General features: G+C 55.6%; 2 protein-coding genes across 4 annotated transcripts in view; one reads left to right on the top strand and one right to left on the bottom strand.

Annotated features, from left to right (window-relative positions):
* Positions 1–53,784, top strand: part of CDH4 (cadherin 4) — a 431,321-nt gene extending 377,537 nt beyond the window's left edge. For all 3 annotated transcript variants that reach the window (XM_081034128.1, XM_081034130.1, XM_081034129.1), the window contains 12 exons: positions 2,320–2,475; positions 8,038–8,182; positions 19,487–19,659; positions 33,190–33,327; positions 38,187–38,372; positions 41,844–42,097; positions 42,739–42,881; positions 45,199–45,432; positions 46,756–46,989; positions 47,303–47,442; positions 48,136–48,300; positions 49,797–53,784. In XM_081034128.1, coding sequence (XP_080890254.1) covers positions 2,320–2,475; positions 8,038–8,182; positions 19,487–19,659; positions 33,190–33,327; positions 38,187–38,372; positions 41,844–42,097; positions 42,739–42,881; positions 45,199–45,432; positions 46,756–46,989; positions 47,303–47,442; positions 48,136–48,300; positions 49,797–50,000 — 2,172 coding nt within the window. In that variant the 3' untranslated portion in view covers positions 50,001–53,784. The remainder of the gene's footprint in view (positions 1–2,319; positions 2,476–8,037; positions 8,183–19,486; positions 19,660–33,189; positions 33,328–38,186; positions 38,373–41,843; positions 42,098–42,738; positions 42,882–45,198; positions 45,433–46,755; positions 46,990–47,302; positions 47,443–48,135; positions 48,301–49,796) is intronic.
* An 11,825-nt stretch (positions 53,785–65,609) lies between these two features.
* Positions 65,610–127,635, bottom strand: TAF4 (TATA-box binding protein associated factor 4). The gene is made up of 15 exons (XM_081033279.1): positions 126,413–127,635; positions 94,046–94,212; positions 92,550–92,669; positions 90,142–90,261; positions 89,182–89,304; positions 88,530–88,619; positions 87,522–87,767; positions 85,402–85,549; positions 84,861–84,975; positions 82,916–83,085; positions 82,502–82,632; positions 81,604–81,729; positions 81,115–81,171; positions 80,544–80,663; positions 65,610–67,098 (listed from the first exon to the last, which is right to left on the bottom strand). The coding sequence occupies exons 1-15, from the start codon at positions 127,566–127,568 to the stop codon at positions 66,931–66,933; spliced, it is 3,057 nt and encodes a 1,018-aa protein (XP_080889405.1). The 5' UTR covers positions 127,569–127,635; the 3' UTR covers positions 65,610–66,930.
* Positions 127,636–142,272: the final 14,637 nt, after the last annotated feature.

The raw sequence follows: 142,272 nt of genomic DNA, 5'->3' as shown, positions 1-142,272 counted from the left end.
TCTGAGGATGACAGTGAGCAGGGCGGGAGTGGGGGTGGGAGGGGAGGGGTTCGTCAAACCAGGCGTGTGGCTTTCCTCTCACGCCTTCTGCTCTGGAAAACCTTCAGGTGACACCTGGGTACACTCGTTCACCTGAGCCTGGAGCGCTTTTCAGAGGCATTTCCAGAAGAGACAGCAGTCCATCCTTTCGGTTTGCTATTTCTTCTAGCCAAGTTGGAAACTTTATATTTTGTCAAAAAAAAAAATCAGTTTCATTCAGATTTGCAACTGAATTAGCAATAAATGTAAAGAATAAAGTGTAGGAAAACTCGTTTTATTTTTCTCTCAGATTTGCCAAAGGTGCTTCTGTTTTCTTGAGAATTTTTCCCCCTTGATTTATCAGTGCTTCTGTTTTTCTGTTTTCAGACTGAGGAATTTGTGCATTTGTCTTTGTCGATTACGCTGGAGTTTTCTGTATCCTGCTTTATCGTGCCTTTCCTTCTGGAAGCCAGTGCTCCATTCATGCAATTCTGTTTAATGACAAAAACCTTTCAAGTTAAGGGTTTGCTTTGACTCCATCTCTGGCCAATTCCTGGGGCTTCGCTGTGGAACGGTCTCAGTTTCGTTACTGTGTTTAAATAGCCTCTAAATGCAGTTTTGACTCCACTGTTATTTCAGAATTTTTTTTAAAGATTTTATTGGGGAAGGGGAACAGGACTTTATTGGGGAACAGTGTGTACTTCCAGGACTTTTTTCCAAGTCAAGTTGTTGTCCTTTCAGTATTAGTTGTGGAGGGAGCAGCTCAGCTCCATGTCCAGTTGTCGTTACTAGTTGCAGGGGGCGCAGCCCACCATCCCTTGTGGGAGTCGAACCGGCAACCTTGTGGTTGAGAGGACGCGCTCCAACCAACTGAGCCATCCGGGAGGCAGCTCAGCTCAAGGTGCCCTGTTCAATCTTAGTTGCAGGGGGCACAGCCCACCATCCCTTGTGGGACTCGAGGAGTTGAACCAGCAACCTTGTGGTTGAAAGCCCACTGGCCCATGTGGGAATCGAACCAGCAGCCTTCGGAGTTAGGAGCATGGAGCTCCAACCGCCTGAGCCACCCGGCCGGCCCAGAACATTTTTTAAATTTCTCAAAGGTCTTTTTTTTAAAGTTTTATCATTAAATTTTAATTGCATTATTCCAGTTATTCCAGTAAATGATCCCACTCAATTTTGCTTTGTGTTTTTTTGTTTGTTTGTTTGTTTGAGGCTTTCATTGTGGCGCATTTCATTATAAATGTGACCTTGGTCCCCTGGGCTTTGATTTTTAAAGTTGTACTTTCTAAAGGTGTAGTCAGATAAATGCCACTCTGTGGATTTGTGCTTATCAGTTCTTCCTTTCATACCTCTGTGGCTTATTTACATTTTCCCACGCTCAAGGACTGTCACCTTGCACAGCCTTTGTGAGGGCGTTTCCGTCCACTGCCTCCCCCTGCCCCCATCGCTGAGAGTTTCTGCTTCGTCTAAACGGAAGACATGCATCTTTTTCATTCTACTAGTGTCTTCTTTGTTTCCCAAAGGCTCGTGTTTATTTATCCAGGTATCTGGTCAATAATCAAATGGTGCCTCTGCACAAGCCTGCCTCACTCCGCATAAAACAGAACCGCGCGTTCGTCTCTGCTCCTAACGGTTCCTCCACATTCTCCATCTCTGCCAATGTATCGTGAACCTGAAATTCTGTTTTCAACAACATACAGTTTCTGTAAAACTTTTGTTTGTGTTTAGCTCTGTAGCCATATTGACAATTTCAGTGTTAAATTTCTGTGTGTGAATGCTGGTCCCGGGTCATTTCTGTCACAGCCCCCCATTCCTGAGGGCCTCCCTGGGGGTCACCTCTCAGGGACTGACTGCGCATGCAAATGCGTCTGTTGCCCTCCTGCACAGGTGAAAACTCGTGGGGCGTAACCGTACCAGGTCCCAACCTTCTTTTCCTCAAATCTCCATGGAGGCTGCCCGGTGTTCTTGCCATTGTCTTTCCCAAGGTTTGACAGCGGACATTAGAAGCGTCTGCATCAAGGCCTTGGTCACCTTACGCCACCATTTCCAGTGTCTCTCAGCCGTGCCATGTGTCCCATGCTCCCCGCGGAGCCTTTCATGTGGAATATGTGGTGTCCTGTCTTCCCTGTCCCTGGGGCCACTCGCAGACCCTGCATCACGGCTGCCCTTTTGGTTCCCAAAGTGGCTGAAGCATTCGCTGTGGGCCCAGGTGTCTGAGGAAACGAGGGTGGTGAGTTCAGAGCAGGAGCTGGCGCCCACCCGGGCCAGGCTGACGCCCCCCCCCCCGCTGCCCCCCTTCAGATCCGCTCCGACAAAGACAACGACATCCCCATCAGGTACAGCATCACGGGAGTGGGTGCCGACCAGCCCCCCATGGAGGTCTTCAGCATCGATTCCATGTCCGGCCGCATGTATGTCACTCGGCCCATGGACCGCGAGGAGCGCGCCTCCTACCACGTGAGTACCTGCACGTGAGCCCCGGGGCCCTAACTGTGGGAGGGGTCTCACGCTGAGCCTGGACCACGGCCACTGGAAAGCTGCTGGAGCTCACGCGCTGGCCCAGCCCCAGGGTTTCTAACTCAGTGGGTCCAGCGTGGGCCCAAGAATTCACACCTCTCATTCCCGGGCGAGGCCACAGTGGGAGAGCAACTGGTCTGGGAGGAGCCGACCCAGCTGATGCACCAGGAGCTCGTGAGGTCATGAGGCTGCTGCACACTCGGCCCACCCGCTCCAGCGCCTCCTGCTCCCCGAGACTTGTGCTTGGAGAGGGAAAGGATGAGAAAACGAGGCTGCAGGCTCAGCATAAAGGGCTGTCCACTCCCTTCCTCTGTGGCCTCACTGGCATGGCAGCTAAGGGGAGGGCCCTGAAGCCAGGGGCAGCGGGCCTCACACCCTCCGCCAAGCCCCTCCCTGGGTTCTGCCTCGTCCGCCAGAGGAGGGTTGGCGCCAGCTGGAGGGACAGGGCTGGGAGCCTGAGCGCCTAAGCCAGCCTCTCACCAGGCGGGACCTGGGCACTCAGCCGCCCTGGCCTCCGCGCTCTCTCCCTTTCTTGTGGTCTGTCCACCCTCCCAGAGCCACAGGCCCTTCTAGAACGCAGGGTTCTGGGCGTAGAGGCATGCTCGGCCAGTGGTGGGGGCCCCAGGGACGTTTACTGAGTGAGAAGAGAATGAAGGGGGGGGCGAGAAAGGGCTGCTCCCCCCCCAAGCGAGCAGCGACCCCGGGTCTCTGCACAGCGGCACCCACCCTACGGCGTCCCTTTCATCGTCCACCTGCTCAGGTGCCCTCCGCCTGGCCGTCTCCGCCCCTCACTAGGCGATCCCCCCGAGTCTTGTCTGGCCTGGACTCTTGGCCTCCACACGGCCCACGTGGAGGCCACTTGCTGACTAAGTTCTCCTCGTTCAGGATCAGACACATTCATTTGTAATCATCGTGGTTGCACAGAAAACCCCTCCTGCACGGCCGGGAACCCTCTCCCCAGCCCCTCCCGGCCCTCAGCCCCAGGCCTGAGCCTCGGTTCTTTGGCTTCTTGCTGGAGTGTGGAGGGGCCAGGCTTTGGGAGAGGAGATCTGATTGGCAGTGGGACGTCCTAACACGTTCTCAGCCCACCGTGAGCTGCACGGCCGCTGCACAGACTCAACTGGACCATTCAACCAACACCGATGTTCATCCAGCCGTGCAGCAAGAAACCTATCATCCTAACACGCGCTGGCTCCCAAAATGGGCTGTGGGCACCAGCAACACGTGTTTAGAGCCTGGCTCTAGGTCCAGGGTCAACGTCTTTTGTCTGCCAACAGACACATGTAGCCTGAGAGGCCGAGGGAGGGAGATGGAGACAGAGAGACACAGAGGGACAGAGACGGAGAGAGAGGAGAGACGGAGGGAGAGGAGAGACAGAGGGACAGAGACAGAGGGAGAGGAGAGACAGAGGGACAGAGACGGAGGGAGAGGAGAGACGGAGGGAGAGGAGAGACAGAGGGACAGAGACAGGGGGAGAGGAGAGACAGGGGGAGAGCGGGGAAGGAGGCTTGACCTGCACACGACCGTCAGTCTCGTGGGATCTCACCGGGGGGCGCCCGGACCAGCCCTACAATCCCTTGGTGGGGAGTCCCAGCACCATGTATTTCTATCTGAGGTTCTTCCATCAGAGCACAGCTGAGGCTCGGGGGCAGGTAACCTGCTGGTCGCGTGTGCCTGGCTGGGGGGCTGTGGCCTCACAGGGACCCCTCGGTAGGGCTGTCAGTCAAGCCTGTTTTGGGACAACCCAGGCCCCAGGCCCCAGCACCTGCTGAATGCAAAGCCATTTCCTGCACCATTGTAATTACTGTGTGGAAACCCTGAACTCAAAACTGGACCACTTTTGGTGTTTCTAGTTAACTGTCTCCTCTGCTGGAATTCCCGCTGACTACCTGGAAAGGGCCCCAGGCTCAGTCCTCCTGCAGCTAACTGGGAGTAACTGACGCTGGTGCCACTGCCTGGCCAAGGGACAGGAGACTCCGGGACCGCTGCTGGCACTGCCCGCTCCATAAGCCTCAGGGACAGCCTGCAGCCCCACCCGCCACTCGGCCCACGGCGGGAGGCTCAGGGTGCAAGGGGAGGTCTGGAGGCCAGGATGGCCGCTCCAGGGTGCACACATCCACCCCCCAGCCAAAGCCCGCTCACGGGCAGGAACTACCAGGCTGCCCAGTGCCAGGACAGCACTGGTTGTGCAGAGGAACCAGCCCCCTGAGCTCTTCAAAAGCACCTGCGGTCTGTTGATTCTTTTGGCCTGACTTGACTCCATAGCTTTGCTGAGAACAACCTCTACCGAGAAACAATGTCACTGCAGCTAGAAGCCCCTGTGGAAAAGCCGGGGATCACAGACTGGTGGTCCCTAGGGAAACGGGTCACATGCCCAGCCTAGAGGGAAACCGAGATTCTCCCGAGGCCCCAGTTCTCTCCAGAGACTCGTGCAGCCCCCACCCCTCCTCACCCCAGCAGGCCAGAGGGAAGCCAAGAACTTGGGGGTGCAGGTGAAAGGACAGGGGCTCCCCAACCCGCAGGGTGGGGAGGTCGTCACATTCCTTGTAAGACTCCAGCATGACCCCGGTTAGGATTTCCACCACACAGGACGCCCACCAGAGCCTGTGGGGCCAGCTGTGCCAGCCAGCGCGTGTGTTAGTTATCTCTGCTGCGTAACAAACGAGCACCCACTTAGTGGCTTAAAACAGCACCCATTCATTAGCTCATGTTCGGTAGGTCAAGTCGGGTGGGCTCTGCTTAGGGTCCCACAGGTGGAAGGAAGTCAGGCCTCTTCCAGCCTGGATGCTGCCTGTGGCCTCTGGGGAGCGCCTGCTTCCTGCTCAGTCGGGTTGTGGCAGCTCCAGATGCTCGGTTCCTCGCTGGCTGTCAGCCAGGGGCTGCTCTCACCCCCTAAGGGCACCCACAAGTCTCGGACTCCCTCACCTGCCACCAGCTGGAGAAGTCGACCTGATCTTAGAGCCACAAAGCCGCTGAGGCCCACTCGGGTGGTGTCCATGCCTTGAGGTCATCCATGCTACAAAGCATAACCCTGCCGTGGGAGGGCACCCAATTGCATTCATACCTGGGGATCAGCACCCACAGCCCTCAGTCCTGTCCCACTGGCACCTCGGCTGCCAAGGGCGGCGAGGTGGGACATGTGGGCTGCTGGTGTTGATGGAAGAAAATCTTGAGTCCACCCGCAGGGGATGTTCAGGGCCCACCGGGAGTGTCCAGGTTCCGCACCCCAAGGAGGAAACCGACGGACCACAATTAAGATACAAAGAAGAACGAGCGACCCGGAAGGGAGGGAAGGAGGCCCCCCCACGGCGGAACTGCGTCTGTCAGCAAGCATCGTTCCCACTCCCATGGAGACGAAGCCCACATATTAATATTTCCCATCTTCCTTTCCACGACGACAACAGAAAAACGTCCCATTCAAAGCAACGCAGGAAATGCGTTTGCACGGCACTCTCCGATCTGCAAGTCACAGAAAGCTTGGATGGCTCCTGTGTTGACATTGCTTGTTTCCACCCCAAGACAAGCCCTTTCCCAAGCCCACAACCCCCTGCCCACCTGACAGGTGGATGAAGGTGAAGGTTTCCAACAGATGCTGCCAAGTGTAATTAGACTTTGGGGGTTGGGGTGGGGGTGGGACAAGGAGAACCCTGACAGCCAGGCTGCTTTCATCACTTTCATTGCTGTCTCCACTGTGGGTGCCCCTACTGCTGATGGTGGCATCTGAAACCGGCAGTGTCACTTAGGTTAGAAGACAGTAACTTTGATTTTAGCTCAGAAATACCTTTTTCAAAGTCTCCTCCACCTTTGACTCAGTGCGTTACTGCATGACTGCGTGTGACAGGGTGACATCCCCCAGCCGTCCGCCCGTCAGACCTTCTCAGCAGGTTGATGGGGTGTAGGCCGGGATCCAGGGTAACGAGGGCCTGTTGTCACCTGGGGTGGGGAGGGGGCATTTCAAGATGTCACATGACATTTCACACCCACAGGCACTGGCAGGTCCTGCGTGGCAGGTTCCAGCTTCCCCTGGAATCGGACCTGACGTGTCGCCTCCTGGGGTACAACGAGCCTCAAGATTCTCCTAAAACACACGTTTCAAGGGCACAATTCCACTCAGGGCTGTCGGAACGGAGCTGACGGGCTGAGGCCAGCGTGGACATGTGCGAGCCTCCTCCCCCTTCTCCCCAGAGGCTGGCGGAGTGGGGGTGACGCGCAGCCCTGGGCGCCCTGTGCAGGGTTGTGCACGGCCTCCTGCTTGGAGACGCTCCCTGCCGGCAGGCTCAGGCGCGGGCTCGTCTCGGCACGCTGGCCTTGGTGCTGTCGTGTTGCAAAGACCTGGAGCTCCCATGTGTCCAGCTTGGAGGGGGAGTAGTTTTAACAGAGAAACGACTGGGACACCATGATGTGACAGTCACAGCTTCGGCATGGAGACTCCTCAGGCATGTCCCCTCCTGTCTCCAAGCCTTGGTTCTCCCTCTGTGTCCCAGGTCCCCAGTAGCCCCACCCCAGACTCCTCTGCTGCCCATGGTGCTCAGACACTCTGTCCCATGGCGGCCTCTTCAAATGTCACCTCCTCTGAGAGGCCTGCTGGCCGCTCCCAACCCCAGTGGGTCGCTGCCATGACACCCAGGTGTGTCTGGCTTCTTTTCCTCCTTAGTGTCCGTCTCCCGAATGAGACAGTGCAGGGACAAGGCCGCGGCTGTCTCGCTGAGCAATAATCTAGGCTCCTGCCCAGTGCCTGGCGCACGGAGGCCCTTGACAGATACTGTCGAGGGAATGAATTAGTGAGTGGGTGAGGAATGAGTGAGTGCAGGAGGAAGTCCAGAAATTAAGAGGCGCGCCCGTCCAGCCCACGTTCAGGAATGTTCCCTTTGTACCTAGAAGCTGGTCCCATTGAGTCCCCGGCAGCCTCTTCCCCAGCAGAGCAGGGGGGCTTCTTCCACCCCACTTTCCTCATGCTTCCCCAGAGCAGGTAAGCCTGGGGGTGAAAGGCCAGCAGGGTGGACTCTCAGTGGGTGCCCCAGTTAACCTTAGCCCCCCTCCAAGTTCGAGGTCCCCCAGGGTCTAGGTCTCCCCAGGCCTGAACTGTCAATAGCAGGAGTTTAGGCCCCCAACATTTGTTGACACAAATGGCTTTTCTGCAGCCACTGTAGGTGGACGTGTACCTCACTATACATGGTGCCGGGACCAGTCTGAGCAGGCCTGGGGGCCCTGGGTGGGCATCAGCTCCAGGGCCTCCGGTCGGCTCCCAGGTCCCACACGCCATCCGTTTCGTCCTCTCACGACCATTCTCTATTTCCACAGAGGCGAGAACCGAGGCTCAGAGAAGCTTTGCCACATGCCCCAGGCCCACCTGCCTCCCGCCCAGGCTGTCCCTTGGGGGCCCGGAACGGTTGTGTCACCTCCACCCCAATGCCCTGGGACCGAGGGACCTTGCTCTCACTGCTGCCCGAGGCTGTGCCCCCAGAGGTGGCGCTGTCCTGACGCTGCCCGTTTGCTTTCCAGCTCCGCGCCCACGCCGTGGACATGAATGGTAACAAGGTAGAGAACCCCATCGACCTGTATATCTACGTCATCGACATGAATGACAACCGGCCCGAGTTCATCAACCAGGTCTACAATGGCTCCGTGGACGAAGGCTCCAAGCCAGGTGAGCCCAGCCCTGTGGCCCAGGGCGGGGGGAGCAAGCCCGAGACCAGGAGGCCGGGCTTCTGGGGGGGCCCGTCAGCCTCCCACTATCCCGATGGCCCCATGGGACCCACCCACTGATGTGTGTGTTTAGCAAACACCCACTGCGTGCAGACGCTGCACTGGGAAGTGGGGCCTTCACGATCCAATCGGGGACACAGACAAAAGATGAGCTAAAGCACATGAATGAAGTCCTTGCAGTGACGATGAGGCTCCGACGGAAACCGATGGGGCACGAAGAGTCACAGGGGTGGCTGTAGGTCAGGAGGACCCCTCTGCGTAGGTGACAGGTAGGCAGGAGCTGCAGGGCGAGAAGGAGCAGTGCTCAGGGTCGAGCTGGGACCAGTGTGTGCTGGCAGGGAGCCTGGGAGGAGAAGGCATGTGCAACGGTCCTGGCCTGCCATTCGGGGTCTTCTGGGCCACACCGGATTTCATTCCAAACACCATAGGAACCCCGAGAGAGGGCCAGACTCCCCCAGCCCAAAGAGGTGAGCCCATGAAACCAAGGCCCTCGGCTCCCCTGAGAGCTCACCAAAGGGCCATCTTCCCACAGACTTCAGCGCAGCCTGAATGATGGTGACCACTTTATCATGTGGCAGGGCCCTTCCTAAGCACATGACACATCTGGTCTTCGGAATCCGTAACTACCAAGAAGGGCACCCCCCTTCTCCCCTTTAGCAGAGACGAGACACGAGCGGCCCAGACCCCGCAGTGTGGGTTCGAATCCCCAACCTGGGCGCGGGGGGCAGCGGCATCACCTGGGGACAGGTGACAATTGCAGTCTCTCTGTGTCTCAGACTCCCGGCAGGTGGGGCCATGGGTCTGGGCGGACAAGCCGCCCAGGTGATTTCTGTGCATTCCCAGGTTTGAGAAGCACAGCCCTGCACTGCTGTCCCCTGCATGAGGTAGGGAGGTTGTCCTTGGCACAAATGCCTGGCTTGGGTGGCACGGGGGAGCAGAGCCAAGTGTCACTGATGAGTGCCCTGTGGGGCTGCCAGAAGGAGCCACTGAAATACAGGATGTGCGCGGGGTTTCAGAGACGAGTCATTTTCACATAAGCATGTCCCTTGCAGACCGAATTCCTCGTGGAGCTAAACTTCCCCCCAGTGAGCGCCAGCTCGCTGGAGGGCTTCTGGGCTCTGGGAAGGGCTGAGCACACGGCACGCAGTGTAGGGGGCTTCCGGAACATGGAATGTGGCTCCAGCGGCCACCGCAGAGGGTCAACCGGGCTCCACTCGGGGCGGTGAACACAAACATTTATCATCACTTCTCAGCGAGGTGGTTTTTATAGCTCTGTCTCCAGGGGCTGCTGTTTCAACAAGGTGAACTGTGTTTTCGATTGATTGTCTCAGAACGGTGAGGCGCAGGCCAGCCCAGTGTCAGCAAAGGGAGCGGGATGTGACATTATTTCTGCCGAAACCTTGGGCGGCTGTTCCCTGCCGTCCCCTTGAGGGGCAGGGGCAGGTGGTGGGTGGGCAAATTAGCTGCAAGTAGTCAAAGGAAACGGATGAGGGCTGCCAACAGCCACCTCTTTAAGGAGCTGGGGGTGGGGGAGTAGGTGTCGGGCTCCGGGGTGGAGGGTCTTTCTCGTTAATACAAACATAGCAGGACCTCTCTCCCCTTGCAAGACCCAGGACGCTCTGCAAAGCTGCCTGGGTTTTCTATCACAGACCAAACCTCCCTTGTCTTCATTTTAAAACAAATCGATAAAGTCTTCCCCAACGTGGAACTGGCTCTACTCATTAGGATAACAGAAGCAGCAAATTGCTATATCTTTCCAGAAAGCCTGATACGTCTTTAAGCCTGGCCCTCCCATCACCTGCCCCAGAGGGCACGCTGGCCGGGGCCTGGATGGGCCAGAAGGCTGCTGTTGTTCCTGGGAAAAGCCCCCCTTTCCCATGAGCTCCTGCCCCTTCCAGGACTGTGGGCACGACGTGGGACTGACTCTTGGAGCCCCTGGGAGGCCCCGGAGTCTATCTCTGGTCCCAGAACAGCCCTCAGAGGGGAACAGTGATGCCACCTCTTTGTGCAACGCTCGACAGAGCTGCAAGGTGCCTCTGTGTACCCAGCTCGACATCCTCGCTCACCCTGGTCAACGGCAAGGGGATGACGTCCATGTCACGGCGTCCTCGAGGCAAGACCCTCCCAGGACCTGGAAACAGCCTCTGTCGCTTCTCCCCTCACGTCGCAAATTATAGGACCAGGTTTACCTAGAGTCTGTGTGCACTAAGGAGAAACTACCGCCAGAAATTAGTCATTGTTCTCTGGAATGACAGGCTAATCAAGGGTTTCAGATGTACGTTCTAAAGGAAAACAAGTGGAAAGATATGTTAACAGTGACTCAGCTAGGTAAGAACCTTGTCAGGTTTGGAAAGCTCATTTGGGGACATTAGCAAGCTGACTAGGGGCCAGGATCACCCCACGTTCTTTTCCAGCCACTGCCCCCCAATTTGATGAAATCCTCTTTGGCGTGGCTGGATTAGACATCTCAGAAGGTGTGGGAGGCCTGGAATGGTCCGGCCCCTTTGGTGGGGCAGCATGCATAGTGTCCTGGGGGCAAGAGCGCCCTCCCCTGAGACCACAGCCCTTAGCTCTCTGCAGTAAGCAGGTAGCCAAGAGCCACCTCAAACGCCCCCTCAAAAGGGATATGCCGGCTCCCATGACAGTGAAGTCCCAGTCGGCTGGGAGCTTAGGTACGGCCACACTGGGGCTAGAATGGAATTGTCCAGAGTCTTGCTGGCCACTGTGTGACCATCTCCTCTGAGTGGCTTCGTTCTTGGGCAGGTTCTGTCTTCCTGTGGCCAGGACGCCTCAGCAGCGGCAGGCGTGTCCTGAGCAGGAAGGGCAGTAAGTAGCATCATGGTAGTTTCCCCAGGAAAAGCACTTGTGTATGAGTGTCGTTCTCCAGGATGAGAAAACATGAGCCCCACCCTCAAGGAGCCCATCGTCCAGTTGAGGAACAAAGAAATCTATCTCTGTGCTTCATATGTACCTGTTACTGCACACCTGGGCAAAGGCAGAGAAGCAGGGTTCCCAGGCCGTCGGAAACGGACAGTCTTTCCTGCCTCAGGGCCTTTGCACGTGCTGTGCCCCTCGCCTGATGTCCTCCCCGCTGTTTCTATGATGCTCGTTCCTTTTCCTCCTTCAGCTCACATGTCACTTCAGCAAAGATGTCTTCCTGCCACTCTCACAAGCAGGCCCCCTGCCCCTGAGGTCTTCTGCTGATGCTTGATTACTCTCGGTTACCTAGTCAGTGTGTTGTCAGTTTCTGCCACTGCTTTGGTCCCCCTTATGGGACGGTGACCTGTCCGTTTGCTTCATCACTGTGTTCCGAGCAAGGGAGGGACTTGGTGAAGGCCCAGCCTCAGCCAGACCCCACGGGGGCTCTGGAGCCTAAGTGACTCCCGAGGACATGTCTGGTCCTGCTTCCTGGAGGTCTGGGGACGATCAGCCATTGATGGCGGGAACGCAGCGGACAGCTAGCTGGGCATTCGTCCTGCCGACTCCCTGAGTCACACACTTCCTGCCACACTGCCCAGCACCCCACTTTCCAGAAAACAAGGTCAGGGGCTCAGGACGGACCACAGAGCACGTCCTCACAACCAGAGCAGCCCTGCCAGTGCACCAACCGTGAGGTCCACCGGCTTCCTGATGGCGTCCTCCAGCTGGAAATCAGAAGCGCAGTCTCACACGCCCCAGCCCCAGCCCAGACCAGTCCCGCGGCACTTCTTGAACCTCCTGAGAAAAGACGCTTCTGTATTGATTATTTTTTAACTAAAAAAGACTCTAATTGGAATTCTTGCTTTCCCTCACCCCTTGTAACTGCGTGAGGGCCTATATTATAAATTTTTAAATTAATGTCACTTTAAAATATTAACTAGCAGAGAAATCCACATGCTGCAAATGAAGTCAAAGAAACCTTCATCTGTATAACGCAGGGTTGGTGCTTAAATAGATTATTCTATTAGTGGGCCCGCTTATTTATTTATTTTATTTCCGAGCCGACAGAGGACCCCCGAGATGAGCATCATGACTAGTGCACAGATGGCACAGATACTTGAAAGTCATCTGAATATTACGGATTTAAATCTTTAGCCTCAGTGATTTGAGCAGAAAGCCAATTATGGGGCTGAATTAGTTTTCAAATTAAACTGCAATTTAAGGCTTGGGAAATTAATCCTTTAAGGCGCATGGCAGCCTTTGTACATGAATTCCTCGGGAGGGCCCAGCCCTGGCTTCCTCGCCTTGTCCTGTTGGCGTGATTAATAAAGCAATGTCCGGTGTCACAGGCAGCCGACAATATCCCTCATTAAGTGAAAATGCAATCCTGACGTTCTGTCTCATCTGCTAAGAAAAATTCAAGCCTTTCTCCTGTGGAAGGGCAACTTGCCCTGGCCCCTAGCCCAGGGGACAGGGGCCACTGGGACCCCGGTCCCTGTGGATGTTCCCTGGGTGAGCACTTCCTCAGCGGAGGGCACAAACAGGGGACTGTGCCCAAATCAGTCTCACAGGTGGCCAGGCACTTTCCGCAGACGCAGTGTGGCATCTGGGAGCAGGGGGGCTGTGTGTGGAGTTGGACCCGCCAGCTGGAGAAGGCGAGAGGGCCAGGAGGGGAATTCGTGTGTCAGGGTCACACCTCTGCAGACATACGGGGCCGGCCCTGCTCACGCCCCAGGTGCTCAGCTTGAAGCCTTGCCACAAGCCAAAGATTGCCACCAGAAGCTGGGAGAGGCGGGAAGGATGGCCCACCCCCGCCTCCCGCCAGCCCCATCCTCAGGGACTTTCTTCATCTGTTCTGTTCAATGCCGGAAGCAGGGCTTGGCACATAGTAGGTGTTCAGGAAATAACTGCTGGGGATTTCACCCTTTGCTGTCAGGAACCGTGTCAGCATGGCCAGTGGGGACACGACTAGTCTTTCTTGCATATCTGTGACTTTTGTCTTCAAGATGAACTCCTAGACCTGGATTTGCTGAATGGGCACATTTGAAGGGCGTTTTGGAAACAGATGGGCAAACTGCCTCCAAAAGCTGAGGCCGTCTGCTCTCGGAGGCTGTGGGGGCAGTTCCCCTTTGTAGCCCTGCCATTAGGCACCATCATTATTTTAAAATAGTGTTTGCTCATTGGTGTGTGGAATTGTGTTCCCACCTTTTCTTTGATCAATAATAAAGTTGGTTTTAAAAAGCAGGAGGAGCTAACGCTCCTCGGTGGTAGAGCTCTGACACTGAGGCCCCTTGGCTGGAGACACTGACCCGAAGTGTGTCCCCGGGTGAGGGTGCCAGGGTTCTTCCTGCATTGTGCCTCCAGATACTTCCCAAGGAACATGCACTGCTCACCCTGAGCGTGTTTTGGTTTTGCGACCATTAAGCAGTTACCAGCGTGTCATTGGTTTTTAAACGCGGATCCCTGAGCAAAGGAGCTTGATACCCAGATCTGGCAGGATTTTGTAATGAGTCGGGAACCGAAGGGCAGCTCAGGTGAAGGTCACAGCCCCCCTGGTCTGTCTGAGCTGAAGACAGTGGGCAGTTACTTTATGGCCTGTTGTGTGGGTCTGGGGGCCCAGGGGCTTTGGGCCCCTGCCTTCCCCATCATCTCCGACTCTGCATACCACCGAGCCTCGGTCGGCAGCCATTGTCCTGTGGGTGCAGCACGGGAGTGTGGCCCCTCGCTCATCTGGCCCCTGGTGCTGCCCCATGGAAGGAAGGCAGGGACCTTCCTTCCAGGGAGCTGCCTTGGAGCCATGGACCTGGCGTGCGGGAGGGCTCTTCCCTTCACTTGCTCACCTACATTCCAACGTGGTGTTTCACTCGCGAGTCCCACGTGAGGGGTGGACGGAGAACCTCATCCCAGCAAGCAGACGAGAGGCACGTTACCCCATAAGCATGCTCCTGGCTCTCTCCATGCCGACAGCCACTGCTGGTGGCAGCTGCTGAGGCCATGGTGAAAAAGCAAAGCCTCTCAGTGTGGCAACCTTTTGCATGAAGATAAATATATTTAGTGCAAAGGACTGACCTTTATTCATTCTATTATTTGGGGGTTAAAATATTTTTTCTTTCATAAAACAATTGAGCTGGATGTATACAAGCATGCACTCTGCCCCTTCCCCATCAATTATCTGTTTTTTCTTTTCCCCTCCATCTTCTCCACGTCCCTCCCCCACTGCGCCATCGCAACTGCCAAGCACCTACCTGTGCCAGGCATGTGCGCCATCTCAGCAGCTCGTCACTCGTTTCACAGATGACAACCTCCCAGAGTCTGGGGGCCTAGGGCACAGGGGAGCAGCGAGTGGTGGCCAGATTCCACCCCACCAAGGCCAGCTGACTGCCCCGCTCTCCCCTTTTGTGGAGATGAGGTTTCCAGTAGCTCCTTAGCTTCAAGAAGGTGGTAAGACGGTAACAGGCCTCTGTCAGGCATGTTGTTCACTTTGCAAGTGAAATTCTGCACGTGTTGTTTGTTTGTTGTTTGCTTGTTTAAGCGGCTTCAAAACCCCCAAGGCAAAATTGTTTTTTTATGCAGTTCGTATTGTTGAGATGTATGCATACACTTATCCTTTATATAAACATTTATACACAAATACACAGACTCACATGCGCACACACAGGTACATACAGACTCTGCTCTGCCTTCCTGTATTGCTGAACTGTCCTCTGGGATCACAATCTTTCTGCCGGAAAAACACCCTTAGCATTCACTTTAGTGCAGGTCTCCACGTGATGAATTATCTCTTTTTTGATTGTCTAAATATGTCTTTATTTCACTTTTATTTTTAGAAAGCTTTTCTCAAAGAACAACGAATTCTGGGTTTTCCATTATTTTCTTTCAGCACCTTTTTTTCACTCCCTTTTTTTCTAGCTTCCATTACTTCTATTGGGAAATCAGTCTTAAGTCTTCTTATTGCTCTGTTAAAAGTTTTATACCATTTTAAAAATTCTCTATCTGCTTTTAAATTTTTAATCTTTGGCTTTTATCAGTTTCACTGTGATGTGACTCACTGTGATTTTCTTTATATTTGTCCCACTTAGACTTGATAGTGCTTCTTGAATCTGTGGCTTGATATCTTTTCTTTTGGAAAATTTTCAGCTGTTCTCTCTTCAAATATTGCTTCTGCCCCATTCTCTCTTTTTGACCCTTCGGGGACTCCAATTATACATGTGATGGACTTACATACGGTTCTTATGCTGTGGTCTGGATATTTTCATTGATGTATCTTCCAATTCACTAGCTCTCCCTTTAGTTATATTTTAACCTATAATACAAACCTATCATGCTGTCAGGAATTCATTCACATTCCTAACTTCAACTATTTCTAAAATATAAGTATGCTGTTCTCTATATTTTTTAATAATTTCTGGTTTTTCAACAGAATTTTCTAGCTCATCCTTTTAGTTCCTTAAACATAGTAAGTTGTGTTTATTTTTAAATCTGCTTCTGACTACTCCATTATCTGAATCTCCTCTGGGTCTGGTTATTGTCTGGTTTTTTTCCTTATTTTCAGTCAGGTTTTGTCTTCTTGTATACCTAGTTAATTAAGTGCTGTAGCTTGTGTATGAATCATCGCAGAGATAATTTAAGGCTATGAAGGATGTTATCTTTCTCCACAGAAGATTTCCTTTTGCCCCTGGAAGGGATACTAGTAACCTCAGATCATCTTAACCTAAGTTACCTTTTTTAGAGCTGTGTCTCTCTGTTTGGACTATTTCCAGTTCACCCTCACTCCTAAGGTGCTTCTTGAATCTGTGGCTTGATATCTTTTCTTTTGGAAAATTTCCAGCTATTCTCTCTTCAAATATTGCTTCAGGGTTCAACCCAAAGACTAGAGAGTTTTCCAGGCATCTTCCCCCTCAGCAAGCCCTATGCTCAGCTTTACTCCCATCCCCATAAGTCTGTTGAAAGTTCGATGCAGCAATTCAGCTGTCGGCAGCCAATTTTGGAATCAGCAAATGTCTCGAGAGAAAAGATGGGTATCAGTTTCTCCTGTTCTGCCAGCCCCACAGTCTGCACTACTTAGTCATTCTATTGTGTCTTTAAACAAATGTTTTTATGTCATATTTTATCTAGCTTTTCTAATTTTCCTCAGGGAGAAGATTGGTTTAAAAACATAGTCCAGCATTTACTAAAATTAGAACTTCCTGGATTTCTTTTAAATACTTAATTTCCCTCTGGGGAAGTTCTACTGATAATTAAATTCATTAAAATTGGGTTTATACACAACTCTGAGAATGTATTCATTGCGTGAAGTAAGTTTGGTGTGTTTGTTTGGAGAACTTTTATGTAGGGCTCGCAAAACAGGAAGCTCTTTACTGTTTTTCCCTAGAAGACACGTAATAAGGATGTGTTGAGTGAATGAATGAACGAATGTCCTAGTGGGTGCAACTTCTTCTTGCCTGACTACAACCAATCCTCTACAAAATCCAGTAGATGAATTAGCCTTCTTACTATCCATTCTCCACCCAGCAATAGCCCTGGCTTCTTACAGTCTGTTTTCTCCGTGTGTCTTAAAAACATAAACTTGATCACATCATTCCCCTGATAAAAATCCAATACTCGCTTCCCTGTGATCTTAGGAGAAAGTCCAGAATCTCATGGGCCCAGCGCACGTCTAACCCCACCATGTGCCCTGTCCCCCTCTCTGCTCCTCAAGCATGCAGAGCTCTTCCCTGCCCCAGAGCCTTTGCCGCCTTCCCAGAGTCCTCCTACTCCCCTCCCACCCCCTACCTTCATCTCTCAGAGAGGCCTTTCCTGGTTCCTCTCTAGTTCCCTCTTCTCACCTAGTTAGTCTGCACATTTGTTCATCACGCGTATGTTGTGTCCCCTGCAAAGCACTTACCACAGCTTGAGTGACCTGTTTCTGTCCCTGTTTCTTTTGCCTTCCCTCACTAACCTGTTAGTGGAACACAGTGTCTGCCTGGTTGTGCTCATTGCGATATCCTGAGTGCAGAGCCTGGTGTCTGCCCACAGCAAGTGCTTAGTCAGTAACTGTAGGGCGAGTATCCCCAGACAGGGGGGTATTACTCAGCCATAAAAAGGAATGAACCTTGAAAGCATTAGGCTCAGTGAGAGAAGCCCCAGAGTGTACAGTTCATTTTTATGAAGTGTCCAGAGGAGGCAAATCCAAGGACAGAGAGTAGATTAATGGTTGCAGGGGAGGGGGAGGGGGAAACACTCTGGGTACCGATTTCTTTGGGGCGATGCAAATGTTCCAGAATTAGATACGTTTCTGTGGACAGCGGCACAGCTTTCTGACAATACTAAACCCCCTGACTTGCGTACTCTAAAAGGGTGAATTTTATCGTATGTGAATTACATCTCAATAAAAATGTGTGTATTTATGGAGTGGATGGGTGGGAGGGGTCCTGGCGCGGAAGCTCGTCGGCCTTCCTCTCCCAGCCCCTGCCCGGGCAGCAACTTCTCCTCTTCAGTGTGAAAAGTCTGAACCCAAACAGCTTCCCCTCCACAGACGCAAATAGAGAAGCTATGCCCTATGAATAGACTCCTCCTTTCTCTCTCTGCTCTCCTTTCTGTTTTCATAAAAGGCACCTGAATTTTTTATTCAGGAAAAGCTGAAAGCTAAAGCAGATTCCCAGACACCACATCGTGCATGGATGGGATTACACTCAGAAGGCAGGGGACCTGCTTTACACACATGTACACTCAATGACAAGGCACTGGTAGGATTAGAACATGGCTTCCCGCAGATCTTATGTCATCTACCACTGTCTCCCCAGCTCCTGGCACAGTGCTGGCACACAGTATGTGCCCAGTAAGTGGTTGATGAATGAAACCCCCCCATCCATCACTCACCTGGGATCCCACTTGGGTGTGGTCCTCAGGCCTGGGGGCCCAGCTGCACAGCTCTAATCCCCAATCCCAGTTCAGCCTCAACTGAAGCTAGCATCCCCCAAAAAAGGACCCAGTTAAGGATGGCCCCCACACTCCCTGCACCCCTGTGTGGCCCCAGGCAGCACGTGGTTCCCAACCTGGCAACACGGAGCTGAACTCAGAGCACACAGACTGGGACAAGTGTCCCCAAGTCTCCAGTGGCAGGCACAGGACTGGCAGCTTGTGCCAATCAGAACTCTGGGTTGCAAGTGACAAAAACTCAAACTGAAATGGCATAAGGTGAGAGGGAAATATACTGGCTCAGGTGCCGAAAAAGTCTATAGGGTACCTTCCCCTCAATTTTGCTGTGGACCTAAAACTACTCTTTAAAAGTCTTAATTTTTTTAAAAAATCCATGGGCAACAGCCTCAGGCATGGCTTGATCCAGGGGCTACCTGGCTTTGTTTCCTCCGAGATGGCCCTGTCCTTCAGTCTCATTCCTCATGGCCACAAAGTGGCCACAGCCCCCAACCTTACACGCTACCCAGCCAAATCCAGTGGCAAGGACAGCGTGCTGATTTCCCAGCAAATACCTCGTCCATTGTCACTGGCTCTGTGTGGCCAGGGAGAGGGGTTACTGACCCACCAGGACCTCCCTGGAGGGGAGGGGCACACACAAAGTGCTGCTCTCAGAAGGCGGGGGAGATGCCAGTGTCCCCTGCAGACCTCAACCCTAGTACATGGGTGTGGAAACCAAGGCGCTGACTGAGGGGGTACGTGGGCTGCTCACTCAGCCCCCAGCTCTGAAATACAGGGAGTCACTCACCCCACGTGCCCCCCCCAAGTTCACCTGACGCTTGGTGTCCCACATACACTCCTCCCCTGAGGACTCCAGTGAGTGTTTCCCATGTGTCTTTCCCAAGCACTCCTTACACACCTGCTGCACACCCAGCGCTGGTCCAGACTGTTTCTCACTGTGTGCCCTCGAATCCCCGCCACACTGATGGCACCCCACATGGGACCCATTGAGCCCCAGCAAACGCCGGCGGCAGTGTCAGGGGCCATGTGGCTGAGGAGAAAGAGCGCTGGCTCAGGCCTGGTCCTGCTGCCCCCGTGCTCTTTCTTCCTCCTCTCCAGGCCTCAGTCTCCCCCTAGATGAGAAAGAAGGAAGTCAGAACAGCTGGCCGCAGAGGACTCTCGAGCTCTAGAAGGGTTTCTAGGAGAAACCCTTCAGCGGTTCTATATGGGCAGTGTGGGAAGCAGACCTGCTTTCCAAGGCCCCCTGTGATGATTGGCAGGCACCCAGCACATGGTGTGGGGAAGGATGTGCACTGCATCGGGGTCCAGGGAGATCTGCGATCCATTGGTGATGTCTGCCCCGGGTGTGTGAGTGGAGGCAGCAGCATGTGTGGCAGGATCATTTCCACCTGAGCTGCTTTCTCTGCTCCAGGAACCTACGTGATGACAGTCACAGCCAGCGACGCTGATGACAGCACCACAGCCAACGGGATGGTGCGGTACCGGATCGTGACCCAAACCCCACAGAGTCCATCCCAGAACATGTTCACCATCAACAGCGAGACAGGGGACATTGTCACAGTGGCGGCTGGCCTGGACCGAGAGGTAAGGTGGGCACCGTGGAGCCGGGGAGTATGGCCTTGCCACTGCAGCCGTGAGGGAGAGGCCGACCGCAGCCCTGATTGCGTCCCCTGAGCCCACTGGTCCATGAAGGACATCAGAGCCCCAGAGTGAGTGTGTCCAATGGGGCACAGTCACAAGGGAGCCGGGAAGCTGGCCCCGGGACGTCTGTCTCCCACTGTGCCTGGAGGGAGGACGTCTCAGCAAAGCAGATGCGGAGCTTCGTTACCAGCCAAAGTGCTAAGTGTCCTGTGTGAGGTTTCTGCTGGCGTGTGCAGCGGTGAGGGGTCGAGGGGCAGAGAAGCAGGGGCGACCTCCGTGGTTCTCAGGGTGCAGCCATGACAGGACTGCAGGTGTGGGGAGGTTTGAAAACCCTCTGGGAGCCTGAATACCTGGAACACCTGTCCCACATCTGACCCTGACGTCCACGTGCTGGGCCATCTGCCAAAGCCCTTGTGTCCCCTCCATGACAAAGCGGGGTGCACAGGACAAAGCTTTTCACTCAAGCCAGGAATCACTGTAGCCAAACTGACTGACCACATATTTGGTGCCGGGCAGACTTCCCACCTCCCTGACCCCATGAGATTGGCACCTCTGTTATACCCAGCCTCCCCCCGTCCAGAGCCAGACGCCACCAGGAAGACACCTGGGAGCAGATAGAGGGTGGTACTGCTGCTGCTGCCGGCGAGGCATTTTCCCACTGAGTATGGGGGCGTCTCCGACCCTGGGCCACGTGTTCTCATGTGGACAGTCACCTGCCCCAGGCCCCTGGAAGATTCATCACCAGCCTACGGCACCAAATCCCGCAAGGTTCCCATATGAGCATTGCCACCTCCTCCCGCCTCCGGGAGTCTGGCTGACTGGCTCCTGTCTGCTCTGTGACCAGAGGCCAGTGTGCCCCTGACATAGTTTACCCGTGAAAGCCTTTGGCTCCCAGGATCCAGGACAGCCCCTAGCTGAGCTCAGAGCACACAGGGCTGCTGTGCCCTCGGGGCTTGTTGTGGTGGCAGCTGCTTCCTGACAGTGCTCATCTTGGTGGCCCCTGACCCCCCTCCATAAAAGACCTCATCCCCTAAGTCCCTTAACTGTCCCCTAACCGTGGGCTCACTGAGGGCTGCTCTGTGGGCCGAGGCTGGCAAGAGAAGTGCGGGTTCTCCCTTCCCAAGCTGAACCCCACAGCCTGTGACCCAGGCAGGTTTGGATGGCTGTGGGGACTCCAAACGCCTTGAGCCTGGACCTGACTCGGCAAGCCTGCCACGGCCTGTCTGGCCATGTGGTCTGTGGTCCCCACCTGCACCTTCCACAGCAACAGACGCCAGGTTGTCGTATGGAAGTGCCTGAGGGGCTCTCCCTGGAATCCCTGCATTGTGCCAGGTGGTGCCCCTGGGTGACGGGGGGACTGGGAGGCCACATGGAAGGTAATTCATGCAGCCTCGTGGCTCAGCAGGGGGCAAGGTGGCCCCGAGGTCAGCAGACTAGGACTCAGCCAGCTGAGCGGGATCCTCGCCAGCCACGTGGCAGTGGATACGTCAGAGGACCGCTCTGAACGCCAGGCATAGTGCCTTCTTTCTATCTGTGAAATGGGTACAGCAGTGGCAGCCCCATGGGCTTGTGCAGGAATGGGAGGTGGTCCTGGGAGACGGTGCGGGCTGGGGGAGGGGGGCTTTAGCTTCGCCATTTAAATATGTTTTCAGACTGATGTTGGTGGGGCTGTGCAATGGGGGAGCTGGGCTAGGACCCTGAGCCCCAGCCAGTCCCGGCACCCCCATCTCATGTACTGGAGGCTCGGTCAAGGACCCCTCACAGACCCCCACCCCCGTGACCACGAAGGGAGCCTGCTTGGCCCAGACAAGGCTCTGCGGTCAGTGGTCACAACGAGGAGCTGTTCGGTCTCAGCTTCTAGAAACCTGCTGCCTTTAACTGGGGAGGTGGTCCCTCGAGCCGTAACAGTGACACTAGGGGGAGGACCCTCAGTGAGATCCACGCAGATGTGACAAGACACCATCCCTTGTCCCCCCAACCCGGGGTCCCCGCCTGCCCTGGGGAGGGAAGACACCCCCTTTTGCCACCCAAAAGACCCAGAGCAATGTGCATGTTTTCCATGCTCTCACCTCACCTGGGTATTTTCACACCTTTTGGGAGAACAATGTCATCTGATGGAGCCTATGTGTGCACGTCCTTGCACACACGCCCTTCTCCAGGGGTCACTGGGGAGCATGCTCCACGGAAACTCCTCCCTGAGATGTGAAGGGGGAGGAGGAGGGGAGGGGAGGCGGGCAGGGGGAGGTGGAGGGGAGGCGGGCAGGGGGAGGTGGAGGGGAGGCGGGCAGGGGTAGGTGGAGGGGAGGTGGGCAGGGGGAGATGGAGGGGAGGTGGGCAGGGGGAGGTGGAGGGGAGGTGGGCAGGGGGAGGTGGAGGGGAGGTGGGCAGGGGGAGGTGGAGGGGAGGCGGGCAGGGGGAGGTGGAGGGGAGGCAGACAGGGGAGATGGAGGGGGTGGCACAGCTTCTCTCTCACCAGCCCTGCAACTCCCAAGTCTGGGCTACACCACCTCAGCTGATGAGTCTCCTGCCCCCTAGAGACCTGGGCCCCCACCCAGCAGGGCACAGGACCAGGGGCTCCCCTTCAGGGCTCACTGATTTGCACGTGGGCAGAGCCTCTCCGTCGCACGGCCATCTCCAAAGAGAGCTTCTGTTCAATATTTGATGAGTGTGGACTAGAAGCAAGAAGCAGAGAGGCGGGGAGGGGGTGGTACCTGCCAGCAAGCCCAGGGTGCCCAGCCTGCTCAGCTGTCATCTGCTCTATTTGAGATAATAAGTAGCTGGGCTGCACGGCCCTGCCAGCAGCTCTGCCTGGCGATGTGGGTCTTCTAGAAGGAAGGAGGCTTTTCTGGAGCCTCTGTCCAGAGCAGAAAGGGGACTGGCCAGACACCCCTTCTGGAAGGCTGCAGAGAAGGGGAGTGGTCCCAAACCTCGGAAACTCAAGAAGCTGCTGGTTCTCAAGAACACAGGACCCCTCCCCATACTGAGCCTCAGTTTCCCCAAGCTACCTTTGCTGTGTTGGGGGTGATGAGGGGGCTGTTTCTGCTTTGAATTTATTTATGAACAAACAAGCAGGTGATGGAGGGAGGAATGACAGGACAGACCCCCCACCCCACTAAGAGCAGCGATGGAAGGAGGACTGCCGAGACGGTCTGAGCATTTCCAGCTTGTTGTCTCCACTCCTTTAGCAAACGCGTGCCCGCACCTGCTATGGGCAGGGCCTGTTCTAGACCCCAGGGCACCCCAGGGAGCCCCAGGGAACTCAACACTAGCCAGGCACTGTGTGCTGGGAGTTATCACACCTTAATCATCGAAGCAGCCCTGGGACGAGAATTCTGGTAATAGGGCTTCTTTCCGGGTGGAGGAAGGCAGCACTGAAAGTGCATCTGTTAATCAGATGCCTGCCCACCTCTGCCCGGCTTCTTAACCCCTTTCCCGGGGCACCCCTATGAGGGCTCGGAGCCAGCTGGAGTGGCCGTGCCCCACCCCGCTGGATTAAACACTGGACACCCAGTCAGGTCTGAGCTTCAGACAAGCAAGAATCATTTTTAGTATAAGAACGTTCCATGCAACTTTAACGAGCTGGTCCCTATTTTTATTTGCTCTATCTGGCAACCCCCCACCCCCAGGGTAGCCCGTTTGGGTCCGGGCCGAGGACAGAGCAGGTGGCGGCAGTGCTGTGCCCGGGCACGTCTCTGATGAGCCCCGCTTGCTCTTGTACCTCCCTCCTCCACGCACTACGGTCACACCAGATGGAGGCGGAACTAGAGTCGTGCTGATGGGCAACAAGGTCTCTGAGAGCCAAGCTTTGCAGATCAGGGAGGCAGGACAGGCAGGGGACATGACATCAAGGACCCCACCCCGCCCGGAGAGCCATCAGGTCTGATCAGGATGACTAGCCCTGGGCTGGCGGTGCTGTCACCCGCGACAGGACATGCGCCCTCGAGTGGAGCTGTCCGTGCTGCAGCCATCAAAGGGGCCCTTGCCTGAAAATGAACCTGAGCACCAGCGAACACCAGCTCCGCGGCTACAGAAAGAGACCTGCCTCTGAAGGTTCCTTCTGACGCCTCCACTCCGCGGCCGCGGGAGAACATGACACAACCCGTCGCCGGTGCCTGTCAATGCTCCTCCCTCACTTCTCGTCAGTCCCGCGGAAAGCATCCTTCATCTCTGGGCTGCCAGGCCGGCTCCCCCCACTCACCACACAGCCAGGCGCTCTGCACGATGCTTCTCTCACGGCACGGAGTGGCCTTGCCAGGAAAGTGCATGGGGAAGGTTTGGGCTTCTCGGGAGGACTTGATTCAGTAACCCTGCACAAAATCATGTGAACAAGACATACGGTGACTTCTTGTGTCAGGAGCCCGGGGCAGCGGGTCCCTCAGGGCAGGGCCCCTTCAACACACGAAAGTGAGGACAGGCTTACTCAGGGCCAGCAAGGGAGTGACCAGCGACCCTCCCCACAACCGCCCCACGTCCCCCCACACCGAGCTTCTAGTCTCTCTAGGGAGACCCGTGCACCAAGGAGCAGCCGCCCCGTGGGGACCCTCGTGTCCCAGCCACAGCCCTGTACTGCCAGGTGCCCAGTGCACTGCGCCCGTGCTATGCACCTGGCTGCCGGGCCGAGGACAGAGCAGCAGGTGTTCTCAGAAACACTGAAAATGCACCAGCGTGCTGTCACTGAGCCCCCTCATCCCAGCTGGGCGGGAAGGAAGCAGCTCAGGGGTCCCCACAGCACACGGCCGCTCCAGCCCTGCGGCCTCTCGGCTCCAGCCTGCCGCGGGGCCTGGCCTCCTGCGGGCACCTGCCTCAGGTGTCTGCCGAGTCAGTCAAGACGCAGGTTGGGGGTGCTGTGCAGGGGGCTCAGCTCTGAGCCCTCCCCAGGGAGATGCCCGTGGGTGTGGGTGGAGGGGAGAGGGAGGGAGGGGTACAGGGAACACCCCACTGAGCACCTCCTGTGTGCCAGGCACCCTCATTACCAAGCATAAGAGCTCTGGGGCAGCGAGTGCCCACATGGCCAGGACACTCCATTGCACTGTCCCCTTTCTGTCCCCATGACACCTGAGGCTGCTCCTGGTGGCTGGGAGGTCAGGTCCCTCTGGCTGGCAGGTGGCCAGTCTGTCTTGAATCGGAAACAGAGCTTGCAAGGTCTCAGGTGTTGCATATGGGGCTGGGGACAGCGCCGTAGGTCCCAAAGGCCCCTTGTGAACTGGGCCCCGGGCCTGTGTCGTTCCCATGAGTGTCTTCCACGGATGGAACCGTCACCTTCTCCTTTTGAAGAAGCCCTTCCCTCCACACACAGGCGCCAGTCTCCAGAACCTCGCCCATCCAAGGTGCCGGGGAGGCAGCCAGTGAGGGCCCCGTTGTCTTTAGCAGCTCCTGCCTGGGGGGTCAGAACTGTGCTACCAGGACAAAGCCGGCCGGGGCCTCTGTCCAGCTGAGGCCACTGCAGACCCGCGACAGTTCATGCCCATCAGTTCAGGGTCACGGGCGCCCTGACCTTGTGATCACGGCCTGGCCAGCGGCGTGTCCTCCTTCTCCCCACTGTTTGTGCAGGATTCGCTCCCATTTTGCTCACAGGTACCCCCCACGGGTCTGCCTTTGCCTTGGGACACAAGGACTGCAAGTGGCCAAAAGACGCTGTGGGGAGCAGACGCAACCTGTTGACTGCTTCTTTCCAAGGTGGCCTGCTTTTCCCATGGAGAGCTGCCCTGTTCGTCCTGCCGGCCTCCCAGGGACTCTGAACAGCGGTTAACCGCCTTTGGAGTAGAAGCGTCTCAGATGGATGACCCTGGTCTGGGCCGTTCAGTGACAAACAATACAACAGGAGACCTGGCACCGCTGTTTCCAGGCATTTGTAAAACCACGAGTGGCCAGTAGCAGCCAGAGACCCGAATTGACTCTCGGGCCCCCTGCCCAGCCGGGGCACCATTCACAGCCCTTCGGAAGGGCAATCCCACCTCTGCACTCAAGCCCAGGAGCCACGTGCCGTCTCTGCCAGGGCTTTGGCCTGTTGGGAGGGTCACACATCACGCTGTTCCTCCACAAGACCCAGCCTGTCTGGCTTAGGCTGGACGTCTACACAACCGAATTTGAGAAGGGCACATTGGCAGTGCTTTTTGTCTCCTTTCTCGGTAAGAATACCGATTCCCCGCCCCTGGGGGCAGCAGCGTCTTGGGGGGAAACACCAGACACTTCTTTTCAGAACCAGCTTCCCATTTGGCAGACGAAGTCGTCTTTAGGAAGGGGCAGATTCCACCAACCTAATTGCCAGCGTGTCTAATTAGGCAGAGCTATGTAAATTGAGCATTGCTACATGATTAAAATGTCAGGAGAGACTCGGATAAGACACGCGCAGTTGAAGTGTCTCGTGTGCTGAGTCGGAGATGCCCCTCTCGGCCTGCTTCCTAATTAGGATATTTGTGGCCTGATAAGACGCAAACAGGGTGCTCAAGGTGAGGGCAGCTTCCGGTCGGACGGCCGAGCGGTGTCATTAGCACGGAGCCACCACCGTCCTCAGACCTGCTTCCACGCGCGCCTCAGAGACCGTCCTGCTCTAAGGCCTCCTCCCCATCTCTCCATCCTCAGTTACCGTCAGCAACCTGAAATTTCTTCCCCAACAAGGGTGAGCCAAATGGATCCTCTCATGGTCTTACAGGATTTTCAGGAAAGCAAAACCAAAACCTTCCAATGTCTGTTCAAGATTCCCCGCCGTACGTGGTCATCAGAGGAAGGGACTTCCCGGAGAGTGGCAGGCACAGCGTTTCCCCAGCTGACGGATGTAACTATCACCACTACCCGCTTCAGTTAATACACTCATGTTGCTCAAACGCAGGTAGAAAATGGTCTCTGGTGACAAGGCCACGTGGCCCCTTTGCTTTATGAGAAGCATCACTGGAAATTCTGAAATGCGTTTTCCCAGAAACCGAGCTCCTTGTGAGCCCAGTGGAAACAGGGCAAGGGGGGGTGGGGTTCCACATTTCTCGATGGCTGAATTTTTAATCATTTTTACAGAACCCCTTTTTTCAGACACCAAATGACGCTTTGTGGTCTCGGAGAGAAAAATAGCAAGTGAGACAAATTTGCCACTGACAACCTCAGATTGGATGTGGACCCCTGACGCCTTTTTGTTTCTCCCCCAAATAGGGAAGGAGAAACGTGACCCAACAGCACTGCTGTCTTGGGCGTCACCTTCCCTCTGAGACAGTGGCCGCGGCTTTACCGTCTATAGGGCTCTCCTGAGTCACAAGGAAGCCTCACGAGCATGGGGGTGCCAGGACAGCGCCCCAACAGTCAGGACGCAGGAGCCCGCCATCCACACTGCGGGCGCCTGTCTGGGGAGCCTCAGTTTCTGGCCACACCGAGTCCAGTGCAGGACGCGTCAGCCACTCTGTGCCATGGAGCACGAGTGGAAACACACCTTTTTTCCACAATAACACCTACTGAGGGTTTTTCTTATCACAGAAGCAACAGACTTACGGTCGAAAACAAATAAGCACAAAGAACAGAAGAACAGCCCTGCGTCCGAGCTCCAGAGGACAAGCACCCCGACACTGTCCCCCGCGGTGGGCATACACGTATGTCCTTGGCAGGTCTCCCTGGGGTGCACACGCGGCAGCCACGTCGGCACCCGTGTGGACCACAAACGGACGGTCAGGAGAAGCCTCCTCCCGCGTCACTCCAGTGGCTTCCCGGTGTCCCATCACGGGGACTTGCATGACTTGTGCTGTGGCCGCACGTACTGCACACGTGTGCACACCCTGCCTTCCCTGCGGTTTGCAGGCTGGGTGCTCACTGGGCCGGCAACTCCTGTGACTGCGGGCGTCGGGGGCAGGGAGGCAGCCTGGGGAGCTGCCCAGTGTGTGTCCAGTCTCGGCTGGATCTTGGAGGGGGGCTCCCCAGAGGTTCCCAGCTCCCCTCCCGCCTCCCTGCGCTGCCTCCGTACCTGGGCTCACAGCGGGATCAAACGAAGCCCACAACTGCCAGAACCCGACACGAGGAAAGAGGGGACTCTGCCTTCTTTCCTCTTATTCCCTGGTCTCGATGTGCAGTGCAACTAAGACCTTAGGAGGTCTGCAGGGTTCCAGAGCCCGTGGGGCCCTGAGGCCGGGAACCCAGCTAAACCTCGCAGAGCCACGCTGGGTTCAGGGTCTGGGGGGGGTTGCTCTGGGCCACCTGCTCCCACTTAGCCATCCTAGACCTACGCTCGGACCTCGACCGGTCCCCAAGGGCGGCTCCGTGGCCTGGCCTGGCTGGGACAAACGCGTTCGCTCTGTGTGAGGAGTAAAGGGTTTTCTGGAATAGGGACCTATCAGGCCAGTGCAGGACAGGGGACACCCATGCGCCGACCTCAGGAACAACACTTGGTGGCAGGGCTGTCATTCCATCACCACCTGCCTACAAAACCAGCTAAGAAAACTCAGCTTTCCCTGGGCCTTGGACCGAGAACCCCTGACCTGGCCTCTGGGGCCCTGTGCTGGCCCTGGGTCCGCAGAGGGCCCTGTACTGCCCAGGAGACCCTCACACCTGGCTCCCTTAGCCCTGGCCCGGCTGCACCCCTCCCCGTCTCTGTAACCCCCATGTTCTCCTGAGCCCCCTCCCGGAGCAGCCCCACCCGGCGTGAGCTCTAAGGAGCCAATGTTTATAGGGGAAACTCAGATGACCTTTGGTTTTGGCATCTTTCAAGGAGAGAGAGCTCTAGTCACAGATCTTACAGAATGGCCCCTCAAGTGACCAGCAGGAAAGGGTGGGCAGTGTGTAAAGGTCTCCGTCTGGGGCTGCGTGGAGGACTCCCTCCGGCGAGCAGCCATTGGCTGCAGGAGTCAAGCATGCTGGTCCCCAGCGTTTCCAGCCTTTCCAGACACCATCTGCTTGCCAGCCTGGACTTAGCCTCTCCCAGGAAGAAGCCCAAGAGAAAGCAGGAGAAATCAACTCTCCCTTTTAAAGGGAGATGAATATTACAAAACCGGAGGCCCCGTCTGTGCTCAGTAGGTCCCCGTTTGACTGTCCACTCAGGGACGGAGCCGGCAAACCCACCCGCAGAGCCCACCAGGCAAGCCCAGGGGAGCTGGCACATCCCATTCATGCTGGTCATTGCTTTCCAGGCCCCTCGTTGGCAATTTGGCTGTAGGTGTCGTGTTCCCAGCCTTACCTGCTCGTTGAGTGCAGGCTGGGCCCTGCATGTGCGGCGGGGGCAGGGGCCTGGGTGCAGCGAGCTGGCGCTGCTCCAGAAGCTGAGGTTCTCTATACGGTCGGCATATTCCACTGTGTGGATGGGCCACATACTACGACTGACTCGTCTGTCGGTGACGCTGGGGTTGTTCCCACTGGGAGCAGCATGTCCAGGTCTCTCGAGAATGTGCCCAGGGGTGGCACTGCTGGTCAGAGGGGGGCTTGGTGTAACTCTGAGGACCCGTGCATGCTTCCAGGCAGCCTCACGCCCCACGGCCTTTCGGGGATGCCTCACGATGCGTATGAGTGGACTTGGGCAGTAGCCTGTGGTTCCGCCGCGACCCGTCGCATTCTTGGGCCCTCGAGCAGCATGAGAAGCAGACACGGGCAGCACAGCCCAAAGTGAGCTGTCTCTCCGTGTCTGAGGGTGGAGCTTCCAGCAGTGACCCCAGCATGGGGAGCAGTGCTGACCAGTGAGGGGAGGACGGCAGCCCGAGGGAGCTGCAGGTTGCACTGTGCACAGGGGCACCGCGAACTTCCAGCCTGTGGCACCTGCCTACCTCCCACCCAGAATGGCGGTGTGGGTGTGGGAGCCCCGGCAGCGCTGCTCGGTGGTGGCGGGGACGTGGGAGGGAGCCACAGGCCCCACCAGCGGGGGCCCATGCGCATTGGCTGCAGCCCGTGTCCTGCGTGGGAGGGTGGTAACGCGGAGGGGGGTGGGGGGCACGCAGGAAGCCTCCATGCTTATCTAGGACGGTCGGAAGGCTGCCTTGTTGATGGCTGTTCTGCAAAATTTAAATACTGGGCTGGGGGAGGCGCACGAAACCCAGGGACAGCCGTTTGCTGGTTTCTTCCCTCTTGAACTTGAAAGTGGCCAAGTCAGGTTTTAATGAATTCTCCGCTGGGTGGAGGCAGGCCCGGGAGGACCCCCGCCGCCCACCATTCAGGGCTCGCTCTCCTGGCCTCTCCTAAATGACAACCTGCATGCGAGGCCGAGAAGCAGGGCCCTAAGGAAGGCTTTATAATAAAGACATCAAATCTCCTGACCACACCAGGCCCAGGCTGCTAAGTGAAGATGGGACAAGTATGGAAGGGGTGTCTGTGTCCGGGGACGCAGGGGACACCTGCCCTCCTGGGCATGTTCGCGGGTCCTGATGCGTAGCCTCAGCCCCTGAATACCATTCCAGAAGGGGATTTGGTGAAAGAGAAAATAGTGACGGTGTTGGAGTCTGAAAAGGGCACTTTCTAAAACAAGATCTAACTGGAGGTGCCTGAACGCCCCTCCCCTAGGGCTCTGCACCCTGGGTTCTGCTGGGGGTCCCTGCCCCCATTTCCTGCTGCTCGTGGATTTGCTTCCCTCCCCCCACCCAAAGCCAGGAAAGACCTCCCCACTCGGCTCCCAAAAGCAAGGCCGGCGTGCCCTCTGGTGGCAGATGGCTGCGCGCATGCGCGCACACACACACACACACACACACACACACACACACACACACTTGCATACACACGGATATACATGACTACACATACACGTGGACACACATACACATACACACACACAACACACACACGTGTCCCTGTGTCTCTGAGATGGTTTGTTTCCCTGCGGTGTCTTCTGAAGGCAGCTGCCCAGGATGGTCCCGTGTGGAGTGTGTGATTCGATCCTTTGGAGAAGTGACTTCATGCTGCAGTCACACGACAGCAGTTTCTAGGGGTTACCACTTTCCGTCCTCTCTTCTCTGGCTAAACCCCTGCCTTTGCTGTCAGCCTCTGTCCTCTTGCATTTCCACTCTGGCTCCATGGAGTGGTGGCTGGTCCTGGAGGGCAAGGTGGGGACATAAGAGTTGATGGCTCTGGTCGTGTCTGTTCCACTGAGGTCCTCCCTCCACCCCCCCCAGCCCTGGTCTCCTTCCCTCCCAACAGGTGGCAGTCACATGACGGTGACGCCTCAGCGAGCAGGACCTTCAATCTTGCAGACAGGTGACAGGCAGCCCCTCAGGGGTGACATCTGGGTGCAGGAAGGGCCTGAAATGCCGCCTTGCCCGATCCTGGAAAGACACTGCTGAGGTTCCCTGCAGCTTAGATTTCCTAGTCAGTCCTGGGAAGGAGGAGATAATCAGATTTGTAAAGAACAAAAGAAACTAGGGTGAGAAAAGTAAAAAGTTTCCAAAGGGAGACAGCCTGCAGCTTTGTCAGAAAATCTGATTTCATCCCACACCCTTCCTCTGGGAGGAGACTGACGTGACACGTGACACGTGACACAGGCCCCACCCAGGGGCGTGGCCTGCAGCTGCGAGCACTGCATCCACTCACCCCTCCCCCAGGGCGTGGGGACCTGGGGTTTGGACTTGGTCTGCCAGCCGGTCCCTGCAGTGTCCTAGCAGATGCAGAGCCCTGAGCACACAAGCACTTGACGGACAGAAGGAAGGGATGCCTCTTTCTGCCGGGTCCTGAGACAGAAGCCTAGGAGCGGGGACCCTTGCTGTGAGCACTGCCATGATGTCAGGGCCCCAGCTGGCACCTCCACCCGCCGCTGCTTTGCTGGGCGGCACTAGGGAGATGACGTAAACACGTCCCTGCACACTCGCTCAGTGGCTGGTGTGACTGCCCGGCATCAGCCAGGCACAGGGCCCGGCCCCATCTCACAGACGGCAACACTGAGTCCGGCGAGGGCTGGGGCTTGTCCAGCGGCTTGTCATGTAGCGGGCCACTGCCCTGCAGTGCCTTGCAGCCCCTCTTCTCACACCTGGCAGCTCGGGGAGCCCGATCCTCTCATCTTCTCCAGGTAATAGGTCCCCTTCAAGGGACAACCCAGGCGTGCACTGAGGAGCTGTGTCCTGCCCCTCTGAGAGGCTCCTGACACCTGCCTCCTTGGGGACAGGCCTGTAGGACGACAGCCAGAGTGAGGTAATGAGGGAGGAGGGGCCCAGGAGGCAACGCCCCCCCCCCGCAGCATGCCGGCCATGGCGTTAGGCGTGGCGGGACATGTGAGCACTGCTACAGCCACTCAGCTCAGCTGTTGTCACTGCAAAAGCAGTCGAAGCTGATGTGTAAATGAACAGACGTGGCCATGTGCCAATAAAACTTTATTTACACAAATAAGCAGTGGTGGGCAGATTTGGCCCATTGTGCACACTCGTTGGCTCATGTGACACCCCTCACAGCTCCCTCGGGGACTGCCAGCTGCCCACAAGTGTCCTTATCAGGCACCCAGGCACCTCAGTGGATGGGCTTGCCCATCCTCAGAATCTCTGTTGTCACCACAGTCATTTGGGAACACTCAGAGCACATTCACTGAGCATCTGCTTCATGCTGGACACTGAATTCAACGCTGGGGACACGCTGGTAAACAGACAGCCATGGCCTCCAGAGCCCAGCTCAGTGAGGGACACGGCCAGCAGTGAAATACTGGCACAATAACTATAAAATCGGAACTGTGACATGAGCTGTGCGTGCAGACTAGGCCAGTCAGAGAGCAGGTGATGGGGAACTGGCTTCTCCGGAATGTCGGGAGAATTTCGTGAGAAAGGGGCATTTGAGCGAATTTCTGGAAGAAAGGTCAGCATTCACTAGAGGAGAAGGAAACGCACTCCACAGATGGAAGGGTGTGTGCAAAGGCCAGTGGTGCGAGGCAGTGTAAGGAACGGCCACCTCTGCTGACTCCGGTGTCTGCACGGGTGGACCCCTGGCGAGGGCCAGGTGGTCAAGGGCTAGGAGGCCCGTCAGCGCCTGGTGGAATTCACTCTTCCCGTCAAGCTTTGCCCTTAAACGCTCACGGCTGCATCCGACTGCTAACCGCTCCTTCCAGACTGTGTTCAGACAGAAAGCGTGCTCCTGTGTGTCTGCAAGGAAAGGGGACAGGGCTGGTCTCGTCCTCTACTGTTTGAACTTCTGACCTGCAGTTGAGCTGGACACTGAAAACGCTAAAGAAACGAGGTCCTTCCAGACTCGTGTCTGTGGGATTGTCTTCTCTTTGTAGACTGTGTGTCTCTGGTTTTCCAAACCAGATGCAGCGCCATGCTCTCCCGGGCCCCCTACTCTCCTCCTTCCCGTGTTGGCACCAAATGTGCTCTGTGCTTCTCAAAGGCAGGGCCGCAGAGATGAGAGCACAGCCGGACTGTTCACCACCCTCCAGGTCTTCTGCGCAGAGCTCGGCGCGAGCCCTGCGGCCAGCACAACACCCGCAGGCGTGGGCCCCCGCTGCAGCTAACGCCGTCCCGGGGGCTGTGTTGCTTTGATGAAAAGTATAAACAGCCTGTAAAGTAAAGCCCAGACTGATGCACTGTTCTTCCCCAACTCATTCCCTTCTAGAAAGTTCAGCAGTACACAGTCATTGTTCAGGCCACAGACATGGAGGGAAACCTTAACTATGGCCTCTCGAACACGGCCACAGCCATCATCATGGTGACAGACGTGAATGACAACCCGCCAGAATTCACCTCGAGCACTGTGAGTACCTGGAACCCCATGGGGCCCGTGGCTGCGGCTGTCGTTTGCTTCTGTCCTTGCTGCCGACAGGTAGAGGAGCTGGGCAGACACAGGCGTCATCGCAGAGGCCCTGGCAGTGGGAGGCCCATGCCAGCATGACGCCTGTCTGGTACGTGCGGTAGGAGAGGGGCCGGAGGCTGCACCCAGGAGCTGGCCTTTGGGGGTGGGGGGGCGGGCTGTGCCCCAATGTGGCACCGTGACGCCGACATTCAGCAGTTGTTGGTGCCTTCAGAGCTCCCGGGACAGAGAAAAGTGCAAAGTCTTTCTGAATCCAGAGGAATTGACTGGTGACATTGGGCCCTGGTGAGAGGCTGATATCTCAGCCAGTTTTGGAGGCATGCATGTATCTGTGGGGGTGGACCAGTGGGGGTGGCTCAGATGGCCCAGAGCAGGCCTGCAGCCGGCCCTCTGTGGCCTTGTGTCAGCAGAGAGGGAAATAGGGTGTGGAGTTCACTGTGCGTTCTTCCCGTGGCGCATGGCTGGCGGGTTGCGACTGGGCCCCATACCAGGCTGGACCTAAGTGACCAAGCACTCACAGTAGATGTCCATTCTGGGTCTAGAGCCCACGAGTCGCAGAGACAATCTGCCCTCTCCCAGGGGATGCCCTAGGAGTGAGCTGTGGAGTCACAGCCACAAGTCACGGGTCACATAGCTCCTGTCTGCAGAACGCCCCTTCCTGTGACGTCCTCACGGCTCACTCAGTGCCCAACACATTTGATGAGACCCTTCAGTGCCACCCAGCCATCTTCAGCGGCACTGGCCTTTGCTCTGTCCCCACTCGCCAACACCCTCCCCATGACTCCCCAGCCCTCGGCAAGCAGTGCTGAGTCCCTGAGCCGTCTTTTCAGGCCCCGCAAGCGGATCCTGACATAATGGGGACATGCATCCACCCTCGGGTGCCCATGCAGCAATGAGGCAGGTGAGGAGGCTGGTACGGACGGGCAGGGGGGTGTCAGCGAGGGCTCGAAGAGCAGAGCTGGGAGCTTGAGGCTGCCCTGATCATCTCAGGTCACCTTCTCGGAGCCTCCCCGTCTTGGGGCCAGGCCACTGGGGGGCCACGTGGCTGAGGATGTCAGAGCAGTGACAGTAACGATAACTAGCGCCCAGGCCCCCGCCAGGCCCTCCCCACGGCTTGCCCGTCAGCCTCAATCCTCACCAGCCCCATGAGGGGCAGGACAAGTGACGGGAGGGCGCCAAAGCTCCAAGAGGCTAAGTCCTTCGCCCAAAGCCATGCAGCCTGTAAGTGGGAACAGCCGGATGAGACCCCAGGCCTTGTGCTGTCATTACGCAGCTAAGGGAGGGGCAACGGGAGGCGGCAGAGAGGTGGGGGGACGGACAGGAGACCCCTTCTTCTCCTGGTGGGCCACTCCCCTTGCTGTGAAGGCGTCGCAGGCCGAGCCCCTCCAGCACCCCCTCATCCTGCTTCCCCACGCCCCAGCACCTCTTCTGCCCCCCACCCCGTGTCTCCATCTCAAAGCACAGAGTCCCCAATCCCACACCCCTCATCCTGCTTGCCTGCACCCCTCTGGCCCCCCACATCCCCACGTCCTCAAACCCCGGAATCCCCACATCCCATGTCCCGCATCCCCAAATCCAAGGCTCTGGGCCTGGCTGGACCAGGCGATGGAGGGGGGGCGTCCCCGGGGGCGGGGCTGTGGCCTCGGCCGTGGGGACACAGCGCCATCTGGTGGGCAAATGGCAGCTCGCCCGAGGAGGGAGCGGTCAGGCTCCTGCCCGCTGGTGAGGGTGCATGGCTTCCCCTTGGCCCGTGGACAATGGCCCAGGGGCCCAGCGTCTCCGGGAGTTTGGTCATGGGGGGAGCAGCTCCCTAGGGATCCTTGGAGAATAATGACGCCCAGGCCCCAAAACCCCAGTGGGCCTCGCCCGCACCTGGCCGGGCAGACTCAGCTATCCATCCTCCTTCCACCTGCGCCACCTTGTGCGACAGGGACAGGAGCACACAACTGTCTCTTGGACAGGCCAGTCCCATGCTGGTGCGTGACCTGGGCACTCAGGTGGGCACCAGTTACCCCACTCTGCAGAGCGGGAAACCTGTCTGCGGCGGCCTCATACTGAGCAGCCGAGCCACGCATCTGGCATCATCCATGGCATCGTGGGGCCGCAGGTGGGCAGCCCACAGTGCTCAGAACCCATCTGCCCACTCAGGGGTCTCGGCCGGTCCAGGGAAGGTGCCCAGGTGCGAGGACCCCATTCCCAGGGACACACCCAGTTGTGGGGGTGTGACGGCCCTGTGGACCCTGGTGTTGAGGGGAACCCCTCACTCTCAGGCTCTAGCCCAGCCGCGGGGCTTTGCCTGCTCTCTGGTGGGGCTCACTGTTCTCCCCGAATCCTCCTCTGTGCTAATGGGACCTTCCCCTGGGAGCCAGGCGGCTTTCTGGGCAGAGCAGGATAGGTCTCACAGGCCCTCACTCCGTGTGAAATCCGCCCTGCCTCTGGGGTGGGGCACGTTTGAATTCTGGATTACCGTCTAGGCAACCAAGTCCGTGCCAGCTCTGTTAAAATTCCTTCCCCAAATGTCAGTCTTTGCATCCCGTGGGGCAGCAGAGATGCTGTCTCTGTGCCCGAAAACCTGAGAAATAAAATTGAAATCTCGTTATGGCTGGAAGAAAGTTAATACGAAAATCCTAACCCAGCTTTACCAGCTTAGGCTCTTCTTATTAAACTTGCATGAATTAGAACAGACTCTTCGAATAAACTTCACCCCAAAGTCTGGAAAGAAGCAGACTCGGGGACACATAGTTCTCCCCATGCCCATGATTCTCAGAGGACGAGATCACAGCGGCGATGGCACACATGGGGCGTGGTGGCCCCTCAAACGTCGGCTGAGGTGGGGTCTCTCAAGTGACGACACCCAGAACCCACCCCAGTAGTTTAAGCAGAGAGACGAGCTGCCAGAGCACGTGAGGGCCGGGGCGTCACCAGGCAGGGACCTCGGCTCCTGTTCCTGACGCTGAACCGGGCGCTGCCACCTGCCTGCTGCCACTACAGGCGCCAAAGCACAAGGCCAGCACAAACGGTCTCCCTGTCCACCTCACTCATGATGGGGGAGCCAGCTATACGCGCACCTCCAGCCCCTCCAGGCCGTTGGGGGACCACTTCGGAGGTCTGCAGAGCCCCCACTCCCCAGGAGCTCCCAGCTCCACTTCTGCCCACTCCCATCACCCAATGTCCAGTGGGGGGCTATCACCCCACACTTCCGTTCCTCCCGAGAGCTCCAGGAACAAGGGGGGAGGTACAAGACTGTGCTAGGTGTGTGGTTATCTTGGGAGGTACAAGGCTCGGCTGCGAAGTCAGAGCCGTAAACATGCCTGAATGCTGAGGGACGAGTGGCTGGCTCCCAAAACGCTCCACCGGCCACCCGGACCTTTGATACTTACTCGGGGAGTCGGGGGAGGTTAGATCTGGAGCAAGCAGAGGTCCAGGGCTGCCGCCACTAGTGCACGGGAAGGCACTTCTATGGCACAAAGTGATGCCGTGTTGGTTCCAGGCATATTTGGGCTGCAGTGTACGTGGGCACAATGCCAGCGGTCATCTCACTGTAATGTTGAGGTACTGTGCCGCAGCCAGAGCTGGTGGCAGGGAGTCTGCGGTGCTCGGGCGCCTCTGGCTGACGTCAGGTGGTGCAAAGGATTCTGGGAAGACGAGGGCTGAGCTGAGCTGTGCTGCCTCTGGATTCCTTCCTTCCCTTCCTGCAACCCCCACAGTGACAAGGCCGAGGGGGTCAACCTTCTGGGCCAGGGCCCCCCGGCACCATGCCCAGCACTTGAGGTACCCCAGGGTCCTAACCTCTCTCTGCAATGTCCTCATCTGTAAGTGGGATTAAGAATGGGGTCGCCCTGAGGAACGGGTGAGACAATGCCTGGGCTGTGCCTGGCCTGGCCCCCAGCACACAGTGCACATGGGGTGATCATTTTGGGGGACACACCACTGTGAATACAACCAGCAATCGCTAAGTATTTGTACAGATTTTGTGTCCCGGTTTTGTGGCTCAGAAGCACACTCCACAGTGGCAGGACTGGCCACGCAGTTTGCAGGGCCCAGGGCCACAAAGTATGAAGAATTTCAAGGCAGTGACAGCGACCGTTAAATCCAGCTCAGGGCCCTTCTGAGCTGGGCCACAAGTACACAGGCCTCATTCCTGTGCAGCCACCCTGAGCAGTGAGCCTCACTTGGTAGGAATGGCTCGGGTTTCTTTCTTCATCCAACACACTCACACACACACACACACACACACACACGCCACCTTTCCCTGCAGGTAACTACTGCTGTCATGTGAACCACACTTACTGATGGGCATGGCTTGCAGCCCTCATTGTTCTGGGACAGGTTTGGTCACCTGGCCGTCTGCAGCGCTGACCCCACCCCAAGCCTGTGACGGGACCACCAGCAGGGCAAGCCCGGAAAGGGTGCTCCTCCAGGAGCCTGTGCGGCTGCCACACCACTGCTCTTTGCTGTCTTGCCAGCGCACCCTGCCGTCTCCCGCACGTCTCAGGTGTTCGCATCAGTCCTCTGCGGACATGGAAAGGCCTCCGGGGATTTAGGAAAGAGGCCTGGTGTACACGTGTGCGTGTGCACACAGGGGTGTGCGTGTGCGAGCAGCCAAGGCATAGTTTGGATGCGGATGTGTGCAGATGAGGCCCTCAGGCCTGCTGGGCCGCAGTGGAGGAGCCAGAGGCCTCTTGACATGCCACCACGAGCACGGGAGCAGCTAGGGGGCCGCCCCCGGGTCGTAGGGAACCTCTCCCGACCTCTCCCTTCTTCCACAGCGTTCGTAACATTCTCTTTCTCTCACTTTGCAGTACGCAGGGGAAGTCCCCGAAAACCGGGTGGAGACGGTGGTCGCAAACCTCACCGTGATGGACCGAGACCAGCCACACTCACCAAACTGGAACGCCGTCTACCGCATCATCAGCGGGGACCCCTCGGGACACTTCAGCATCCGCACGGACCCTGTCACCAACGAGGGCAGGGTCACCGTGGTGAAGGTGGGTGCGCTGCTCACGTCCTGCCAGCCATCTCTGGTTGTGCCCCAGACACATAGCCCAGGACCAACTCAGCAGAAGTGATACTTGGGTTACGGGCACACCATCCCTCACATCCGAGGACCAAGGACTGGACTCAACCTGCTAGTGGCAGAGGACCTGGTCATGTGACCTCCAGAGCCGGCAGCCTGACCTGCCACCCCCCCACCCCTAAGCTACTCTCCATCCCCTCCCTGAAGGCCATTTCTTCTTTCATCTATTAGTGGGTCAGTCGGGGTCCCTCCCACCAGCCCTGCAGTTTAAGAGTGGGTTCCAGAGCGTGGCCAGCTGTGCCCGCTCCAGCCCCGCCCACACCGCCCGCAGCTGCTGGGCTGACTCCCCTCACAGTGCAGACCCAGCCCCTCACCTTTGAGTGAAGGGTCACTGCCATGTGTGGGGGAGGCAGCCCAATCCAGACCCGGCGAGCAGATCCCACCACTAATTGAAACTGTCAGAGCAAATTACCTATCCATTTCCCCATTACAAATGTGTTTTATTTTATCTGCCTTTCATTGGCTGGAATAGTCTTTCCGGAAGGCATCCGCACTCAGACCGGTGACCATTTGTAATGCATGACGTGCAGAATCATTCCATGTCCTCCAGGGACACGAGCCAATAAACATGGCAGAAAGATCACTCCTTTAGTGGCTTGTTCATAAACAAAACCGCCACAATTTTATGAGACAGTAAATTTAAATGGAGTAGCCCCCATCCCCAGCCAACTCCCAGAGGGCCGTGGGGGTCAGGTGGGTGCCGTGTGTGTGGAGATGCCCGGAGCCGAGGGGCGGAGGAATCAAGCTGGCACCTGGGAAGGGTTGGCGGTCTCTGGCCCAAGTCCTTGGTTGGATGTTTCAGGGGAGGGGCGCCAGGTGATTCTGCATTGGGCACCTCAACAGACTGGCGGCCGGCTTGGGCTACCGAGGGTCCTATCAGGGTGACAGCTGTGGGTACGCGGCCCCTCCTACAATCACACACCTGAGCACAGTGCTGGGCGATGGACAGTGGTGACTGATGGGCAAGGAGGATGTCAGTCTGCCTCCCTACGTCCCCCAGGGACCTGTGGGGTACGACCGACCCCCTCTGGCTCCAGGCCCTGTGCAGAAACACCAGGGGTCCCACATCTGGCTGTGAGGATAAGGGTGCCTCAGGGTCACCCAGGGGATGGTGAGGGCTTCAGCACCGGAGCCTGACGTGCGCCTCCAGCCCCTCCTGGGGGAGCGTCATGCTGTCGGGAGCCAGTGCCTCAGCTGTTTCCACGCCCCCTGGTGCCCTTTCGTGCCTAGTTGTCAAATCCCTTCTCTTCGTACTTAACACCTTAGTTAGTAGCAGTAGCGCGAAGGCAGGGGCAGGGGAAGGGGTACCCTGCGGGCGCTGGGGGGCCACCAGCAGCCAGGTGAAACCAGGAGAAAACTGTACACACAGCAGACCAACTCCTCTTAAACATAAATGTGTCAGACTATTTATCACGAATATTTCCAAACATACCGACAAGTGAGAGACAGTGTAAGCTCACCTACCACTTACACGTCACAGGCGCCCCGTTGCTTCATCTGTGCTTTTTGCTGACGAGTGCTTTTTAACTGCCAGCCCGCGTGACCCTTCACCCCTAAATGTCAGGATTTGTCATCCCCGAGGACACATAACCACTGTCCTCACCTCTGACAAAATTAACCATATTTCCTCCGTAGTGTCCAACGCGGGTCTATATTAATGTTCCTTAATTTCCCCCATGTTGCATTTGGTTGGAGCACCTGTCCACTCTCTCATAAGCCAGAATGTTGCACCCACCTTTGTCCTGCTGGGGACGCAGGAACCCTGGTCCGTGGACAGCCCCACGTGCTGCATTTGTCCAGTGGCTTCCTTACAGCACGTCTTGTCCCTCGTTGCCCCCCGTTTCCTGTAACCTGGGATTTACACCCGAAGTGTCCATCATGGGGAGGGGGCGCGTGTCTAGAGCTGAGTGACGTCAGGAAGGCCGTGGTGCTGGCTGTCCCATTCAAGGTCATCGAGGCCTGACGGGGGCTCAGGAGGTAACAGCCGGGTCCCTTCATCACAGAGCAGACACTTCCCCTCATGGGCAGCCCCATCTGCTGGTTTCATCGTCTGCTGATGGTCATTGTCCAAATTAATTTCTCCCGAGGGGGGCGTACAAAATGGTGCTTTGAAATTCCATCATTCCTTGGCTGGAATTCTTCTGTAAAAGGAGTTTTCCCTCATCAACAAGGGCCCTGCGACAGCTCTGAAACAGGGGTCTGCAGCAGTCACAACAAGATGCCCAGGTCCTGGTCCCCAGAACCTGTGAATGTGGAACATGTCACCTGACAGGGCAACGGGCACCTTGTAGGTGTGACTCAGTGAAGGGTCTTGAGATGGGAGATGACCCTGGTTATCTGGGTGAGCCCTAAATGGAGTCCCAGGGTCCTCGCAGGAGGGAAGCAGGAGGGGAGAGTCGGGTGACGCGAGGGTGAAGCATAGGTTGGGTACAGAGGGACTGGAAGGTGCTGGGCTGCTGCAGATGGAGGCGGGGCCGCGAGCACGGGCCTCTGGGAGCTGGAGAAGGAGGAAGCCGCCTGCCGTGGCCTCCGGGACAGTTCTGCCGACCCTTCACCTCAGCCCTGTGACACTGATTTTTTACTTCTGACCTCCAGGACTGTCAGATAACTGTGTGTGTTGTCAGAACAACTGTGTGTTGTTCTAAGCCACAAAACAGGAACACAGAAGCAACACAGAGTCTGGCACGAAAGGCTCCATGAGACCTTGCTTCTTGATGTGTAATCCGCAGAGGACAGTCGGGGCACTAACGGCCACGTGTGGTCAGCAGGTGGGGCCCACGGCTGCTGTAACACCACAGCCGTTCTTGTTCTCTCACAGCCCTGGAAGTCAGTGTCCAGAACCAGTCTCACTGGGCTGAAACCACGTTGTCGATGAGGCCGTGCCCCCCACCCCAGAGGCTGTGGGCTCCATGTGCTTGCTGTGCCAGGTGGCGGCCGTCCTGCCCCTTCACAGCCACCTGCCCTCACGGCCTTCTGCTGCGTCCCATATCCCTCTGTCTCCCTCCCACAAAGACCCTGGCACTGCACTTAGGGCCACCTGTGTCATTCAGGGTCACCTCCCACCTCTGGTCTATAACTTCGTCATGTCCGCAAAGTCCCTTTTCCCATGGACGGGGACAACTCGCAGGTTCCAGGGATGAGGGCCTGGACATATTTGGAGGATATGAATCGGCCAACCACAGTGATAAATTGTGTGTGTTTCATTTTCCCACTATCATTAAGAATGCATGGGTTTTTATCCATTCAGTGTGTCACGGTCAGCTGCAGTCGTTTGGCTTTGATCTTGGGCTAGTGTGTACGCCGTCATCCGGCCCCCTGGGTGCCCCCTCCTTCGGGCCCCACGGGTGCCCGCACAGCTCAGCCCCGGTCTCTCCCGCTCCAGGCTGTCGACTACGAGCTGAACAGAGCGTTCATGCTGACCGTGATGGTGTCCAACCAGGCGCCCCTGGCCAGCGGGATCCAAATGTCCTTCCAGTCCACAGCAGGGGTGACCATCTCGGTCACAGACGTCAACGAGGCCCCCTACTTCCCCTCGAACCACAAGCTGATACGCCTGGAGGAGGGTGTGCCCACCGGCACCGTGCTGACCACGTTTTCAGCAGTGGACCCCGACCGCTTCATGCAGCAGGCCGTGAGGTAGGCTGCTCTAGGGCCTTCCGAAGGGCTCCCCACATGTGAGCCCCCTGCTTTCCAGGCAGAAAGAGGAAACCGGAAACCAGAAAGTCCCAGTGGGGGCTCAGGCTGGCCCCGACTTGCAGTGCCTTCCAGGCGGGAACAATCAGACCCAGTCCTGGCACAGCCGGGGTCGCCCGCCTGCCTGACACAGGCAGTGGTCTCAGGCGCTCAGCAAACCATGGGCATTGTCCTGATTTGCACACGAGCAGGTGGGAGAGGCTTCAAGACGCAGAGAGGTCTGGTGTGCGGCTGGGTCCTGCTACAGACCTCACTCCACTAGCTGTACAACTTTGCAAGTCACTAACCTCTCTGTTCCTCAGTTTCCCCATGTGTGAATGGGGATGATGAGAGCATCTGCCCCCTGGGGTCCTTGTGAGGACACGTAGCCCCTCCACCTCGGTGACCATGAGCCACTGTTGTCACCGTCCCACTGTGGGAAGACACCGCACAGGGCTGGAGGGCAAGCCCCCTGCTGAACTCGGCACCTAGGCTGGTGCCTCAGGAGGGAGGTGCCCTGGAATGTGGCCGAAGGGGCTGGGGGCTCCGGGCAGCTGCGTCCTCCCCCAGTCCCTCACCTTACCTCCTACCTTCTCCCCCCGCAGATACTCAAAGCTGTCAGACCCGGCAAACTGGCTGCACATCAATGCCACCAATGGTCAGGTCACCACGGCGGCCATCCTCGACCGCGAGTCCCTCTACGTCAAAAACAACGTCTATGAGGCCACCTTCCTGGCAGCTGACAATGGTACACCCCACTCCGGGTGACTCAGGGGTCACGTGTGCCGTGGGCTCTGTGGCAGGGAGGCTGAGGGAGGCCGGCCAGCACCCAGAGGTCAGGGTAGGGTGGGGTGGCACGGTGCCAGATGCCCTGTGCTGAGCCGGCATCCTTCACTGCCCCTAGCAATTGCCCTGCCTGCATTTGGTCAAAATCTGTCTGACTTCCTGGCGTTCTAGTACCCATCCAGTCATTTGCATGACCACTCACCCCTGGGTGGCAGGGGCTCCCAGGACGGCAGCAGTCCGGCCGAGGTTGGTCCCAGCCTTGTCCTGGCTGAACAGCACAGCCTGAAGGGCTTCTCAGCTTCCCCACCTGTAAATGGAGGCAGTTCAGCCTCATCCGCATCTGAGCCAAGCAGCCCTTGCTGAGGATGCTGGGAACGGGGCCTGGCTCCAGTCAGCGTCATCACTGGTGCTCTCATCCCTGAGCCCTACTCTGCCAGCACGTTCATCAGTGAAGAGGACAGACGAAAGCCCGCTCCTTCACACGGCTGACACTCAGGAGGCCAGTGTACCCACTAGAACCCGGGTCAGCCGCTACTATGTACTACAGGAACGATAGCATAATATAATGTCAACACGATCGAGGTTCGTTGTCTCACACATAAAAGAAGGCTGGAGGCAGGCAGCCCCGGGTCAGACTTGAGAAACCAGGCTCATGCTGGCCACTCCCGTGTCCCTGGCGAGCTGCAGCAAGGTCCAGAATGACTGCTGGCGCTCCAGCCATCACAATCGTCTTCTGGCAAAGAGAAGGAGGAGCGGGGAGGGCAAGGGCACCCCCTGCCCTTCTGAGGACTTCACTCACAGCTCAAGAAGGCCAGTCATGGCTCAGAACTTAGTCACGAAGCCAAATCTCACTGCAAGGGATGCTGAGAAATGTAGTCCCTTGGTGAGGCAGTAATGATCCCAGATAAATTTGGGAGCTCCGGTCCTTTTAAGGAAGAAAGGGAAAATGGATATTGAGAGCCAACTCGGCAGTCTCTGCCGCAGGGAGACAGGTGACAAACAAGTCGACCAGATCATTTCAGGGAGGGAGAAGGACTGGAAGAAAACAAAGCAGGGGGATGGGAGTGAGTGAGCAGGGCCTGCAGCCGAGCTCTTGGCTCCGAGGAGCTGACTGTGGGGCCAAGACCTGCGGGATCAGGAGGAACAAGCCAGGGAAGATGGGGCGTGAGGCGGCGTCTCAGAGTTAGGAAACAGCACATGCAAAGGCCCCAAGGCAGGACGTGCCTGGTGGGTTCTGGCAGCAGTTGTGCCGCTCAAGTTCGCAAGGCTTCTTCCCTAGCAAGTGAAAGCTGGGACCTGGCAACCACCCCGCCAGCCTTCTTCCCGCCTCCCTGACCACGGGGTCCCTGCAGAGGGCCCGTGATGATGTGTCTTTCCTCAATATCCTGTCCTCCAGGAGCTCAAGCACTGAGATTAGATTAGAAAGTGACTTGAAGTGAATCCGTGCTGGAGCGGGGGGGCCCATGGAAGACACCCCACATGGGATGCAGGTCCCACGGGATTAATAGAATCCGTCTGCACTGCTGCCCATCGTGTGCTGTCATCTGCTTATCAAAGCAGTTCCCAAAGGCAGCACCAAGCCGCGAGTCCTTACATGTGTTTGGATGTGTTTACTGGCAGATGAAAGAGGCATGCTGTAGGATATATTCGCATTCCTCTGCCAAAAAGCGAGGCTGTGAGTGTGGGGGTCGGGAGCCACTATCAGGAGCCAGAATACTGCTGCCACCGCCCTGAAGGCCTGGCCGCCCCGCACATGTGCACATGTCCAGGGCACCAGCCTGGCTTGGGTGCAGGGGCCCCTGAGGAGTTCTGGGGCTCAGCAGAGCACCCGTCTGCTGGGGCGGGGAGGCCCTCCCTCCCAAACCCGTCCTGAGAGCCTCCTCCTGTCTTCCTAGCAGCAGACAATTCCTGTAATCATCCGTTTTGGTCATGAGCATCTGAGCGCAGGGCATGTGGCCCCTGGAGCCCTGGGGGGGGCGGGGGGCAGGACTATGCTGAGGACAGGCCCGGGCTTTGCCCCACGACCCCCGGGGCTCCCGGAGGGGCACAGGGTCCCGAGCGGCTCTGAGCTCAGGGCGCCGTCTCCCGCAGCTTCGCATGGCGGCGGCGTGAGTGCGGTGTGCACGCACCGCTGTGGGTCGTGTGCGGTTGAGTGTGCGTGGCCTCCCGCCGGCGGTGGCACAGGTTTGGGCTGCGGTGCAGGCTGTGGGGCTGTCCCGGGGGCTGTGGTCGTGGAGCATGAGGAGTGAGCCGTGGGTCACCCCGTGTCTGTCCCTCAGGGAGCCCCCCAGCCAGTGGCACAGGGACCCTGCAACTCTATCTCATCGACATCAATGACAACGCCCCTGAGCTGCTGCCCAAGGAGGCGCAGGTGTGCGAGAAGCCCAGCCTGACCGCCATCAACATCACCGCGGCCGACGCCGACATGGACCCCAACGTCGGCCCCTACGTCTTCGAGCTGCCCTTTGTCCCTGCCGCCGTGCGCAAGAACTGGACAATCACCCGCTTAAACGGTGAGCCGCCCCGGGCCCCAGGGCGATCGGACAGAGTCTGGGGTCCAGCCCCCCAGGGGCCCGCCGCCTGCGAAGAGTGGGCAGCACAGATGGAGGCCAGTCCCACGAGAGGGCTGTGCAGCCCTGTCCCCGCCCGAGCCCCGCCCAGCCAGCCAGCCCCGCCCAGCGTGCTCAGCCCCGCCCAGCCAGCCCCGCCCAGCGTGCTCAGCCCCGCCCAGCGTGCTCAGCCAGCCCCGCCCAGCCAGCCCCGCCCAGCGTGCTCAGCCCCGCCCAGCGTGCTCAGCCCCGCCCAGCCAGCCCCGCCCAGCGTGCTCAGCCCCGCCCAGCGTGCTCAGCCCCGCCCAGCGTGCTCAGCCCCGCCCAGCCAGCCCCGCCCAGCGTGCTCAGCCCCGCCCAGCCCAGGCCCTGAGGAGCCCGTGACCCAGGTCTTGCTGGTGTTGCCAGCACAGCCGCAGACACCCTGGTGGGGCTGTCCGGCCAATACATTTGCTGAGGGTGCTCTCCTAGACATGGACTTGTACAAAAGGGCACCCAAGTTCTGAAGCTTCGCCAGCTCAGTGAGGAGGCATCCAGAAAGGCTCCGCCAATTTCCAGCTGCGTGAAGTACCGGAGCTTGCTGGGCCCCAAGCCCTCACCAATGCTGGTGTCACTGTTTCCAAAGGCGTTGTTCCAATGTCTCAGCCAAAATCAGTGTGTCCATTTGCATCTCTGACTACCAGTGGGCATTCTCTCCTATGCTTATTGCCATTTGGTGATTCTGCTGTGAGCTGTCTGTTCAATGCCTTTGCCTGTTTTCTTTCGGAAGGTATTTTTTCTGCTTGACTTGGTAAAACTCTTTCTATATTAAGGAAATCATCTCTTCATCCCACATGTTAGGATTGCTCTTCTCACAAATTGCCAGTGCCTTTTAACTTTATGGTAAGATGCAGTGTGCGCGCGCGTGCGTGTGTGTGTGTGTGTGTGTGTGTGTGCACGTGCGTGCTTGTGCATGAGTACACCTGCGTGAGCACGCGCGTGCGTGTGTGTGTGTGTGCACGTGCGTGCTTGTGCATGAGTACACCTGCGTGAGCACGCGCGTGCGTGTGTGTGTGTGTGTGCACGTGCGTGCTTGTGCATGAGTACACCTGCGTGAGCAGGTGCGTGTGTGTGTGTGTGTGTGCACGTGCGTGCTTGTGCATGAGTACACCTGCGTGAGCAGGTGTGTGCGTGTGTGTGTGTGTGTGTTAACCAGACACGAGATCTCCGTGCTATCAAATTTAGTCCTTTCCCTCCCAAGTCTTGCTTGGGGAGGAGGGCTGGCCACTTACTGTCACTTTGTGCCAGGTGACTACGCCCAGCTCAGCTTGCGCCTCCTGTACCTGGAGGCCGGGATGTACGACGTTCCCATCACCGTCACAGACTCTGGGAACCCCCCTCTGTCCAACACATCTGTCATCAAAGTCAAGGTGTGCCCGTGCGATGAGAACGGCGACTGCACCACCGTAGGCGCTGTGGCGGCTGCTGGTCTGGGTACCGGCGCCATCGTGGCCATTCTTATCTGCATTGTCATCTTGCTGAGTGAGTACGGTGGCGGCTGAGGGCGTCTCAGTGCGAGCCCTCCGTCCGGGGTGGCGGGAGGAGGCAGCGCCCAGCTTGCCCTGCAGCACATGTCCCCACTGGGGACCCGTCCGAACCCCAGTTGTAGTGGTTGTAAGTAGCGGGCACAGGCCCTCATGGCCATACACGCATCACTTGGGCACATTCAGACGAGCTGTCCCCATGCACGAGTGTGCATAGGCCACACACAGCACCACGCGTGCGTGCACACACACGCCTAACGTGCCCACACAGACACACGCAGCCCGCTCACGGTGCGGCCCTGCCCCCGCAGCCATGGTCCTGCTGTTCGTCGCGTGGATGAAACGGCGGGAGAAGGAGCGTCACACGAAGCAGCTGCTCATCGACCCCGAGGACGACGTGCGTGACAACATCCTCAAGTACGATGAGGAGGGCGGTGGTGAGGAGGACCAGGTGAGAGCACACCGGGCGGGGCGCCTGTCGGCTCCACAGGAAGGTGTCTGCGTGAAGGCGACCCACGTCCGCTGAGGATGGCAGAGAAGGGCCCGGATGCTCTTCCCCTGGGTGTCCCTGCCCGTGTCCCCAGGCGCCTGCACCAGCTTCCTCCCCACAAGGACCCCCCCTCAGTGGCTCCCCTCAGCCAAGGGCCTGGCCCACTGCCGGCCTGTGAGCCCCGGGGTAGGGCGGCCAGCCCACATGCCAGGGGCTGCCAGGTGACCAGGAGGCAGTGCCCCTGGGCGGCTGCTGCCTGGTTGGATGCTGGGCCCACCGTTGGACTTCAAGGGCCTCGGGACAAGTCCTTACCTCACTAAAGCTAGTGCCCCCTAAAACAGGGTGACAGCAGTCCCGGCTCGGGATTGTTCCGAGGAACAGATGAGGAGTGTGGTGGGAGCTGAGCCGTGTGGGCAATGGGGTCCACCTTGAGGGGCCATCAGGCCGGGGAAGGCAGCCCAGGGGCTCAGACCCCACACATGCCTTGCAAATGGGCAGGATTTGGACGAATGGAAAGGATTTGGGCACTGAGGGAAGGGCAGACCAGGTGACGGAATAGGACAGTGGATTTCTCTGGTGCCTGTTGTCCCCACCTGTGCCTCCCTCCCTGACCCCTCACCCCCCCACCTTCCCCCTTAACCCCTCCCCACCCAGGACTACGACCTTAGCCAGCTGCAGCAACCAGAGGCCATGGAGCATGTACTAAGCAAGGCGGCCGGCGTGCGGCGGGTGGACGAGCGGCCTGTGGGCGCCGAGCCCCAGTACCCGGTCAGGCCTGTGGTGCCCCACCCGGGGGACATCGGCGACTTCATCAATGAGGTGGGTGCTCGGGCAGGCGGGAGGGCCTGAGCAGGGCCTCTTCTAAAAGTAGAATTTGAGGCCGGCCCGGTGGCTCAAGCGGTTGGAGCTCTGTGCTCCTGGCACCAAAGGCTGCCAGTTAGATTCCCACATGTGCCAGCGGGCTCTCAACCACAGGGTTGCTGGTTTGACTCCTGCAAGGGATGGTGGGCTGCGCCCCCTGCAACTAGAAACAGCAACTGGACCTGAAAGCTGAAAGGCACCCTCCACAACTAAGATTGAGGGGATGGCAACTTGACTTGGAAAAAGTCCTGGAAATACACACTGTTCCCCAATAAGGTCCTGTTCCCCTTCCCCAATAAAAAAAAAAAAATCTGTAAAAAACAAACAAAAAAAAAAAAGCAGAACCCTATCAACGTGCACAAACACTGCTGGGCCCCAGGGGGCAAGGGGCAGATTCAGACGTGGGCTCTGCCAGGCCCTGGGCCGAGCCCCTCAGCATCCCGCCCTGTCCTGTGAGGGGACTGGCCCTACCCCATGTGCTCTCTCCTCCTGACTGTTTCTGAGAGGGGCGGCCACACTTACGTCTCTGCCTACATTGGAATCCAACTCTAAAAGAACATATTGAAACAACCGAGCCAGAGAGGGGGTCAGCAGAGATGAAAGAGACTTCCCAGAACATTCCTCAAAACAGAACACATGAAGCTTCCACAACTGCCCGAAAGCTGCTCGGCTTAGATAATGTTTACTATCTGTGATATAGTAAAATTTTTAAAAGCCCAAAAAGTACATCCTCGCCAATCTACCATTAAAAGCCCACTTTTGAATAACTTTGGGAGGAAGGTGAAAACGGACACTACAAACCATTCAGTGCTGAATGATCATTAAGAGCTGGGCAATGAGGTGGGCCGGCCAGCCAGCCACCGCCCTGCACACCTGGGCCACTGGGGGGCGGGGGACAGAGCCAGCGCAGACCCGGTGCCTCAGAGCTGTGCATGTCCCTGCCATCACTGGTGGGGCTACTCCCAGGTGCCCCACCGGCCACCCATGGAGCCGAGCTGGATGCTTTGGGACCTGCACCCAGGCAAGGGCCTGGCACCTGGGCGGGCGCCACCATACCTGCCACATGCTGAATTTTGTTTGTGGGGATATTTAATGTAACACCTTCAGAATTCTGACTTCTGGCCGCCACAGGTTCACACCTCGTGTGGCAGTGACCACGGAGTCGGAATGTCCACCGAGGCCACCCTGCCCAGCCCTCTGGCCTCCTGTCCGTGGCCAGCTACCTCCGGCACTCTGCCACAGTCCCTTTTCGTACACACCAGTTCCTGCTCGGTTCTCTGAGATGCCCTGTGGTTAAACATGGGGCATTGACTGAGCACCTACAGCATGCCAGGCCCCATAAGTGCCTTCCTACCTGCCTCCCCAGTGCCTGCCCGGGCTCCCCATTCCTGCTCCTCCAGACCCCCAGGGCCCACGTCACACAGCCTCCACCCTAACCCGTGTCCTGCCCCCAGGGACTTCGAGCAGCCGACAACGACCCCACAGCTCCGCCCTACGACTCCCTGTTGGTGTTTGACTACGAAGGCAGCGGCTCCACGGCAGGCTCGGTCAGCTCACTGAACTCGTCCAGCTCGGGGGACCAAGACTATGACTATCTGAACGACTGGGGGCCCCGCTTCAAGAAGCTGGCGGACATGTACGGGGGGGGCGAGGACTAGCCAGCCTCACGTCACCGGCAAAGTGGGACCAGCACCCAGAAGGCGCCGGAGGAGCAGGCCTGCAGGAGGCCCCGGCCTTCCCGGCCCCCGCGGACGTGTCACTTAGTGGTGTGCTGGGGGTCTCTCCCCGCCCCCGCCCCCAACACAGCTGTCTGGCATGAACACTTCTCGCCCCCGGCGCGCCCCGCCGCCCATCACGGTAGCTGACGTATCACTAAAGGAGAGCGAGAGGCACTCGGTCTTAACTTGAATTTCTTAGAACAGAAGCACTGTTTTTAAAAAAAAAAAAAAAAAAACATGGAAGTGCCTTTTGGTACATGTATCAGTTTCCCTCAAACTCAGGAGTGACTGAAGCAGACAGACCAAGGCCCCCCACCCTGGTCCTGAGCACCCCCAACCCCAGCTTGTCCCAGCTCTGAAGGCAACAATTAAGGAATCGGGGAGGATCTATTTTTTTTCTTCTTTTTTGGTCTTTTATTAAGAAGAAAAGAGGGTGATTTGCTGGACAAAATTTACAAAGAAAAAATAGTTTGGGGTCCAAATTGCAACAGCTGTCTGCATTTTTGTGCTGTGCCATACACAGTGGGACGGGTCTCCTGGGCCCCTTGGGGGTTCCCGAGTCCAGTGGGAGGTAGGGAGGCCCAGCCTTGGCTCTGGCAGCAGGGTGTCCCCTGGAGCCGGCCAAGTCCACAACCAACGTCATGGCCTTGGGAAGGTGGCTTTCCCAGGATTTTTGGTCGCCCTGATTCCCAGATGCTGTAACTAGCTGGGGCGAGTGGGGTTCCCAGGCACCATCCCTGATGCTCCCATCTCTGATCTTGGCTGTCCACCTGGCCTCCCAGTCAACCCCTAGGTCTCCCTCAAGGCCTGACTGTCACCCTGACACCACCCAGATCCCCCCCCCCATTGCCTTTGGTCCAAGAAGCCACAGCCCAAACCAGCAAGCGTTCCTCCAAACCTTGGCCTGAGCCCTCCGGCCTGCAGACCGGACCCTGCCAGAGGCACAGAGAACAGTGTCAGTTTTCGCCCCTGAAGACTCCCAGTGCCGCCGGCCACCTGGGTGCTATCCACACTGCAGGGCCGGCTGAGCCTCCCTCCTGTTCCAGGGGGGCCCCGCTCCCTGCCCAGCCCTGCTGCACCGGTTTTCCCATGCTGTGAACCAACGCCGGAGAGATCGGCCTTGCTGACCATCGGGCCCACAGATGCTTCTGGACGCACCTCCTGGAGATAGCCGCCCGTCTCCTTTCCTTTGGACTCACGTCAGCACTAAGCAGCTTTTCAGACTCTCAGAGCTGTCACTGCCCTTTCCATGGGCAGTCTGACTCTCAAGCAAGAGGCCATGGGAGTCTGTTCCACAGGACGGTGGAAGGGGCTGTGTCCCGGGGACGCCGTGGGGAGACTCCTGCTGCATTTGCACCCGGTGCCTCCCTCCCTGGTGTGAAGGCGCCTCGGGCCAGCGGGAGGCAGGCCCCCTCGCAGTGGGATCCTTGCGCCGGGCTGGCCCACTCTCCAGCTCCCCGAGGAAGGTGCCATGGCCCGGCAGGACTTGGCATCGGAGCCCCCCCAAGGGGAATGGAGTCCCAGCGCTGACAAAAGACAAGCTGGCCAGCCTCGCCTGCCCTGGAACCCTGCCCACAGCGGCTCCTGGGGTCAGGGAGGCGCCCGGGAGCTCGGCGGTGGTGAGGGTGCTGGATCCTTGAGCCGGTACTCAGCCTCCGGCCTGGCCCCGTTGCAATTATCACCCTCTTTTCTAAACAGCTTTGGCCTCAAAGATGAACTTGACTGCACACGCGTGTGTGGTGCATGTGAGTGTGTCCCCGTTGGACGTCAGGGTTCTTCCCCAACCCAAACTCATCACCAACTCTTTGCACTCTCCCAGGGCGGAGCTGGGGTTACAAGCTGCGGCTGTGGCCTGAGGTGGGCTCTGTCCGTTGTGTCCCCCTCCCCCCCCCCCCCCCCCCCGTCCATGGCTGCCCAGGGAGGGGGGGATGGACGGAGGAGGAGGTCACTGTGTCACATGCTGGATGGCCTCTCCCCATGCAGAAGACAGCCACCTCACACACATCAGGGGCTGACCTGCCACGGGGAGGGGGCCGCGACCCCCAGTCCTGAGCTGTGCTATGCAAATCGTGGGGGTCAGGTAGAGGAGACGTGTCCCCCAGTCCGGGGGGAGGCTGCTCTGGGGCTCGCTGGTGGGGTCAGGGCTGGTGGGAGGTGAGCTGGGATGTTGTTCTTGTTTGTTTGAGGCAAGCTCATCCTCCAGCCTAAGTTGCAGGTGTGACTACAGCTCGGGAGGCAGCTGTGGAAGCCTCTCTCTGAAATCCCGAGGCCTCCTTGGGGCCCCGAGGCCCAGGGCTCTGCCCAGCCCGCCCAGCCCAGGATGCAGCATCCTGAACACCAGGCGGACGACCCCGTAGCGCCCCCTGTGCTGCCCCTCCGCCTCGCTCCACTGGGGAGTGAGGACATGGTGTCCCTATCACGTGCCTCCCTCTGGCTCCTCTCCCCTCTCCCCTTGCCTCTCGTCACTGCCAGGTCCCAGTGCATTTTGCCTAAATAGTGCAGGCTGAGGCTGCAGCAGCCCACTGGGGGGACATTGCTGGGGGCCTTCTCATGCCCATCCGTACTTCCAAACAGCTGGACAGCTGCCCCCTCTCAGTCCCACCCCGGAAAGCCCCTGGGGGCCAGAGAAAGATGGGGTTCCCACAGCCTGCCAGATCTACCCCGGAAGTCTGTTCCAAGGCCAACGAGCTAGCATGAGCTAAACGTACGGTCAGTGCCAAACGTCTCTCTTAGTAGCTTGTAGATAGGACACGTCTGTGAGCAGGGGCCAGCCGCTGGAGGCCCGGACCTGGTCCAGGCGAAATGCCAGGGCGTAGTTCAGTTCCTTTAGGGGATTTTCTGTGAACAGGAAAGTCCTGCGCTGTCAGGTGGGGTCGGGACGCGCTGGCCCTGGTCGGTGGCTCCCCCAGCTGAGGTCCGCTGTGTGTGTCCGGGCCTCAGCAGCCCCCTACCTGGCCACCCAGGCCTTCTCCTGCTCTTGTCCTTCAGCACATGCAAAGTGCAAGCTCCCCCCAAGTGTCAGGGTAACGTCCACACGCCGGGCCCAGATGCCTCAGTTTCCCCAGGCGAGCACCAGCTGCCACATGGTCCCTTGAGATGCAGCTCTGTTCTCTCCAGGGTAAAAAGCTGGGGGAGAGGAGTCTCAATCTTTGTCAATGCTGAAAGGAATAACACCAAAAAAAAAACCACGACAAAATCTGTCCCCAGAGCACCTCGTCGCTCACCGCCGCGTGGTGGACAGGGGGACCGCTCAGAGCAGCGGGCCCCGCGGGGAGCCACCTTTCTGTATAATCGGAACCGTTCTGCTTTTCCTTTCTCTCCTTTTTCCATCCTGACCTTTTTTTGTTTTCTTTTGTTTTGTTTTGTTTTTGCATGTTTCTTTTTGAAAATGGACAAAATGTGCAGCAGCCCGCATGACTGTGGTTGTTTCGGGGAAAGATACCAGAGTAAGATGTGTTAACTGCATCTCTGAGCATCACGCAGTTACACAAATGTTCCGACATTTTTTGTAATCGTCAACAGCACAACTATTTTGTATTGTTGTTTGTATCATTTTGTACCAAAAAAAAAAAAAAAAAGGAAAAAAAGGGAAGCGCGTCGATGTTTTCAATGTGTTTTCGTGCCGGGTGGTCTTGGTTCCACGCTGAGAGCAGCGGTGCTGAGCCGTGTGTACCCGAGCGGAGGCAAACACTGGCACACCGCTCGGAGGAGTAAATAAAGTCCCCCTTTTAAAGAGTCGGCCTCCACCTGCCTTGTGTGTCCCCACGTGTTCGGGAAGCTGGTGGTGCTCTGGGATAGTGGATGGGTGAACGTGGGGGTGCGGTGTCAACGGGGGACCCATCCACTCCGCACACAGGTCTCCAGCACCCGCTTGGTCCTAGGCTCTGTTCTGGGCTCTGGGAGCACAGACATGAGCAAAGCCCCGCCCAGCCCTCACACTTGTGAGGCCCAGGGAACGTGTGCAAAGAAAGGCTCACATGCCATGTGTCTCAGTGTTCTCAGGCGTCCCCACTCATGCTAACAAATTGTTAAATGAGGTCCGTTCCCCTCCCACCTGACAGGTGTGCTTTCCTAAGATGTAGGAGGCCTGGTTCAAAGTTAGAATTCTCATGCCCCCCATTTCCCTCCATGCCCTGGCCTCCTCCCTCTGCGGGCGCTCTTCCATCTGGTGGGAACACAACCCTCAGCAAGTCACAGCCCCACAGGCTGAGGAGCATGGAGCCTGTCCACACCACCAGCTCTCTGATTGGACTAGCCTGGTCACGTGGCCCAGCTGCCTTTGCCCTCTGGCCTGAATCAGAGCTGGAGGAGCCAAGGAGCTGCCCCACACCTTCCTGGTCATAAAGCCACACACAGGAGCCCCACCGGCTGGACCCGCAGAGGCACTGCCCTGCTGGGGAGACCGAGTTCAGAAAGGCTGAGTGGCCCCCGAGTCACCCCACTAGTAAGTGCAGGATCAGACCCAGAGCTGCTTCCCGACTCTCCGACCCTGCACTCACGCCCCCCCTTTACTTGGGCACACATCTGCACCCACAATGACTTGCATAACAGTCACTCAGCACTCACTACGGGTGCAGCTGGTAATTACAGGCACAATTAGCCACTTGCTAATGTTGCGGGTGCCGAGCAACTAATTACTCTCACAATTAGGCAACTGCTGTGGGCCTGTGACAGGCAGCCCAGTGGTGGGGGCACACATTCCTTGTAATGCGGCCCCAGGACCAGGCCCTGGGGCAGGGGGAGGGGGAGAGGACAGTCTGCTTAAAGACACCCCAACTCCAAGGCAGAGGGCTGGTTATCCCAGAGCCAGGGGCCTGGCCAAAATAACCCCCAAGTCCAGCCGGGAAGCCCCTTCCCTGACACCCAGGGGCCTTCTCTTAGGTCATTTCACTAGACAGAAGTCTGTGCCCCTCACCTGTAAGTGGGACAGCAGACCATGGATTCGAGGGCAGGGGTGTGGGGGGGTCATTCAGACCCGTCAGTTCACAGGTGTGCACCGGCAGAGCCCTTAGGGCCAGGCTGCTCCCCCAGGTGTGGCAGCCCACGCTGCTGGCCAAGGAGGCCTAGCCCCGCTGGCTGGGGGGACTCTGGGACAGGCGTGCTAGGGGACAGGCGCTGCCCAGGTGCATGAGCCACACACTTCACCCACCCCCAGGATGCAGTGACGTGCCAGGGCCACAAAGGCTGCCCCCCTCCAATGACAATGTTGGTGACTACGCTGATGGATGAGCACCCCCCCGCCAAAGGTCCACTTAGGAGCTGTTTTTACAAGAGAGAAATAAACTACTCTGAAGCTGATTTTAACTGATAAACACAGAGCGTGCACTGCCCCCGGAGAGTGGGCAGCCCCGGCAGCTGTCCCCAGCTGCCATCCATCTCATCCCAGACCCTAGGAGCCCCTCTCTCCCACATGCACACACCCCTCCCCCACCTGCCCTCCAGGATGCTGCCCCACCCAGGCTGGGGGGATGCTGATGGAGGCAGGACTCCGTGTGGAAGATGTCCCTGACTGGAGATGCCACTGGCGGGGTTGGGGGGTGCTCAGCTGTCAGCAGTCTGCCAGCACTGGATGCCTGGACACAGTGTCTCCCGGTGAGACTGTGAGACATGCTCTGACACCCACGACTCCCGGCCCTCACCACAGCCCTGAGGGGTCACAGGTGGAGACCAAGGCTCCAGCACTTGCCTGAGGCCCCTTCCCATGAGCAGGGATGCTGGCCCACTGGCCTGGCCCCGGGCCCACAACGCCCAGGGCCGGATATCTCTGTGCACAGTCCTGTGGCACCTCAGACCCAGGCGCAGTGCAGAGCACAAATGCTGGTCTCTTTTAAACCCCCCACCCTCGTCTGCGGTTTTAAGCAGCCTTGTGGGAGGGAAGGGGCCTCAGTTGGTCCCTGGGTCCATGGGTGGGGGGCAGAGTGAGTGGTCCTATCAGCTCTCTCCATAAGCGGGACCCAGGCCCAGAGGCTTCCAGAGACGGCAATGCCTGAAAATCACCCCCACACTCCCCCCATGCACCAGCTGCCCAGCCAGCAGCCCCTGGAGGGGCCTGGGAGGCAGTACCCTCATCCTGACTCAGCCCTAGGGGGTTGGATCAGAATGAGGGGGCACTTTGGGGGCACTTCATAAGCACTGAGTCATCCGGACAGCATTAGGCCTCACCAAAGAAAAGTCATCAGGTCGACAGGGAGCATAGGCCCTGGGTGCCCGTGGAAGGGAGAAGGGAGTGGGGTGTGGCCAGGTGGAGGGAGTCAAACGGGCAGACTTCAGGAGCTTCTCCCTCCGCCCTCCCCCAACCCACGTGCTCCATCACACCCCCCAAACGCCCACCACCCCCACAGGCAGAGACCACCCCCAGCCACCCACCAGCCTCCCCCCGCCCCGCCCCACGCTCAGTAGGGCTCAGGGTTGGCTTAGGACTCTGTCCGCGGTGCTGACCCTCCAGCCGTCAGCCCCGCTCCTGTGTGGTTTCGGAAAATGCCCACAGGGACTTCTGCCTGTTTAGGAATAAATTGTCTGCTTGGAAATTTACCTCAAAGATGAGCGTGGAGACAGGGAGGTGCGAGGTCGGGCCCCGCTGAGCTCCGGCCACAAGGATCTGACTTCTTCCAGCCCTTTCCCGCTGGGAGGCACCCAAGCAGGGAGCTCTGCAGCCTTTCCCAGGACTCCATCTGGGTGGCCGCCCGTGGCAAAGTGCTGAACCTCTGTGGGCGAAGCCTTCCCGCCCAGGGCCCTACCCTCGCTGTCTCTGATTCCTTAAAGCAACTTGATACAGTGGTACCTCGATTTTCAAACGTAATCCATTCCGGAAGACGGTTGGAGCTCTGAAACCTATGAAAACAGCCGACAGCGAGGCCTCAGGATCTTGCACTCGGCGGAAGCCACGTGACATGTTCGCCTCTGAGGCGTGTTCAAAAACTGAAGCATTTACTTCCGGGTTTACGGTGTTCATAAACCGGTATGTTTGTCAACGGAGATGTTCAAAAACCGAGGTGTGGAGACAGAGCCAGGAGTGCAGTTTCCAGGCTCTCGGCCTCACATAGAAAGGTGCTGGTAGTAAATGGCCATCAACTGTGATTGGATGGCCATCAGCTGTGGCTAGTTGGCCGTCAGCTGTAACCAGTGAGCCGTTGGCCACTAACATAACTGCCGTGGCTACGCTAGCAGAAAATGGGGGCTAGCAAGGAGATGGGGGCTGAGTTAGCAAGAGCAGATTGCAGTTAGCACGGCGGGTTGCAGTTAGCAAGCGAGGTCGGTTGGCAGAGAGAAGTGGACGGCAGGTTGCGGACAGTGTGGCTCCTGCTTCCTGTGTCTCCAACCAGCCACCAGCGAGAATATAGTGGTGTGACTCCCCTACTTATGGCTCCGTGGGTGTTCCTTTTTGGCCTCACCATGTCCTGCATTGTTATGTGGGGAGCGGGAGCTGAGACCCCGCATAACACCCTGCACGAGGTACTACTGTATTTATGTGTTTTAACTCGAGTATTTCCTTTGCTTTATCTCCACCTCGTGGCAGGGCAGCGACCTCCCCAGCTGTCCCCGCTGTGTTCCCAGCATCCATAGGGCCTGGCCAGGCTCCTGACCACTGGTCACCCGGAGGGAGGAGGAGTCCCAGAAGAGTAGGAGGCTCAGTCCCCATGAAGGAACTGGGGGTGATGCAAGGAGGGGAGTTAGAGAAAAATCCCAGAAGCATGCTGGCCGAGTGAAGCGGGGGAGGGTTAGCTCGCTGCACCTGGAGCCAGGAGTGGCCTATGCTTCCTACCCCCCTCCCTTTTTCTTCCTTTTCATTTTCTGGGATGGTTGCCATGGAAACTGAGGCCAATGGTCAGGAGCAGTTGTTGGGGACAGGTCAGCTGGGCCTGCTGGGAGGGCCAGGCAGGAGAGTGGGGCTCCTTCTGTGTGTGCACCCCACCCCCAACACTGCCACCTGTGGTGTGACCAGCCACGCGAAGCCCTGCTCCTCAGCCAAAGTCACCGAGGGAGGGGCTATGTCAGAGAGAAAGCCACAGGGTAGAAATGTGGGCGGGCAGAGGGGTTCCCATGGCGGTCATGACCGGAGCTGCCCTTTAGGGGGTCGAGCGCCAGGGACCCAGGCCGGTGGCTTCAGCCATGGTTTGACCTGCACAGCTCACCTGAAACACTGAACTAACTGCTGTGTGAGTGTCCTGGGGCCGCTGTAACAAAGGAGCACACTGGATGGCGGGTTTATTCTCCCCCAGAGCTGGAGGCCAGAAGTCTGAGACTGGACTGAAATCCAGGTGTGGGCAGGGCCCCAGGGGAGAGTCCTTCCTGCCTCTTCCAGCTCCTGGGGCCCCAGGCCTGGGCTTGTGGCCGTCACCCATCTCCCTCTGTCTTCATGTGGCTCCTCCAATCTGCCTCTGTTAAAGCCACTTTTCACTAGATTTAGGGCACACCCAGGTCAGACCAATGGTCTCATCTTGAGACCTGTAATTTTATCCCATCCAGAGACACTTTTCCCAAATAAGGTCACAGTCACGGGCTCTAGGTATTAGGACCTGCTAATTTGTGAGGGGGGGGGGCATTTTTCCATCTACCAGAACTGTCAACATTGAAAAAAATCAAGAGATTTTAATGCCACCACTTCAATCGCTCCCCACCTCCCCACCACCACCAAGTAGGAAACCTGGGCCGGGGCTCTGGGGAGACTGCAGGCCTCTAGGCTGGGGGAGGCGGTGAGCTGCTGGGCAGAGATCCACAACCAACTGGGCAGGTCCATGGTTCTCTGCACCCCAGGCAGAGCAGGCCCAGGCTGTGTCTGGGGGGGCCGGTGCGGCTCTTACCCCACCTTCCCCCTCAGCAGGAAGAGCTGGTCAGTTCCAAACGGTAGCGTCCACCTGAGCACCCCACCTGCACACTCCCGGCCCCGCCCCATGCCCCACTTCTCGTGTGTCCTGTGTAGTGCCCCCCATGCACCCCACCTGCCCCAACTTCTGTGCCCTGGGCCTTCCCTGCGCACCCCCATCCCACCCCACCCTCCACACAACGGTGGGCCCTCGCCACCGCCAACTGTTTGCTCAGGCCAGCCCAGACCCCACCCACACTGAGCCGGCTCTCCTCCCGGCCCTCCAGGTGAGCCCAGGTCCCGTGGCCCTCGCTGCCACCTGGATGCCCCCGGGATCAGCCGTCGCCACATGAGCGGGCTACTAGGTGGTGGCCTTGAGTGGACGTCCCCTCTCCAGCCTATTTCCTCCTCCTCCAGGGCTGGGCACCCCTCCACAGTCCCCCCAGAACTGGGGAGAGGGTCCTCAAGAGCGCCCCAGAGACCGTGCGCCTGCCCACAGGACCCAGGACGCTGGTAGTGAGTCAGCAGCCCTGACAGGTCCAGGAGGGGCTTGGCCAGAGGCTGGGGCTCTTCCAGGCACCTCTCAGCCGCCCAGGGGTGTGGGGGCTGCTGCTACTGTCCCCATTCCAAAGATGCCATAACTGAGGCCCAGAGGAGGGTGTGAGCCCTGCCTGGGCCCTGCAGGGAAAGGGGGTCCTGGGCCAGCCTTGCCTGGAACCCAGCAAGTGCACACCCTGTAGGACAGCTTGAGGGGGCGCACCCCTCCTGCTGGTGCCTGAATGAGGGGTGATATCGCCTCCTACCCAGGCACCTCCAGGGCCCCCAGACCCGCCACCCACATCTCCCTCTTCCCCTCCCCCACCACCAGGGGTAGCCCCGCCCCTCTGACCCTGGTGGGGCCCTAGCTGAACCCACCCTGGGAAGAGCAGGAGGGACTGCCGGGGGTGGGGGATGGGGGGGGCTTGGACAGGTTTTCTTTCCAGGGTGTGGTCTGCAATGTCGGGGGTCTCCCATCTTCCCCAAACTCCCAGAAGCCAGTTCTTGAGCTGAACTGGAGCTGCAGACCTGGTTGAATCCACAAGTGACAGTCTTGTCACCACTCTGCCTCAAGGCCTCCGAGAGGCTCAGCGCTGGTCTGCAGGCAAAGCGGGTCAGGGGCCCCTACACCACCACCACTCCTCACTCTGCCAGTGCCAGCCAGGCCCTCGAGAAGCAGCCAGGAGGTCCCCCAGGCAGAGGAGCTGCCATCCGACGAGCCCCCAACTCGTAAACTCCTCTCTATGGGTGCCTGCACCTTTCCCCTCTCCCTGCCTGCACCCCTTTCTCCCTCTTCTCCGCCCCCTGCACGCCCAGCCTCACTTCCCACTGGCTCCTCACCCAGGTGCTGATTCCAGCCCGAACCTGCAAGGGCCCTGGCTTCCCCCTGCAGCCACTGCCCCGGGTTCCCTCCCACTTCTCTGGTACTCCTTGTCCCCAGCCTGATTAAGCCTGTCCCCCTCTGTGCGGCCAGGCTGTCACTCCCAGGACACACTGGGGCTCCTTGGCCATCCCTTGCAGCCCAGGCACCGCCCTTCCTTCCCCTGCTGTGGCCTCCACCTCACCCCACCTCACCCCTGCTCCAGCGCCAGGACTGTGCCCACGTCCCTCCTGCCCCACTGCCACCCCCACCTGAGCCTTCCTCCTGGGCACATCCCACCCAAGCCTGGCTCTGTACTAAAACACAGCTTTGTTTTTTTATTCTTATTCACTTATTTTTGCATCTTTATTGAGATATTTTTGATGTACAATAAATCGCACAATTTATAGTGCACTATTTGAAAAGTTCTGACATTTGCACACCCCTGTGAAACCATCACCACGATCAAGACAAACGCCCGTTCCAGCACCCAGAGGCCTCCCGCCCCGACCCCAGGCAGCCGCGCGGGGTTGGCGGGACACGTGGCACGACCGGGCACCACACGACGCATCCATCCGGACGGTGGCGCTGGCGTGCCAGGCTCACCACGGACTCAGGGTGGGGCCGCGCCTCTTCTCATCGTATCGTGAGGCCACAGCTCACCCCTCCCTGCCCACAGACGCCCCGGGTTTCTCCGGTTCTTCGCCATTTCAAACAAAGCTGTCATGAACATTCGTGCATGTGCCTTTGCTTCTCCCGAGGACCCAGCAGCGCAGCGGCCATCAAGGATGAGGGTGTGGGTGTGGGTGTGGGTGTGCATGCCTCACTTCTGAGGAAACTGCCAAGGGCTGGATGTCCCACAGACAGCCTGTCTGGAGCTCCAGTGTCCCCATCCTCTGCGTCTGGGCCATTCTGACGGCACGTGCTGGCATCTCACTGGGATTTTCATTCCAGACAAGCACAGGAAGTTGCTCCCATGTCCCTCCGGGGACGCGCCCATCACCACCTGTGCCCAGACGAGGGCCTGCTGCTGCACCCCGCCAGCCACCGCAGCCTCCAGGGGGCTCCTGGTACTTCCAGCCCAAGCCCTGTCTGGGGACTGCGCCCTCCCACGCCCTCTGGCCCCTGGCAAGGCGCCCTGCATGCTACAAGTACATGCATTGGCACTTGCTGAATACATTTTAGAAAGAAACAAATGCGTGCCTGCCAATTCTTCTAAAAAAGATAGAAACTCTGGCAGTTAGAACTAAGAGCCTCGCGAAGCAGGCTCAACAAGCAACGGCATAGGTCCATTTGGAACCATAAGTGTGACTTGTCTCCCCAGCAAGTCTCTTAAGGAAACAGGGTATGTCCCCTTGGGTGAGCGGGTCCCAGGTGCAGCCAGTGGTCCGGGCACTGGGGTCGGTGGGCGTGGACAGGCTGCCTGTCGGCTGGGTCTTCCCACCTGTATAACCTTCATGAGAGCACGCCCTGGCTGCGTGCTGGCTGTGTGCGAGGCACTGAGGATCAAAGGGCCTCAAGTGGGTCCCCAAAGCTGCTTAGACAGACGGCACATGAGACCAGACATGTGCCTTGCAGCCACAGCTCAGGTGGGCAGGGTCTGGGCTTGGCACCGGCCAGGGACCTGGGGCAGGGCTGGCGGGAGGCTGGGGGAAGCTACTTCGATAGATAAAACATGCATCTGGAGACCACAGTGTGACAGAACGAAAAACGAGTTCATTAACTAGGTAATTAGTGACCGGATAATCACGAGCTTTGCCGTAATGACAGATCACAAGTTGTCACCTGTGTGGAACGCCTTCCCAACAGTCCCGCCTCCTGCACTGGCCCCTGATCACGGAGGCGGGGGCTGGGTTACCTGCCCAGGTGAATCAGGTCACGCCCTGGGGGTCTCACTCTAGAGTCCCCATGCTGGGGGCACACTTGGGGTACACTTCATATGCGTTCAAGCGCTCAGATCTGACCTGTCGGCCTAACCTTCCCATCCGTGCACACGTGTGTGCCCACCGCCCTGGTGTCCCTCCTGCCAGCCTCCACACCACCGGCAGCCTTGCTCTGCCTGCCACCACCACTCGAGCTACGTCTGTTCTCGAGCTTCCTGCGATGGGACCAGAGGCTGTGGGACATGTGTGAGCTGCTTTCGGCGCAGCTGTTTGGACAGCCGTCTACACAAATGCACCAGTGGTCCCGGCCTTTCCACTCCTGGAGGTGGTCAGCTGAAGACACACACAGTGGCCTGTGTGCACGCGCTGTGGGCACACATGGGTTGGTTCCGCTTTACTCCATCAATGAACAGGCCCCCGTGGACATCCTCGACAGTCTCTTTGTGGACAAAGGTCTCCCCCGAGTGGACTGCAGGGGTGGCCTAGGGCAGGTGCACTGCTGACTGTGCAAGAGCGCGAGGTTTGCCCGCGTGGCTACGCCATGTTACACACCATCCTGCTCCTGCTCCACGCAGGAGTCCTGGTGGCCCCATGTCACCTCCACCACTTGACACTGTCGACCTTTTAATCTGTAGCAACGTGCTGGGCGTGTGGTGGGCCCACGTGGTGTCAATTTGTGTTTCTCTGGTGGCCAGTACCAAGGAGCCCATTTCTGCTCACTGGCCACCTGGAGCTCGCACCATGTGCCCATTCGTGTGTGCAGATTTTTAACGAGCTGCCTTTTTCCTACTGAGTTGTGGCTTTCTTTACCTATTCGGGATACGAGTCCTCCGTCAGGTGTACAAATTGCCCATCGTGTCTCCAAGTCTGCGGCTTGCCCTTGTACTTTGACGAGGGTTATCTTCTAATGAGCCTGCTTATCATTTTAAAGTCCAATTTACCAATTCTTTTCTTTATGGTTTGTGCCTTCTTTGTTCTTAGAAACCCCTGCTCACTCCAAGGTCATGAACATCTTCTCCGAAGTTTCCTCCTAGCAACTTTCTGATTGTAGCTTCCATTCAGGCCGATGATCCATCTCAAATGCATCTGTGTGGATGGAAGGCCAGGTCTACCACCCACAGGGCCCCCGGCCGCACATGCAACCCTTTCTTCAGTGCTGGTGTCCTTGTCAAAACCTGGTGACACCTAAGGACCCAGTTCTGGACTCTGCACTTTGTTCACCAGTCACGTGTGGCCTCGTGTCACACCGTGCTGGCCTGACTCATGCAGCATGCCTGGAGAGTTGGGCATGTGAAGCCCAGTTCTGTTCTAGGCTGCCTGGGCTATTCCGAGTACTCTGCAGGTCACGTGAACTTGGGGAATTAGACTAATTTCTATGAAAATCCTGCTGGGGTTCACAGTGGAACAGACAGGGTCATCTGGGCAGAATGCTGTCACCACCACACCGAGTCCACTCCATGCATATTTCTCCACTTAGTCTTCTGATTTCTTTAATTTCTGTGTAAGGATCTTACCTTTCATTATACGTGTCCCTAGATAGTCCGATGATTTGGGGGTACGGTTAGCGATCAGTTTTCACTTTCTAGCTGTTTGTGGCGGGTGATACAGTTACATTTGATTAGGGACACTGATCTGCAACCTTACGAAAGTCACACCTCAGTTTCAGTGACATGTCTGTAGATTCTTTCAGATTTCCTGTGTACAAGACTGTGTCCCCTGTGAATTCTTCCTTCACCTCCTTCTTTCCCAAACCTGTTGCCTTTCTTTTTCTCATCTTTTTGCCCAGCTGGACCCGAAGCACGATGGGGAACAGAGGTGGTGAGAGCAGATGTCCCTGTTGTGTTCCTGGCCTGTCCCCAACAGCTGGACTGGTAACACTGCCCTCCACCCCCAAGCCCATCAGTATCCAAATCAGACTCAGGACGACCAGTGACATGCTGTGGAGGGACAGTAAACAGCACCAAGGGTCTCATGAGGGAAAACCACCGACAAACCTGTACCTCGAGCCTGCGCAGGACTTCTGTCAGCGTCCGAGTTGGGCCTTGGCTGTGACTGTCCTCGGCAGGTCACTGGACCCAGTGGGACATGCAGAGAGGCTGAAATTAAATCAATGACACCTGCAGAAATCCAAGTACAAGTGCTCTTTACTGGCTGACCTAACTTATCTGAAGCCAAGGACGCAGTGAGAACAAGGTATTAGTCATGCTTAGAAAGTACAAGCATGACCTCATGAATAAATCAAGCCAAGGGAAGACTGCAAATTGTGCTTCCAGGACTTCCTGTCTGGCTCTAAGAATTCGGATTTAGTTTCTTTCCTCATCCACCATCACAGGTGCTAGGGTTGCATCATGCCCCCACCCCAAAAGAGATGTGTGGGAGTCTCAACCCCCAGAACCACAATAGGACCTTATGTGGAGAGACAGTCTGTACAGAGGTCCAGTTAACAAAGGTCATTGGTTGGACCCTAATCCAATACGACTGGTGTCCTATAAAAAGGAGCGATATAGGCACACAGACCTACATGTACAGAGACAGCACCTCGTGAAGGTGAAAGGACGATGCTTCCACAAGCCAAGGACCGTCCAAGATGCCAGCAAACCAGCAGAAGCTGGGGGCGGGCCCTGGAGGGACGTGACCCTGAGACACCTTGGACTTTGGCCTCTAGCACTGACAGATGATACATACCGGCTGTCTAAGCCCCTCTGTGGTGCTTAGTTGCACCAACCGTAGGGACACCGACCACCGGGCACCATGAGAGCCGGGTTTTCCAGTATAACCTGTCAATAAACCCCATATTGCTGCCGCTCCATCAAACTCATTACAATTAATGTGAAAAGTCGACACCAACTCCACTTACACCAACAATGGGTTATCGATGGCACTTGAGAAACTGCGGCTGTGAATTTCAGGGGCTGAGCCTGAGTGGGGCCCCTCGGGAGCTGTGGTCCACCCAGGCCACCCCGAACACTCACAGACGGGGGAGGTGTGGGCCTCCCGGAGACCCCACCTTTCTCCATCATCGTGGGTCCACATCAGGGCTAGGCGATCTAGTCCCCACCCAGGCTCCAGGGGTACAGGTACAGTGTGTGGACCCCCCAGGGTCCACCCCAGGGCCTTACCTGGCCTCTCCCTGCAGTGCCCTAGCTCGTCGGCACGTACAGAAGCCCCGGCGTCCACACAGCACAGGTCGGTCCATCTGTGTCCGAGGTGGGGTAGCCCCAGCCAGGGAGAGCAGCCGGTGACCCAGACAGCGAGAGCACGCGAGGCACGTGCTCCACGTACAGCCCCGGGACTCGCCACAGCAGGCCTGGCTCTGCGGGGAGCACGTCCTGCCCTTGGAGGTGAGGTGGGTTTTAGACACTGATTCTAACAAGCGGCTCCTACATAAACACCTCGGCAGAACCAGAGCTGAGTCTCTGGCAGCAGAATCTAAAACTGGAAAACTGGGAAAAACAGGCAAAACAAATACAGATAAATTTGTTTTTAATAAAGGAGTTAATTTTCTTTCAACCCTATATAAAACAATAGCAATTAAAAACTTCATTTTTGAAAGTAAAATATTTACATATGAACAAGTAACTGTGCAAAATTTACATGAAAAAATGGAAAGACAGGGATTTCCTAAAAGACAAAATAAAAGGCGTAACAGTTCTCAGATGTTGATAAAAAGTACTGGTCAGCATTCCGTTCGCTCGCACGCGCGCGAATCAAAGTCTAACGTGAGGGTTCACACGGGGGAAGCCAAAGTATTTACAGTCATAAAAGTACTATCAATAGACAATTTAATACAATAACCTCTGAAAATATAAAGAACCAATTAGTATATTTGTAATAAAAAAATAGGTACAAAGAAGGGGCTTTGCTCTGGACGTCTGTAAAGTTGGCCCACAGCGCGCGTACAGTCTCTTAGCAAAATAATTCTAGTTTATGTAGCCATTTTTATGTTATGTGCCAAAAATTATGTACAATTACCGACAAAATACACCAACCATTTTTCAACACTTGATTCACACTGAGAAACATTCTTTTGATGATTCTTCTCAACTTTGATTTTATTTCATCTAAGCTTTCACTTTTAGCTAAAAAACACAGTGCAAGTAAAATATATTTATGCTGAAAAGGTTTTCATTTCTTTTACTTTACAGCTTTACAAACTATAGCAAATAAAATGCATTTGTACAGATGCTGACCACACATTCAGAGGGGCCGCCAGCACTGGGCTCCACAGAAAAAGTGACTGAACTCCGAGGAGGGGCGTTTAGATGAATTGTGTGTTCCTCGAGAGTTCTGAGCGGAGGGGGAGGAGGGGGGAAAGATAAATAGTCTAAAAAATCAGTTTGCTTTGCCAACTGACTAATATAAAAATAAAATAAATGAAATGAGGTCATTGGCTGCAGACACACACCTATGTAGTAAGTGGGGTTGAACTAAACCAAATGCACAAGTAATGTAAAGACCGCTACGAGGTGACAGAGGGCGGCTAATTATTTGCTAAACGATTCCATCAGTTTTTATATATGGCTTGTTTGGCAAGAAGGCCACTCAATCAAAGATGAGTTAGGATTTCATTGTCCTTTAAGAGTCCACGGGCTTCTGAATTCTGTTACAGAAACGAGTTTGCTTCCGCACTGAAGAGCTGACTTAGAAACAGGAATATAAAACTGTTCCGTTGCAAAGAGGTGGCTGTTTTTTAAACAATATCCCATTTGCTTGTTACAAAAAGGCGTAATCTGCAAATATATAAAAACGTCCCCAGGCGTCTCCCTCCGAGGTGCCGCCCGTCCTGTGCTACTTAAGGAACGCTTTGTAGAGCAACAGTGAATGGCTTGTCTCGCGTTCATTTTCTAAACAAAATATGAGGTCCCTGAGGTTGACCCGCGTGATCCTTTGTCGCGTGAACTGTCTGGGGGTTCCGACGCCGGAGCTGCCTGGGACCGCCGAGCCCGGGCCCGACCCCTGCTGATGAGAAAGGAGAAGACAGCCGAGTTAGTGGTGCGCAGGACCCACGGCGCTGGAAGGAAGGGGCAGGGCCAGGAGCTGGCCGAAGAACAGCACGCCTTGGGGCAACTTGCGTCTCCCCTACAGTGTCCTAAGGAACCCCGTTCTGGAGGAAGCCAGGCTTGGGATGGGCTCCTTCCTGGAGGCCTATGCCTTGAGCTGCAGTGCTTTACGAGTCCCTAACGGGGCAGGGCGACAGCAGGGGCACGGACCCCACGGCGAACTCCACACTCAGAACACCAACCCTCGCAATTCCCCAGAGCTCAGACTCTGGCCCCTGCACTGAGGAAGGAAAAGATGGGGCTGCTGCCCCAAGGGGATGGCGGACGGCTCCTGGGCTGGTAGCAGGTGTCCCCACCTCCACATGTCCGGGGGCTGAGGCGAGACCCAGGCACACCTGGGGCCAGCTGTGTCATCCCCATTTCGCTGACAAAGGCACACTCCCAACGGCACAAGGTCTAAGCTCCTGGACGGGGCAGGCTGGTGGTCAGCTGGTTGGGCCGCAGCACTCCGTGGTCACCACGGTTATCCGTGGCCCAGAGGGGACTGCCTGCTGGTCTGAGCCAGGGCACTGCTGTGTCCGGCTGAGGCAGCAGCTGGGCTCAGGGCTCAGGCCCCGGCCGGGTCGGCCCCCGGGCACGTCACCGCGGCTGAGCGTCTGCCGCCTGCCTGCTCCTAGAGACAGTTCCGGTGGTCTTCCTGCAGGAGTCTCGTCGTGGCTCAGCAGCAGCATCTCCATCGGACATTCCGCGGCACAAACCACACAACTCCCAACTGGACGGCTCTTGTTTTTCGTTCGGAGTGAAAACTAAGTGTCTGTGTTCTGATGGTTAAAGTTGCTCATGTATATTTCAAGTGCAAAAACCACAGTGGTATTTTTACAGCATTTCTCAAGGATTACATAAGAAGGTGGGAGTACTAAAGCACAGCCGCAGTGCTGAGAGCGGCCAGCAGGTGGCAAGCGAGGCCGCACTCCGGCCTCCACCCGAGCCCCTTCCCAGACCCATCCGCGGAGTCTCCTCTTCCACTGGTAACTTTCTGTGCACCCCCTCCGAACTCCTAGCCGCCTCCATGGCCATCCGATGTCTACTTTTCCTTGTCTGAAACAACTACTTGGCCTTTCTCGGCGGTTCTCCCTGAAGCTCCACAACAGCCCTAAAGGAGCATCTTGTATAAGACAAAACCTGCACCCCTAAAAAGACTGATGAAAATAAGCACCACTGCAAAAATCAGAAAATGAAATTCCACATGTATCAGAAGGACACGGAACCCCCCCCCCAGCGCAGCCCAACAGAAGGGCTGGCATCTCTCCCAGGGGCCTGCGGGTCTGGATTTGGACTCTAGAACCCAGGGAAGCCTGGCAGGCAGGAGGCAGCTCTTGAAGGAAAATGGGGGGGGCCCATGGACGGGGCCACCCTGACCTTGGAGTTCGGAGCGAGAACAACGCTCTGCCCAAGTGACAGAGCCAACACCGCTGCCACTCTCTCTCGGTTCTGCACCTGATGCTTCTACTTTCAAAATGGTTCAAGGGCCTCATCAGCTGGGTGAAAGGGTGAAGGCCAGAAATCAAACGGTATTTTCTAACAACAAAACAGATGAACGAGCACAACAGACGCGTAGACACAGAACCAACTGATGGTTCCCAGAGGGAAGCGGGAGGGAAGGGGCGATGGATGGAATAGGTGAAGGGGCTTCGGGGTGCCAACTTGCAGTTCTGCAGTCAGCCAGCCACAGGGGTGTGGCGACAGCATAGACAACAGTCATGCTGCACAATGACTGCACGGTGACAGGAGCTGACGAGACTCGTTGTCGTGATCCCTTTGCAGTGTATCTAGCTATCGCACCACTGTTGTAAGCCTAAAACTGATAGAATCTTGTGAGTCAATGAAACTTCGACATCAAAAACAAATAAATACTTCAGTGCAACATTTTTCAGAACTCAAAACTGGTGCCAAAGTCCGGATGGGCAAGCGTCCGCAGGGCAGGTGAGGGTGGCAAGCGCCTCCCGGCCTGGGCAGCACAACCCAGCTCCTTCCCTCTGAGTGTCTCAAGGTCAACGGAAATGCCACAGGCCCACAAGAAACCAGCACTTCTCATGGTTTTCTGAACTTGTATGAAAGTCTGTGCTCCAAGACATCCTACTGGACGCTCAACTTTCTTCTCATGATATGGGGCAGGTGCTGTTTTCTCTACTTCTCCCCAAAAGAGGACACACGCTCCCTGACTTCCGTCCAGGGCCTCTGGTGACGCTGCTAGGTGGGGTTCTGGCTCCAAGCCTGCAGGTGGGGAACCTGGTCTAGTTTCAGAGCCCCATGGGGGAACGTGAGGCAGAGGCCTGGGCCAGGGTGGCAGTATGCTCTTCCCAAGGCAGCCAAACAACCCCGGCAGTGACCCAGACAACAGACAGCTCAGTGGGCAACGCAGACAGCAGTCCTGGGAGGGACTCCAGCACCAACAACATGCACGCTCAGAGGGCTGGTCCTGTTGCGCCTGTCTGCAGGCACTGGGGCTGCCGCAGTGACCCTGCACATGTCCTGTACACTGTCCCCAAGCACAGTGTCCTTCGAAGAGGGCGCTACAAGTGCTCATGTGCCCTCACAGGGCTGGAGGAAGGGTGGATAAAAGGAGGCTGCTTCTTCCCAAGGCAGTCTTGCCAGAGCCAAAAAATAAGCAAATGAAAGAAACCGCCCTCTGTCCAACCCCAACTGCCTGTGGGCCCACAGTGCACAGAGCAAGGTGCCCTCATGTCCCTGGGGAGCCTCCTGCATGTGCCCACTTCCCATGGGTGCCCGCCAAAGTGGCTGAGAACGTCCCCTGGGGCCGCCGTGGGCCATGGAGCCCTTGACTTCACCTCTGCGCCCCAGGAGCCCTGTCCCACAATGCTGAGAGCACGACACCCGCCAGCGGCCCAGGGCACTGCAAAGGGTTCACAGGTGAGAAGAATCCGGGGTTCACTTTGGGTCAGAGCGCCAGCGGCCCAACCGGCTCGCCTGCCCTGCTATGACGCATGGTTCCCACACTGGTCTGTGCCCCATCTCTCTGTCCTCACTGCCATGAAATGGAACACATGCCAGGACGGGCACTTAGGACACTTCGAAGAACAGGAGCCGTGACACAGATACTCAGGTAATCAGCTTGAAAGAATGACTACTGCTCGCAGAAGGTGAAGACACCATAGTTGCTGGTTACCCCAAGATCTCTCACCATCTACCCAAAACAATGAACAAGAGGGAAACCCAGACCTGCACAGACAATGCGCTACCAGCGTCCTGTGAACTTGGGGATGCCCAAGCCTCAACAGGACCCTGAGGGAGACAAGAACTGGTGTCCGGTGTTTCCAACGGGGTCTCACTGCACCTCAGAACCCCCCAGCAAAGATGGAGGATGCAAAGAGCAGGGCTATGGTCCCAAAACCATCACCAGAAAGGCGGGGCCCACACCATGTGCCCACCCTAAAACGGGTCCTGGCACCCAGGGCACAGACTTGGGGGTGGGGGGTTAAGTGCAGGAGACGGAAGGGGAGGCCTAGAACAAGCTCAGCATCAGGACACAGGACTCCTCTCTACCCCGAAACAAACAAAACACCTGCCAAGTAGGGCAGGCTTCGCGAGGCTGTCAGAAGAGGGCGCCATCAGACCGTGACTCTTGTGAAATGAACAAGAGATTAGCAAATCCATAAAGCACCACTGCAGAAGTCAGAAAATGAAATTCCACATGTATCAGAGACAAACAGCCTGGAAAAACGAAAACTGTTAGACGACACTTTCAACAACAAAAATATACTTAAGTATTTGAGAATCTGAAAATCATCTTCAATCAAAATCTCAAAAATTAGAAAGAAACAGATTTAAAAACAGAAGAAAATGACAATCAACAGAAAGGAAAAAATGGAAAAGACAAAATTACCTAAGAAATTAATTAATTGCACGGTGCCCAGGGGAGAACAGACTCAAATGAAAATGTAGTAAGAGGCACTGATGAAAGGCAGAAAACAAGAGAAAACGAGATAAGGTAAAAATTAAGTGTTGAGGAAAAAAGATGGTGGAAATGGAAGACAAGCAAAAAAGAACTCATATCGTCAGAGTCCCTGAAGAAGAAAATAAACAATGGATCAGAACTAACACTTAGGGCCGGCCCGGTGGCCCAGGCGGTTGGAGCTCCGTGCTCCTAATTCCGAAGGCTGCCGGTTCGGTTCCCACATGGGCCAGCGGGCTCTCAACCACAAGGTTACTGGTTCGACTCCCGCAAGGGATGGTGGGCTGTGCCCCCTGCAACTAGCAACGGCAACTGGACCTGGAGCTGAGCTGCGCCCTCCACAACTAAGACTGAAAGGACAACTTGACTTGGAAAAAAGTCCTGGAAGTACACACTGTTCCCCAATAAGTCCTGTTCCCTTCCCCAATAAAACCTTTAAAAAAGAAGAAGAAGAAAGAACTGACACTTAAAAACTACAATCCAAGAAAACTTTTAAGAAATAGAAACAAAACAAAAGCTACACATCTAAAGGGCCCCAGTGAGTATCAGAGAAAATGAACCCATAAAAATAAACTCTGACCGATCCTCATCAAACGAGCTCTCTTCAAAGACAAAGATCAGTAAATTATAAAGGCAGGAGAATTAAGCTGGCATCAGGCTTCTCAAAACCAACATACAAAGCAAGGCAGCCACGGAACAGCATTAAAAGAAACCACTGAAAGGACACACGAACCAAGGATTTTACATCCAGCCAAATGTCCTCCGTATCAGGGCCAAAGAAAACCTGTTTTCAACATACAAATGGGACCGTGCACCCACGGCCATCATGAGGGCTCTGCCACAGGCTGGGCGCCATCCAGCGAGAGATGACGGGAAACTGCGGCAAAAAGATGGACAGAAATCAGCCTTTATAATGTACACCTAACACCAAGCGAATGTGAGGAAAAGCTAGAGGACTAACGACACGTGTCCTGTGCTGTGACAAAGTGGAACTAATGTGACAAAGAGAAGGGAGAGGGAACAAAGCACAGGACGAGCTCACCGTTGTAGCGCCAACAGGTGGGGCTGAAGGCCGAGAAAACTGAATGAGAAGGAGCTCTATGAGGTCGCACCAAGTAAGTTCCAGAACACAGGACAGGAAAATGGCACACTGAAGATGGGCGCCTGTATTACACTTCCTTCGAGGAAGAAAGAAGGGGCTACGTCTGCCGAGTGGAAACGAGGAGGCAGCTGGAGCAGCACAGCCCTTGTGTGTGTACAGCTCGGACTCTCGGAACTGTGGCAATGCTTCACCCCAAAAATTAATGAGTAAACTCAACTAAGATGTGGGGGAATCCAACATGGAGCACATGCAGCGACCAAAGAACATGGCTGCACTCGAGTAACAGCCACGCCGGAGGCGGCAGCACGAACAGCTCAGCAGGTAAGGTGGACAGTGAGACCGACCGGCTGGACGGCACCTGGGAGGACATCGCACTCGCCACAGAGTCTCCTCCTCACGGGGCTCAGCTCTTCTGAGACCCTGTCTATCCACCGGGACTGCTCAATTCGGGGATGAGAACCAGCCTCCTCACAAAAGGCACGAGGCACAGCCGTGCGCTCAGACTGGATTCCAGCTGACGGCTACAGACAGACCCACTGTTTTCTGTACGGTTACAGACGGACAGAAACAAGGCCAGCACCGATGGGTGTGTGCATGTGGGAATGCACACATCCCCGGGGGTACACTGGCAGTGGGGGGGGCTGGAAGCAAGACACCCCAGGAGGATGAGCTCACCCAGGGCCCAGACCCTGGTCCCAAACACAACTCTTCCACAAAAGGAACCAGGCTCCTCAGGGAAAGGGCTAACTCCACAGTCATGGCAGGAAAATGTAAGACGAGCCTGGAACGGTGTGCAGTGTGAGAAAGTCCGAAATCTTCCAGACAGGACGGGTCATGCTGAAAGGGCCCAGGCAATGGCCTGAAGAAGAGCTCAGTGACCAGAGCTGGGCCGGCTGAGCACCCAGACAAACAGAGCACTGCCGATGGGATAAAATCAATATCCACACTCACGGAGTAGGTTAACTGAATGAATACACGATGGCGGCGTGGGGGGCCCTTGACAGGAGACTTCCTCCTCACACAGGTGAGGACACCAGACAGACACCGCCCCTGAAGCCAGCAGTGCCCTCAGTGAGGGGAAGGCTGACGGCACACAGCACAGCAACAGGGACATCTGTCACACGCTGACTGCACAGGACAACAGGGGCTCCCAGGGCAGAGCCCCCTGAACCCAGGTTCAGGTCTCACCAGCAACAGGGCCTCCTGACACACATCCTAAGAAGGACACTGTCACTTTGTGACAGGCCAGCAAAATTAAGTAACCTGGCTTTAGCCATGAGGACACATGACATGGGCCCAAAGTAAGGGGCTTTACCAAATAACCAACCTAGACTCTTCAAAAGTGCCAAGATAGAAAAGTCAAGGAGAGACTGAAGGATTGTCACAGACTAGAAGAGATGAAGGGGACGTGATGACCACGTGCTATGAGGGAGGGGTCCCAGACAAAATCCTGCAACGGGAAACAGACATTGGCAGAAAAACTGGAAAACATCAAGGAGAAAAACTTGTAGAAGACACATCTGATGAACGACTGTTACCACACCATACAAAGGACTCTGAAAACTCAGTAAGAAAATAAACAACCCAATTACAAATCGGCCGAAGACCTGAGCACACCTCACCCAAGAAGACACACAGATGGCAAATAAGCACAGAAGATGCTCCCCATCTCGTCATCAGGGAAACGCAAATTAAGGCAACAAGACAGCCCTGCACCCCTGTCAGGACGGCCACGACCCCGAGCACCGACACCACACGCCGGTGGGGACGTGGGGCCACGGGGACCCTCAGTCACTGTGGGGAAAGCAAACGGGGCAGCCGCTTTGGAGGACAGTTTGGCGGTTTCTTACAGAGCTAAACATACTCCTAGGATCCAGCAATCAGGCTCCTTGGTATTTACCCGAAGGAGCTGGAAGCTTGTCCACACGAAACCTGCACACGGACGTTTACGGCAGCTTTATGCACAATCGCCAGAAGTTGGAAGCCACCAGGATGTCCTCCAGTGGGTGATGGATAAGCAAACTGTCCATCCAGACAGTGGAATGTTACTCAGCACTAACAAGAAATGAGCTGTCGGGCCATGAAAAGACACGGAGGAACCTTAAATGCACGTGACTAAGCGAGAGAAGCCAATCAGAAAAGGCTGCACCGGTGTGATTCCAACTACACGACCTTCTGGAAAAGACAAAACCAAGGAGACAGTGAAGACCGGTGGATTCCAGGGGGTGTGGGGGTGTGGGGGCAGGGATGGACAGGGGGGCACAGGGCACGTTCAGGGCAGTGAACTACTGTGTGTGACAATGTAGTGGTGGGGACATGACATCACACGTGTCCAAACCCACAGAACGTCCAACACCAAGAGGTCCCCTAATGTCACCTGTGGACTCTGGGTGAAAATGTGTCCACGTAGGTCCATCTATTGTAATAAATGCACCATCTGGTGTGGAGGCAGATAGTGGGGGGGTCTGTGCACACGGGGCAAAGGGTACAGGGGAATCTGTACCTTCCACTCACTTTTGCTGTGAACTTAAAACTGCTCTAACAAATAAAGTTTATTAATTTAAAAAACTAAATTCTGAAACACAAAACCAAATAAATTATTTAGCTAAGAGTATCATACCAATGACATACTGGAGAAAGCTGGGTAAGGGACATACAGACACTCTCTAAAATTTTTGTTAACTTTCCTGTGTGTCTAAAACTAGTTCAAAATAAAAAGTTTTTAAAAAGAACATACCCTAAGGAAAAAAATGTAAACTCAAAAAAACAAAAAAAAGGCATTACCTCTGATGAAGAAAGGCATATAGAGGACTTTAAAATTCTGAATTTTGTGTTAATCGTTACGTATGTTAACACACAAGTATCCCTCAAGTTCAAAAACAGGCAAAACCGGAATAAAAGGACTCCCGTGGCAGTCTTTGGTGATATACTTCTTCCCACTGTCTCATTAGGTTCTCTCTTGGTCCTTTCACTCCACCTCATATTCTCCCCCACTCCCATGTCCCATCAGTTTGGAAGCACACACCCCTTAGAGGTTACTCTGCATATTTTAACACCCAAGTCAAAAATTAATCAGTATGTCTTTCCCACGTGCCCTCCCCTCCTAGCACAGGGACCCCAGCAGCCAAAGCAGTTGGGAAATCGGCTTCATTGAGCCAAACACCACATACCCTGAGAGCAATGGAAACCAGACTCTCCCAAAGAAGGGATCAGTAAGCACGGAGAAGAAGGAGGTAGGGAGAGGTCCTGAGGTGCTGCACTAGAACCTGAGAGTGGCCACAGCACACAGGATGGGGTTTGCCATGACAGGGTCACACACGCCATACCACGCACGCACACCAATGCACACACATACCCCGGGCTCTGACGGCTGCGGGGCCTGGAAGCAGGGACCCTCCCGCAGCCGTCAGCAAGCACAGTGCTCAGACCCTGGTCTCTGAACATTGCCCTCCACTGAAAGGAACCAGGGCTGGCAAGGGCAGGGGAGGGACAAGAGGCGCCTGGACACCTCACGCCAGTAAAAACACAATGCTGAAAGAGTGAGGGCGACATTTCAAAAGGATATAGAAACCAGCTTGAAGAAGCTTCCACTGACCAAATCTAGAAATAATGAGAGTATTGATTACAACCCACTGAATACAACAGGAATCCACCAGTCCATACACTCTGATGGATGGATGGATGGATGGATGGATGGATGGATGGATGGATGGATGACGGATGGATGGATGGATGACGGATGGATGGATGGATGGATGGATGGATGGATGGATGGATGGAAGGATGACGGATGGATGAATGGATGGATGGATGGATGAATGAAGGAGGGAGCAGGGAGAATGGCAGCTCTTCTTTACAGCAGACGGCACTGAATGGAGAAGGCGTGATGGCAGACAGGCACCGGGGACTAGGCACTGCGGGGGTACTGACGAATGGTGCTGCACCTCGTGGAGGTCTGATGAGGAACAGGGTATCTGTATACTCCTGGACTATCTCCGTATTAAATATGAGTCAATATAAAGGAATAACAGTGACTACACGGCAGAGTAACCTGGCAGACACCAGCTTAGCCAGATGACCAAAGTTAAGGTCACCCACGGTAGCAAGGTCAACGCTGACCTCCCGCCGTGAAGACCAGAGCAGAGCACCGTCCACACTGAGCTATTTCCGCCAAACCGGACACCCCTGGCTGAGGGCCACCCCCGAGCACAAGGCCGTCCTCTTGAACTCTGCCCAGAAGGAGACATACAGAAGACCATGAGGCAAGCTACTGGATGTCACACGTTCCCGGACCAATGAGGAAAAGAGACACTGCGGGGACAGCTGGGGCGCGTGACCATGTCTGAGGACCGGCTGGTGGCCATGGATCATCAGCGCTGATTTCCCGACGGGCAGCAGTGACGAAAGAGGGTGTCTGACAGTATCAGCATTTAGGAGTGAGGGGACATCAGATAAAAAAAGATTGTGCGTGCATATATATGTGTGAAATGTACATGTAATACACAAACACACATGTGTACATGCGCACACGCAGAGAGACGGTGCAGAGGTAAATGTGACAAAACGTTCAGAATGACAAACTGAATCAAGGGAGTTCTTTGTACTATTCTGCAACTTTCTGCAGGTTTAAAACTATTTTAAATAAAAAAAAAAGAAAATTTGAAAAAAGTTCAATATATTCTGGGAAGACGGTAACAGGGGCAGCCACATTTAAGATCTCCCCAGAGGCCCATATAAGACACAGAGCAACCAAGTAGCAAAACCAAGACCAGCAGACAGTATTGAAATCAATACCAGTGAAGATGAAGCCCAAGCAGCCACATACCTGTCTGCTACAGCAGAATTGCAGGGTGCGTCCAGGGAAAGCACCTGGGCACCGCCAGGCCTGAAGCCCCAGGAGCAGCAGGACTTCCCTGGAAAGAGCAGCAGGCTCATCTGAGAGCCCCTAAACCTGGGAGAGGTTCTGTCCACTCACACAGCAGCCCGGACGTTGGGGACCCTCACCAGACCCCCCCCAGAGCTCCCCATCAGCACAGGATCTCATACAGAAGAGGCTCTGTGGGGAGGGGAGTGAAAGCTGAGCAGGACGAGCACAGCGAAGATAGAGGAAGGTCCCAGTGAAATGCAGAAGGAAAGCAGAGCCATGGGCTCTCAGAAAGAGAGTTCCCACATTTTTATCCCTTCATGAAAGCAACACAAGAACACAGTGAAGTTACAAAGGCACCTCAAATCACACGTCTCTTAACAGTCCAGTTAAACTAAATTCACATAGAAGTAAGCAACAGAAAAGCACGAAGATCAAGTCCCATACAAGTTACTACAGGAAATAAAAGAGAGTAAGAAGCAAAATAACATCCCCACAGATGATGAAAACCACCAAAAGGGCATAATCAAAAACAGATGAAAACTGTAATGTTTATTTCACAACAAGTTAAAGGCATTAAGAAAATAATAAAAGACATGAAGGAACAACATAAATCAGAATTAGCGAAATTTAGAAATGAGGTGACAAAGTTAAGAATTAGAAACTAGAAATAAAAGAAAATTTCATTTGAGAAATAAAGACTAAACTAAAAAGAACACCACAGCAAATAAACATAACAAATAATACCTTAAGAAGGAATTAAGAAGATGAAAAGGATGAAAACTATATAAAATTGTTTAAAAAGAGAGATTTAAAGGATTCAGGTAAAGAAGATACAAGATATGAAAAACAGAATCTCTGAAGAGGAAAACAAAACACAAAAAGAACGTTAAAGAAAATGCTCCTGAATGAGAAAAGATTTGGAACTGCATGTTGGAAGAACGCAGCCATACTGAGAATGCCAGCCCAGAATAACCAATGCCAAGTAAAACAAAGGCTTTACAGAAAAGGCTTCTTTGGGCATCTTTGGGCAAAAAGAACACATGACGTATAAGAGAAATACAACTATCATCAGACTGACAGCAGTACTTTATCCCAGGAAAAAGTATGTAGAAGCAGTTAAGATTCTCAAGGAAAGAAAACGTGATCCACGGATTTTATAGCTGTCAAAACTGACCTTCAAGTTAAAAGGTCACAAACGGTTATCAATATACAAGAATTTGGGGAACACTGCCCCCATGAACCATTCCAAAAGAATCTGGTAGAGAATGAGACTCAGAAAACCAAAATGACTAAACAGACGTCAACATACAGACTACTCATCAGTATTAAATACACAGTAACTTGTGGCCCTCAGATTAAAGGAGGGCTAAAGGGAGAGAGCAGACTATGTAAAAGCTGTATCATGTATTAGCTCTGCAGTAAGCAGGTGCATGGGCATGAAATGACAGTCCTCACTAGAGCACTAGAGTCCAGCCTGCCTGAGAGGACAGACCTCACGCACACTCCTGACATCCAGCCACGATACCAAAAGGCCTTTCCCCAGGAGTAAGGATCACCGGCTAAAGTGAGACCCACCTGAACAAAGCCTAACACCAAACCTGCACAGGGAGGGCAGAGTTTGCAGGTGAGTCCCACTGAGTTGGAGAGGCTTCAGGAAAGCCGTGAGCTTTCTACAGACCCTCACTAACACCAAAGTGAAAAACAAAGCTGAGTAGCTGAGCTGCCTGCTAAACCACAGCTGCACTCTTTAGAGGAAGGTGGAAATACATGATCTCTCCACGTGTCACGCACAATGCCCAGCATTCAAACAGCAATCACTAGACAGCAGAGGAACAGGAAAGTGTGACCCGTCATCCAGGAAATGGCAGCTGACAGACACCAAACCTGAGATGGTCCAGATGTTGGACTTGACAAAGACATTATGCAGCTTTTATAAATAGGTTCAAAGAATAATGGGAAAATATGGTCTCAATAAGTGAGCAGACAGGGAATCTCAGCAAAGAATGGGAAACCATAAAAAGGACTTAAACGGAAATCCTAGAACGACAAAATACATGGACAAATGAAACTGTCACTGGAGGGGCTTAACGGCTGATGAGATAATGGAACTCCACGTGGTCAGGGAACTTGAAAACACAGCAGAAATCATACATTCTGGAGAAAGGTCTAATATACGTGTAATTGGGAGTCCCAGTAGCGAAAAGACTGGACAGAAAAGAATTTTGAAGAAATAAAGGCCAAAATATTCCAAACTTGAGGAAAACACTGACCTGGAGTTCAAGGAACCCCAAGCAGACTAAATGTCAAGAGAACCAAGTCTAAACACAACACGAACCTCTAAAACCTAAAATGATAAACTCAAAACAGGCAAAGAAGAGAGAACTGCTACATACAGGGAACACACATTTACTCTCTTCCACTGGAACCCTGAAAACAGTGGAACAACAGCTCTAAGAAGCAGAAATACAGTCACACATTAATAGCTGTCTATCAGTTTTAAGAATAAGTCTTAAAATTCTGCAAAACACACTGGGAAGTGTCCCTTCTCCTCCTGTGATCTAGAACAAGATAACGTGGCATTAGAACAGGAATTTCCTTAGAAACGTGAAGAAGCCCAGCAGTAAAACAGGCGTTCAAGAAACAGAGAGAAAATGAAAAGGATGACTAGGTCTTGGATTCACTTCTCTCTTTCAGTCTGTCGTTCTAGAAAATTAAATGATACACATCTGGGTTTGCTTGGCTCATTCAAGAATGTAGGAGAAACTAAATCTTTAAAAAAAGAATTGAAAGACAAAAACACACTGTCAACCCAGAAGTTTGTATTCAAGAGAAATACCATTCAAATCTGAGGGTGAAATACAACCATTTTGAAGTAAACGAAAACGGACAGAATCCATCGTTAGCAGGCTGCACTGTAAGAATTGGAAATGCTGTCCTTCGAGCCAAAGGGGAACAAATGCTGCCGACGGAAATGTGGACCTTGAGCAGAGAGCAAAGAACTCCAGCGGTGGTACGGAAGTAGGTACACATAAAAGACGACGCCTGCTCCTCCTGTAATTTAGTTAGAAATACCAACATACTTAAAGGTTGGGTTTATAACTATATGTAAAGATATGACAACAAACAAAGCAGAAAACTAACAAGTTTGGACAAATACAAACCGGTACCAAGTCCTTTCCTTAATGCCAGGATTACCCGTGCTCCCACAGGCTCCTCTCCCGTCCACCATTCAGTAAGAAGGGTTACCCCACGAAGGTCATTCTTCTGACAGTTATAATCTCCCCACACGTTTTGAAAGTTAGTCTAAATTGCACCACATTCAACCATGGTGACTCAACTTCTGTGGCACTCACAAATAAGTAGATTTGAATTTAAAGGATCGCATGCTCATGTGTGACTGCCCGAGGAGGTTAGCTGGGCGAGGCCCCCCCGCCCCTCAGTGCCCGTAACACTCTGTACCTCTGTCCCCGACCCCGGTCCTGGAGAGTCCACTTTCCTCTTTTTCCTGGGCCCAATGGCGGCCAGCGCCGTGAGGTTGGCGTCGCGTTGCCTCATCTGTGCCAGCTCCTGCTGCTGCATCTTAGTTTTGAAAAGGAAACAAGGACTGTCATTTCATACACACTTCTCGCTCACTACAAAAGTAATACAAATACAGACACCAAAGGGTTTTCAGAAATTTTCTAAATTAAAATTTCCTCAATGTTTTGACTGTTTTTTAACAGTAAGCATATTACACAATCAGGAAAATAATAAAACAATAGATCTCATCTTAAAAAGCTCAGAAATATGAACAAATTTTAAAAGTACGGACTAACTGCACCCAAAGAGAGATTACCATTAATTGAAAGCAGGACACAAACTGTTGGCACTGCAAAATACCTTGGCAAACATTTTAAGTAGCTACAGAAGTGCTATGCTATGGAAATACCATCCCTTTCTTCACCTTTCTCTCTCGTTGGCAGTTTCGGTTGAATACACATGTATTTGCAAGCGTGGAGAGAAGATTCATTGACTACAAAAGTCCCCTTACCTCTTTTGCCTTCTGTTTCAACCTTAATTGTTCTGGATCTTCTTGTCTGGACCGAGACTATTTTTCAACGAGATTAAAAAAAAGAAATTACGACCTAAACGTTTACCATCTAAGACACGTGTTATCTTATTCTCTATGTGATAACACCTAAGTCCTAACAGAAGGCATATGAAATCTCTGAAGTGCTTAAAGCCAAGAGATGAACATTTCGGCTGCGCACACAGAGAATGGACCTGAAAATGGAGACGCGGTCCCTGACACACCTGCCAGCTGCAGGGTCTGACCTGATGGGATGAGGACGGGCGCCAGGGCAGCCCAAGATGCTCAAAACTCAGCCGGCTCCTGCCCCACACGCCGTGGCTGCAGAGGCCTTGTGCCCCAGCTCCACTCCCACACCTGTCCCAAGGCCAGCCCCAAACCGTGAGGGTGTCGTGGGTGCGCAGGACAGGAAGGGGGGAGACACTCCACCAGAGAAGTGCAAGCACTTGCCTTTGCTGCTCGCATTAAGATTTCTCTTTCCTGCTCATCTTTCCTCTGTTTCTCGATTTGGTCAAGCTGCTCGAAAAACTTGAGCTGAGCCCGGACATCACTAGCCTGCTCATATCTGTCATCATCCTACAAAGTAAGTAAAAATCCTGTTTGTCATCAGTCTGGGAACCCAGCTGGGCAGTATGTGCACCCCCTTCGGGACAGTTCCCACGGCCCCACCAGCACCACCGTACCGACTCAAGCCCACCCTCTCACGTCAGCCGAACCTGCATCTGAGGAGCTCTGCACAGCAACACGCTCAGAGAGCGCTCACGCAAGCTACCCCATGGCTCACTTTGTGCACTTTGCTGTTTGAGTTTTTTTAAAGCAAATTTACGATTTTTCATAGTAACACAAATGTTAAGCAAAATGGCTCCGTGCTTTCATTTTAACCACTGTTTGGAAGGCGCCCAGGGAACGAACGTGAGTGGTGCCTGCCTTGTCACGCCCGCCCACTCCTGCTGCCCTGTGGTGCCCTGCAGAACAGCACTCACGGATGGGGGGCAAGGAAGATGCTGCTGTGGGAGGCCGGGACTCTGGTGCAGGTGACCCTCCACGAAAAAAAATGGGGCAACGTAGAAGACACAGGAGCGGGTCTGGAGCCCCCTGGTATCCAAAGCTGAACAGGTCACCTCCACCTCAGCCCCGGATGCCCTACCCTTCCTTTCCCAGCCAAGGAGGTTGGAGCACCCGAGAAAACCAAGCGGCTAAAAGAAGTGGACTCCTCCCCAAATCTAGTTCTGCGTAAAACTCAGAATGAGCTGACACTTGGGCCACCCTGTGCCTGGATGTGGGGAGGCCTCAGGCGTGCCACTCGGAGAGCGAGGGCCGGCCCCTCTTCAGGGAAACAGCGCGTTACCTTATAGGAGAAGTTCTTTTGCTGAGCCGTTTCTGATATTTTTTCTACGAGGTTCTGCAGCCTCTGTTGCGTGGCATGTGATACGTAACTCACCACGTCTGGGTGTAACTCCGTTATGCCATGTTTCTTACCTGGGGGCAGGCAACATGTCAAGTGTTTAAATGGCCCTCTTTCTCGCGCATTTGCTGTGTCCCCCCCGCCCCAGCTACTGCTCTACACAGCCTCAGGGCAGCCCAGGAGGCCCCCGGGCAGAGGGCCACCACCATCACCACCACCCACAAGGTGTGACATGGGAAAGCCATGTGCAGGGAGCTACTGGCAGGGGCGGCTGGGCCCCGAGCATTCAGGTCACGGTGCCCAGCAAGCCTGCACATGGACGGGGGCCCTGGCCGCAGCCAGGAAGCACGGACACACCTATTTCTAGTATTCGTCTCTGCAATGGCGCTGGGAGCAGGAAGGTCTCGTCCTTACAGGACCGCGTGAGGGTGCCCACTAGCTCAGAGTTTGTGGCTAATATCCTCGCACTTTCTTCCGACAGGTTCACTCCAGCCATCGACGCAACGTCATTGATGTCATCGTCATCCCTTCAGAAAAGAGGAGGAAAAGAGGGCTGTAATAGAGAAGCCGGCGCGCATGCTGGTGGCCCCGACCTAGGCGGCAATACTCGGAGAGGCAGGGGAGCCCCCCGCGGGAAGCACCGCTAATGTCTCCCCCACGGCGCTGTCACCTGAAGCAGGAAGCCTGAAAGGAAGACCCGCTGGGGCTGAAGCGGAACACGAGTCTCTGCATATGGACAGACGTGTGGACAGGGTCCCCCACAGTCAATGCCAAATTCAGACAGCAAAACCCAACGCTCTTCTCCTAGCTTCACAGAGCTCCTCCCTTCAGAAAGTGGCACCCTTTCTGAAAATCACAGAGCATTAACTGAACCTGACAACAAGCACAAACTCTCAGGACAGCGGGAGTGCAGTCTGAGGAACTTCCTTCCTGAATCACTCGAGGTGAGCAGGCCACCCGACACCCATTCGGGCCCACTGCAGTGTGTTCCCTGCGGACTAGGCATTCCCGACAGATCCCGGGAGCCTGCAGACCAGGCCAGCAGCCGCCCGCAGGCCCCTGGCATCTGGCTGACTGTCCCAGGCGCACCCTCTGCAGCAGGGGTCCAATTCGGAATCACACACTGCATTTTGCTGCCACTTCGCTTCAGCTCCTGGCCTGGACCGTGATGTAGCCCTTCCCTGACTCTTGAGCCCCCGACACTTGGCGGGTCAAAGGCCAGCTGTTCGCAGCATGTCTTTGTTCTCCATCTGACTGACCCCCCTTGTGACAAAATGTGTGAATGCGGCCTCATTCACCACCTCCCACAGGGGCTGCATTTTGTTGGACCCTTACTGAGCTACACCCTGAGCGCCAGCCCCGTGGGTGAGACCCTGCCCAGGTTCCCCACAATCAGGGTGCTCCTGCCTCCCTGCGGTCAGCGATATGTGCGCGTGTGCGCTACCGACGTGGCCCGCAGCAGGGAGGCCACTCTGGGTGATTTCCGGGAGCTCTGACACTTGCCCGTCCTTCCTCCCCGAGCACTGCTTTCCCATCTGATGAAAAGGTCCACTAGGCTCGCCTTGCATTCTCCTGACCCCGGCCCAGGAATCCCAGGCGCCCTGGCCACTGCAGGAAAACGGTGTTAGAAGATGAGAGCTGAGCGCCAGGTGTGCTGGCTGCCACGGGCTGTCACTGACTCTCCATGTGCAGTGGACGGCTCTATCTAACCACACTGACCGCGAGCTCACATCGCCGTGCCAGCCCGACACCATGGCGGTCACTCCAGCGCACTCGCTCTGCGCCCCTAACTCCCCTCCTTTCCCTGCCAGGAAGCAGCCGAGGCACGTGCAGCCTTCGCTCACTTACTCTTCTGACCTGAGGTGGACCCGCCTCCCGTCTCCAGCTCCTGCCCCCTGCCACCCCACCGGGCGCTGGCCTCCTCACCCAGCTTGGGCCACCACAGCTCAGCACTGCCAACGCCCACGCTGTTCCAGCTGCCTAATGGCTCTGGAAAGCAGCATCTGGGAAGGGAGGGTCCCGCGAAAGCCCCCCGAAACATGCCCCCTTTCCTCCCGCTTCGTCGTAACAGAAGTTACCATGGCGGCCCTTTCTACTGCCCTGTTCCCAACATGCACGTCCTCCACCATGACGATGCTCAGAGCGGCTGCGCATCCAGAGACCCAAGGGCAGTATTTCTGAAGGTTCTGAACTGGACTTCCTACAGTGGGGTGGCATGCTCCCCGATACTGGGCTGTCGCAAAAAAACGGCCTTTCCGTTGCTTCCCACAGAAGATCAGCTGGTCTGCAGCCCCTTCCTTACCGAAACGAGCCTCCCCCAGGCTCCTTGAGTTTATTTTTCTGTGCAGCAGCTGCCTGGGCTGAGACAGCTGAAAGGGCTTTGGTTCCAGGTAACACGGCAGGTTTCACCACAGGGACTGCAAAACAAGAGACACGGCATGTCCACCAGCGTATGTGTCGTGTGCACTGTGCTCCAGCCACGACGGGGCTGCTGGGCTTTGCCGAGAGGGACACGGCTCCAGTGCGTGAGGGGCCTGGGGACGGGCTGCCGCCCCCACAGTCAAGTTCTTAGGAGCATGACCTTCCTAGCTCGCAAGTGCAGCTACCAGTGTCAGCGCATCTCTCGTCAAGCTAAGTGTGGGAACGACGCCCGACAGAGAAACCAGCGGTGGTAAATGTACGTGCCAGGGTGAAAACCACACTGACGGGTGACGCTGCCGACGCGGAGCTGCACACTTCAAAGGGCTCAGGTGCGAGTTTTGTCACATGTATTCCAGCACAATAAAAAGGCAGGAGAACAGGACTGCCCAGTGCACGGCCCTGAGGCGGCCACAGGCCCTCACCTGGCTGCAGCTGGCTGAGCTGGACCTGCTGGGGCGCCGTGAGCACGATGCGGCTATGAGGCTGCCTGAGGGCCACCATGGGCGTCTGTGTCAGCGCCACCTGCGGGGGCCGGATCAGCGCTCCAGGCTTGGGCGGCTGCTGGATCACCTGCAGCAGAGCACACAGCCATCCTGAGCAGAGCCCACCGGAGGCTGCTGGCACCCCACCCCAGCCGCCCCCAGCCCGGGCCTGGGGTGGGGCGGCTCTGGCAGGCCCGGTACACCCACCTCAGGCCCCACAACCAAAGCCAACTCTTCAGGGGGTATTTGCTACGGGATGTGGACACGGCACGTGGGGCCCTGAGCTCAATGCCTGGAGGGCAAGCTGAGCTCACAGAACAGGTGCAACAGGCGACGGCTCCCCACATTCCAGTGGAAGCGACATGGCTGCCCGGGGCTACAGCTCAAGCTTTTTTCCCCTCCGCCACATCCTAAGAGGCGAGATGGCTTGTGTGCTGGGGGGATGTTAGATTCCCTACGTCCTGCCCTGAACCTGGCCGTCAAAGAAGGGCCTCTCCTACTGCCCGACCCCACACAGCCTGAGCCCCGCCCCAGCTGTGTGCCCACTGCTCTGCACTGTCTGGCCCCTCACTCCCGCCACCAAGCACAGGCTCGTCCTGTTTCTGCTCACCATCTACCTGTCTACCTGTCCAGACAGCTCATTTCTGATTCCAGCCTAGCTCTCCCAGCCCGCACACAGCGGTGCTCTAAAGGCTGGCAGTACTGAGTGCTCCCTGTGCTGGGCCCAGAGGCACTACGACCCCTTCTAAAGCCACATAGCTACAGGCCAACAGCCTTGCCCAAAACGTCTGGGTCAGGTGCTTCGGACAAAGGTAACCTGGGGGGTATGTTATGGGACACACCGCGGGGATGTGGCAGTGCCCTGGGATCACACTATTCCTACAATAAAACCTATGAAAATTCACACTCTACAGGACAAGTAGACAATGACGCCTCAGATGGTTCAGGTCAGGTTCTGCCATAAGCCCAGGTAAGTGCCTCCGGCATTCACACCTCTACAGGCCTCAAGGAATGCCGGGAATGGGTCAGACCTGTGTCCGGCTGGCCACTGCTGCCTCCGCAGACACACGAAGCCACACAACCGGAGACAGGCTGGGTCTAAAAACACCGATGATGTCATACACTATGCATGAAGGTCAACCTTTGGGAAAAACTGGCTGCCCATCAAGTTCTCGTCCAGAGAACCCAGCTTTTGCATAAATTAGCCCCAGTGACTGTCAAATAGGGCTGCTCTGTACTTACACGACTTTAAAGCAAAGGCCACAACAAATCTCTGCCCCCTGAAAAGGAGCATGGAGCCCTGCTCTCACGTGGGCACCTCGGCCCCACGCCACAGACCAGCCTCCATGCTGCCCAATCAGCCAGCTGCCTCACCACCATTCGAGGCAGAACAAGGCAGGTTTTCACCTGAGCAGGTGAGGGAGCCCCATGTACACTCGGGTCACCCACTTGGTCACTTTATTACTGTAAAATCCACTCCACAACCTGCCATTAAGTGTGAGGGAACCTGCACTGTGTGTTTTTGGTAACTGTCTTTGGAAAAACAAAATCCCTTTGAACATTTTTTAAAAGGCCACCAATATGCCTATGGAAACAAAGATGCTTTCTCCAGCCTCAGAGCTCAGAAAACTGGGCCCAAACTGTCAATAAACGATCAATCAGCAGCTTCAGCTCGTGAAGGGCCCAAGCCTGACTGCTGGGACCCACGCCCAGACACAGGCTCACCGGCCTGCCTGACGTGTCAACTCCAAGCACACATGGTCTGTTTGCTGCATCTGGGCCACTGTTCCTAATCAAAGGTGACATCCTCGTAAGAGTCACTACAAACACACAGAGTTTGTGTAAACCACAAACACCTTGAAACGATACAGGTAATGGACATGGTGGGCGAAAGCCAGCACGCTGACTGCCCTTTACAGAAAAACAGGTTTCAGATTTATGGGCCTCGACGCTGGGCTAACCACTCAGGCTAACACCCAAGCCTGCTCCTGGCACGCGCCTCTCCTGAGCCAGGAGGTGGGCAGGCGGGCGGGGGGGAACGTGGGCTCTCGCCTGCATACCAGCGGCGTGGGCTGCCCCTGCTTGCCAACGCCAACCTGTGTGGGCTGCGTGAGGCTGATGACAGGGGGCTGGAGGGCGCTGGTCACGGTGGCCGCCGTCTTCCCGGCCGTGCGCTGGACAGAGCTGCTCAGCACCACAGCCGTGAGCGCAGTGCTGGCCTGTGAGGCGGGCGGCTGCTGCTGCTGGCTCTGCTGGATGAAGGCTGCGGAGTCGGGGGTCAGCTGTCTCAAGGCCGGCAAGCTCCTCTGGGCAGAAAGACACGGCGTTGGCGGGCGGTACCGACACCAGGCTCCCTGCTCCCAAACTCAGACACGTCCGCCCTGAGCAATGTTCTCAAGCTAAAGAGCATAGGCTTCAGGGCCTTAAGGAGATGCCTCTGATATCAGGTATCCACACACACACACAAACTCACACACACCCAGCACACATACACGTACACACACTCTGACAGACACGTCACACATACACATACATACGTGCACATACACACATGTACTCACTGTCACACACATACATACATACACGCGCACATACACGCACACACACCCGTCCCATACACGCACAGCTCACACACACCTATCACAGACACATACCTGTCACACACACACACCCCCGTCACCAACGAGGGAGGATTATTCTCAGTAAGAAAAAGTGGTATTTCTGAAGTGCTCTTAAGACTATTATAGCATCAGAGATTATCTGTGGGGGACGACCCGATGCCGTTGAAGCCTTGAGTCCCTGCCCGGGTGAGCGCCCCCACCAGCCTTCACACTCACACACCAGCCTGAGGGTTTGCCCTGTGCTTAGGAAGCGTGACACAGCCGACTGGCCACAGTGTCAGGGGTCTCAGAACACCCAGAAAAGCCTCTGAAGAGAAAACTAGACGATCTGTCGCAGGGCGCTGTGCTTTCAAACTCATCTGTGACAGCCGTGAACCCCACTCCTCCCACGGGACAAACCCACCCCCACACGTGCAGGTGCACGGTGCCAGACGGCGTTACAATTACCTTCAGGAAAGGCACAAGGTAAGGTTGAGGTGAAGAATTAAGCTCTCGGTATAACCTACTAGTGAAATCTTCTGCTTCGATTTTTCCATCCTTAAAAATAAAATTCACATTGACATTCCTCCACGAATAAAGTCCACACACACACACCTCTCTGCACTCAGCGTCACTCTGGTCTCGTACCCCATCATCAGCTGTTCCCTGTGCCAGGTCTGGTCATGGACAGAGGTGACAGGAAAGTGAGCGTGTGGCATGTTTTGGCCGACACAAGTGTCCTAGGTGTGCAGCTGGACCCTCGCCTGGCCCTCCCTACGGAGCCAGCCAGTGCCTGCGCCTGCACCTGCGCCTGCGCCTGCGCGGCCTACTGCTCTGCCTCTCGTCCCCTTCCCCCAGCTGTCACTCAGTGCCAGGCACTCTGCGAGGAGGCAGACAAGCCTGAGGTGGCCTCATCATCACAGTCAGTGCTGCAAGCACAGGTGCACGGGGCAGCGCCCACGGGAGCCAGGGCCCTCTTCACTCAGCCACGCCACCACGCACACCACTAAGACCCCGAGCCTCGGGGGGAAGCCCTGACCAGGGAGAGAGCCCTGCCGCGCACGGCGCCCTGGCCTTCCCACGTGTCGGGAACTCGCCAAGGGCCCAGAGAAGTCCTTACCAGCAGGTGCTGCACCAGCTCTTTCACATTAGCCGCTGTCTCTGTGGACTGTTTACCCGATGATGCCAGTTTGATTAACGTAGACAGAAAATTTTTACATTTCTTCACGTTTTCCATAGTTTCCTGCAGTCAAGTTAAAAAGATGTAAGTGAAAAAGTCTTAAAAAGCAGGTTTTCATCATAGCTTTCGGTTTAACTAAGACATGAATGTAAGAAATATATACTTCTCGAAACGTCTTTCAAGAAAAGGCAGTAACCATGCTGGCCTGCTGAGGGAGGTACAAACCAGGACATGTGACCCAGGGGCCATCTGACCACACAAAGTGACAGGGCTTACGCCTCACTCAGCCCGGCAGCTCGTCTTTTAGAAATAAGCTAAGTCAACAGCCCCCCAGGTGAAAAGGGGAGTCTCTAAGATATTCACCATAATGCTGGTTATCAGAAACAAACGCTGTCATCTATCTAAATGCACAATAAGAGGAATTCAACTGTGACACTGCTGCTAACGATGGTGAAAAATACAAAGCCATAAAGAAAGCACGAGCCCACTAATCCAAAGGTGTGTACACGTGAAGGGAAACTGCTAGAAAGAGAAACAGAAACGCACGACAGTGCCGCTTCACCAGTCCGCACCTTTGCACGGCCCACGTGCTACTTGTTCGAACACCGCTGCTGGGGCCTTAGCACTGCAGACTCCTGCAGGGCAGGGCCTGGAAAACCTGGGCAGGAACATGGGGCCCTTCCTGCCGCCCCAGGGGCTTCTGCCCTGAGACCCCACCTCAGAGGAGCCATGCAGACCGCAAAGCACTCGCATGTCTGGGGCTGCAGCTCCCCCAGGCTGGTGGGTGCTCTGAGGCAGCACGAACGAGACGCACAGCCCCAAACAGTTCTGGGGCCTTGGGAGGAAAGGGAGGTGGCGGCGAGGCGCAGGGTCCGAGGGGTGCAGTGAGGCAGAACTCACCGTGGCAGCCGTGGAGGTGGTGCTGGCCCCTGGGACCGTTCGCTGAGGTGTCCCCGTCTGAACAGCCGTTGCCGTCCCGAGTGAGGGTGTCTGGGCAGTGCCACCCAGAACAAGCTGAGGCTGCAAGAGTCCAAACCACAGGGTGAACAGAGGCTACGGGGAGATGGCCTGCACCCCCTGCAGCAGTGGGGCCCCATGAGCCAGTGTGTGCGGGGGGAGGGGGGAACTGGCACCCCAGGCGGGGCCCTCGGGACCCAGCACAGATGGCCTGAGCACGCAGGCCTGACACCAGGGGGGGCGATGAAGCCGACGGCTGGAAAGAACCTGCTGGTCACAGGTCCGTCCCACAAGTCACTCGGGGACCAGCACACGTCATCTTTTAATAACCAAACTGGATCCCATCAGAAAGCAAAAGCACCAAACAGAGAAACTACAGCTGGGAACGCCACCGTCCGGTCTGCACATAGAGCCTGGTGACAAGAGGCCAGGACTTCACCTGTGTCCGCCCTCTCCTCGCTCTCAAGGAACGTCACAAAAGAGGGGTTTTGGAGCAATGGGAGAAATGGACGGGAGTGGGTTAGCAGGAGGGCCACGTGCTGAACACACAACCAGCCAGATGTCAGGCTCCTGCTGCTTCTGCTGCACAGCAAGGTCACGGCGCAGGCACGTACTGGTTTTTCTTAATCAGTCTTTGTCCAAGTTATAAATCTAGCCTTCAACCTTCTCTCTCCAATCTTTTAAACGTTCCTTTCTCGCAACCTCAAAGTAGGGGCAGCGCCAACCCTGAGCCTGACTGGGGCGGTGGCCCCGCCCAGCCCTGGCACCCCACGCAGCCACAGCCTGCACCGACCCTTCCAGACTCTCAGGGGTCCCAGGGATGCCAGGCAGCCGTGAGCCGGAGGAGGTGACGGGCTTGTCCTTTATAATCTGTGTCTTCTTGACTCGTAACATTTTCTATAATAGTTACTCTTGTAAATAGAAAATATCAAATAAACCCTCAAAGGAAGAAAAGGAAGAGCAAACCGAGCCACCATCTCTCGGCGGGGGTGGAGCAGAGCCGTCCAGGGCGCTCCTCACCCTCTGGGAGTTTCCTTCACCTGGAAATCTGTTCCCCCATGTTCTCCTGCTGGCCCGACAAATACACACTTCACCTGGACGACAAGACATGCACCTACGGGATACATTTACCTTCCACTGACTGAGGCAAAGCCAACTGTGAGCTGCACTGTCACCTGCCTTTGCAAGTGGAATTCGGACGGGAATGCCCGCCACACTGAACTCGGGGCTGAAGCTTGCGGCCCAGGGACATCCTGGTCACCTGGGCTCGCACCTGACACACACAGAGGACCTCGGCTCTGGCTCATTCACTGGGGCTGAGCTGCTCTTCCACTGGCTTTAATTTAAACACTGCCCCCCACTGTAGACGCGGAGGGTGAATGAAGACGAGATCCAGTGGGGGAAAGAGCCCGGTGCTGGGCTGCTCCGGGGCCCTCTGCCCACCAGCTGTCCCATGCCACCTCATTGGGAAGCCGTGCAGTGCTGCAGTGGGAACACACACAGCTCAGCAACACATCAGAGCAGAGCCTGGTCCACGCAGCTGCCCGAGAAAACGTGGCCAACACTGTAAAACCTGCATTTACGATGGGTACTCACAACACCTCAACCACAGGAACAGCTCTGGCTGCTCCGGCCTGGCTTCCAGAGCAGGCCGCTTCCCTGACAGGGGTCTCCTTCTCCGCAAAGGAAGAGGCCGGCCGAGCCAGGACACGGGCCTCTCCTGGGCTTTCCTGCCCAGAGGCTGAGCTGTCAGGAGCACCAAACAGGCCAAGAGATGTCAGCAACTGGTCCCATCCCACAGCTCACACACTGTTTAAAACTCCAACAACCAAACACACCCACCAGCTCCCCCAGGGGGTCATTACTGGAGAGGACACGGCCGCAGGTGGCCACGCCGGCTGAGCACGAGCAAGTCTGGAAGCCCGCACATGTCACTCCTCAAAGCCTCACCAGGAAAACGGTGAGAAGTACACAAACTAACGGCCATCAACAGCAAGGTCTGGAACGGATGTTCAGACGAGAGCTGCTGTCACCATCAGGACACTCGGGGTGACAGGCACACACACACACACACACACACACTCTCGTGCTCCAGAGACGCACACGATCAAGTATTCATAGATACCATTTTTAATTAGACTTCTGGCATAGCAGGAAGCTTTAAAAGGTGCCGCTGGTGCTAAATCTCATGAGGCTTTACAGAAAAGGAACCCTGCCCTACTCTGCGTTGGCAGAGAGAACACACTTTCTTCAAGAGAACCTTCCTGCCAGATCACAGCTTCGCGCCCCATCCGCGAACTCGGGAGGCGTGTCTGCATCGCGGACGGACGCAGCGCCGAGCCTCGGCTCACCTGCACTCCGGGCGAGCGCTGTAACGCCGTGGGGGGCTGTACCGCCGTCTGGGCCTGAGACACCTGCTTAATTATGGTCGTTGGGGTCACCTGCCGTGCAATAATAGGGGTCCCAGGTGCCTGGAAAACAAGTGAGAGTCAGCTAAAGGAGCGACAAGTGGAAGTGATTCCCTGCCGCCCAGGGTACCCCCAAACCAATCCTTTCAGAGAACTGAATACTCAATGAGTCTACAGTGTAGACACCATTTTCAGTGAGGCCACCCGAATTCTGAACCTTTCCTAGCAAAGTAAAAGGGTACGACGGAAGTCTTCGTATGCTGCAATGAAACTACCATTAACTTCTACGTCACACTCTACCAAACCTGGTCTTTACAGACTGCCACGTGTCCGGGAAATCAGACCCCGTGTGGATTTCTTGCAATCTGGTTGACAAGCACTAAAAACGTGATGAAGGCAGTAAGAAGCACGTGTCCCCTGGATCTAAGGACCGGTCACAGTGCTGCAGAAGAGGGGAGTAAAGGAGACAGGGTCCAGGTGGCCCACTGACACCTTAGTCCCGATGGAAAGATGGCTTGGGTCCTGAGCAAGGTGACGTTGAAGTTGCTTTGAGAGGAACCTGACAGCAGACGCTGACAGCCAGATGGTGACACACACAACCGGCGGGAAAGCACGAACACCTGACTTACGTCTGCACCGCACTAAACAGACCGCTGCAGTCCTCGGAAACTGTTCTGAGCTGTTTCACATGCTTGTAAAGGGGGTCCTTCGTGAGCCCCCCAGCACAGAGGTGCCCCACCTGCAGTGCACGGGCACCAACGCCAGAGGGAACTCAGCTGACGTCACAGGAGAAAGGCGTTTTCAAGAGCTTTCTAGTCTGCACTTTAGTTACTACCCAGCCGACTCGCTCAGCACAGCAGAATGACAGCACCGGACACAAAAGCATCAGCAGACAGAGCAGGACAGGGAACGTGCTGGCACGTGCCCACAGGAGATCCTAACATCCACCAGGAACGCCGACCACTGGGGAGGGCGAGTCCCAGCACACTGCTTCCCCCTCAGAACCTGTCCGCCCACCATAATCTCAGGGGTCACGGCAGTAACCCCTCAAGACTTAAAAATACCTGTGGGGCGGGGGGGGATACTATTTCACATAATTTTATAAAGTTCTTACGTGCCTCCCTGATAATAATAGCTAACACTTACTCAGTGTTTACTCTGTTCCACTATTCTTAGCACTGGAAGTCTTAACCCAGTCCTTGTACAGCCCTGTGAGATAAGCACTGGTCGAATCTCCACTTTGCAGAAGAGGAAATGGGGGTACAGGAAGGTGAAGTCCCAGGCGAGAAGGGCAGGGGCCAGGAGGAGTGTCGTGGCCCAGGAGCCGGTTCCTCCGAGCAGGGCCACCCATGACGCCAGCACCAGCCACCCCGTGGAGGATGGCAGGACGCGTGCCAGACGGCCCAAGCGGGCACTGTGGGGCGCACGCATGCACTCACCTGTACGGTGGAGATCTGGACAGGAGGGGCACTTGTGGGGGTTGCAGGGCGGGGCGCCATGGTGGTCTGAGGCTGGGCCTGGGCGTGGGCCTGGGCCTGCATCTGGGCCAAGGCCTGCTGAGGAATCATTAACAACTGCCCATTCTCGCTGCGCACGAGGACCATACCTGGGGGACAAAGGACACCTGGCATCAGGAATGCACCCCCACCCCAGAGCCCAGGAAGCACCAGTCTACCAGGGAAGCCTGGAGGCTCTGACAAGAGAGGAGGATAAGTGGTAGCACACAGGTAGCTGGGTGTTCAGTAAAGAGGGTACTGTGATGGCACGTACGCCAAGCCAGTGAAGATGGTACGCAGGACGAAGAACGTGAAAGGTGTGCTCCGTGGAATTCAAACAGCAATTGAGCCTCCCGTTTGTAAGCCAGGCAGCAGAGCTGCTGCATGCCACCCTGTCTGCCCCTCGGCCGCCCCACGCTGGCCTGCAGGGCCATGCACCCAGATGAGGAAGCCGGGCGCAGGACGGCCCAGGGCCTGTAGGAGCTCACACCACCACTGGCTGCCTGGGGCTGCGGCGTGGGGAGAGGTCGCCTCAGGTCCCGGCCGTGCCCTGGAGCGAGTCCCTCCAGCTGCCCCCACTCCCCTTCTCCTGTGCACACGAGCGGCCTGGGACCTGGGGAGACAGCAGTCCCCACAGCCACCGCCTGGTGTCCTGTGAGGCGCCACACAAACATTCCTTCCAGGAACCTGGCTCCAGGGAGTGTGGGGGCAGCCCTGTGCCCACGGCTAAGTGAGGACCCCCCCACACAGGCGCAAGCAGGGAGAGCCGCTCACTGCACGGTGCCTGAGCTAAGTCACTGCAGAGCAAACCCATCAGGCACGTTTGGCACTAATTTTAGCTTCAAAACCCAGCCACCAGTTATAGCACAGATTCCATTACAAACAGTAACACAACTGTCTGACTTCACATTTAATTTTCCGCAACGAGTCAGTGACGGCACTGCGAGAGGAGACCCACAGATGCGTCCTCTTCCGTCGCCACACCCACTAGGCCCGCCACGCCTCCGCCCTCCCCTCAGGAGACCTGGAAATGGTCCTCTCGGGAAGAGAGGCAAGGCTGGGGACCGCCTGGGAGCCAGCACTTCCCTCCTGGGCAGACAGGAGCTGGAGCTCTCAGGAGCCTGTGAGCGCCTGGGGCCTGGCCCAGCCAACCCCCATCAGACAGCAGGAAACAACAGGCCTCTCCAACCACATTTATGCTCATTAAGAGAGCTTCCCTCCAACGCATCCCTTGTAAAATAAACCACTCTGAAATTTGAAAAAAACTAAACAAAACCCAAAACCAGACTACTGCAAATAACACTCTGCTGAAATCTCCCCAACCCCAGGAGCTTGCTGATGCAGACAAAAGAAGGGCCTGGAAGGCTCGTCCAGATCCAACGTTGAGCCCCGTCCAGATATGTGCGCAATGCCCAGGAAAGGCTTGGAGGGCGAGGAGGTGGCTCGAGCTGCCGTGCAGCCACCAGATTTGAGTATGGGACATTGGGGGACTGCACAGTCACCACCCAGGTAGGTCCACACTTGTGCTGGGGACCCCAAAAGAGAAAACTTGATAAACACCCCCAATGCCATCCTCTCAAACCCACCGTTCATTACACTCACTCATCTGTCCATGTGGACACCCCCCGCTACTTCCTCAGAAATTCTAGAACCGGTAGTCACCACTGGCAGGACAAGTAGCCAAAGGAGGTGTAGCAGTGCCTACATCACACCCCAATGTCACACTTGTTAAAATGGCGGTCAATGTGTATGCTTTAATTATCGGAGGCTCTGTTGATTAGAAAGTTGCATCTACAGAAATTGAAAGGAATACCTAAACAAATATTCATGAAATTGCAATGCAGTTAAAATGCTGAAGAAGTAAAAGTGTAAGAAAATAGATACTGTTCAATGTGCAACATGCCTGTGGTTACAACAAAAGTCTGGGAAGGAATCAGAAGTCCTGCCACAAGTGACCATGTGACTTCAAGCAGGGAACTCCGCCTCTGACAGCACTGAAAATGTCTCGAGTGGGTATGTAAATGGATATGCAAGAGGAAGGACAAACTGCCTGGACGCAGCGTGGGCGGCTTTAGAAACAGGGGTGCTTTAACCTGACAGCGAAATCACATGGCCCCACATGGCTCCTTAGGGGAGGGGAAGTTTGTTTGCCCACGTGCTAAACACTGTACTAGGGGCGGAGCCTTCCTCTGGGCTTCCCGGGTTACAATGTATCACAGTCACAGATTCCACCAGAAAGAAAAGTCAGACACACGTGACCGCCTGGGGAGCGTCAGAACACCGACAGCTGCACAAATGCCGTGTTTTAATGACATTATCACAGCTCTGGATCTTGTAAACTCTGGTTATAATCACTCATTTCAAACAGATGCACGCAAAGGCAAAGAGACCTAACTTTGTCTCAAAATGTAACAAACAAGTTTTAGATAAAAAGTCCTGAAGAAGTAACCTCCAGCATTTGCAGCCAGGACCTAGGGAGGTCCGACCGGTGGACTCCATCATGGAAGGAGCCGTGCAGGTGTGGTCCTCTCCCCACACGGCACCCGGCCAGGGCTGAGTGATTCCTCCAGGAGCCCAGAAGCCGAGCAGGGTACCCCAGTGCCTTCCCACACCACACACAGCCGGGGCCATATTCCATGGGCCATATTCATCCGACCCTTAAATCAGGGAAGGAGGCCACACTTGGCACAGTAAACACGACTCCCATTTCAAAAGACCCTTCAAACACACCTTCCCGCAATGTGGTCAATCCCCAAAGGCAGTCAACGGGTAAGCCAAGAGCCGTGGACTTGGGCTTCGCCTCCTGAGCAGGCCACACCGGCACCGGGCCGCCCACCTGCGCCTGGCAGCAGAGGCCCTCACCCCACAGCCCCCGCTGCGCCCCTACCTTCGTCACTTCCCTCCTCCTCCACTCAGGCCACCTAGAACCCAAACCAGCCAATTCACACAAGCAAGTACCATGATGCATCCGGAACAAGAGGACGACTTAGGTCTTTTTTAATAACTTTAACCTTTCTTAGTACAGAAACAAGTGTTCATGACAGAAAACCTGAGGACTGTGGAGACATACGAGGAGAATAGAAATCTCCTGGAGCCCACCTCCGATAGGTAACACGACCGTATGGGTCTTTCTTTCCACTCTGTCCTACAGGCATGTGTGTGATCTAAGCGTTTTGATAACTATGAAAACGGAGGTCATTTTGTTGTTTGGTTTTGTACTCTCTTATTTCTTGTATCATAAGCATTTCCAAGTCATTAAACATTCTTCTAAAACGTCATATTCAATGGCTAAATAATATTTCATTCAAAATGTATTTACAATTTCCTTCTGTGGAGACTTAGGCTAGTTTCTATTTTTCTGAGTTTCACACCTGAGTGTGAAAACTCAGGTTTTAAAATTACACTGCGCAATACAAAACCTTCCACCAGCAGTCTGAAGGCCAGTGACCAAGCCTCACGTGCTCGCACGCACACGCCCCTGACCACCGCCTGCGGTCGGGGTGCCCCACTAGGGCAGGAAGCCGTCCATGCAGCGGGCAGCCCAAGGCTTACCCAGGGGACCTCGTGCCCCCATCTCAGCGCCAAGCACAACCACCCGTTCCTAAAGACTGAATGAGCCCTCCCTCCCCTGGAGCACTCGAGTTCAAGATAAGCTCAAGTGTCCTTACCCAGTCAGTCTTCCTGAACCCTCTCAGCCAACCTTTTTCACTGTATCTGTAACAAAACTGGGGGTCAGCCGAAGCTGCACTCCACAGGAAGCAGGCATTTTGGGACTTGCCTGGGAACGTCCGCCTGGAACACATCACTTCTGGGGGACGTACTTCAGCAAAAGCTCTGGAAGGCCGGCTGGGAGCTGTGGGCTCCGTGCTCCGACCTTACCTGTGACAGCCCCTCACAAACGCCTTTCTCACACACGCAGTTCAGAGGCTCCCTGCGGCGTGGAAGGGCATGTCACCCAAGAGAATGGCCCAGACAGACAGACCCCTGCCTTTCCCCTCACTTCACGAGGGGCCCTACTGCTGTCAGCTGTCGGAAGGCGCTGCAAGTCTGCAAAGGCCATGACGAAAAGGCAAAGCCCTCCACAGCCAGACACGTGCAAAAGGAAAGTCCTCGAACCCGACGCTGACAATCAAGACCAGATTGGACACACAAGGCGCAGTCTGCAATACGGCAGAAACCTCACTTCGGAGGCCACTCCACACATGCGTCCTAAGTGCACCGAGGGGGGCTTCCCGGAGGAGGAGGTCCCCGCAACAGGGGCAGAAGGAGCAGCAGTCTTCAGAGCCAAGAGACCAGGACAACAGCCACCTTCAGCCCACAAAATCCTTCCCACCAGCTGTGCCTCCTTTATCTGTCTTCAAAACAGGATAAAATGTATTTGGCAAATACATTTCTGCATCGGGTTACTAAAAACTACTAACTTCATCTTCACAACTGTCTAAGTCACAGATTCATTAAATGTTGGGAACGCGTCACACCCTGTGGGGTTCAGTGCCTCCACGCCTGTGGCTGCGGCTCCCTGAGGTGCTGGACAGAGAAGTGGACCCAACGCCCTGGACCCCCAGGACAGGGTCCACTCTGTGCCCCGCACCCGCTCACTGAAAGCACTCAGGGTAACCACGGTGGAGAGCCACAGGGTTGTCGTGCTGCCAGGGCTGCTTTGGGCCCCCGTACACCCCAAATTCTCCTTAAGTGCAAGTTAACTTTGAATGACTAACATACTTCGGTAAGATTAAGGAATTATTATGCGCAAATGTGCTTACGTGTAATACACAATTGACGCGCATGAGTGTGAGTGTGTGCATGAAGCCAGCTACGCGGGAAGCAGAGCTGTTACCAGCTATGACCCAAGGCCCCAGTACCCACCGCCAGGGCAATGCACAGGTAAGACACCGAGGCCGTGAGGTGCTCTGCCTGACTCCAAGCGTGTGTCACAAAGGTACGGCCTGCAGACACCAAGCCAGGTCAGCTACAAACTAACCACATCGCGAAATCTGTCAAGAACAGGGGAGCCTGGGAGAGTGCACAGGTGTTCACTGTAGTGTCTGGAAGGTTGAAATTTCTCAAAAGTAAAAGAGGCAGGAAATGCTTTGCTAGCTAGAGAAGCAAATTCAGGTGAAATGAGTTTGGTTTGGGGGAGGGAGCAGGGAGGGCATGAGCAAGGTAAACGGGCAGTCCCAGTACCCCAACTACACTGGAGCTTGAGTATGAGACCTCAGTGCTGAGAACCCTGCTGTCTTCGTAACCCCAGGGCCTCACACCCAACAGACACACACGTCCTCACGTCCTCAGTCATCGTCCTGGGCATGCATGGCTCCTGGCCTCCAGGCAGACCGGCTAAGAGAGAGCTGGGCTTAAACCAGATTAGGTGGCCAGGGGCTGAACAAGAGGGGATAACAGAGCATTATGGGGCCCATGGAGGTGACGGGGCGTGCACGGGAAAGCGGAGCTGGCCAGGCAGAGGGCGAGTGACCCAGGGAAGGAAGGCGCCAGTGCACGCGGGTACCCGGCAGGCAGTGAGAGGCCATGCAGCCACAGCCCCAAGAGTCGTGGCGGGTGAGAGAGGAAATTCCCGTCCACATCTCCAAGAGCCGGAGGCAGCGGCCTGAAGGCCCATTAGTGTGTCAACTGGCCAGGCTTTCAAGTCCCTTCAACTGAACAGATGCAGGAAATGGCATTAATGCCACAGATGCTACGTCACCAGAAAACTACCCAACATGGCTTTTCTGCGTGAAAGTCTAGTACTAACATAGATTTGCTTTATGGTATAAGTAGTTACATAATTTAAAACAGCCCTGAAATGTTAAAATGATTTTTCAGTCACGTAATAATACCAGTAATACAAACTCCCCTGCTAGCAGTGTGTACTATGACTTCTTCTTATAATCACTGTTCTGAGGCCCATTTATGTCCTGGCTCCATGAGGGGTGGGCTGGAGTAAGCCTCCTGGTGGGGGGGCACCAGGAGCCACCCCTAACACTCCCCTATCACCTCGGGAGGCGTGAGCACAACCATCTTCATGGAAAAGTACCCAAGTTAGTCAATAGCATAACTGTCTTTTTATCTGATGTTCAGAGAAGAGAAAATTATTTCAAACCACACCCCTCAGGCCAGCTGCAAACAAGACCAACCAGGGTAAGGCAAACAGCCAAGAAAAATAAAGTAAGAGACTAGTGTCAACCTGGCTGATGCCAACATAAAAAATTATGTATTCTTCTGTACTGTCAATGCTTTCAAATTCTAAAGACTAAAAAAGATATCTGAGATATCTAATTAAAACAAAAAACCTAAAAGCCCCAAGATGGACAGCTCCCTCCTATCTTCCTCTGGCCTCCGGGCGGGTTTCGCGCCCCACAGCTGCCAACCGTTACCCACGCAAACACCAGTGCTGCAGTCGAAGCACAGGGTGGCCTGAGACTCAGGATCCTACACGTCACCTCTACCTCTCATTTCAGGGACATTTCAGACCCTATGATGAAACTCAGGGTAACACTGGCTTAAAGCAGAGTAGCCCCTACAGCTATTTAGGTGCTGTGTTAAAGATGTTTAAGAATCTCGCTACTGTGTCCACACAAGTGAACACACACATGCAGGCACCCACCAGAGAATGAAAATGAGAATGGGCGGAGAGGTCTTTGCTTACATCAAACATTTCCATAAAGACTGACATTTTGCAACGAACATGTTTAAAGTACAGTTTCTGAAAACTCACTGATTAGACTGAAAAAGAAAAACCACATGAGCGTCTCAATACATGAAGAAAGGCATCTGACAAAATCACACATACATTCATGACAAAAATTCTCACCAACTACAAACAGAAGAAAATTCCTCAACCTAATACAAGGCACCTATGAAAACCCACAGCTAATATCAGACATTACTGGAAAAAGATAGACTACAACCTCCTCACTGAAAACGAGGCAAAAACATCCTTTCTCATTGCTTTTTCTTAACGTTGCACTGGAGGTTCCAGACAGCACAGTATAGCAGGAGCAAGCGAGCAGAGGCATTCAGATGAGAAAGGAAATAAAAACCTCTTCTTATTGCAGAAAATATGCTTGTCTTTATAGAAAATCCTAAGAAATCTACACGATCACTACAAGAAGTAACATACGAGTTAAGCAAGGTCACAGGAGATGAAGTCAATAGTTAAAAGCGATTGTATTTCTAAATGTTAGCAACAAATAACCGGAAATTGCAATTTTTAAAAGTACCATTTACATAACGTAAAACTACGAATATTTAAGGATATATGTAACAAAACATGTTAATGATGTAAATACTGAAAAATATAACACAATACTGGCAGAAATTTTGAAAGACCTAAATAAATGGAGAGGTATACCATGTTCATGGATCAGAAAACTCAATATTGTTAAGACGTCAATTATCATAAATCTGATTTGCAGATTCAACACAATCCCAGACAAGATATCAGAAGACTTTTTTTTTTTTGAGAAATTGACGAGCTGATTCTAGAACTTATATGGAACTGCAAAGGACCCAAATAGCCCCAAACACTTTTGAAAACGAGCAGTTACGAGGATTCAGGCTGCCTAACCCAAGCCTTACTCTCATGGAGCTCCACTAAACACGGAGTGTTCTAGTGCCCAGAGACAGGCGGTATCAACTGGGGGGACAGGATACAGTCCAGAAACAAAGCCCACATGTACAAGGTCAACTGATTTTCAGTAAAAGAGGCAGGAGAATTCAACAGAGACAAGAAGATCTTTTCAACAAATGGGGCCAGAACTACTGGATTTCCTACAGGAAAAAAAAAATACATCTCAACCCCTACCTTACAACTACCCCAAAATTAACTCAAATTGAATTGAGTGAGAGCTAAAAACATAAAAATTCTAGAAGAAAACCTGGGGAAAAATCCTTGTGCCTCGGGTTAGGCAAAAATTTCTTTGATGAGATACAATACGAACTCTGGGGAAAAAAAGATAAACTGGACTTTATTAAAATTGAGAAGTTGGGGGCAGATGGGTGGCTCAGTTGGTTAGAGTGTGAGCTCTGGGCAACGGGGCTCCCGGTTCGATTCCCACATGGGCCAGCGAGCTGCACCCTCTGCAACTAGAATGAAGTCAATGAGCTGCCTGCTAAGCTTCTGAAGAGGCGGCCGGATGGCTCAGTTGGTTGGAGGGCATCCTCTCAACCACAAGGTTGCCAGTTCAATTCCCACACGGGGTGGTGGGCTACGCCCCCTGCAACTAGCAATGGCAACTGGACCTGGAGCTGAGCTGCGCCCTCCACAACTAAGATTGAAAGGACAACAACTTGACTTGGAAAAGTCCTGGAAGTACACACTGTTCCCCAATAAAGTCCTGTTCCCCTTCCCCAATAAAATCTTAAAAAAAAAAAAATTGAGAAGTTGCTCTTTGAAATATGTTGTTAGGTAAATGAAAAGGCAAACACAGATTAAGAGAAAATATTTATAAAACAATTCTGTCTGATGAAGGATTTGTATCTAGAATACATTTTTAAAATTCTTACCAAATCAATAACAACAAAACAAACAACCCAATTAAAAACCACAGGCAGAAAATTTGAATAGACACTTTACAAAAGATATGCAAATGAAAAATAAGCACATGAAAAGATACTCATCATTCCTCATTGGGGAAATGCAAATTGAAACCTCAATGCGATAGCATTACACACTAACAAAAATGGCTAAAATACAAAAGACTGTCCACATTAATGTCCGGCCGGTGGGAATGCCACGCAGTACAGCCACTGTGGGAAACAGCTTGGCGGCTTACAAACTAAAACACTCACTCACCATACCGATTAATACCAGTCCTGGGTATCTACCCACGAGAAATGCGAACTTATGCCCACACGAGACTCACAGGGGTGTTTCTAGAAGCATTAGTCATAGTCATCAAGAGCTGGAAGCAACTGGTAACGGGATGAGCTAAGTGCAGTCCACTCACAGCATGGAATTCCACTTGACATGGAAAGGAAAGGACTACTGACACACGAACTTGGGAAAATCTCAAAAGTATGCAGCTAAGCAAAAAACAAAAGACATAAAAACTAGTATTGTGGAATTTCACTATATAAATTCTAGAAAATGCAAAATCATCGCAATAGGGCAGAGCCGTGAGGGCTGGGCATGAGATTGGAGGAGGGCTAACTACCAAGAGGCGAGAGGAAGTCTTCTGAGGCTCTGGAAGTTTCTGTATCTTGACGGTGGGGATGGTTACATGGTTTGTGTTTGTTGAAGCTCACAGGACTAGATACTGAAAAAGGTCCATTTTACTGCAGGCAAACTATGCTTCCATAAACGGGGCCTGGAAAACAGCACAAGGGTGAAAGGGAACAGGCCTGATGGCGCCAAGTGCCGCCCTGGGTGTGGGGCAACAGGAACGCTCGTGCACTGCGGGACGGAGGGTAAACTCGCACGGCTACCTAGGAAAAGAATGTGGGGGTTCTGGCAAGACTGAACATCCACTTTCCACACGGCTGGGCAATTCCTCCTAGTGGCTACCCGAGAGAAAACAGTGTCCACACAGGAAGCTTCGAGCACTAATGTTCACAGAAGCCTCCTGCACCATGGCCACCCACTGATGAAAGGATGACACGAGTGTCCAAACGTGGGACGTTCGCAGCATAAAAACACATTACTGCCACCTGCAGCAACATGGCTGAGTTCAGAACAACAGAGTGCAGATACAATCACGATGCAGACGTCCACTTGTATGAGACTTTAAAGGCAAAACAAAACCACTGGGGCACACAGCCAACAGAAGGTCTGCCCGGCGCAGGGAGCACTCACAGCCAGGGGCATGCGGGGCCTCCAGGGCCTCCAGGTGAGAGGGACATCCCCATTGGAGGAAAGACAGGAGCACACGCTTCTCAAAATTCAGTCTGGACGCTCGGAATGGATACGTGTTGTGTGTAAATTATGTCCCCCTAAAAGGTGTACGTGTGCTGACCTAGAGACGAGCCCCAGCCACCCTCAGGTGCCGTGGGCGTGGTTTCCACGGCACCGGGAGGTGACTAGACCGGCAGCTGTCAGAACCACAAGCACATGCTCCCTGCAGCAGGAAACCCCGACGTCTCTGAACCACAGCGCCCTTCCCAAGTTTAAGTTCTAGTGCTTGGACCGTGCAGGAAAGGTCACTGTTAACTTTAAAGTGTTTCAATTAACATGCCACCAGAAGATGATCTCCAGGTTATACTGGTAAGAAAAAAACTGAGGTGCAAACCAGCGTCTGTGCCTCCATTGGTGTAACAAAGAGCGGAAGCAGCACCTCCCAGTAGGTGTGTATGCATGCCCATGCTTCGTTTTACAAAATAAATACTGAAAGGATGGCCTAGAAATTAATGAAAATAAAAACTTTAAAAGTATTTCTATAAGAGGGGACCAGAGACAAAAGTACGTCTAAAAAATTCCACATTTGTACCACGGTAATGTTTCACACATTCAGAACATAAAATTAAAACAAAAAATAGAAATCAAAGTTGCAAACAAACTAAAACCAATAAAAGTAAATTGTGCATCAATCAAATAGGTAACACAGAATTCTTTCAATGGAGTTTGAACATACAAAGAACTGCAAAGAAACCTTAAACTTACTTTCACTGCTGTAACTTTGAAACTATTTTTAGGTACACGGCACGCCAAGCCCGGTAAATAAATACATTTATATCATCAGGATCCAACAGTTTCTGTGCCACAGATACAAACATAGTTTCAGCGCATTTATGGAGGGAAACCTGTTGCGTTAGAATCTTGAATCTTGAATCAGAAACACGGCCTTGAGCTCTGAGTCTGGGATGTGTTTCCTGGCTCCCGTCACCCAGACCCCAGATGCAGTGACATGTTGTGATGACCGCAACCTCTCATCTTCCTGGGCTTTTAGGGCAAGTCCACCTGCAGGCCTGGGGCAGCGAACACACAGGTGCTGGCTGGGACCGCTCACTGCGGGACCACGACAGAAATGAGAGGTGCGGAGGGAAGAGGCCACCTCCAGGACCCTCCCATGGCTGACTCGCCTTATGATACACGGAAATTAATCGCGGGGTATTTAATACCAAAAGAGAAAGGACACTCAGGACGGGCAGATGAAGACAGGTGAACATCCAGGTAAGCTACAGGGAGAGCCCACGCACAGGCAGAAGAAACGTCACAGTGTGAACCCACTGTGACCCTCCCCGCTCACATCCACCACCCACACCCACCACGCTCACCCACCACACTCACACCCACCACCCACACCCATCACGCTCACGATAAGACTGCTGCCTCTTTATCCCTTCCCCCACTCTCCCCAGGGCTGCTCCCAGAATGCAGCTCGCCCACTACTGGAAAGTTCCTCTGCCTGCACGGCGGGGCTCACTGTCCCTGACCACCCCACCCACACATCACGCTGCTGGGCTCCACGCCCCGCCCTGCCTCATGCGGAACTGCCAACGGTTAGACACACAGGTGCGTGTGTGTGTGTGCACCCCGTTGAACGGGCACGTGCACCCCTTTCAGCAGCACCCCATCACAGGTGACGGTGCCTGGCACATCCCTGGCATCGACAAGCCCTGGAAAATGGATGCAGCAATGTTAGCTCAGCTACACAGTCATTAAAATCACGTTGACCATTAAACAGTTAAGGATCTGGGCGATTTTAGAAATCAGGAAACAACACATCAGAGATAATTACCACGATCTCTTGATGACAAGAGTACAGGTTATTATTTATTGCTTTCTCACACTTTTTTGTCTTTATCAAATTGTCTACGATGAGCGCATATTACTGGGGAAGAAAGGACCCATTTAAAAACCAGACGTTACTGGCTATTTGTGAATACAGACGACAGACGCTGCACCTGACAGCGACCTCTACTGAAACAGCAGGCCCGGAGGGAAACTCCACGGACCTGCAGGGACTTCCTCCCACGAAAAGCAGCCCCAGATGGGACTGACCCGGTGGCACGTGCAGTCCCTAACACGCAACTGTTCCCCCGGTCTCCCGGGGGGCAGCGGGAACCTCTTTCACAGGCACAACCCACCTCACGCCAAAGACCTGCAAGTGTTCTAACTGTCCGTTGTAAAACTAAAAAGGGTGAAGTCAAGCGGCCGGCACCAGACCAAACAGGCCACTGGTGAAGCCGTGTCAGACAAGCCCCTGCACCCCAGTGTCAGCGTCTTGCTCCCCTGAGCGGGTGTAGGAGGCAGCAGACACTGGGACTTCACACAAATCACAAGCCCAACGTCAGCTCTCCTGCTCCTGAAACCTGATGCGACACCGGGGCAGAAGGAAGCCTTGTGAAATGCAGTCTCCACGGGAGGAAATTCACCTCTTTCCAGGGCACAATCTGACGAGCCTGGGCAAGTGTATACAGCTGTACATTCACCACCACAGCCACGATTTACAGACAACACTTCCATCAACTTAAAAAGTCTCCCGGTGCCACACAACAATGCCCCCACCCAGTGACCACTGCTGCTAAGCTGAGCCTTTGCTAGAATTTCCCACAAGGAATCGGACAGTAGGTGGACGTCTGCATCGGGCTCCATGCCCTCGGCAGAGTACTTTTAGACCCCTCCATCTTCCAGTACCAGTCACCATCTGACGGACACTCAGGTTACTTCCAATTTGGGTTACTGTAAATAGAGCTGTCGCCAATCTTGCCAGCAAGTCTCGCGTGGACGCAGGTTTCCTTCCTCTTCGAGTGGGACCACTGGACATGCCGCCGAGCTCCTACCCGGCTGTCCTGCTGGCTCTACAACCTCTAATCTGGAAGTTCTTCTACTTCAGGCTGCGGTGTTGGGGTGGAATCGATGGGGATGTCCCGCTGGGGCTTTCATCTGCACTGCCCTCTGTGATGTAAGCATCTTTGAGGCCCTCGCTGGCCATGTTCACACATCTTTTGCAGCTATTCCGACCTTCTGCCCATTCTTAGCAGAGCTGTCTTCTCACGTGGAGCTGTGACAGCCCTTCCTTCCTCTGCTCCGGACACAGGTTCTCTGGTAGCTAACCCTCTCCCTCCACAGCCCGCCTTTCATTTTCTCAACAACGTCTGCCAACTCGCCGAAGTTTTCCTTGCATTCGGAAGTCCAATGTATACTCTTCCTCTACGTTCATGCTGTTTGTGTCCTAGGGAATCTTCTGACCTGCGGTCATAAGGCTCACCATCTGTTTTTCTACAATTACTCCTCCTTTTTAGGACGGGGCTTCAGTGCCACTGCGAGCAGGACGCACTTCACCTCCAGGGACTCTGGCCACACCTGCAGCCCCAAGGCGGAGAGTGCCTGACCTCCTCGGGAGGCCACCCCAGCCGGCGCTCCAGCCCTGACATGCCACCGTTTTGGAAATATCCTTTTTCTCTGGACAGTCACACACTTCCACCTGAGTCAGCAGGCACTCAGGGCATGGGCTTTTTGTAAGGGCGACAAACAGTCACCAACACCTTCTCAGCAGGAGTGAGTCTATAACGATCCACAGGAAAGACCCACCGGGCTGCCCTCACTTTCCTCTCCCTAAAACGGAACCCTGCCTGTGAAAGGGAAATTGTAAATCCCACACCCATAAAGCGAAGACCTCCCCAGAGCAGGACAGGACAATGCCTCTGATGGGTTCCAGGTCTGAAAATGACACTCAAAGAGTTTCCGGGGCACGGTCTCATTTGAAAGAACCTGACTTATAAGCAGCTGGGAAATCTTACTAAAGGGACACCTGCCCAAGACGCTACAGATGCTGTGGGACAGGTGGGGCCCTGCCATGGGAAAGGGACAGGGCGTGGCAGAACACAAACGACACTGTCAAGTTTCAATCACTCCGAAAATGACAGTCAGGGAGCCAAGCTCGGCCGATCCACTACCAGCCCCACATGTCCCCCCCAGGACATTCAAACGCTAACAAGCATCACCAGGACCCTGTTCCCTGGGGACCCCCACGGCCAGGGCTGCCCCCAGATCCTCCTCCCTCCTTCCTCCGCCCTCTGCCACGGCTCAGGCCCTACCCCCACGGCCACCCCAACATGCAGGGCCACTCGCCTTGTTTGCTCACCAGCTCACTCTGTCCCACCACTGGAGGCCTCATCATCATGAGGGAGGATGACTTTCTAACACAAGTACCACGAGGCACCCCTGAAAGTCCCCTGAAGCCCCGGAGGGTTCGGGCTGAACTGGCTCCCTCCCAGGCCACCTGAACCCCGGACCCAAGAGGCCTGCCTTTTGGGGACCCTGGTGTACCAAAATGCTTTCTAAAACCACTGGGCTCACGCTCAAGGCCTGAGAAGAGCAACAGCCTGCCCTGCCCAGGCTCCCCAGGGCACGCCTCCTCGCGCCCCGAGGGACACTGCTTACTGCCCACGTGACGGCTGGGACAGCTGCGACTCTGAGGTGGAGGAGACCTGCCCAGCAGGTCAGCAGTGCAACCTGGCTCTCTCGGGAGCCTCGCTGGTGGCTGTCACCGCCTGGGCCCCCTCCTGACCTTGGCTCAGGAGGACAGGGCCAGGCAGAACCACCTGCAGAGCCAGAACTGGACTTTCCCGTCCGCCCTGGCTGAGGCCGCACCCACTCTCCCACCCACTGCAGCTGCAGCCATTCCCACCTCCCCCACCTGCCTCACCTATGCCAGTCAACTGCCCCTCACAACTGCTGCTTCTCCGGACCCAGCAGTGCTCATGCCCACCCCCCCGACTGGTCCAGGGGTTGCCTACGAGCAGGGAGGCCCTGAGACAAGCGCCTCACCACCGGAGCCCCGGTTACCTGTCTGCAAAGGGGGCAATCGGCCGCGCAGGAGACATGCAGTGCCTGGCACTGTCACCCAGCCCCCAGGTAGCACAGAACTCACCATACGCCAGGTCCCGCTGCCACCCCATTCTCCCCCTCTGCCCAGGCCCTGTCCCAGGTCCACCTCCCCTAAGACTTGTCCCCTGAACCGTCACCTGCCCTCACATGGGGACCAGACTACACCAGGGGACACTTCCTGGACGTGGCAGCAGTGTCCTAAGGCTGTCTCTACCTGGCACTCTCCTCTGACTTCCCAGGGAAGCTGCTCACTGATGACTCTTCCCAAAACATCCCCATTCGTGACAGAAACTTTCAGTAAACTGGGAGGAGGGGGAAACTTCCTCAACTTTATCAAGAATGTCAACAGAGAACATACAGCAAGCATCAGACTTACTGGTGAGAAACTCAAAGCTTCCCACATACCTTGCCAGGTACTACGCAAGGGTGCCCCTCTCGCCACCGCTTTTGAACATGGCACTGGAAGTCCTCGCCAGTGCGGTCAAAGGAACGAAAGGTGTACAGGTTGAAAGGGGAAGACATGACAGTGTCTTGGTTCACAGATCACATGATCATGTATGTAGAAAACCCAAAAGAACTCACCAAAAACACTCCTGTAATAAACAGTTATAACACGGCTGCAGGACCTAAGATTGACATACAAGTAACCACTTCCCTGTGTCCCAGCAAAGAACAAATGGGTTAAAACACAACACCATTCACATTAGCACCCAAAAAATGACACGCTTAAGTGTAAATCTAACAAAATACATACAAGACCTACATGGAGCCAACTATGAAACTCGGGTGAACTAATCAAAGAACTAAACAAATAGAGAATATGCTACATTCACAGACAGGAAGAGTCAGCATTGTCAAGATGTCCATTCTTCCCAACTCAATCTGAAGATTCAAGGCAATGCAGACAGACCCCAGCCCGTCACTGTGCGGACCCGGACAGACGGACGCTGACCGTCACACGGAGAGAAGGCAGAAGACCCAGCACGGCTGACACACTGCTGAAAGGGAGGCGCCAGGCGGAGGACTGACGCCACGGGCTTCAGGACTCAGTCTGAAGCCGCAGTAACCGAGACACCACGGGGCCGGTGGAAGAACAGGCGACAGATCAGCGGACAGACTGGGGAGCCCAGAAACAGACGCACACGGTCCAGTCCACTCACCTCGGACAAAGGAGCAAAGACTGTCTCTTCAGCAAACGCTGCTGGAACCACTGGACACCCACGTGCAACAAGACGAATCCACACGCAGACCTTACACCCTTCACGGAAATGTATTCGCAATGGACCCCGGACCTGAGAGCAAAATGCAAAACCACAAAACTCCTAGAGGAAAACGGGAAAAACCCGGACGACCTTGGGGTTGGCGATGCCTTTTTAGATACGTCGCCAAAGGCGCGATCGTGAGAGAGAAAATGGATGCGCTGAACTTAATTAAAATTAAAAACTTTTGTTCTACGAAAGACAAATATCCAGAGAATGAGAAGACAAGCCACAGATGGGAGAGATATCTGCAAAAGACACATCTGATTCAGGACTGTTTTCCAAAACATACAAAGCATTCTTAATACTCGATAATAAGAAGATGAAAACCCGGATTTAAAAAATGGGCCGAAGACCTGAGCACACCTCACCCAAGAAGACACACAGATGGCAAATAAGCACAGAAGATGCTCCCCATCTCGTCATCAGGGAAACGCAAATTAAGGCAACGCGACAGCCCTGCACCCCTGTCAGGACGGCCACGACCCCGAGCACCGACACCACACGCCGGCGGGGACGTGGGGCCACGGGGACCCTCAGTCACTGTGGGGAAAGCAAACGGGGCAGCCGCTTTGGAGGACAGTTTGGCGGTTTCTTACAGAGCTAAACATACTCCTAGGATCCAGCAATCAGGCTCCTTGGTATTTACCCGAAGGAGCTGGAAGCATGTCCACATGAAACCTGCACACGGACGTTTACGGCAGCTTTATGCACAATCGCCAGAAGTTGGAAGCCACCAGGATGTCCTCCAGTGGGTGATGGATAAATTGTGAACCTTAAACAGCTCTAAAAAAATTCTTTACTTAAAAGAAAATTTAAAAACCACTCTCTGGGGGCCGGCCCGGTGGCTCAGGAAGTTAGAGCTCCATGATCCTATCTCCGAACGCTGCCGGTTCGATTCCCACATGGGCCAGTGGGCTCTCAACCACAAGGTTTCCGGTTCGACTCCTGCAAGGGATGGTGGGCTGTGCCCCCCGCAACTAGAAAATGGCAACTGGACCTGGAGTTGAGCTGCGCCCTCCACAACTAAGATTGAAAGGACAACAACTTGACTTGGAAAAAAAGCCTGGAAGTACACACTGTTCCCCAATAAAGTCCTGTTCCCCTTCCCCAATAAAAAAAAAAAAAAAAAAAAACAACAGAAAAAAACAACAACAAACCACTCTCTACTTTTGCTAGTATCAGGGACTCCACAGAGAGCTGGCCCTAACACCACCTCCCCCCCACCCCGGCCAAAAGAAGTAGCCTCTGAGTAGCTGGCTGACCGGCAGAATCATCTGCTGTCTGTCCACACCCCTCCTCCTACCAAGACCCCACTAAATCAGGAGTAAAGGAATTTAAACGGTGCCAACCCCCAACAGGAGAAAATAGGAAAAGGACCAGAGATCTCAACAAATGCATAAGGAGAGAAGGAAAGAGACTCCAGGAAGAAGAGTGGAGAGGAAGGCCTGCTGGGCACTGCCAGGTCCTGGGGAGGGGACGTGCGTGCCGTGGACAGTGACAGTGGACAGGAAGCAGGGGACCACATGGACAGCACGCAGCAGCCGCAGGTCTGGGCTCCAGGCACAGAAATAATGGCTGCGAGGTCCTTTCCTAAGAAGCTGAGGCCGTTCTGGCATCAAAAGTTCCCACATGACCCCCCGAGATAAGGTCGTCAGGGTGCCACCACGGCTCTCCACCCCTCGCTCCTTTCATGCTCAGAGAAGCCAGGGCCACCCGACACATCACGAAAGGCTCCACCACGCAGAGAGCTGCAGGCCGACTATGTGCCATGTGCTGTCCTTGGCACTGGGCATCAGCGGGGCCCCTTCCTTGTGGAACAACTCCAGGGGGGCTGGGAAGATCGGGCACCCAAAACAGAGAGAACATGGGACAACCAACCATCCGAACACAAGAAAGGGCTCCTGACAAATGTAAAGGTGTTTCAGAAAGAGAAGACAGGCAGGAAATTACTTAGAAAGGAAGGAATTCCCCCAGAAACAACAGATACACTGCGCTCAACCTGGAGAGCAAGGGCTTCCAGGGGCCCCGGCACGATGGGAGAGCCGGCGGGACACACGCCCTGGAGCCTGCAGGCGTCCGTGGTGGACGGGACCTCCAACACAGGCTCAGGGTACCTCCTTTTCAGCCAGGAGGGGCTCAGTCACAGGTGCCTGCCTGAGGTGCAGGGCAGAGAAGGCTACTGGCCACGCACCCTCCTCTTCTAGTTACTCAGCAATGGCTCCAGCAAGACGTCAGCACCAAGGCGGCAAACGAGGCAGGCTGTGGGGCCAGCTTGCCCGGAACAGCCCGTTTACACCTTTCATCCTGGCCATGATCACGTGTCCTCCTTCCACTCTCAAAAACGCCCGGTGAACAATCACCAGAACCCCTGAACCCCCAGCCACCCTGGTGAGGAGCCCTGCTCTCCAAGCCAGGGTATGCCTCTGCGGAGAGAAGTGTTTATTTCGGGTTTGCTTCTCATAGTGAGGTAGCACCTGTTGTGGCCAGGCCACAGTGCACACTGCCCCCCACAAAGCCCGGGGATAGCCGCCCACTGCCCTTCCCCGCCCAGGGAAGAAGGCGGGAATGCCCACCACGTCTTCCCCAGGTCTCTCCCTGCCGTCCAGCCCGAAGCCACCAGCCCGAAGCCACCAGCGGCCACCTGCACACGTGCCCTGCTCCGTCGACACCTCGCCAACAGCCACTGCCCTCGCCAGGGCAGGCTCTCTCTCTCCCCCCAGGGGAGATGAGGCTCGGCCATTCAGCTCCTCTCCTTCCCTTGTCCAAGAGGCCAGCTCCAGGAAGGCCACACGGCACTCAGCCTGATGATACCGCCCTCCCCCCAGCTCCGCGACCTCCCGCCCAGCTCCAGCTCCTGCTCCTTCACCCAGCGACCTTCTCCGAGGGGCCTGACCAGACAGCTCAGGTCCCACCGCGGCTGGCACCACCCCGTCCCTCTCTGCAGCCTGCTGGCTGTCCTGCCCTGTGACTCTGGGGCCCTGGGCCCTGGCCCCTGTGGCAACCCTGACTGGTCCCACACGAATGTATCGAGGAGCCAGCACTAGCCACAGGTGCTGTGAGCATTTGACCCAGCTACGCTGAAGGCATACACGGGTTCCGCGGGGGGGGTCCGAGGGGGAAGGGGTGCCAGCGCTCAGAGACCCTGACCATGGACGACATGCGACATGGTCACCCTTGGATGCAGGGGGTTAACTATGATACGCTAAAATTAACATCAGCTTTTCATACCTTCAGGGTTTTGTGCCTTCTAACACGCTACTAGAAACTTCAAATTACACGTGTGACTCGCACTTCATTCCTACTGGAGAGCACGGTTCTAGAATCTCTAAGAAACTGTCTTTAGACTCCATTCCCACATCTCTGTTCCCCTTCTGAAACAAGGTCCCCAAAACACTGCCGAACCTAGGCCGCTGCCTCACCTCCCACTCAGGACTGGCCCGTCCAGCTTGCAGGGGTCAAACAGAAAGGTGTCCCCACCTCCCCAACCAGCCACCAACACATGACAGGTGAAGACACTCACCTTGGTGACAAAATCCTGACCCCAGGACCTGCCCCCCCGCCCCCCGGGGATCCCGCTGTCCCACACACAGCTGTCACAAAGTACCAGAACAGGTCACTGAGCTATCTTCTTTTCCCCCTGGCTATACTGCCCCTCCCCCAAGCCAGATTTAAACTATCATCAGCCTTTTAGGGACCCACCACATCTAGAGGCCCAGCCCTGAACCCACCTCTGAATTTCAGACTCACATGTCAATTCTCTTGGAGCCCCCACCTGGAAATGCAGTGGACATCCCCGACATACACACCCAGAAGCAGCCTGAGTTCCCACACACCAATGGCTCGTGTGTTGCTGGAAAGTGGAAATCTGTGCAGTCCTATGGGTGGCATGTGGCAGTGTCTCCTGAGCTGACCATCTCCCCAGGACAACTGTGCTCCTTGCTCCCCCGGCAGGGGACCCAGCAAGCCGTGAGGGCCCTTTCCAGGAATGACCGAAAAGAGGGTGAAGCGTGATGCTGTCTCCATACAATAGAGTACCACCCAGCACAGGATGGAAGGGTCTCAGCAACGTGACACTGAAGTGGCAAAGGCCCCATAAGATGACCCACAGCATGGTACCCTCTCTACAAAGTTAAAGGTGAAATCAAACACATCATCCAGGAAGAGGCCGTGAGCAGGCAGGACAAGGGACGTGAACGTGTGGTGGCCACGGTGACACACCGCGAGGGAAGAGGGGGCCGGACAGTCACCCGGCATACCGGCGGGGTCCCAGCTCTCTGGGACGTGCTTGCAGGTGCTTATTAAAGTGTTGCGATAACCACGAAAGTACAGCAGGCCGTGCAAGCCCCAAAGTGTGGCTAATTCTGTTCTACGCTTCTGAAATCCAAAACCATGTACCCGTTCTCACCTAGCCCTCCGTCTCAATGAGAGGCCTTCCACAGTCACCTGTCAGCCCGCCTGCCAGGTGGAGACCACGACCGCCCCCGGGAGGCCCCGACTCAGGCCCCTGGCATCCCCGCCACGCGAGGGAGCGAGCGCCACGCTGAGGCGGACGTCCCACAGTGAACGCAGCGCAGCCGTGCCCTCTGCCTGCGAGCAAGGCCACCGAGAGCCACCGGCACAGGCTCAGAAACCCCTGCCCCCGCCAGGAGCCGACGGCATGGCCGCAGTGAGACACACTGCTGGTCCTGAGGAAGGGCCTGCTTCTGCTGTGGGGACCGCAGACGACGGTGTCCAGCAGCCACACTGGAGGTGGGGGTTGGAGGTGGGGACTACTCGACAGAGCCAGAGCGGCTGATGGTGCAGCCGTGACCCGGCGTGCTGACCGATGCGGGAGGAGGTGAGCACCTTCTGGGGCCAGGGCAGACTGGGACCCCACCCCCGTCCCCAAGGCCAGGCCACGGTCGGGAGTCTGGGCTTCCTTCTAGAAGCAACGAGAGTCTAGTAAGGTTCTGAAGTGGAACAGCCTCAGCAGGGGGCCAGTGAGCAGCGGCCAGAAGGGAGCGCCGCCCTGCGGACAGTGGGCCAAGCACGGCGCCCTCGCCGCCGGGAGCTCCACCTGACACCTGCCCGCCATGCTGCACTCAGCGTCCCGCTGGCTCCGGAAGTTGCAAAGGACACACAGTTACAAGAAAACTCCAGGCGTCTCCCCGCCAGAACACAGGATTGCATCAAGTTACCCTAGGAGCTGCAGATCTCTTTAAGAGATATTAAATCTGACAGGTGAAGGTGAAGGGCCCAGGCCCAGGCCCACACCCCAGCCCCCCAGAAGCAGCCACCTGCCACGAGTCCCAGGATAGCCTCGGACAACCTCCCACCCTCCAACACATGCCCATGTCCCCTGCGGGGACAACACATCCCAAGTGCGGCCCTTCACAGCCGCAGAAACGCACACACACCGAGAGCACACCACTCTGCGCTTTCACACGTCCCTGCGTGACAGCGTCTCTTCTTCAAGGAGCTGAAACTCGGCCTGTGTCACCAAGGCCAGGCCTGTAGCTCCCCACTGGAGCCACAGTTTTCTCTAGAGCAGCAGGTCCCAAGCAGGTGGCCGAGGCGACCCCGTCCCGGAGCGCGGTCTCAGAAACCCATGCAGAGATGCGTCTGGACTATGAAGTCCCACGCTGGAGACGGCAGCCTGCCTGTGGTCCCAAGGTCAGGACCCACGTAGCACAGCAGTGGTTTCCAAACCTCGGCGCGCAGTGGAAGCAGGGGTCGGCGCTGAGTGTCCGGAACCCGGCCTGGACCCCAAGGACCCTGGAGGGTACAGCTCTCCACGCCTCCCCGAGCTGGACGAGGCACCCACTGCAGCTGGCCTGCGGCCATCTGGACCACATCACTCCAGAGCTTTCAATGCAGACATTCAGACCTGAGTTCCTTAACTGCTGAGTATATTAACAAAGTGGCACCAAACCTGACTGGTTATCTCATGAGCCCAAAGCAGCAGAGAACACTCTGGAGTGTCCAAAATGAACAGAAGAGACAGAGTGTCGACGTGAGAAACAGCAGCAGGGGCCGCAGTGGCTGGTGATGTTCCATCTCAGAACCGACACCCGTTTACCCACCCCTTACAAACAGACAGTCACTCCCGAGGACAGGCTGAGAGGTCTGACCTGAGCTGCTGCTCAGCTACTGTTTGCTGACCAAGCAACTGACCGAACTCACAAACCACTGCCCCGGCCCGCGAGGCCACAAGTGGGGCCACTGCTTGTCCACCAAGACAGCCCCAGACAGAAGAAAGTGACTCATGTCCCCAGACCGGGGCATCCCTCCAGCTGGCATGACCACCTCAGCCTGAGCAAAACAGAGCCCGCAGGAGCTGTTCGGACCTTTCAAGGCTGGGACCACGAAGCACAAGAAGTTCAGTGGCCGCCGGACAGTCTTTGCGTCCCTCACCTGGGTCTCCAGGACAGATGGCGCGCGTGCTACCATGTTACCCCGAAAAGAAGACCTCGCTGGACCATCAGCTCTAATGAGTCTTTTAGACCAAAAATTAATCTAAGACCTGGTCTTAATTGACTTAATTGACTTAATTACCGGGTCTTATATAACACAACATAATACAATATAATACGATACAATATAACATAATATAATACTGGGTCTTATATTAATTTTTGCTCCAAAAGCTGCATAAGAGCTGATGGTCCAGCGAGGTCTTATTTTCGGGGAAACACGGTAGCTCCTGGAGACAGCTCCTCATCGTGCAAACATTCCATTCCATGGACTTTCTCTTACAAAAGCCTAGGCCCCATGCATCGCCGCCTCACTGTGCGCCCAGCCCCTCCAGGAAAGTGGCGGAGGGGTCTTTGAAGAGCCACCTCACCTACCGGCCTCTTTATCCAGGGAGATTCTCTTCCCAGGACCGTGTGGCTCCAGAAATCTAGACTCAAGAATCTGTCCGTCAGCACCCAGCAGGAGGACCAGCGCCGCACACACGAGAACTGCAAAACCACCTGAGCTTATCAACGCAGGTGCCACACCAAGAAGACCAACGTCCATTCTAAGCCATCTTCATAAGTGAGAAGGCAGAGAAGCCACGACATACTTGCTGTCTTAATGACAGACATTCCTACAGTATAAAAAGCTCTTAAGGGGCCGGCCCGGTGGCTCAGGCAGTTACAGCTCCGTGCTCCTAACTCCGAAGGCTGCCGGTTCGATTCCCACATGGGCCAGTGGGCTCTCAACCACAAGGTTGCCCGTTCAACAAGGGATGGTGGGCTGTGCCCCCTGCAACTAGGATTGAACACGGCACCTTGAGTTCCCGGATGGCTCAGTTGGCTAGAGCGCAAGCTCTCAACCACAAGGTTGCCGATGCAACTCCCGCAAGGGATGGTGGGCTGCGACCCCTGCAACTAGCAACGGCAACTGGACCTGGAGCTGAGCTGCGCCCTCCACAACTAAGACTGAAAGGACAACAACTTGACTTGGGAAAAAAAAGTCCTGGACGTACACACTGTTCCCCAATAAAGTCCTGTTCCCCTTCCCCAATAAAATCTTTAAAAAAAAAAAAAAAAACTAAAAAGCTCTTAAAACAGCAAGTACCCCACGGAAAGGCCTGCAACTGAATGGACCAGCTTTGCCTGGCCCCATGTCCCCACCCTCTCCCTGGCCTCTCCTTGGCGGCCACCTCTCCCCGTTGCCACCCTCTACACCGCTGGACCGTCTGCCCAGGAGGCAGCCTTCACTGCTCTTCCAGCATAAGACTCCCTTGGGGGTTTCAGCCCCCATGGCCGAAAATTATATCAAATGCCATGACTCCCAGATTCTGACCTCTCCCCCAGCTCCCGCATACCCAATGTTTCTTCCCGGAAATGGCATCTCAAACTTAACATGTCCAAACAGGGATACCTGTCCTCCTCCCCACCCCCACTGCTCCCCCAGAGAAGTCTCTACCTTCTCCCAACATGGTCGCTGCGGTCCCCAATCTCAGTTGTCCTAAGGTGCCCAAACCTATCAGTAAATCCTGTGAGCATGTCCACAGCTCTCCACCACCACACAGCGCCCAGGCCCAGCCGCCTGCCCTCGCCTGGACGCTGCTGCCCCTGCCACTTCCAGCCCTGCTGTCATCCTGCCCCTCACCACCACCTCCCCTGCATTCCATAGCCCACAGACACAAAAGTGATTATCAAAACAAATCAGCTTCTACCACTGCCTGCCTAAAATCCTCCCACAGCTTCCCAACACACCTGAAACAAACTCAACCCTGCGGCACACCGGGCTACAACGGCTGTGTGACCCAGCCGGCCCCACCTGTCCCCGTGGGCCCTCACACCCATTCCAGCCAGAACCCTCTCTCTGACCCACTCTCGGGCCCCTGCTCCTTCCTGTACCTGGAACCCAGGTCATGGGCTGCACACTGGCTCCTTCCTCATCACCCAGATCTTGGTTCCGATGTCACCTGCTCAGAAAGGCCACCCCAACCAACCTAGCAGTGCCCTCTTGGGCACTTGGTCTGGCGTGCTCTTGATCCTTTATCACACCGAGGGATGAGAAAACAGGCTGACACTCTGCCTACCAGCTGCCTGCCCGGCCACCACGCCAAGCGAAGCACCTGGGAGCAAGGGCTCTGTCAGCCTTGAAACACCAGCCCCCGCAGGGGTCCGAGCACCCACAACAGCCCCGGCTTGCTGGCCCAATGCGCACCCTGGAATGAACAAATGCAAATGCACCAGTCTCCGCCAACACCCACGTGAGAGGCGGGACCTCACTTAGGCAAAAGAAATGCAAATTAAAACTGGATACAACTTCCTCAAGGAAGCCTGCGGAATGCGTTGGTCCCTCAAAAGTGATCTTTTGGCCCTGGGTCTAAAACCATGGTGTTCAAAGCGCCCCCTGCACCAAGGCAGCTGGTACCAGCGATCTGCAAATGGTCGACCCCTCAGCCGCGCAGAGCTGTGCAAAGACCGTGCCCTAAGGTCACTGATCTCAGCAGTGTCACAGAGGCCAGGAGAAAGGAGCTTCAAAGCCCACCAAGGGAGGGGGCTGCACTCAACACGGGCAGGCTCGGGCGGGGACCACGGGTGGCCCGAATGTGACAGTCACACAGCACATCTGCCTCCAGCACAGGCTGAGATGACAGACGCCAAACTGCCAACAGTCCGGGCACGGCGACAGCACAAGGGGCTTTACTTTCTCCTTCACAGTCTCCTCTCTTTCCCAACTTCTTATAATGAATAAAACCAATTTTATAATCAAAATAAGCAGTAGGAAAAGAAGTCATTTTCAAGGAACTAATAATTATTTATTAACAGTTAAAGCTTCCTTTAAAAAACTCAATCAGGAATGCTTTCCCTTTTTTCTTCGGTTAGCGCCGTTGGTTAGAGCGCGGTGCTAATAACACCGAGGTTGCCGGTTCGGTCCCCACATAGGCCACTGAGCTGCGCCCTCCTTTAAAAAACAAATTGCTTTCCTTTTTCACTCTTCAGATAACTGTCATCACACTTAGGATGCACTGTTTTGCAGCATTTTGACAGGTCAAAGTCAACACGCCGTGGGCCTGTCCCGTGCTGTGCTGTGCTCACGACCACCTACTTCAACCAGGATATGGAGCGCATCAGAAACCACAAAGACGAGCGCCTGTGCAAGGCATAAACATGTCTTTACAAACTTGCCTCGAGCAGTTGGCCCACGTACTTGAACAGCAGTCTGAAAGTGGAGAAAGCTGTCTTCCTCGCTCTTCCCCCCGTGATGCTGGCAGGACATCCGCACAGCACCTTCTTCGGAACGCGCGCGGGCCTTTCTCCGTCCCGAGCAGTGTTCCGGCCTCCCGTCCGCCGCTCTGCCCACCGGGCACACACCTACCTGGAGGGTGCACAGCACTGGGGGGAGGCTTTAGCTGTCCTGCTCCTGGTGTGCTGCTCTGTCCACTCAAGACCACTGACCGCCGCCCTACCCCAAAACAAGTCAATTCAGAGGCACAGAACCTTCTACTGCTGCACTCAGGTTCCAAAACCTGACCTCCAGTTTGACGCGTTCATGAAGAACTGCTTTAGCTTTTCCCTACCTCTGCAGCACGAGCTCCCCAGCGTGGGCACCGTTACCCCCCACCACCCCCTCCACCCAGGCACACTCCTCCTCACAAGTCTGGGGGTCAAGAGAAGCACGTGCATCATTTCCTCGCAAGCCACGTGGAAGAGGCAGAAAGGTCCCATCAAGGTTCTAATTTCATGACGGAAAAATCGAAGTCCGACTGAGTGTCACAGGCTGCAGAGCTGCAGAGAACTCTGAGCTCACGGTGACAACGGTGGCCGGGCAGGGAGCGCCATGGCCTCCATCCCCACCTGCGTCCTCCGTCCTCAGTCCCCTCACAGAACAGCGCACAGACAGGTGGACAGCCACAGAGGAAGCCAAATGGGGGGGAGGGGAAGATGCCTATGAACTTGTAAAATTGGGGGGGGTCCCAAATTATGGGCAATTTTCATATCTCTGTGTTCTGAAGGTTTCAATGACTTGGCACAGACGTTCACAGACATGTAAAAATCAAAACCTCTAATTCAAAGCGTTCATGGCCCTCCTGGGACCAAGTCCCCAGTCTTCCAGCAGAACTTGACCGCACTTGGTCCACTTTCCAGAGGTGCTGAAGTCCACAAGAGTTTGGAACTTACAGCGGGAAACGGAATAGACCCATCACCCAGCAGTGCACAGCACCCAGGACAGACGGTCCCTGCAGAAAGTCCTCCTTCCTTTACCTGGTAACTAGCCGAGGCCTGACTAAATCACTGGCGGCCTCCAGCCCTAGGCAAGTTGCAGAGCTGAGAGTCCTGACAGCCGCTGTTTCCCAGGACTGAGGAGAAAACCTGAGACTCCCCAGACCATCAACGTCAAGAAAAGTAAACGTGCTTTTGAGAACGATGCGAATTTCCCCAAATCTCAGGCAACTTTCTCCAGAGTCCTTTTAAATCTCTGCTTCAAGATTTTCAAAAACAGCTGTTAATTATGTTTTGATCAGCTTACACTGACTAGCTGTTTATAGAAAAGCTTTCTTCCAACTTATCACTGAGATGAAGAAGGCAGCACGTTTGCACCGAAATGGGCCTGGCAGGAACCACCTTCCTCCTTCTTAGGGTTTCAAGGAAACAGGCACATGCGGCCCTGCTGCTCTGTGTCACGGAGCAGCGTCATTTCTAGGGCAGGGCCTGAACTGGGTCACTCCTGCTCTGATCAAACACCACTGCCGAGGGGGACGGGCGTCCACCTGTCGGAAACTCTGGGCAGGTGTTTATGGGAAACTCCCACACACAACTGAGAGGCACTCAACCTCCCAGGTGGTGGTGACAAAATGACCCTGGGAGCCCCGCCCTCTGGCCCCTGGGGTTCATCAACCACCCAGGTAGTCAGGATACCACTTTTCCTAACTGCTTTCTTATGGGGCCTGAACAAATAGGGACCCACCCCTCATGTGGCAAAACACAAAGGGCTTAGAAAGCCACCCACTTTTCAAACTCAAGTCATTCTGCCCTAAACACAGTACACAGTGAAAACAGACACCCAGGAGGATACGAGGGACCCCTTTCCTGGTTGCTACAACGTGAGGACCACCAGACAAAGACACCCACATATGCGTGAAACATCATCCCGACCCCCTGATGGCTCTGTCCACCCTACAGGCCATGGGGACAGCAAGGAGCGAAGCACGGACAGAGGGCGCGAAAGGGTGCCCTGCGCAACCCGCGGCCGCCCCTCCAAGCCGGCAGTGCAGAGGCGACCTCTGTCCTACGCTAAGCAGAGCTAGTCAGAGCAGGTGTATACGCTGGCAAAAAGTTACTTTTCTTTTTTCTTTTCAAATGTCACTGTTATCCAAGTGTATCAAATGGACAATTCTAGGGCCGGCCCGGTGGCTCAGGCGGTTGGAGCTCCGTGCTCCTAACTCCGAAGGCTGCCGGTTCGATCCCCACATGGGCCAGTGGGCTCTCAACCACAAGGTTGTTGGTTCAATTCCTTGAGTCCCGCAAGGGATGGTGGGCTCTGCCCCCTGCAACTAAGATTGAACAGGGCACCTTGAGTTCCCGGATGGCTCAGTTGGCTAGAGCGCAAGCTCTCAACCACAAGGTTGCCGGTGCAACTCCCGCAAGGGATGGTGGGCTGCGACCCCCGCAACTAGCAACGGCAACTGGACCTGGAGCTGAGCTGCGCCCTCCACAACTAAGACTGAAAGGACAACAACTTGACTTGGAAAAGTCCCGGAAGTACACACTGTTCCCCAATAAAGTCCCGTTCCCCTTCCCAATCAAATCTTTTTAAAAAAGGACAAGTCGGTCAAGGTCTTTGACCTAAAGCGAGGCCCACGCCCAGGTCCAGTCTCTGCAGGCAGCTGCGACTCTGTCATCCCCACCCCCCCACTCCCCACCCCACCACCTGCATGACACGTCCCCCAGGTCTATGACCCACCTGCGACAACCTGGGCAGCTTTCTCACTGACAGACCAGGGTCAGCCACCGCAGCAGGCTCCCGGGGCACTGAGAACACAGCCCGTCTGGACACGGCTTTGATGGGAATGAAAGTGTCTGCAGACATTACTGCTCCCAGAGCAGTTTAACGTCTGAAAACCAGTGCAGATGTGACGGGACAGGGCCAGCGCATGCGTACCAGCACCACTTGATAGCAGTGTGCACCGTTCACGCCGCTGCAATTTCAGTGCTTCAGAAATGGTCAGCCCCACTTTCCAGCTGGGAAAACTGAGGCTCCGAAGACCCCCACATTCTGTCCCAGGTCAGAAAGCAATAGTACCCTCAAGGAACAAAATCTAAACTAAGAATGTCCCTTGTGCCAAAGCACTTGCTGCAAGCATTGGCCACCAGAATTTCCAGAGCCTGTACCCTCAGTGCCCAACCCCACACGCTTTGCCACCCAGCGGGGGCAGCCCTCCCAGAGCTCAGCGTGATGGCCCCAGCAGTACGGTCAGCCGCTTCCGCACTCTTTCTTTCCCCGCAGACAAGTAATTCTATTCACAGTGGCTGGGAACCAACGCACCAGACACCTGTCTCCGTGAGCCCTTGAACCTCGGAAGTGTTCATTTTCGACGAGTCTCGTGCAAATGTTCCCTAGGCCATTACATCTAGTCCAAGGGGGAAACGGTGTCTGTCCTGGAAGGAGAGCCTGTACTGGCCAAGCCTCAGAGCAACAGGGAGCAAAGCCTCTGCGAAAGCAGGACACACATACACACCGCAGAAAACGCTAATTGGCCACGCCAAAGGACAACCTCTAGAAATGGGCACCTTTAAGGTAACATCTACCTGAAAAGCTCTCTTAAAACCAGTTCTGCACGTGCTAATTTTGGTGTCATATCACTTTTCTCTTCTTTCAACTATAATCACAATATTACCGTGATGTTACAACTACTCTAAGACATGTAAGACCAACCAGCGCGTCCCAGTGCTCTGGGGACAACTGTCTTGATGAAATTTATTAGGGTGGCACTGGTTAATAAAATGACATACGTTTCAAGTGTACAATTGTGTAATACGTCATCTGTCAGTTCTCCTTCCATCACTACAAATTTGACCCCCTTTCCCCTCTTCTACCACCCCCTTCACCCCTTACCCTGACAACGGCCTTCTTGTGTGGCCTTGTGAGTCCCATGGTGAACAAAATTTAGATTCTGGTCCTTTCAAAGGAACAAATTCATCACAAAAACAAACACATCTCTTTACAAGACTATCATGACAGAACATCAAGACAGAGTTAGCTACAAGCAAACTCGGCGGGAGCTCACCAGGGCTGTGAGACAAGCATGAAAGGCCGAGGACTGGCCCTCAAGGAACAGTGACACCTGTCTCTCCCCCCTCCCACCCCGCCCCGGACTCTGACCCACAGGAAGGGAAGGCACGGGGAGGGGCACGCCCTCCCTCACAATTGTCAACAGTCTGTTATTTCACTTGACACCTCTGTGTGGCTCTGAAAACCTGGCAGGCCCCTAATCCCTTCTTCCCACATGTGTACCAATGACTTGTAACAAGAATTAGCTGCTATCCAAGCAACAGTTACTTTTATAAATTACTTCTACTCCGTCTTTATACGTTTTTTATGATAAAACACTGCAACGAAGAGAAAATACCATATAGAATTTAATATTTTCTGACCAATCAACCAGACGCAACTAGAATTTCCTGTCATTTTGATTTACTGAACTAAATTGCACTATTTAAAAGAGAGTACTTGGTTTGGGGGCACTAGGAGAAGTTTAACTACACTTTTCTTTGTTTCTACTGTTATTAAAATGAAGTAATATAATTAATCAGAGCTCCCAATCAGTATGTCGACATGCATGAAGAGATGGGCGTAAATCTTTTATTTTCTAGAAAGCACTTGGCCTCTTTACACACCGCTCTCAGCATTTGTCACCCAAATGTCAACACGAGCTGTTCTCTGCTCTCACAAGGGACTAATGCAAAGACTCATGAGAACTCACGCAACGAGTCAGTGTTTTTACAGTTTTTATCAAGGAGTTGTCTGCTTGTCACACGAACACCTCCTTGACACTGACATCTGAACAGCAGATGAAGCGAGTCCAGGGTCACATGACAAAGATAGGCCACCCCTTTGAACCACAGCTCCCTCCCCCAGAAGAAACACAGCAGGGGCTGCACCTATAGAGGCTCAGAGGAAGGGGATCCAGCGAACCCCAAACCACCACACCTGCAGGCATCACGCGGCACCAGCGGCCTCTTCACCACCCCTGCACGCCTGGCCAAGCGCCTGCCTCACAACCTTCACTGACAAGCTCACCCAGTTTTAAAAAACAAAAGCGGAATGGGGGGACCATCCTCGTAAAAGAAAGGCAAATCTAAAGCCAACAGGACCACCGAAAGGACACGTCTATGGACAGGTCAAAAGCATCCTACAGGTCAACAGTATCCTACATTTTACATAATGTACTATAAGCACGAATTTCCTGTTTTAAATGTAACTAAAGATCAGCGGTACTTTCTCCACTTACACGTCAGAAGGCACATCAACCAGCAAAAGAGAACCGTCAATAAAACACCCTGACAAACTCAGAAACAAACACAACATGTCATGAGCGGCATCTCAGCACCTCTGAGGAAACGTCTCACACCACCTCTTCCTCCTCAAGCATGGGTGCCCCAGGAGCACCCCAATAACGCCGGCTGGGGCTGCACCCTTTCTCTACCCGTGCCCGTACAGAAACAGGTCCCCGCCACGCTCTGCACCAGTGCCCAAGCTCACCGACTTGGACAGGGACACCGTGCCTTCTTAACACGCTGAAATTCCTTTTCAGGGTGACCCATGCTCTTTCCAGCAAGCACGAGGAGACACGGAGGTGCTGTTTCTACTACTTCTGCCACCGCGGCAGCTGCTCCAGCAGCACATGTTACTACACAGCCAGGGAGGAGCTCTCCAGAAGCTCAGCACTCACTCCACGCTGACGAGTGCAAGGGACAGAAGAGAGAAAACGGCACAGCAAGTGCTCGAGTTTCCCTCTGCCTGGGAATCCCAGAGCCAAGCGGCGACGCGGAAACGCTTGGGGGATCTTGCACTGTCACACGCAAAGCGCCAAGATGACAGGAAACCGAGTGGACGCACTGAGCGCACCGGGCTCCGGGAGGTCCTGCACCATCTGACCCTCCAGGAGACCCACTGCCTGCACAGCACGTGCCCGCCGCTGGTGTCACTGGATGGTCCTGATCAAAGGAACCAGGCGCCCTCTAAGTGATCACTGAGCTGAAGCACCGTGGGAATGGGAAGGGCTCAAACCCCAGGAAGGCTGTGTGCCCAGGAGCCCTCCAGGGCTCACCTGGGGTGCCCGGCCTCCTGGTGTCATGGGGAAGCAGAAGTTTTCCACGCAGACCTGCCCTGCCTTAAGGAGGGGCCGTCACTCTGCACCACCACCCACCAGGGAACACCATCACAGCCCCGATGCTAACGGAGCAGGGAAGCTCAGTGCGGACACAGACCACATGCCTGATCCCTGACACAGAGGGGAAGTGCCAAGCGTGGGAAGACCGTGGACCCAGGCCATGTCTCTGCATCCTGTACAAGCCAGCAGGGTGTCCCGGGCGCGCCTGCTGCCACTCCACTCCACGGGAGACCGGAGAACTGGGAGCAGCCGCCCAGAAAGTTTGCCATGCAAGGACATGAGCTGACGAAGCCAACCTCTGCGCCAGGTAAGAGACCCCAGCTGCCACACGGCACGGGACGTGCAAGAACACACGGTGGCACCCCGGGTGACATCCCGCCCCTGGGCACGGCTACCGCGCCAGCCCCTACAACTTCCTGGACTCCCAGCTGGGACAGCAGACGCGCGCGCCATCGGTCACTCACCTGGGGGCAGCTGGAAGTTCTGGATGTTGGTCGGGTTCTGGGGCGGCTGCGGCAGACGAGGGGCCAAGACGGTGGGCGTCAGCGTGGCCCGGATCCCGCTGGTGGTGACCGCGGGCGTGCGGGGCAGGCTCTGGGCGACAGCGCTGGCCGAGCCCTTGGGCAGCCCGGTGGGGGTGCCGGCGGCGGCGGCGGGCAGCGCCCCTTGCATAGTTGGCCCGAGGATCATGCCAGGCCCCGCGCCGGCCGGGCAGCCGGCCGCCAGGGTCTGCGGCGGCGGGGGCGCCGGCGGCGCCGCGGTCTTGGGCGAGTCGGCCTTGGCCACCTGCGCGGGCGGCGCGGCGGGCCCGGGCTGACTGTTGGCGGCGGGCGCCGGGGCGGGCGCGGGCGCGGGGGCCGGGGCGGGCGCGGGCGCGGGGGCCGGGGCCGGGGCGGGGGCGGCGCTGCCCCCGTTCTGCGCGGCCGCCGGGGGGCCCGCCGGGGCACCGGGCGGCCGGGCCAGGCTGGCGACGGCGGGCGGCGGCGGCGGCGGGGCGGCGGCGGGCGCGGCGGGCGCGGGGGGCGCGGGGGGCGAGGGGGCCGGGGGCGCGGGCGCGGCGGGCGCGCCGAGGCGGGGCGGCGTGCGGGCGGCGGGCCCGTTGAGCAGCAGGCTGGCGGCAGGTGCGGCGGCGCGCGGCGAGTTCCCCGGCGCGGCGCTCCCATTCAAAGTTTGCGCGGCGCCGGGGCCGCCGGGCGGGCCGTTGCGGGCGGCGGGCTTGACGGCGGGCGCGGGCGCGGCCCCCGGTCCCGAGCAGGCCCCGGCTCCGGGCCCCGGCGGCGCGCCGGCCTCGAGGGCGCTCAGCTTGGCGGCCGGCCCTGCGGGGACAAGCGGGGCGGCGCGGTGAGGACGCGGGCCCGGCCGGCTTCCGGCCACGCTCAGGCCGCGCCGCGCTCTACCTGCGGGGGGCGGCTCCGGCGCCGCGGCGGGCGCGCCCTCGGCCGCTCCGGCTCCGGCGTGGTTCCCGAGCGCGCCGGCGGGGGCGCGGGGCGCGAGGTGGTGGTGCTGGGCCGCGCTGGCCGCCAGCTGCGACTCGAGCGAGCCCACCAGGTCGCTCACCACTTTCTCGTCCACCTCGCTGTTGAAGAAGACCTCGTCCAGCAGATCCGAGCCCGCCGCCATCTTTCCTCCTCGGCCCGCCGCCGCCGCCGCTCGGCCGGCGCTGGGCGGGGAGGCGGCTCCGCGCGGGCGGGCGGGCGGGCGGGCTGGCGGCCGGCGGGGGCGGGCGGGGGGCGGCGCGCGCCGGGCGGGGCGGGGGCGGCGGCCGGGCGGGGGGCGCGGGCGGCCGGCGCGGGGGGAGGGCGGCGGCGGCGCAGTACGCAGGCGCGGCGGCGCGCCCGCCCCCGCCCGCCGCCCGGCGCTTCGCCATTGGCCGCGGTGCCCCCCCGCCCGGCCGCCGGGCGCCTCGCCATTGGTCGCGGCGCGCGCTTAAAAGGCGCGGCCAATGGCTGCGAGCGGCAGAGGCCGGGGCGCGGGCGGGCGTCCGGGCGCAGCGGCCGGGCGGTGGGCGCAGGGCTTCTGCGGGCTGTGGGGTGCGGGCTGCCGGGCGGGCCCGGGGTCGACGGCGGGCGGCCGCGGCGAGCTAGGATCGCGGCCGAGGCCTGCTGGGGTCGGCGATGGGGTCTCGCTCTTTGTCTCCGCTGCCTCCAAAATGGCTGCGGCCGGAGCCGACGGGAGCGGACCGGGCGCCCAGCGGGCGAGGGAGCGGGGACGCCGTGTCGGGGACCCGGAGCCCCTCCGGGCCGCCGCCCGCGGTGACCGAGCGCTCGTGGAGGGCGGGGGCAGGGGTCCAGGGTGGGAAGGCGCCCCGGCGTCGGCGCCATTGCTCCGGGCGGGGCGGGGCGGACGCGGGCCTCCGGCCGCGCGCTGGGTCGTCCTCCGGGCTCTCGCGCTCGAAGCGTGCGGCGGCCGGCCGGGCGCGGGGACCAGCCAGAGCCTGCGGGCGCCCCGAGCCGGGCCCGTCCCCGGCTGAGTCAGCCTCACGCCTGCCCGGAGTGACTGTCATTTCATCCGGGTCACGGTTCCCGCGCACGAGTGTCTTTTATAAATTATTAGGTGAGCCCACCGCGCCTGCGGGCACCGGGAGCGGGGTAGGGAGTCCGATCTGGAGGGCCCTTTCTGATCCTCGTTTCCTGTAAGTCGTCTAATATCACGTTTGCGAGCGCCTCCATCAAATATTTCAGAGAAAATTCTCTCTGCGTTTGGTGTGGTTTTGTTTGTTTGTTTTCTTTGATTCTTTGTGTTTCACCAAAAGATGGTGTTCTGGGGCATTTCTAGTGGTATTTCTTCTTTTTGGGGAAAGCCCAGAGAGAAGTGTTCTCGGGCCTCACTGGCAAAACGGGAGATGGAAGGAGCAGGCTCCTGCCGAAGGGATCGCGGCCCCAGCCACACAGACCTCAGCACAACAAGGGAAACTGTTGGCAGTACACGTCCTCTCCAGCCACCCCAACAAAAGGCCCACCCAGCTGGGCTGTTGTGCGGGCTCCACGCAGCTTTTCAAACCCCTGGGCTGATTTCTGGGTCACCCTCCCCAGCTTCCCAAAGAGCAGTGGGGACTGGCGCCCAGGAAAAGTGCTTCCCCGGGGAGAGTGTCAGGTGAGTCCTCCAAGGATACGTGGAATTTTAGCTCCCAGAGGACAGGACAGGAAAGGAACTACCGGGATTCAGGGGCGCCCCGGGGTGGAGGACTGTGAGCCTGGGCACCTTGACCCAGCGTGGCCTGGTGGTCTAGTTTTTAAACAATAGCAGAAATGTGGAATTGTGTGTAAGAGCTTGTACTCTTTAAATGTTGACAACTAGTTAGAACATTTTAAAGTAGACCAAACAAAAGCGTCAGCAAACCAACCTCTGCCCTCCCTGCAACGTGTCGTGGGAAACGCAGAGGGTCCACCATAGTCTACACTCAGAAATCAAAACACTCAGATGGAAATCAGGGGTGCTAGCAGGCAGAACACTGGACGCCTCTAGGAAGTGAAACGCAGATTCGGAGGCCTCCACAAGGCCTGTGACTGCGGGGGAGGGACCCATTCTTAAGCCCGCCCCTGCTACATGACGCAAATCCTCAGTAAAGAAAGGTCACCTGTGCCATCTCAGGCTGCTCCTGTTTCCCCACAGAGTGGTGAACGCCTGAGTTCCCGGAAGGCCCACCAGAACCCCTCCAACCCAGTGTGGTCCCCGGGCCTCCAAAAGCTGGACTCTGCGTCCTTGGGTGCCCTCCACAGCCCCTCCCTCTGCACCAGGCCTCTTCCTGCATTGTGCTGACATCACCCCCAGAGTCCTCTGGGGCACCCTCCAGTCCAGCAGGAAGTGTGGGAGGTTAAGCGTCTGTGCCCTGCCCCCTGCCATCCCAACTTCCCTGGGGGGACCTTCTGCATCCCCAGGAAAAGGTAGGAGCTGCAGACCGGTTATGGTTAGCAGCTGTACTGGTGCTCTCCGGAGCACTGCCCACTTTGAGAGTGAACAAGAGGAGTACAGAAGCCACTTGACTCCTCCCCTCCCTCAAAGCTGGTGGGGGACACGCTGCCAACCTTGGTCACCCTGGGGACTTGGGCCATTTTCTTTGAATATCTCTGTGGTTTCACTTGTTTCCACAAGCAGTTTTGACTTCCATAGCTTGAAAGTAAAATCCCACGTAGCATAAAAAGAAAAACAGGAAAGAAAGCAATAAATATAAACACCACGCTTAAACGCAGAAAAATGTTTGCTGTGAGAACGGCAGAACCCAAAAGAGTACGTCCTTGCCACCTGCCACACTGCAGATGTGCAAGGCCATGGGCAAACAGGCAGCTTCCCGGGCTGGCAGCTGCGTGGGCCTTCTTATTAAGCAGTCTATTGTCTTTTCAATAAAATAGAGAAAGCATCAGACACACTCACTGAAATATAAGAATAAACATAACAAAGAGTCAATAAGTTCAACTTCGCTGTGGCCATGTGAAAGATATGCAGTGTTTGCTACCTTACCCATGCTTTGGTTGTCTGCCTGAAATACTACATCATGAAACAACTTTTTTGAAAAAAAGACATGCAGTTGTCTAGCCGGCTGGTGACCCGGGCGGGTGCCCCAGAGTCCTATCCACCTGGCTGACTTCCCCACCCCTGCCGGCAGCGCTGCAGGCTCAGTGGGATGTTTTCCAGCGTGGACCCCCACCCAGGGACAAGCTCATGAACACCTAACTGAGCTGTGAGCAGCGACACATTCGTTTCTTAGGGTCTTCAGAGCATTATTACAATGGGGACTTAACCGACGTTTATCCTAGTCGCATAGCTTCTCTCTGTGTCTGTGTCCTCTCATGAGGACACCAGTCATTGGATTTAGGACCCACCATACATCCAAAATGACGTGAAAAGACCCTATTTCCAAATAACGTCATATTGAGGTTCTCGTTGGATATGAATTTGGGGGGACACTATTCAACCCAATATACCAGATGACCAGTTTGTCCGCTATGAGGAGAAGACCTATCCGATAAATCACGAGGCCCTCATCAGCCTGACCAGCCCCTGTGCCCCAGGAAGTGGGCGGGAGAGGCTAGAGTACGAGACACTAGCCTGTGACTTGATGGGTCTGCAATGGAGTCCACTGATCAGGACAGTCCCCTCCCTGTCCTGCCTTGCCAAGAAAGTGACGATGCTCAAACGTGCTGGGGTGACCACCCATAATAAGCACACTGACGCACTGGGACTTTCCCGTGCTACGCTAACCCTGAGTTGCAGAGGCGGGAACTGAGGCTTGGGAAGGTCAAGTCAACAGCCCAAGTGGGGCAGAAACCCAGGGCTCGGACCTTAAAGCGACAGACATCAGAGCTGCTCTTTCGAGGCTACCACACTGGGCTAACTGGCCCCTCTGTCCACAAAGCCTCTCAAACAGCAGGACATCACCAGTTCGATACCCGCTCCTAAATTCAAGTCAGAGCCAGGCCAGCTGCCTCTCCAAAATTGACCCAGATCTCGGGATGGGGGCTGGCTGGCTGCAAACTCTGGAATGACTCAGTCACACCAGTCTCTAGGCTGACTCTGAAAAATGGCTAGCTCCATACAGCCATTGTGGGTGGATTTCACTAGTGTAGCTCAGAGATGAGCTTACTTCATAGTTCAGATGTATTGTCATCCCTAAAGCAACCACCAAAAAAGAAAAAAGAAAAGAAAAAGCCACAGAGGTATAGCTAAAAACCAACAAACAAAAATCGATGGCTAAAAAAAATCAGATAATCCAAAAGGGAGCAAAAAAGTATATTTGAGAAGGAACAAACCTAAAACAGAAATGATAGACCTAAATCCCACCAAATTAATCATTAAATGTTAAGCACTTCCATCAAAGGAAAGAAAAGCAAGAGTCTGCCATGTACTATTTTCAAGAGAGGCACTTTAAAAAATGTGTATCATGCAAATAGTAAGCCTAACAAGGCTGGAGAGATGATGGACTCCAGATAAGGTAGATCAGCACAGAGTACTGTCAAGATTAAAAGGGACACAGCATCAGGAAAAACAGTTAACTTATCAAGAAGAAAAAAATCCTAAGTTGTTATGAGTTTCATAACAGCTTCCAAATACATGAAGCAAAGATGGAGAGAGTTAAACAGAGAAACAGGTATTTCAACAAGTGGGATCGCACAGTCTTTGTCCTTTTGTGGCTGGCTTCTCTCACTGAGCATTGTGTCCTCAAGTACTTGTAAAAATGAGGATTCCCCTCATGTTTACGGCTGAATAATACTCCATGGTGTGGGTAAATCACCCTTTGTTTATCCGTTCATCCGTCGATGGACACTTGTGCCCACTTCCACGTTTTAACTTGTGAATTATGCTGCAGTGAACATGGGTGTGCAAATAAATACCTCCTCAAGCCCCTGCTTTCAGTTCTTTTGGATTCGTACTCAGAAGTGGTCTCATGGACATATGTACTTAAGTTACTTTATACTTGCAGATTTTAGCACCTCAACTAAACTGTCAGGTCCTAGAAGTCCCAGGGGTCAACTATCCAGTGAGGTGTTGGTGAAAACTGAGTAACTGTCTTCCTGAGGGGGTGGGGCTGGCCCTGCTTGAAAGTGTCCGAAGCAGTTGGACCTTGGGTTGCCAACCCTGCCCCACAAACCAGGTAACACTTCCCCCACCCCTGGGGAACTGAGGCCGAAGACACCCCAGACTCAGGAGCAGGAGCCCAGCAAGCAGGGGTGGCGTGGACTCCCAGAGAGGCTGGGTGCACCAGACGCACACCTGTGCAGGAGCAGGCACCATGGGAGGATGTGTGTGTGAGTGTTCCTGTTTTACTCTAAATGCCAAATGTCGCATGCACGTACGAGTGTACATATCACACTGCATCTTTGAACTGAGAAGGAAGCAATCACCCACGTACCACAGCCAGCCTAGGCAGTGTAATAACACCAGCGCCTCTGAACCTGGGACTCTTCCTCAAGGACATCCTTCAGGGGAGAGAGCCTCCCTGCGCGTTCTGTCGCAGGTCTCCAGGTTTCCAAGGGGCCTGGTCGCCTGCATTCTGAAAAGCCTGCTCAGATGATTCTCCCGCCCACTGAGGTGAAGACCTGCGGTTCTAACACAAAAGGTTTCCGTGCTCCCACTCTTTCCCCAGGATTCCTAAAGTGGGGAGTCTTCCAAAGGAGTCATTTGCCCTTTCCTTGGGAAGGCAGAGTGCGGAGCACGTGCAGTGTGAAGTTAGCCTGCAAGTCTCATCTTTGGTGGGTGTGGGGGGAAACCGGGACCCCTCTCAGATTAAATCCTTCCCCCAATTCATGACCACATCATTCTGACATTCAGATGTTATCAAAATGGGCTGTGTGGTTCCGAAACGGTTTTCAAATTACCATCCTGCCCCAAGAACCCATGTGTTCCTTTTCTAAAGCTTACGGAGCAGAAAGGGAGCCCCACTCTGGGATGAATAAAGGTCCACTCTTCTGACTAGATGCTGGACACTCTCTGGCCCTCCACAGTGAACCTGAATTGTTTGGGAAAGACCAGAAACAGGAAGCAGATCACCTGGAGACCTCCAAGGAACTCACAGGTCACCAGGACCAAGTCAATGTATCCACGAGCAGCTGTAGAAGGCAGCTTTCCATCAGCCTCAGATCCAGTGCCTGCCCTGCCCTGGGGCCCCGAGGTGCTGGGGATGGGGGGGGGGCTGGAAATGAAGAGGCCGGGAAGGGCACTGACGGCCCTTTCCCTTACCTTTATGCTTTTTCTGCAATTTCTAAATTGTCTTCGATGAATGCGTTACTCTTTTATCATTAAAAAAGAGAGGCACTGCTCAATTTTTCGTCTTTTAACTTTGTTCTCCAAGGAAAATACACTAAAAAGTGCAGAGCTCAGTGACTTGTCACGACTAAACACAGCTGCGTCACCCGTGTCACCAGATCGGGAAGCAGAGCGTGCCCAGCCGCCCAGAGGCCCCTCGAGTCCCTCCCACCCTGAGGGGGACCACCACCCACCTAATGTCGTGGATTCCTGGAGCCAGGTTTGGGGCTTTATGGAAGTGGCGTTATGCCGTTTCCTCCCCCCCACCAATGTTTTATTTTGGGGGGGATATAAGTTTTTATCATGATAAAATTCACATAACAAAATTCACCACTTTAACCCTGTTAAAGCAAACAATCCAGTGGCGTTTAGCACATTCACAATGTTGTGCAAACATCGCCACTGTCTCATTCCAGAACATTCTATGCCTGCAAAAGGAAGCCTTTGAGCAGCTGCTCGTCACCCCCTTCTGTGTCCACGGATTTGCTATTCTGGTCACTTCACAGAAATGGTGTCGCCCACTGCGTGCCCCCTTGCGCCTGCCTTCCCCCACTGAGCTTAGTGATTCTGAGGCCCGTCCACGTTGTAGCGCCTCCCACTGCTTTATCCCTTTTCGTGACTGAATAATATTCCACCGTGCGGATGGGTCACGCTGCGGTTATCCATTCATCCATTGATGGACACGTGGGGCGTTTCCACTTGGGGGGATAGTGCTGCTATGGACGTCCGTGCCCAAGGTTTTGTGAGGATGCATGTTTGCATTTCTCACGGCTCTGTCCCTTGGAGCGGAATTACTGGGCCAGATGGCGACTCTGGGTCTCACCGAGGGAGGAACCGAGTTCTCCTGAGTCAGGACCCTCCCCTCAGCAGTAGTGCGGTTGCCCTGCATTCTTCCAGGCTTGTGGACGGTCGAAGCTCACTGCTGCAGGACTGTGTGGTTGCAACACCAGCAGCCTATGTGCCCATTCTGCAGTCCCTGGGCACCCGGGGCTCCTGTTTCAGGACCAGGCCAGTCTCCCAAAGGGAGAGCATTATTCTTCACAGAATGGGACATGGTAACAATGATGAGGGCTTCCCCTGGAAGGGATGGATGGTCCCTTTGTGCAGACGCAGAGATACGCTGCTCAGATCCCCTCCAGGGAAGGACGCATCCGGCTGGCAGGAGCAGTGTGAACTGGCAGCCTCAGCTATTAGCTTCAAGCCCAGGTCACTCTCTTCTCTGGTGACCCCAGCTACTACTGAACAGGGAGGCGAGACAAGGACAGCTATTTCTGCCCACGGGGGACACCTCCAATGGGCAGTGTACTCTGGAGCTGCCCACTGGGCAGGCACGTCACAGTCCACGGTCCCTGCTGCCTCCTTTTCCCCTCTCGAAGGTGTGACTTTTCGAGTAACCTTTGCATTCCCAGCTCCACCTCAGCACCTGCTTCCTGGAGGCCGGACAAGTTAATACTAGGAGTGGGGTGATCCAAGAAAGCAGGCAGTAAGGTAGGTTTGTGGTCTGGCTCAATCACCAATACCCGGCCAGTAAGGGGGACTCCGGCCTTGGTGTACTCACAGCCTGGCCCGGGGCCCAGGGGCTAACACCCCTGGGGATAACCTGGGCGAAGGATCTAGGTGACAGCGAGAGTGCCGGTGGAGAGGGCGGCACAAGCCAGCAGCCAGCCGGGTCAGGATTCCAACTGGTTCAGTGGTTTGGAAAGTACGAGAGGGAGGAGATAATGGGCCTGGAGGGCTGTTAACAAAGTTGCATTGACTCAGAGACGATAATGACAAGCTGAGGGCAATTAACAAACAATTGAAAACAGAGTGAGCCCCAAGTCTCATTAGCAGCTTCAAAGGGGCCCTCAACTCAGGCAGAAGAGCAGAAACAGCTCAAGTTCAAGTCCAGATTAGAGAGCCACCGCCACTGAATATCAAGGTTGAGTGTTCAGCTGAGGCAGGACTGTTAGGCCAAGGTCAGGGCCCTGGTTGGGAGCCCTGGGACCCCCACCCCCCTCCGGGGGTGGGAGCTGAATGAGTGCATGCAGTTTGACTCCTTAGATGCCTTTGAACCCTGTGAGCAAGCAAACATGGCCCACCCCTCACCATCAAGGGCAGGCTCTGTCCCCCTGGGGACACGATGTTGCATGCTCTCCCTCAGGAGACTACAGGTGCCTCTCAGGATGCTGACATCACACCCTCTCCAGGACACTTGGCCAGTAATCAGAGTTGAGTCACAGCATAGCTGGGCTGATACTGAAAACGTGGGGCTCCAAGGCTCAGCCCGCATGTGCCGCCAAGAAAGGGAAGGGGTACCTGTGGGGCCGAGTTCTGAGGGGGCTCGGGGCCCTCTTGGCACCAGGGTGCCCTTGCATGCCTGTGACCATGAGTGGACAGTGCAGCTACCCCGCCAGAGGAGGAGCAGTAACCAGGGCGTGGGTCACACCCCTAGGTGGCCCCCAAAACCTGCAGAGGTGACAGCTGAGCTGGGGTGTAGGCTGCAGAGTGGAGGAGGGAGGGGACCAGCTGCAGCGGCAGGGCTCACCATCTTCCCCCTCCCCTGAGTCTCCCTCCAGGAAGAGAGGCTGGGTCACCCCTGCAGGAGCCCCCCCATGTGCAGGGAGAGAACTTGCAGGTACAATGCATGGACTGTGGCCACACAGATCTCTCTTCCAAAAGGGATCTGCTGTCCAACTGTGACAGCAGGTTAAATGACAGCCTGTGACCATCAGAGCCTTAGATGTCACTGAGGTAGTCCCCTTCACAGGGTGGCCCCAGCCAGTGACTGAGCAAAGCAGGGTACTAGGGCCTGGCCACTTCTGCCCAGCGTGGGACTCATCCCCTGAACACTCTTTCCTCTGGAGCTCCCGTTGGGCACACACACAGCCGTCGCCAGGTTTGCATGTCCTCACAGCTCCCAGCGCAATCTGACTTCCTTGCCACTCACAGATGTTCCCCCCATAAACCATTTGTACCCTCACTGTTCCAGCATCTGCTTCTCGGAGGAACCAGCGTCCCGCCCTCCCGCTTTAGCCTTTGTGTGATGATAGGTGGGATGGCCAGGGAGGGTTCATTTATTCACCCAGCAAATATTTGTGGAGGAAGCGTAAGAGCATGCTGGGGACCATGGCTTCCCTAGCCTGGGATGCACCCCGGCTCTGCTGGGACAGTGGGCCTGTCCCTGAACTATCCTGGTCCTCAGTCTCCTGTCTATAAAATGGGATGAGTATGGGGCCTGCTCCAGAGCCACTGTGAACATCGAACGTGTGAACTGCTTAGCACAAGACCCAGCACACACGACAATCATGAGTTCCCACTGCCGTTATTTTTCATTTGAGTGCTTTCTTCACAGTGGTGTTTGCTGCATGGGCCTTATTTTTCCACTCAGAAGCACAATGTGTGGTCTGCACGTATCAGGCAGGGATGGTAACAAGAGACCTGAAGATTGGAGATGCAGGGTCTGGGGTTCCGGGCTGCGTTCCAGTGTTCCCCATGACTGGCTAGGATGAAAGGTGGGCGAGCATGGCAACCCCACCCCGCTGCAGCTTTTCCCGGAGGGGTCGCCAGTGCCCTCCCAACACTGGTCATTAAAGCAACCTCTATCGGCCCTGCTCACCTGAGCAGAGAGTTCTGTTCCTTGGGCAATTGCTGACAGAGAGAGTGGACACCTGGTGCCGAGCTGCTCATGTGAGCCGGGAAAGGACTCTCACTCCGCAACGGAGGACCAGCACGGGACACCCTGTCCCCAGATAACATCGAACCGAGACTGGGCTCCACCTCACGTCACTGTGGGGACATAAAGTGCTGCAGCCACTTTGGGTCACAGGCTGGCAGTTTCTCACAAGGTTAAACAGGATTACCAGGTGAGTGAACAATTCTGCTCCCACGTATCTAAGCACCCAGGAGAAACGAAGACACACATCCACACAAAGCCTGTACACAAATGTTCATAGCAGCTGAAAACCCGAATGTCCATCAACTGATGAAAACATAAGCAACACCCCACGGTGGAATATTCCTCAGCCATCAAAAGAGATGAGGTACTGACATGTGCTGAGATGTGGGTGAGCCATAAAACATCTCTAAATGTGTGCTGAGTGAAAGCAGCCAGATAGAAGCGCCCATAGTGTAGGATTCTATCGATGTGGCATCTCCAGGAGAGGCAAATCCAAAGGCCTAGGTCTCATGGGAGGGGGGAGGGGAGTGACTGTTACTGGGCACGGGGTTTTGGGGGTGAGGAAATGTCCTGGAATTACATACTGGGGATGGTTGCACAACCCTGTGATTATACTAAACACTGACTGTCCACTTTAAATGGGTGAGTATTATGGCATGCAAGTACTACCTCAATAAGGTTTTCAACAGACAAATAAATTACTAAGGCACAAGTTTCAGTGCAGCCCAGTGTGGAAGGAGCTCAGACTCGGGCGTGCTCGCCCCGAGGGGCTGCAGTCAGTGGTGAAGACCGTTTGTGAAAACATTGCCGCAAACCCAGACTCACGAGGCAAATGTGTTTCTTGTGTTCCGGTGTGATCACGTGTCTGCAACTGCTTGTGTGAACAAGACGAGCCACAGCCAACGTGTGTCAGGCGCCATCGTCCCCAACCAGCTGCTAGAAAACTGGCAGCGGCCCTGGGCTGAGAGCCGATCTTCCTGCAGTGGAACCTTCTTCTCCACCTGCGCACACACTGCCCCCCCCCCCCCCCCCCCGTTGTGGGCATCACAGCAAGGGCCCGCCGGGATGCCCACGGGTTCCTGATGCACATGTCCCTTGCTGCTCGGCGCCTTCATGCAGCCTTTGCATTCAGGGTGTTTCAGGCAGCCACAGAACAGAACATGTATGGGGTTAACAAGTTGGACCTTGACAAGAGTGCAAGTGCCATGTGCCTGGCAGGACACTTGCCATCTGCGTATGGCAGCTGCTGTGTGGGATGGGAGAACGTCTCAGCGCACAGATAGGGGCCCTCAGGCCAGCTCTCGGAGCACTGTCAGGTAAGGACAGGCTTTGGGAAGCCTGGACATCTCTCCTGGCCTCCGCCACCAGTCCTTTATTTCCGTGACTTCATCTTGGGGCTGTGGTTCTGTCAGGCCAGGGCTCGTGCACTGTCAGGCGGGCACGAGGACGAGTGCCCAGCCTTGGAGTTCGAATCCTATGGGCTTCCATGGCCACTCCCCAGGACGTACCCGCGTCCCGTGCACGGGTCAAGAGAGGACGGAATACAACAGGAGAGCACCAGTCAACTCGCTGCTCCCTTTGCCCAAGTCCAGCTGCAGCCTGCATCTGGGCCCTGCTGGCCTGTCCCCGGGCCGGGTGCTGTGAGGCAGTGTGCAGGCCCCAGCCCTGCGACCCGGATTGCAGGTGCAGCATCGTACTTCCCAGGACTGGGGAGGGGGCTCGGGGAGAGGGCACGGCCAGGCGGACACGGGCGCACAGAGCAGGACCCAGTACGTAAGAGCGTGATCAATGGGCTCCACTGTGACATACACATGCGCAGAAGTGCTCAGGTCGTGAGTGGGCGCAAATGGAATGCACCTGTGTGGAATGCACCCCAGGCCCCTGCTGGCCACTAGGCCCCAGGTGACCACCATGCTGACGTCTGAGGGCCTGTGCTGCTGAGGTCTGCCATGAGCAGCGCCCAGTCTTCCGTCAGGACATGTGCTGCTATGAACGACCCGAATCACCACTCGGTCTTTAGAACTACTTTTTATTGATAAATAGAAACAATCCCAAGCACGTGGGCAGTGTGCTCAGGGGAATATACCCTGGTTCACTTACTAGGTCCCATTTCCTGTGGCCTTGGTGACTTCTGTCACCCTTTCCCTTCTCCACTCGGGAACTGCCAAGAGGCAAGGTCCAGGTGGGGGCCCCATGCTAGAAGCTGAGGCCAGCGGTGGAGCAGCTCTTAGGGTGGTGGGGGCAGGTTGGAAGCAGCCTGAGCTGCTGGCCTGCCCCATCACTGTTGCCGACGGCACCCTGCCCCAGAAGCTGGGGGGCACTGCCAGCAGTCCCTCTGTATGGCAGAGCAGAGGAAGGACGTGCCCAGGGACACATGGCACAGGGTCGGAGGTGAAGACAGGAGGAAAGGGGAGGGGAGGAGATAGGGGAAGAGGAGGGAGCCAGAAAGGGTAGGAAAGAGGAGGGGGAGAAGGAAGAGACAGACGTGCACAGAAGGGGTCAATGGGAAAGCAGAGGAGGGGAGGGGTGTGAAGGTGCATGAACCTGCGGACTCTGGGCAGGAGGAGATGGATTTCAGCAGGAGTCAAGAGCAGGTCAGACCTGGGGAAATTCCTGGCTGTGCCCTCCTTCCTGTCTTCACCTCAGGGCCACACACACCGGTCAGGGGCCCTGAACTCACCCTCCCTGGGCCTCCAGGCCCTTTCCCTGCCTGACCGCCCCCTAGTAAGTGACATCTTCAAAGCCAGCCCTGATCTCTCCACCCAGCCCACTGTAATCCCTCAGCTCCGTGGGCTGCTCGCTCTCTGCAGGTGAGTGAGGGCTGCCCCGCCCTGTGCCAAGTCCTGAAGGACAGGAGGGCACAAGTGAGGTCCCACCTCATTGGTGCTGTCCCATGCTTTAGACCACTGACTTTTGCTGTATCTGTGGAACACCTACCTATCATTAACATTTCTTTGAATCAATTCACCTGTTCTGCTTTGTTCCCACTAAGCGATGACACCTGTGGAACCAGTGGCATGCGGGTCATTCTCCCTCAGTGACACATTAGTCACAAATGTTTTTCTGTGCCAAGGTGCCCCTCACCTGCCACAGAATTCTGGCCATGTGACCTCAGCTAGACTGGTGATAGAACCCAGAGTATGGTCCAGTGCCCACGTAGTCACAACTGCTTTTTTTAGGGATGGCTTTATTCTCCTGCACACCCATAGTAGCGCTTAGAAAATGGTTCATGGTTGCACTGGAAAACTCGCTAACTGCCTCTGTGTTCCCCTCTGCACACCAGGTCTCCCCTGTGTGGCCCTGGCCCCTTTCAAAGCCCTTTCCAGGCACTGTGTTCCAGGATCCTCACAACCACCAGTGAGATGGGCAAGGGAGCTATTAATATAATCTCCATTGGGGCGGCCGGTTAGCTCAGCTGGTTAGAGCGTGGTGCTAATAACACCAAGGTTGCCGGTTCGGTCCCCATATGGGCCACTGTGAGCTGCACCCTCCTTAAAAAAAATAAAAAAAGAAAATCTCCATCTGGCAAATGGAGAAACCGAGGCAGGGAGTCTTCCAGCTTTCCAGCTAGTCTCTATACCCCTCTGCCCAGTAGTCTAAGGCTTGGTGATCACCGAGTGGGTGGGCGTTGTGAAAAGTTGTTTAAGGTGGAGGTCCTGGATGGGTGTGCCCCAGCTTGGAGAGCACACCACATCGATTGGCTCCTGGGCCAGGTGTAGGTCACCGTACAACTTCTCCCCTTCTCAGAGAAGTTGTACGGTGCGCCCTCCACGACACGGAGGAACCAATGGCAGGGCTGGCATTCCGGGACCTGTGCACCATGTGTATTTTTAGCCGCAGCCCTGCCTGGGCATTTGCCCATGGCTAAGGTCTTCAGGGAAGCGCCCAGCTGCACACCCAGGAGCCTGGCAAGCTCTCAAAGGTCTCCGGGAATAGCACCCTACCCTGGTCGTGGGCTCGGGATCCAGCTCCCTTCTCCAAGATAGAATCAGTTCCTATTAGTGAAGAATGTGGCCACACCCCCGTCAGACACACAGAAGCTGTGGCTCAGACAACTGGAGGTGTGAGGCATGGAATCTGTGACCTTGGGCAAGTCACGTTCTGGACCTGGGAAGTGGGGGGCAGGGGGATGTAAGGTGAGCAAGGGGACCACTAGACCAGACAGTTGCTGAGGTGCCCTGGAGACCTGGGCCAGCACCTACTCCAGACAGGTGCACCCCGGGGAAGGTTGTGCTGTGCTGAGGGAGAGTCCCTTCTCACTTCTAGGGGCAGGATGCGCCAGTACCAGGAAACCTCTCGTACCGCGGCTGGGCTACCTGTCTGGCTGTGCTGGCCCTGCTCATCAGCAGCTTTCCAGGAGCCAAGAAGCAGTTCTGGAACTTACAGGTAAATCTTAGCGCATACATTTTGAAGAGTTATCCATTTTCCCTTCTAATTCTCCCTTTTCTCAAACCTGTTACTGTCTCTTAGTGGATGTTGCCGGTGGGACCCAGGGTGGGGGCATTCACAAAGGGCAAGAGCCTGCCGGGTCTGCCACTTGCCTGCTCCCCTTTACTGCCATCTGCTTCCTCCTCTGCAAACAGGAGTCAGACGCCTACCTGCTTGGAGGTAACTTCTCTGCAGGGGCTTTCCCTTTTTTGTCGGGCACTCAAGGTTAAGAAATACATTTCACATCTGGACCAAGCATCCCCTTAAACATACATTATAACCGCTTCACAAAGCAATACTCAGTCTTATGTGGGAGGCTCTGTGATATTTTCTATCTTACTGTGTCATTGTTATGAAATATTAATCACCACCCCACGAGTGTTTTTTTCAGGACCCAATAGTGGTCCCTGATCTATGAGCACAGTTGGGAGGGAGAGGGAGACAAAAAGCAAGGGCACACGCGGGATCATTAATGGAGCTGACGCCGCGCGGGGAAGA

Source organism: Rhinolophus hipposideros (assembly GCF_964194185.1).
Source record: "Rhinolophus hipposideros genome assembly, chromosome: 22".
Classification (NCBI taxonomy): Eukaryota; Metazoa; Chordata; class Mammalia; order Chiroptera; family Rhinolophidae; genus Rhinolophus; species Rhinolophus hipposideros.
The sequence above is the reverse complement of the archived record's forward strand: the minus strand, read 5'-3'. Positions and strand labels throughout refer to the sequence as shown.

Coding starts and splice junctions, on each gene's coding strand:
- TAF4 (XM_081033279.1), bottom strand. CDS start 127,568: ATGGCGGCGGGCTCGGATCTGCTGGACGAGGTCTTCTTCAACAGCGAG. Junction 92,670..94,045: donor TCCAGATCTCCACCGTACAG/GTGAGTGCATGC, acceptor CTTGTTTTCCAG/GCACCTGGGACCCCTATTAT. Junction 82,633..82,915: donor GAGACGAATACTAGAAATAG/GTGTGTCCGTGC, acceptor GCCTGCCCCCAG/GTAAGAAACATGGCATAACG.